At 37.6% G+C, this 144179-nt stretch overlaps 1 long non-coding RNA gene across 1 annotated transcript; it reads right to left on the reverse strand.

Moving 5' to 3' along the window:
* Window positions 1-41468: 41468 nt before the first annotated feature.
* On the reverse strand, window positions 41469-97074 carry LOC116444590. Its single transcript, XR_004240393.1, has 5 exons — window positions 96976-97074; window positions 91730-91785; window positions 75735-75811; window positions 60288-60412; window positions 41469-41575 (listed from the first exon to the last, which is right to left on the reverse strand). It is a non-coding gene; the product is annotated as an uncharacterized LOC116444590 (long non-coding RNA).
* Between the last annotated feature and the right edge of the window lie 47105 nt (window positions 97075-144179).

A 144179-nucleotide genomic window follows, 5' to 3' on the forward strand; every position in this document is an offset into this window, starting at 1 on the left:
GAAAAAGGAAGTAGCAGAGCAATACTAAAAATGCCCAGTTCATTTCTCCTTGGATTAGGCAGATTTATCTGCCAGCTGAGCTACTGTTTCCTGTAGCACACCACATTCCAGCTTGACCTTTCCGTTTTTAGTCCTAGCAGGACTGATATGAAATCAAAGAGGAAGAAAACTGGACTCTCTACTTCAGCAGATGGCATCTTCCATCCTGAATCCAGGGCTGAACCAGGGATCCCAGGCTGTGATTTGGGGCATTTGGGCAGCAGGACTCGCCAGCTCTCAAACAGCCTGAACAAGGACAAACTGTTTCAGCCACTTGCGTCCTTGGAAATGTCCATGTTTTGTTTGTAAAAGACAAGCAAGAGAAATATTGCCTCAGCTTGGGAGTCACCCAAATCAGGCAGATGGAATCATGTCACTTTGCTTACACAGTTATTCACATCCCCCCTTGGATTCAGCTCTTCTTTCCTTTAACCACAGACCACAAAGCTGTGTTCTTCAGTAGATTCACCTCACACAGTTAGACCTATTCATTGAGCTTTGTGTTGACACTTTGTCCAGATCCTCAGAGGCATAACACAAGATCTTGTCAATATTTCTTTAGTAAAAATACTGGTTTCTAACCATAAATCTAAAAGCTATATCAAAGGAATATAATATCATTTTTTTTGGTCAGAGCACACGACTCCAGGGAGATTTGTCTGCAGAAGAAGTCGCACGTGTAATGTGTGCAAATGCAACTGTTTTGCGTGCAACTTCCTTTTCCAAAAGACACAGCAAAAAATTGGTAACCCCAGTAGTTTCAAATCTGAAAGCATACTGACTGTGGTAAAATCTTTCTTTACACTGCAGAACAAAAGATGCAACATATTTTATGTGCCTGATTGCATCTCAGGAAAAGATAACAAATACAAGGAGACTGATTGCAACAGGGAGAGGACAGACTCCAGAAGCCTGTACTGTTCACTAAAAAATGCCATGAGATTTGCCCACAGGCACAGGGAATTCATAGCACAGCGAACTTGACCTTTTACAGGTGCTGTCACAAAGCCAATGGACACTTAGTTTTCTGTGCACGATTTTTTTCTGTAAGTATTTTTGATGCAGGAATATTTGGGCACCTCAGTAAATAGAGGGACACTATACTTGCATATTCAGATACTGAGCCAGCTACCAGTGAAGTGATATGAAGAAGAAACAGATTCTAAGATTGTTCTGTTCTTACTCTACCACCTGTTAAAGGTCATGTTTGGGAAACTAAGACCTAAGGAGATGTCATTAGGGGCATTCAAGCATATCCTGGACAGAAGACATCACTTGGAATTAATGCAACTCCCTGAGAAGACAGCCCTTTAAAAAAAAACAAACTAGCCAATGAGAAACAGCTACAACATTTTAAAGGGGTAAAAAAAATACTCTAAGTAGAGCCAAGTTTTAAAATTTTCAGTGTTAACATCTGATCAGAAAGAAACAGGATTTCATAGAAAAGTGGCAGTATTTCTGTGAAGATCAGACCTAGAAGCTGCAGTTACTTCAGATGCTCTGCCCACAAAGAACCTTTTCATTTTTTGCTTTATTGTTTGTGACTATGAAATGAGTTAAAAAAAGAAAAAGTTATTAAGCATTCAGTTTGAAGTTCTGCTTGGAAATCATACATTATAGCACTTCTGATGGAATAATTATTGACTACATATTAATGAATTAAGTTAGATATGTTAACAAAAGTTTGACAGAAAATTGTTAAGAGTGTAGTGTTTGCCATTCCCTATTGATTTTCACCAAATACATATAAAGCAGTACTTTCTCTATAACTAAAGCTTTGTGTTTGTTACAGTAAGTTTAACTTCTTGATTAAATTTCAGATGGGTGAACTGCAATCTTTCTCTCCTGCCTTTTTTGCCGATAGATCTCCGAATATTTGTGGAAATGAAACCTTATTTTAAAAGCTAACCCCCCTACTGGGATTTGTTCTTAAGTATCTGCCTTCTGCCAGCCAACAGGTCACACTTCAGACACGGCTGTGATCTCATTAAACACCACTGCACTGCCTCACTTCAGCCAGGAAAGCACTGAAGGGATGAACACGACAGAAATCTTTTTTTACAAATCACGGTGTTTTTAACTATTGACGGATATTTCAGGAAGCATCCGTCAATAGTTCAATATTAACCCCAAGATCCTGCTGTACATGCTAGAGCTGTTGAGGAATTGTTACCTTAATCTGGTTGATGATGATTAAAGTATCTGTATAGATTTTCTTCACCGCAGTTACTTTGGTCTCACCCCCAACATGACTTGCACATAAGGCTTTAAAGGCAGTCTGGCTGTGCTGTCTGCTGGGAGTCACTGCAGAGCAGCAATAACAAAGACCAGCATTGCAGCAGCATCTCAGAACGCCAATGAGGTCGAAATAGGCCTGAAATAAAAACCTAAATTTAATAAATTTGAACTGGACAAATGGCCTAAATATGTGCTTGTGTTAGGGAAGGCAGAACTGGCGAGCAATCTCGCTGGGGAGCAAGCAGATAAATCCGGGAATGAGCTCCAAGAAAAAAGGTACAATGATTATTGGCAATCATGGAATGAAGAAACAGCAAATACCTCCAACACATGCAGAGCAGAGGGGGATGCCATCAAACCCCAGTCCCGAAATTTGTGGCTCAGTACTGTGTCTGTAACTTTAGTTTAATCCAGGTAACAAACACACAATGGGCTGTCAGTCTGTTCTCCTCCCACAGCATAAAGGAATGGGTTACTTGTAACCTTCTGTTAGGGGAAGGTCACTAAAACTTTCCTGAAGAAAGCACTTTTAGCTACCTTGGGGACTAATAATACCTTTTTATTCTGCTTTTGGAGAAATTGACTGAAGCTTCAGTGCCATTTAGCATCATCTTTCACACACAAGCAATTGTCCTGGACAATTAAACACCTGCAATACAGAGCCTGGTGAGAGTCCCTTCACTGCCAAATGTCTCTTTCACTGAGAAAACAACATGTTGAAGGGTGAAAAACAAGATTTCTTGGCTCAGAAGAGCTCTCCAAGTCTCTTCCTTTTCTTTCTTTCACTTTCACAGCTTGTTGCTACTCTGAACAAGGTATTGACAGGTATCTCAAAATGCCATTCTTCTCATCAGTGGTAGAAATTATATTATCATCTGCAAACTGCTTGCCCTAAATTCTATTGGAAACCTCCACAGGGGAGAGAACCAGGATCCTGTTCATACACAAATAGAAAGAGCCATAAGCCATGAATTTCTATGAAGACCTGCAACTTTCCCTCAACACTGGTCAGTAAAAATATATATCCCTTCCTGCAAAAAAAGAGATGACAAAAATCCTGTCTTTTGCCCCAAGCCAAAAATTGAGTTTCCATGAATTTTCCGAAGTTTGTGATTTTAATGAGATATTTAAAAAAGTGATTAACATGAAGAACTACTTCTCTAATTATAATAACCTTCCCTATTCTTTCAGAATAAATTTTGTTGAACACTTTTCATGTGATTTGCTTCATTATCTTTTCATTTAAATCATCTTTGATGACACACCATTTAATTAGGTTTACTGTGCAGGTACGGATAGTTAAACTTGTGCATTCAGCACATGCATTCCATTTGACTAACATAATATATCTTATTCATGCCACTGTCACCATCCATTACAAAAATTAACAAGGCATCATCCAGTTAAACTAAGTCTGCAAAATGTTGTTTATGAAGAATTTTTCTTTCACACCACGATAGGATCCCTTATTGATGACTTTGCTGGTTCTGTGATCCCAGTCAAATATTTACTTGTCAACATAAACTGTGAAATGTTACCTTCCAGGGAGTTAGCCACTGTTCTCCTCTAGTAATAAATATGATTTCCTTTGTTGTAGTATTATTAATGTTGCATTTTTTTCCTGTTAGGAGATTTTACAGCCAGGAAAAGAAAGAAAATTGCTTAGTAGTTAACAGCAATCATTTTATACACACACAGCCAAAGTCTCACATAACTTACAAATTTACTTTGGCCTGCAGCAAGAGGTATACATTCACATGTTGTTAAATTTGCAGATAAATATGTATTCATGTGCACAAACTCATTATTGTCAAGGCATATTGTTCAATGGCTAAAAAAAAAAAAAAAAAAAAATTGGCAGAATATCTCAGAGTTCTGGCTGTGACCATTAAGGGTCCTCCAAATGAACCAAGATTTGCAGGGAGGAGTCGTATGCTTTCTCAGACCAGCTGATCTAATTGTCAGACAGAAGATAACTGCCAGCCACGGCAATAGATTTCTTGTGCACCACTGAATTCACAAGGCCTGCGGCTGGGCCCCTTTCTAGGCCCATCTGTTGAGAGAGGGCGCCAGGCAGTAACACTGAAGAACATCACAGGACAAAACCCTCCTTGGCTGACACCCCAACTGAAGAGCCGTGGTGCTTACACCTGGAAGTGAGCTGGCTGGATTGCCAACAGCTTCCCCCAGGAAAAGGATCTGCTGTGCTCTTCTGGCAATAGATTGAAGTCCAGGATTCTGAGATGGCTCAGACAGTTTCCCAGACCTAAAGATTAACTAGTCATTACTTTAAATAATTTCAGCCACAGTACCTCTTCTCCAGAAAAGTGCTTCACTGTAAAATAGCTTCACTTCCAGCATTTTTCTTCCTATAAGCTGCCTTGCTCAAGAAAGAAAAAGCAAAATTGCTGGGACCACAGAAAAAAAACCTCAGTCCTGTTCATGGTGGGTCTCTTCTCCAAGGACTGTGCATTCAGTGACTGTTTCATCAAGGAATGTCAGGCAAGTGCTCACAGATAGGCTCAGAAATATGCGGCTCAGATAAGAACAAAACCAGGCATAGAAGAAGATCTTTTAAATTCCTGCAGAACATCTGAGGAAAACCAAATAAGAATGGCTAAGGGCTGGATGCTCCTTCAGAATAACAAAGCTACTTTGTAGGTCAAGCTCACTGCAATGCTGTAAAAAGTGCTTAGGGGATCAGATGTTTGAAATAAAAGCCCACAATGAACAGCCACAGCTGCTATGCGCCCACCCCTCCTGCAGGTAAAAAGGCAAAAAAAAAAATTATTCCAACTATGGACATCAAGAAACATTTTAAGACCTGTTCTCTGGGTTTCGGGCTTTGTGACAGTAGCCAGGACTGTCGTGCTGGGGCATCAGCAAATGAGAAGGTCCAAACGGTTTGAAGGCAGGTTTGAAAGAGGATGTCAGTCAGACAATGAGAGTAAAGCTGGAGCAGCTCCAAATGAAGAGAGAAACAGCCACCACTACATCTAAGAGTCATAGGGAGATTTCAGAGAAGAAGAGATGATGGCTAGAGTAGAACAAGTAGACGAGCTGGGCATTAAATCCATAAAATTTTTAATGGGACTATTTCCTGAGTGCTCTGTTTTGTATAGCTACCTGAATGAATCTGTGGTTAAAATATATAAATATATTTCAAATAAGCAGAAAAGGTGCTTTGTACTCATGCCCTATTTTTCTCTTTTGCCTTGTTGCTCTGATACTAGCTTGATCTCTGAAGTCTATACATGTAGAGGTAGCTAAAATTCTAATTAAAACTTGTGCATTTTTAACATTTAAAATTGTATAATTAAAGACCTAACAGTAACAGAAACACGAAGAAAGAATAAAAATTTTCTGAGATGTTGAATTTCATAGTTCATGACTTTTCAGCACTTCATTATGCAAATCATGTAGCACATGCTCCATGATTAGCACAGCTTTCTCAATGGAATATGTCTTTCTGCTATTAAATTAATTTCCTATGTCTGCTTCTTCTACATTCTCTTTGTACTTGCTGTCCTCAGCATAAAACATTAAAATGTAGGGTCATACTAGAAATCCACGTATATAGACTTAAGTCCAGTGCCCAGAGAAAGAAGAAAAAATAATGTGCAATGTAAAGTTTATGCCCAATGTAAATAAGCACAGAGCAATCTGTGCTCGTGAAAGTCCTCAAGGACAAAAGCACAACTTCTATTTTTTTAACCTCTATATTTTACTGCAGGTTGAGAAAAGATAAAAACCTGTTGTGCTGTGGTAAAAACAAACATTCAGGGGCTATATTTTATAAATGGAAAGAAAATGGCTAACCTTAAAGTTTTTAGTGGTTTTTTTTTTTTTCCTTTTATCTATATTTTCATCCAGTGCTATTCTCCCTCAGGGCAACTATTTTTTTCTTGGCTGGTCTCCCTCTCACTCCAGTATATATTTGGTTACATCATGGAGCTTGTACTTCACCTCACGCAGCTGTTCTTATTCTACCAGCAGCAATAGCAAAGCATCACTGGCTTAATCTCTTTTTTGCTTTTAAGACTGAAAACGATAATCAGTATCTGTAGCAATTGTTTTATTTGCAGGAGAATCTAGGCTGTACAAGGAAGGTGCTAGATTTCCTGTTTACCCTTACATTATATGAAATACTTACAGTTTTAGCAAAGAAAACTATGCCTGTATATGGTTGGATCAAAAGAGAGATATTCAATGCTACTGGTCCCATACTTCCCAGAACAGGGATTTGACGTAAAATTGAAGTTCTGGCCAGCCAGACAAGCAACCAGAAATAGCTACAATGCTTAATGTCATCTGTGTTTTAACAAGTATGAGAAAAGACAGCAGACAGCAGTGGAAAAAAATAAGCAATCGCTCAAATAAAATAAAAAGTTATATCTCATATTTGCTGGTACAATGAAAGTGTAGGTGTTAGGAGCATCCAAAAAATCACTCACAGTTCAGAATTAAGTCCCTCCAATGTGTTTTCTCCAAATGTCACCTGTGTGCCTTCTGTAATATGTACTTGAAAATATCTTTTAGATGGTTTTTTTGGTCTACTTAAAAATACATGATTTTTATATTTAAAATTTTGAAATATTTATTTGGTTCTTGGGAATTTTCATTCACACACTTGTTTAAAATAATAGTTATAAAAAAAGGAACGCAACGAAACACACAATATTTAGATGAAGCCATAAAACCAGTGTGAAAATGTAAAACCCCATGTCCTTAATCCTTGTCTGACGTAACATAATGAAGAACACTGACTTCCAGATCAATGAAAAGAAGCCTGACCCTGATAACACCCACCATCTTCTTATTATTCCTGTGAAATTCCTATTATTATTTCAGTGGAAATGTGTTTTATACACTCCCATACAGTTTCTCCTGTCCCTCCCATTCTTGTCTCAGACAGTTTTCCCAATTTCCTCCCACCCACATCACCCCTCCTTGATTCTGACAGCAGGTCAATCAGTGGGAGTCCACTTAAAACCCCATTCTTCCCTTAAAAATCTCTTTCCTGTTACTTAATCTGGTACTTTTGGGGAGGGGTATTCTACAGAGGATCTAAGCTACCAAAGTACCGCTGAAGAAAATGAAGAAAATAGACAGAGATACAAATTAACAACTTCCTGTTAGGTGCACATTCAAAAGGGATTTTTGTGTTACTTCTGGTCAGGAGCAGGAACTAAAATAACACCCAAAGAACACAAGCCTTAATCAGCAGCATCTGCAGAGGTAATCTGTGGGTTTTGCTAGAACTCAGCAGTACAGTTTTGTTTAAAATGGTATGTAAATGCTGTTCAAGTGTAAGGAGAGAGCTGAAATAAAAGACTACAACCAGTTTAAAATGTGGGCTAGAGCGCTTGTGTTAGGGTGAAATGATTAAAACTAATGCTTTGAAAGATTCAGTAAATCAACTGGATTATTTTTTTTTTGGTGTGTCTTCGCACACCTAAAGCTCCACAGAGTGGCAATGAATTGCAATTTAGAAAACCTATAGAAAAGAGTCTGCTGTAACACTTCAGGTGCCTCAATTCCTTTCAGCCCCTGTTAAAAGAATCCCAGGTGGCCCTTCTGTCCTACTGTAATTTCTGTTGTTTTTTATCCAGAACACTTCCCTAATACTTAGTTATTCACAAGGAAATCTCAACAGATTTCAGCCACTTGCTTCCTCGAAACCGTAATATGTAAATTTCTAACCTCAGTCTCTGTCCACAGTGCATTCCTTTCCAAACAATTTCAGCTGAAATAGATACACTGCTTGGTTACACAGCAAGGCTTACAGAGCTATCAACAAGCAGGGCTTGGGTATGCCCCCCAAACAAAACCATTTAATAAATGACTGCTTTCAGCACTGCCCATGGAAAAACTCCCAGGAGTCAGGAAACGCATCCTGGTAAAGCACTGTGCATCAGCACACTGATATTTTGCTCTGTTTTCCACATTGTTCCCCATAGAAAAGTTAGGAATAAGTGCAAGCTGCCCCTGTGCCGCAGTGGACCAGAGTTTCCACAGCTTTGCTACTCTCTGTGCAATGGAATTGCACTGCAGGATTTGTCCTCTGGCATTTAAAATGATACTCCAGCCTTCAGTGCCACTGCAGGGGAGAGACTGTTTGCTACTGCTGAGTTCAAACAGCCACAAAAATACAAAATAACCTTCACAGTAAGGCTCAGCCATTTAATCATAGAGTCTATAATCAAGCAGGCTACTCAACTGAGAATGCACACGGAGCCAGCTGGGAGTAGAGGAGAAAAATAACCTAAGCCTTGTTCAAGACTGTAAAGACACAGCACAACCTTCAGTTCCATCCCCCCTCCCAGAATCTGTCTCAGCATTAACCTAGAGCTGAAATTACTTTGGGAAATACTTTAAAATCTCCAAGATACCATAAAGCTCGTGAAAACACTTGGCTATTTCACCAGGATGCTTCAAAGACATTGCTGAATGCCCTTTGCACTGCCTTTTTCTTCTTGTAAACAAAATTCTGACAGACTGTAGGAGCAGGCAATGGCATCCAGGTGATTCATAACAGTTGAGGCTGTTTCCCTCTGCACCTTAACTATCTCTCTCCTTTCTCATCTTGCTCTTGAGGCACTTGCTTGAACGTAATTAAGCAGAATTTAACCTGCCAGCCAGTACATATTTCGAACAGCTTCCCACTGCATTTTTCCATAGGTGGCAGCAATGGATAGACACCTGTCTGCCTCATCTTCCAGGAATTTAGTAATAATAACCCTGAGCAGAGATTTTACTCATCAAGAGTACCTTTGTTGAAACTTATCCTTGCAAAAAGCCCAGAATGAACACTTGCAAATAGCTCACTAAATTCTTTGCACATGTTGTGAAGGATGTCACCATAAAAAACAAGGCAGTATACTTCAACCACATAGAAGATGATGATGTATTATTGCATGAATTAGACTTGATACATCTAATTTTAAGGAAATATAAGCACTGATACATCCTTTCTTTAAGTCTCCAAAGCATTTAGAGGACAAGAAAGAACTATGTGAACCATACAAGCCTCACATGCAGCACAAATTTCTATTCAACCAATAGAAGTTAGCTTATTTCTTTCACTTCTGTGATTTAAGGGCCAGCTTTCCCTGTCCCAACACAGCACAAAAAACCTTGCAGCTATTTCATAGCAATACAAATAGGTCTATTAAAAATGAGCAGAGAGGGATCCTGAGAACACAGCAGCACTGACCCAGGTAGAAATGAGGTGTACCCGAGTTAGCAGTTCTTGTGAAAAGTTTCTTGCTATACTCTTTACTTGCAGTAAAGATGTTTAGCACCTAACATATTTGTTATGCCCTTAACCCTCATGGATGGTGATTTAGAGCTCTGAACTAGTTCTGCTCTCAGGTGCAAGATTTTTCCTGTTAGAACTGGGGTTATTCCACCTATGCTTCACACAGTTAGTCTTTATACTCCTATGTAATGCCTTAGAACTTTGAAAAATTCCCTGGAATACTGCCAGTAGGTTAAAGACAGGACACATCATCTGATGAGAGGTCAAGTATCTCTAGAGCTGTTCTGTGGTTTAAATGCTTTTCATTTGAGACTGATATTTTTCTAAAGGGAAATAAACTCCTGCTGCTTTTTGCTGTATGATACATATACTGAGGAGAGGTGGGTTGTGTATGTGTTTGTTTCTGTTTAAGCTTCATCCCCTCCAGTATCTCAATAAAAGAAAAGTGTGTATTTCCAAAAGGAGAGGAATCAGCTGCTTACTAAGAACCTGTAGTGGGTTCAGTTAGTAAACTGGGCAGCTTCCTGTAGCTATGCTAACCCATGAGAGAACCTTCAAATCATGGAATGTTTAAGGTTGGAAGGGACCTTAAACACCATCTTGTTCCATCCCCCTGCCATGGGCAGGGACACCTTTCACCAGACCAGGCTGCTCCAAGCCCCGTCTAACCTGGCCTTGGACGTTTCCAGGGATGGGGCATCCACAAGTTCTCTGGGCAACCTGTAACAGTGCCTGGAAAACTTTGGTAATCATCTTCTTGTAGTTCTTTAAATTCACCCCAAAATCCTTTACAGGAACACTTCAAAAGATACAACATATGTCATTTTCAGAGCTGCAACATTTGTACCACAATACAGACAAAAGTTTTCTGCAAGGTTTGTCGTTCAGAACTTTTTATTCCCCTCCATAGATCCAGCTGTTTTTACCATGTTTTATCATACCATTTCTAACTTGATGCTTCCCTCCCCATTATGCCTTTCACTTTGGGGTGATTTAGAAATGTTAATTGTGAACAGCTCTTTTCAGTAAAACAATCCTGCGTCCTTGACCACGCTGATCATCAAGCAGCGACAAAGGAACCCCGTTCCCCATTTGAACTCAAAGACCACATTATAAAACTGCTTATTTTTCACAAGGTCTGTTGCTAATTAAGCTAAGATTAATTTGAGATTTTATAGAAACCATTGTGAACTTTGTTTGGTGTTTTTGTTTGTGGGCCAAGTGCTATTATTATCTTTCCTCATCTTTCAGCCTGGGAAAGAATGCTGTCTTTGCAAGCAGTTAAAAAAAACCTCAATGAATATCCGTCTGTAAAATCAATTTTAGCATGATGCTGATGAAATTTGCACTTTTGAACGGCTGTGAAGGTGGTTTCAAGGGTGAATGGTGATGCCATATTTAGAAACAAAACCAAGACAGGTAAATAGCATTAACTGCTGAATTTTAAAAAGCATCTCAGAACCCTAAGCAAGTGTTTATGTACCAACAATCCTTACCCAACCATTTCAGATGACCATACATTTCTGTAATTACCTTGTGGCCATATGCAGTTTGCATTACCGTGATTACTGGTCCTGTGTGGTAACTTGAAAACCATGAACAAGCAGATAGGCAATCCAAGTCATAACCCTACAACCACATACTTGGAAAACATTTGAGGTAATATCATTTGGGTAAGTTTAAATTTTCAGCAGAGAAAAATTCTAGGGGTTCAGAAAATCTTTGATCACTATTTCCCCCCACAGAATCTGTCATCTAAAACATCTCTTTGCAGACAATGTTTTTTATATAAGTAGATCAATGTGTTATGCATTATCGGGTAAGGATAGCAGCTGAGATCTGACACAAAGACCTGAACTTTGTGTCACTAAAAGTAGCTAGACAAGGAAAGCACTATTGCCCACTAAAGGAATAAATCTCCTCCATTTGTTCTAAATGTACTCTGTTATATAAACCACATAAAATGTCAATATGACTTTCACAAAACAAGGAGCATGTCACTCTATATTTTGAATGATCACCACAGCACTTTTTGAAGCACCAACTTAACTTTAAGCCTCCATACCCATATTTAAGGTATTATAAATATTTTCCTGTAGTTCACTAAGGAGGGCAGCAGGATGATGAGTGTTAGCTAAGATGATTAAAATTAGTTGAGTGAATATTTCTCTTACAGTCCTGAAAATGATACCCCCATTGAGCCTTTGTCATTAGAACGACTTTTGACAGGAATGATTATTCAGGTTTGTAAGCCTGAGTTCACTGGAGGCAGAAAAGAGGAAAGGATACAAGTGACAATTCCATATTGCCTGCAGCTGTCCAGCGGTGAGCATGTGCCGACTGAAGGGAAGGGTAAAGTAGCAAAGGGAAGTATAATGTACAGGCATCAGCAGAAAATGCCACCTGTTCTGGCCAAGACAGCCACACCAAGGGAAAATGACAGGAGTGCTCAGGTCAAAGGAGCAGGGAACAATAAGGATGCTGGGATTACTAGAAATAGAGTGCTTACCATAAAGCTAAGTGAATTTGGTGATGGTAACCCTCCTATCAACAAAATGACTACAATGTTTCAGGACATGGTTTGAAAACACCATAAAAAGTAAGGTACAGACTGTTTTCTTCCTAACAAACCCCGCTTGCCATATTTGAATTCCACCAAGGAATTAATTAAGCTGTATTGATTTATTGATACAAGAACCTGATCTAATTTGCATGTGTAAATTAGCAGGAAGAACATTTCCCTTTACTTTGCTATATAGCTGGAATGATTGTTTACTTAATTTCCCACTGCACAGCTCTGGTTTTGCAAAATGCATTTGCAACCAGGGGTATCATCTCAGATTTAGTTACATGTTACATATGCTTCATAAAAAGGTGAAGCAGTGCAAATATAAATATCTGGGAATTACAGTTTGCTACCAGGCATAAGGCTCTCAAAACAGAACGCATCGATCCTTCAGAACACTTGAGTTTTTCCTCTGTAGAAGTACTAGAGAAAGCTTCTTTGCGTCTTTAATTTCTCTTAAGACAAAAGGGTTTTCTGTTATTTTTAATATAATCATCTTTAAACTGTTCTGTACACATCTTGGTTCTAGTAGTTTGTTTATCCTTGTGGGAGGTGTGAGATAAAACTTGCTTGAACGTGAATTAATACATCTGTTTTAAAAGCCTTTTTTTAATTAAAAAAATGGCCATTTGGACAGTGTGTTACTTGATTCATCTAATTCAGTTTGACTCGACAGAGTCCAAATGTAAAGTTATAATCTCATACTCTATCATTCCATCAGCTGCTGAGGATCAGAGAGTTGAATACCTCTAGTTCCACTACCAGCTTCCTTTCAGAACTCCAGAAAGGAGAAAACCAGTGAAGCCCATTACACTGAGGATTCAGAGTAGCTGGTTTCCAGCACTGTGCAGCGGGAGCTGACCCAAAGGCTGCATCATATTCCAAAGGGTCTGGTCCTTCAAAAACATGACATGATACAGTAAGGCAACAAGCTCCTGTCAGTAGTTAACGTCCAAGGAGTGACTCTTATTTCATCTGAGATGTGTAACTGCATTACTTTTAATTCTTGGTTAGTAACTTGGAAGGAATAAATAAGAAAGTAAGATAACTCTAAGGCTGTGACTTCATATTTTATAAACTCCCCAGAAAACTGTTGTGAAAACAATTTAAGTGACTGAGGAATACTGTGGCTGTTTACTGATCTGTCCAAAACCCAGCAAGGTCACATCTGCTCTGAAGTGGAAATTGAACAGGATGTTTTTGTTTTGTTTTTTTGCTGTGCTGGGAAGCAAGTCTTGGAATGCTTCATTTTCTTTTAAGTAAAATTTGCTAGGAAGCCACAACAGAGAAGAAACACTCACAGAAGATAAAGCTCCCTTCCGCATGCAGTGTGTCAGGACCTGCAGCACATCAACATGTCAGATCTAAAGTTTATGGCAGCATCAATCAAGACACCAAATTCATGGGGTTTGCACTTAGGGATGAAAAACAAAATAATAGTTATTTAAGCATGGTATGCAGTATCATGCCAAACCACCTTGGTGGCAGAACACTAGGAGATGACTAGAAAGACTTTTAAATATAACATTACAGAAAATTTCTCCCAAATTAATATTACTGATTTTTATTATTATTATTACTCCCAATTGTTCTGAAATGTGGTCCAAGGAAACTATTGGAAGCTATAAAAAAACCACTCCCAGAATTAGCAAAGCCACAGTAAGTAGGCTCTATTACATAGGAATCAGCACAGCTTATATAAATGCAAGGCATGTACCAAAAACATATTGATTACCTGTGTTGCCAAGAGCAATATGTGTAAGAGAGGTGAGATTAATACAAAATACAGAGATTGCCAAAAGGCCTCCAACAGGAATCTTTTAAAAGCATTTCCAAACAGGCTGAGCAGTCATGAGAAGGAAGGTCCTCCCATGAATAAAATTGGTGATTAAAAAAGGAAGATATTGAAGGTCAGTGTAAAAGCCATTTCTCTCTCCAAACAGAGATACTCAGCAGAGTCTTACAGGATTTATGAGAGACCCTGGTGTTCAGCATGTTTTTAAGTTATCTGGAAAAAGGAGTGGAGAGTGTGATGACAAACTTTCAGGATGCTACTGTTATTCATGGTGGTAAAGATGGAATTGACTGTGAAGAAGTGCAGAAAAACCTTGCAGCCAAGGGATAGAGTGAGATAATGGCAGATGAAATTCAGGAAGGATAGCTGTAAAATGATGCACAAGGGAAAAAATAATTTTAGCTCCACAGTGATAAGCCAGCCACTAATACGTAGGAACAGGATGTTAAGGTCAGGGTAGATAGTGCTGTGAAAACATAAATCCAGTACCCAAGAGTGCAAAACCAGACATGAACGTTAGCAATTACTAAGAAAGGAGCAAAAAAGCAAACCAAAATATCATTAGCTCCTTGTGCAAATCCACCATACTGCTGCATCTTGAAAACTGGATGCAGTTTTGGTCCTTCCCTTGCAGTGAGGGTAATTCAGGATACAGAATGGCTCCCATGAAAGGGCCCACTGGATACCCCAGCTCTTCCTAAAGCTCAAGCAAATTGGTTATTGACAGCTGTCCTTTCACTGCTGCTGCAAAATAGAGGAGATTATGGAAAGTCCAGAACATCGTTCAGTGTTTTGAATGATTATTTGCTGCAGTGTGGAGTCTTCTGATTTTGATAAGGGAAATAAAAATAAGCTTTCAAGCCTCAGGATGGTAAAAAGCAAGGAGAATGACTGCGGTTCACTAAACATATACTGAAAAAAGCCAAACCAACCTTTCGCATAATCTTGTCTTCCATGTAGTTGAAAGAACAACATATCAAATTTATGGGAAATGGCATTTAGAAATTACTAATAATCTAACCTTCTTTTTCTCTCTGCTTATGCTGGCTAGCCTGTGAAGTTGGAGGAGAAATTATTCCTTTGACCTGCAGGGAATAGCTATAAAGAACTTAAGCAGGAATTCGCAAGACCAGAGATCAGGAACCATTTGGATTTAGTACTGCAGGGAATCAATCCATCAACGCAATACAGCAGTACAAAGGTATACAGTCTCAAGAAGCCAAATGTTAGGGAATTAACAAAGTTAACAATCAGCTTGCAATGGGAATTTTTTTTAATAGGAACCAGTAAGCTGGAACAGAACAATGCAGACTACAATGTAATCCCATTCAGAGTGGGGCCGCTCAGGAGCAGAACTGCCTTGCTACACCTATTATCTTCTTTTCTCTCTGTCATTCCATTGCACTACCAAGGATTCCAAGAAATTGAGAATTCTTTTCCCTTTTAACCTAAACAGCTATTTGTTTATGAAATAAAAGAATATGTATCATAGAGATACCCTGTAATTAAAAAAACAGTGTTAATATAAATCAGTTATTTTAATAAAAGCAAATGGGTACTGTAGCAATTTATTACAAAGAGACCCAATAAATTGAAATCCATGTACAATACTGGTTTGTTTGTTTTTTCAATAAGACATGACGGTAACAAAAGTAATAACTACTGAGGAAAGCGAAATGTTTAAGTCAGGAAAGAGTGAAGACACTATGGAAAATGTGAGAAGGAAACAAAGCATCACTCAGCTCACTGAAGTTGGGTGTTTTAAGCTTCAACAATCAATGTCACCTTTAGTACAGTAATAAATATATATATATATATATATATATATATGCACACACATATAAGCACTCTAGCAAATTATACATGCACTCTTCCTTGGCTGACTTCTCTTCCATCTCATTAAAGTGACTCCTTCCTCCTCTTATCCCCTCTCTCTAGGTGTAATAGTGTCCCTGCCTTCTGGCTAGGTGATAATTAAATCCACTACAGAAGTGGCAAGTGGGTGGGAAAGAAACTATTTATGCTTATTCAAAGAGGAGGGGCTCAATTAGCACTTCATTTAGGAATTTAGCTATTAAAATTTTATCATGACTCGGATGTAATTCCGAACGCCCAGTTCCCTCCATCCATATCGGGCTGGTTTGGTTCTTCCTGATTGTAAGGTTGTAAGTCTTAAACAGGAATCTCTGCTTGGAAACAGGAAGGTCAAACAGGAAAACAAAGATCTGAGTAAACGTATGTTCATACCCAGAGATCATGAGACTCCAATACCTTGGATAAAAGAGATGCAAATATCTGCAGTGTCTGTGTTCAGGTAGCTGAGGCCATTAATAGAGATGGAAATACAAATTCTGTTGATACACCTCTACCTATTAAGATGCCCTGAGAGCATTTCAGGTTGTTCTGCACTACAGGAAAAGTAAGCCTAGTGCAAACTAATACTGATATGCCCCCCCCCCCAACAAAAATCCATTGATAAAATAGGATTTATACTTAAAATTCCTCTTACTGCTCTCTATTACCCTTGGAATAACTGCAGAAAATTCCTCTTTTGTGAAGGAGTTAAGTGCCCATTTCACTTTAAAGTGTCTGAGAAACACCATTGAATTAAATATTCTGTATACAAGAGGGGAGAAAACCAGTTTTCGGTACAAAAGATAAAGTAATTAATTAAAAAAAACATCAACCAGTTTCCAGGAACATCTTCAGGGATTTGCATGCATTACCACTGAACAAGTACAGAAACACACAGGCAGAAATGGAGGTTTATTGGTCTAAGCTGGTCTCATCCAAGCAACAATAAATTACTCTGCTCCTGATAAGAAGCAGGTATTAAGCAAACAGCAATACAGTTCTTTAAACCCCTAAATTATCCCAACTTGGCAACTTCAGAAGATCATAAACAGCAAAGAACTATTATTCAAATCGTAGTCATTAGAATTTACAGGGAACAGACCAATATTCCTATCAGAAATATTCAAAATATGGATAGCATGCAATTCCTAATCTCCTTAGGTTCATTTCTCCTGCTGAAGCTGTTGAATGACAGAAATAAAAGGGTGAATAAGCTCTTTTCAAGAATATCTCTCCTCTAATGGAGGAGTTGGAATGGTTGTGGTTAATCCTCCCATGAGTAAGACTGAAGATCCAAGACTGTTATCACAAAGCTAAAATCTCACAAGTCCTAATCACACGTTTCATGAAAGAGCTCTTCTAGTCAGGGGAAAAAAAAAAAAAAAAAAAAAAATGAGGGTGGGAGAGAATAAAAAACCAAGTGACATTGTTCTGCTCTCTAGCCAAGCTCCAGTAGTTTGGAAAGCTGAATGTACCTAATTGAACTTCAGCATGAATTGCCCTTTCCGAAAGGACTGCCCAGATTCCCAGACCATCTAAGGCCAAGCTTCTCTCCACTGCAGTGCTTTGAGAAGATCCCATTTGCTGTCAGGGATCCATTATGACCAGAAGCTCAGAGTCCCATGAAACTGTCAAAAATTCCCAATAAGAATGTGTTCTGAAATGCTGAATTTCTAACAAACTGTGCATTCCTTCTTCCCAAAGGTAAATGTATGTTCTGAGCTGGATTGTCTCACAGAGGGCAAGTAAAAGATTACTATAAAAATGCACAAGAATTTCCTTTCCCCTGCATCCACCCACTGAGAGCTGAAAACATCCCTATCATTTCCAGGATAGCTCTGATTCTGCTGCACAGAAATCTCAGAGTGACTTCCCCCACAACAGTCACGTTATTAACAAGAGTGGCTTACAACCACTTTTGCAGTCTATTGCATTCCAGGGCCTTGGCTTTTATTACATTAGTTTTTACAATACTAATACATACTCATCTGCTTACACAACCCTTTCCATAGGTTTTTCCGAAGAATTAGGGGTCAAATTTCTAATTGGGGGGTGCAAATTTTTGTTTCGAATTACAAGATTGAAAGGGCAGCCAGTATGAGGGGCACTGATTCTTTCACCCATGTGGCAGTCATCTTTCACCAGGTATCTGAGCCCCATTTTCAGCTCAGTGAATAGGTCTGGAAGCAGTCTCTGCCCCAGCACAGCTTGTCTGTACTAACAGCAAGTTACATACCACTGGAATACTGCATTGCCTTAACTGAGTTCGTGCATTTCTGCAGATGTTATCTGGAAATTAAACGGGAAATTTTTCAGGTTTTAGCACACTCAATTTAAAATATAGCAAAGTAGTCTAATTTAGACTGCAGATCTTTTGATAATGCTTCTCAGTATCACATTCATTAGTTCAAAAAAAAAAATTACAAAACTGCTAATAGTGATTTCTACTAAGGAATAGGCTCCTGCTCTTCTGGTCCATTTTAATCAAAGTGTCATTAATTCTAACTAAATTAGTTTTATCACCTGAAGCCCAGCACTTCATCTTTGACCTGACATTCAGCATATTAAAAGCTTGTATAGCTATCTCAAATACTTTTGAAATTATGAGTATCAGGCAGATCATTTTTATACCTGCTATCTTGAGTCCTTTGACATCTTCCCTTAGAGATTGCCTTGGCCATTTTTCCATTCAAGAATTTCACTCTCTTCTTCCAATTATTTGTCTTGTAAATTTCTCAGTACATCCTCTCAAGAAAAGTTCTTAACAAATAGAGAAAACAAATGACACTGGCTTCTTCAAAGCTGTAAACTCTTGACTTCTTCCAGTTATCCATGATCTGCCCATGTAGAAATTATTACAGTCTACTGCAGTAGAGATTAATCTCAATTTTAAACATCCTGATGGTAAAGAATTCACACAATTTCAAGATGCATCTTGTCAATCTGGCACTTTATGTATAAGAACAAAAACTTCCATAAGATTAAAAAAACCACTCATACACAAAGTTGATGTGTAAAATCAATGCTATTGGAAGAAGTGAAAACTGTGTAATCACTACAGTTTTTGCAACATGTTAAAACCATATGTCAGCCTTCTTTGATTTGAGAAATTAAGGAGTCCCACAGTCACAAAGACTTGGGTTGAATTGATTGTGGTGATTAAGCCAGAAACTATTTTTGGAACTTCTGTCTGATTTTGTACATATTTTAAGAGTAAATAATAAAAAAGCAAAGCAAATACAAAGAAGATTAGGAGTGACCCATTACTCTGTTAGGAAGGCATGGAAAGATCAGGGTTGTATGAGTAGAGTCCTATCTTCCTTTAACAAAGGAAAGCTAAAATAAATGTTACAGGAGACATTTATACAAAAACCTGGAGAGGAAAACTAGACTGAGGCTAAAATGTGTAAATTGCTGAAAGATGATTCCTAAATACCAAGAAATACTTAAAACAAAGCTTTGAAGCCATTTTTACTGAGCAGTAAATCAGTTAAAACCATTTGTACTCATCAGTAAATCAGTTAAAAGCACTGCTTTTTTTCTGTTTTACTCAAACTAGTCATCGATGAGTAAATTCAGTTACCAAGTAACTCTTAGAAAGACTGATTTACTGCATGTTTACAAAGTATTACAGCATTCAGCCAGGCTGTAAACAGCATCAGCAAGCAAGTCCTGAAGTAAATAATTCTGTCCCTAATCCCTCCCCACTCACCACATAGGAAAAGTCATCATCAGTTCCAAGAGATTAAAAATACTTCCCTAAAACTCTTATTCTGTAAACACTTTTTTTTTTCCCTTTCACACTTGGCTAAACCTCATCCAGTAACAAATGGAAACAACTCATCCTACAGTAGTCTCGCCCAACAGAAGGTTTTAGAGGCAGCAAATACAATACAAAAAAAAAAATTGAAGAGAGGAAGTAGACAAGAGCTAAACAAACAATTCCAGTGTTGGGCCACCTCTGTACTATACAGGGGACAAAATTGAGAGAACAGGCTGGCTGTTCAGATAAGCTCTTTTGCAAAGCTGCTTCTGATTATCCAGTTGGACCTTTTTAGATTATGTCAGAGTCGCATACCAATTTCCAAAAATGAATAGCCAAGTAGCATTTCTTTTATTAATTGCAAAAATCCTCCTATGCACACTACGTTGGATAAGGGGAGAAACGCTTTTGTCTGGAGCAGACTAACAAGGAAATGAAGGGAAAGTGTTGTAGCAAAAATGAAAGGCAAATGATGGAAAGGGAAAGTGGCAGTTTGGAAATTGTGTCCTCATAGAAACTCTGTGGTCAGACTCAGGTAATACTTCGAGCACGGCCCTGAATGGCTGCTTTTCCAGAGTAGAAAAGCTGAACACCACCCCTTCGTCCCCCCGCCCCCCCCCCCCAAAAAAAAATCTGTGAAAATGGCCAGAGGTTTTCTTAATTATTAGTGTGGGAGGAAGGGTATTCCAGTGATAGCTCATTCTTACACAAAAATCTGCTCTTCCATCAGTTTATAATTTCAGTAAGAAGCATCATTCCTGACAGACAGACACAGTGTCCTAATTACCATATAATTTCACAGTTTCATGCATACTGTTGACTTTAAATGGCACATACATTTATTTAATTTACTTTTCATCAGAGCTTCCCTGGGAGATGTGTTTGCATACTGAAGGTGTGAATGTCAAGTAAGAGGCCTAAAATCTTGCATGTAATTGAGCTGGGCCTCAATTCCTTTGTTAACTTGCTCACATAGCTGAAGAGACGACACCTCCCCCTAGGTTATAATGAGACCTACTGTACATCAAATACACTGGCAGAGAAGCTAAAATTTTATAATGGAAATAATGTTTTTAAATGCTTGAAAAAGTAATTTTTCTCACCACTAGGTCTTCTAGTACATGAATTTAAGGGATTAGGCTGTCTAAAACTAGAATTGAAGCAAGTCAGTACTGAATCTTGGGCTGAAAACACACAACTAAACTTTTTTCTGCTTAATTTCCAGTTCTCAAACAGCAAATAGCATTGCACAAGTCTAAAGCTGCTTCATTTTCACATTTGGACGTCTTCTAATGCAATAAAAATAAAGCTTCTAGCAATTCATGTAATGTTTAACACACCATTCCTTAAGTGCTGTGCATTTCCTATTCAAATTCTGTCATGATACTCAGAATATACCATTCCATATCTTGTAACACTTGGCCTGCTTAAACAATGCTTAAGCATATTTTTAAAGGAATCAGGTGCTATCGCAACCATTTTTCCTGTGCCCAAGCAGTGAATGAGGCTTGATACTGACATTCAGACATTGTCACATCATTTTTTTATGTCATTCCATTTTCCAAAATGAACTTTTGAACATCATTATATTATAACAAAGACAAGCAACTTCTATGTTAGCAAAAGTAAGTATAACAAGTCTAGAATTATAACTGTGAAACTATTATACACACCTAAATTTCCTTGTGAGGAAACTTTCTGTACATTCACATGCAGTATTTTCATATGGAATTGTACATTAATATTAATACTTCATTGCATATATATGCATTTTGTGAATAACTAATAAATAACAGAATGGCTTAGAGCAGAAATTAGAAGTGGTGCAGTGAATATTGTCTGTAGAAAGGGCTCTGTGCAAGAAAAACAGTGCAATAAATGCTGCCAAATAGCATCTCCTTCAGGGTTCTCCTAGTGAAAGCGTGCCAGGTAACTAAGGACTATTAGTTTTTGTCTTCACTCACAAGTAACAGCACCATAAACTGGGCTCTTAATAAATGATACCTCGAGGTGACAAGCTCCCAGCTATAGCACTCACCCCATTAAAGGGCAGTGAAATGGGTTTCCATTTAGGCTGAGCTTTATGTCAGTAAGAGCAGTTGCCATTTAAATGGCCTTTGGAGGCTCAGCTCAAAGCTCAGCTTAAACCTATTTAAAGACTGTCAATCTGCTTTTGCAGAGCCAGACTTGTCTAGCTTCAGGTGATGAAGGCCCACCTTAGTACAGAGCTCACATCCCAGGACAAAACCAGGAGATGGCTGTCACAGGCTGGTGCCACATCTCCTTTGTCTTTCTATCAGTGGAGCTGCAAAAATGGCTCAGGGACACTTCTTTGGATTCACTGTCTGACAGGTTCGAAAGAACTGTAAAATGAGATTCCTTGCAATTTTAATGCAGCATTATTATAGGCTGTAAAAGGCTTTGTCTTACTTGGATCATTCCAAGACCTGTCTGCCTGCCTACATCAGGCATGCCCAGGGCAGCTGCTTCGGTCTCAGCAATCACCTGGAGACCTCCCTTCAGCCTCCCAAGGGAGGAACTCTGTCAGGGTATTTCCAGACACACTGAACTACTGCTCTCCAACATGCCCTTCCCATGCCAGTAACAAAACCAGGGCCATATAAGAGAGATGGTGATGCATTTCCATTTGAATCCCAAGATGGTATTTCAGAAAAACCTCTGTTGTACAGGTTTGTAGCAATGTGACTCAATCAAATACATTTCCTTCTAAGAGGATCAATGTAACGTAATAGCATTTTCACAAGCAAAAGCATTAAAGTATTTTATTTTGGTCAGTTCTGAGTTCATTCCTTTTTCATCTCCATTCCTCTCATTCTCTAGTAATGTACCTCAATTTTGACAAAACCATAAAGCTAGGTAATAGTCAAAAGACCAACACAAAGTGTGGGTGACACGTAAAAAAACCCAACCAAACAAAGCAAGACAACAACTACACTGGCAGCAAATACCTTGCTTCCAGAGCCGGAGATGTAACTTGGATGGACACTGGAAGAAAAACGCGTTCATAAAAGAACCAATCTTAAAACCCAGCAATAACTAAGGATACTGTGGCCTGGTACATAAATCCTTACAGTTCACTTTTTTCTTACATCAGAAAGAAGAAAAATCCCATTACAATCAAAACTCTTGTCTGGTGTGCAAGAGCCCAGATTAATAACTGAAGTTCTTACCATCACATCTCTTTGTAGCAGACACTTCAAAGTTGTAATCTAAATTCTGCTTTGGAATTGCATAAATTACAGTTACAGAAATATCTCTTTCAATCCACTCTGAAAATACACACAGATTCCAGAGAAAGATTTTAACCCTTGGAGATTTTAGCTCCGTACTACTTCTTCCCGTGTAGTCTGATGTTTGAAGACTGCATACTGTCTAATTTCATAATGAAAACTTGCTCATTTACAGCCTGTTGAAACTATTTTTCTATCAAAAAAGGACAGTGGTGTTTTTAGCAGCAATTCAGTCATATATATCACACGTACATAATTGAACATCAGGACACATGACAAAATTGAGATGGCTGCTTTACTTCCCAGTTTTTAACACACTCTTGCTACCACACAGTATGCAGGTCTGTTGAATAAGCATATTTGTCACAATAAGAAAGGCTTCCCAATGCCAGCCTTGCAGGCATCAAATGATTTGCAGCTGGTTTTCAACACTTCCCTGAATTTTCATTTCTTTTGGAAGCCAGGAGAGCTCTCACACAACAGGCAGCTTGTTGCCAAAGGGGAGACTTACAAAGTACTTGGAAAAATTATGTGTTACTAAGTAGCAAGAAACCAAATCCATCTCAGCAAGTCTAATCTGAAAATAGATGGAAGTGCAGGGATATCAGAGGAATGGCTGCCTTGCTTCACTCTGTGCTGTGCATCTGCCTAGGGGCAAGATGCAGCCTTGTCCTCACACAAGGCTGTACTTCATAATCAATTGGTTGAAAGGAACTTTTGGGGCAAAAAAAAAAAAAAAAAAAAGACTCAAATGTTTTATCTACCTGGTCAAACTTTATTTTCTATTGAATTGATTATTTTAAAGGATCATCAAGTATGGGAACAAGAAAGGGGAGGTAAGAGCAAAGAATCCAAATTACTCCATCATGTAGTTGAAAATTACTTTTTGAATAAAAACACTAGTTATGCTTTTCTTGCTAGGCTTAGGTAATATCACAGGCAAAGGAACACAAAAATAGATACAGTACTTGCAAAAATGAACTACACTCTCATTATTGAGGGCTATAATCTTCTGGTTAAAACAACTGGAAAATTTTGCTAGGTTTAATAAGGCATCTCCAACTTATTGAAAATTTTATAAAGAGTAATTAGGAGCTCAGTACTCCTAAAACCTAACTCTTCTTCAAAATCTTCAGTAGAAAACAAAAGCCTTTTTCTCTATAACACTTTGAGCCCCCTGCCTCTTGTCCTGTCACTGCAAACCACTGAGAAAAGCCAGGCTCCAGCTTTATGTATCCACATATCCATGTATTACCCATATTTTGGTAATGCAACCACATGCTATTGCCATGTGTCTTCTGTGATGTGCCACATAGAACATTCTGTCAACAAGGTCTGCCCCCAAGCTTCTCTTCAAAAGGCTGAGCAACCCCAGCACTCTGGCTCTACTTATTTCCTATTCCCTTCAGCCCCCCTGGTGATTTCTGGTGGCCCTTCACTGTTAATTGGGGAGAAACACTAAAGGAAATTTCCAGGAGATTAGTTCTCTAGGACAGGCTAAAGGGAAAGAGCTCGCCAGCCGTGGAAAGAGCAGCAAGCAGACTTGATGGAAGTGTCCAAGGAGGCAATGAATTAAAAATCGAAGATACCTCCTGTCATGTACAGTAGAGTGGCATTTTAAGAATTTTGAATATGAATGAGAACAACATAACTGCACTAAAAACCAGAGTCACAGAGAGAGAATCTTTATGAATGGTTGAGTAACAACACACAGAGAAAGAATCATCTTGTTTTGAGAACAGGGGAATATTCTGGCATACAAATGAGCCCACAGAGCAGTGGGCTCCACTGAAAACAGTGGGGAATGTGCCTGACTGGCACTTAAGAACAACGGGGTATGGAGGAACAAGCTCTGTGGGATTATGCAGCTATTAAAGGTGAAATACATCTTGAGAAATAAAAGGAGATTAAAAAAAAAAGAGTCAAATGCAGAAGACATAATAGATATGCAAAATGGTCTCTGTAAAAATGATAACAGCGTGAACTAAAATGAGTGCCAGGTTTTAAATGAATATATTAATGTGGCCTTCCTTGTTATGGCAGCAATAGCAGGCAGGATGCTGTTCTAGTACAATGCAATTGGTGTTGGATGGTAAATAAAAGCCACCACTGGTTCAAAAAGTTCACAAGAGAAGGATCTCTTTGGCAAGTCACAGCCATATGACACTTCAGGTTGTGACAACAAAAAAGACACTATTTAATAGCAATGATAAAATACTTACTCAATATCTGTCCATGAGAAAAGGAAGGCACAAAATCTGTTACCATGTAACTTCAGACAACAGGAAGAGTTTAAAAGTGAGGGAAACAAAGCAAATGAAAAGAACAAGTAAAAAGATAAAGCAAGGCATCACAGAAGGGGTTTAAAATAGACCCCAAATGGCTAATAAGCACTTGGTAGAAGCTGAGCAAACACACAGCTTTCAAATGAAATGATTTCTCCATAATGCTGGAATTTTAGTGAGAAAAAAATCAAAAGTGCTCCCTAATTTCTACTTTACCATGCTTGGTAATTTCTATTAACTTGCACATAGTGTTCAATGCTTGACACAGGCAACCGTCAGCCCACCTCTGTGGCTACATGAAAATTTAATAATACAGGTACTATTAGCTTCAATTAAAATTATTCATCCTTGTAACTTGCTGTTTTTACTTAGTATATGATATTTACTTATTATTACAATAAAATCTATTTAGCACCTGGATATAATGACCCCACTATGCCAATCACCAGGACTACAATCAGGGTGCGATCGGGGATCATTCTCAGGGACAACAGCAAACTCCTGCAAGGACCTAAAACTCTTTCAGTATTTACCCTCCATGCATCTTGAAGGCCTGATGTATTTGTTATAAAACCACAGTTCTTCAAAATCTTCCAACAAAATATTATTAGCTTAAATAAGTATTTCTCATGCAAGAGTCAAAAACGAATCATAATACCCAGGATCTTCCATAAAGTAGGGAGGGAAGAAAACCCGAATTAATAAGATAATTAGTAAGATAATTAATGAAAACTAAGCAAAGGCAAAGCAGAGCCAACTTAGAAGGAAGCAAGGGATTTAGAATGAAGCAGAAATCACAGTTCATTATGATCAGACAACCAAAAAAAAAAGGGGGGGAAGAACCCCCCACAATCAAAGATTATTGACTAACCAGGGAAAAACTAAATAGTAAAGAAAAAACCAAACAAAACTGTCTTGTCCTATGACAAATAGCTGATAAGCAGTTCATTTACCACCTTATCTGCTAATACCTTCTATTTTAGTAGCTTAAAGTAAACCATTGACCCAGTAAATTTATATGTATCTCAGAACAGGAAAGAGCAAATTGTAACACAAAAATACCGCTCTTTCATAAAGAGCAGTTTTGTTCTACCGCATAGAAGTTCCCACTGATCCATCTGAACAGATTTGCAGCAAATGAGCTAGTTTCCAAAAATTAACATTATTTCCAAGTGGAACAGATGTAGGCATGAATACTCAGATACAGAAGACAATGGTAGATTTGCAGTTATCTCAAATGTATTTTAGCTGAAATCTGACTGCAGTGAAAAGCAGTGTGCCTTGCAAAAAACTTCTGGAACTCTTGGCTCCAATCCAACCTCAAAGCCTAGCAGAGCTGGCAGAGGTCTTTCCATCTGCTTACTGTCTTTTGCCCATCATGGATGAGATTAAGAAGAATTTGCAGTGCAAACAGTAAAAAGTGGCTTCCTACATTTATATTACATGGGTCATCCATCATATTTTAATGGCAAAACCTTCCTCTTCGATGAACACGGCCTCTTGGTCCATCAGCTAGCAACATTTATTTTTTTCTTACAGTGTAAACTCCCATTTCTCTTTTTATGAGTGCTTCTAGGCAAAATTCAAATAAGAAATGCTTGGGTTGCACAGCTCTCTCCAGGAGCAAACAAACTGCCAGCCATTACCACACTCTCCCTGTAAGCATTTTAGCCTAGAAAGCAGAGGACCCCACATTGGCTTTATCCTCCTCTCCACTGATGTTTTGGGGTTGTCTGTTTAGGCATATATGGATTTACAAGCCACAAGACCAACCTGGACTTTCATGAGAAGCCCTTCAAAGCTCACAAAGGAAATTAAGCTCCTTGAGATAAACATGCCAATGCATGGTGATTGGCAGGACTTAATGGGGAACAAGTTTATATAATTTCTTACCTTAAAATAAAAAGTGTCAAGGTTTAGTGTGCAGGACAGTTATTAACAGTTTGATAACAAAATAATTTTAAGTATAATCCTCAGCGTTGCTGTTCCCCCCTCTCTCCAGCTCTGTTCGCTTAGGAGCCATCCCACATCTTCTGTTCTCAACGTATTCACCACTTCCTCTTTTGTTTCATTTGCTTAAAAAGCCAAGAAAAACGTGCAAAGAAATTTCAGCTCATAGAGCTGTTGCCAATGTGAGGACTTGAGACAATCAGAAGTTATTTCAGGTCTTATATTCTGTGGGAACTTTGTCATGGAAAGAGCTTTCACCTTTATGTAACCCCCTTGGCAGCAGTGAGTTGTGAAGTGAGCAGGCACAGTCCCACTGCTGCTTTAACAGTCATGAGCAAAGTGATAGCCCTGCTGGAGGGTGGTGAAGTGTTAATTGGCAAATTAAGGCAGTGCTGCACTGAGGCATTGAGGATAAATTGCTGCACTGAATATGCATTTTCAGGGCTTATAGGGAAATGGAGTGGAAGATGTAGAAAAGGCAGCTAGACCTACTACTGGGGAGGTGGGAGTTACCCAATTTATTTTCTGGTGTGTCTGCAGCAGTCTCACAGCTCTTGGAAAGTGGTTTGTACTTTCAGGGATATTGTTTAATTAAAGAAGAAACTTTATCTCTGAAAGGCTATCTAATTCCCTCCACAAAACTGTTGAGTTTAAAAGGCCAGTGCTGGGTAGAACAACCAGGATTAAGCACTAAATGCTTATGTTTAAGGCCATTTACATTCCTGACTGCATGGAATACAAATTATAAGAATTGGACTAACAATGAAGACTGTTGTTTAAGCCAAAAATAAAGACTGACAGTTCTATTCATTGGCTGTGCTGCTATAACAGGTGTGTAATACTGACGGTTGTCCTAGACAGCCTGAGAAATATTTAATTTAGATTTTATTCTGGAACTTGTAATGAATCAAGTGTCCTTGTTCACAAGCAGTCATCTACATTTCCAGCCACACAAGTCTGCAGTATTTTACAGTGGAATTTATGGTGCTGCACTGCTACTGGGAGCTTTGCTCCTGGAGAAAAAGCAGGTTAAAAACAACAACAGTTCCATTTCTTGCTCAGCAAGTTTGGGCCCCCATTGTTTCAGAGGGGTGGTGATGGGACATTCCCTGTTCTTCCTCTAGGCCAAAATGCAAACCCCAGCTGAACACTTTCCCTTGTTCTCTCTTGGCTGCACTTACACCAGTCCATACTAAAAAGGGAGAGGCCACTTGTGCATGGATAAAAACCCCAAAATTTGACAGTGTACCTATTGAGTACTGCTGCATTTGAGACCTGGGAAGTTCAAGACAGCCAGTATGAACCAACAAAACTCCCCAGCCTCCACCAAAAAACCAGATCAAAGCTCTCTAATATGAGCTAGTCAAGAAAAAAATAACATGAATTATTCAATAAAGTGAATTTCCCCCCGTAAATGAAATACGCTCTTCTGTGATACTTAACTTTCAAATATTAAGCAACGCTCTTCATAAAAACTTTGGCAAATCTCTTCCTTTTAAATTGCATTCAGATTTAGTTGGATGAATTTGTTCATAATTTTAATTTTCTGCCTTTAGGTTACTTCCATCTTCAGATAACACGCATTCTGTGCAAATTTAAAATGCAGTTCAGTAGCAGTCTGTGAATAAAACAGCCCGCTAGACTAGAGTCCTAGTATTTGGTATGATTTGGAAAAAACTCCCATTTCCCATCAAGACCAAACATAGATCAGTGATAAACAGTTTCACACAATTTCCTACCCCATTTTAAATCAGAACTGTGATTTAAGCAGACAAAGAAGTCTTCTGGACATCACATGGAATACAAAGCACAAGAGACATTTGGGATCTACTGTTGGAAGCTGGAGTTGTGCAGCTATTTCACAAAGAGTAGGTTTATCTGGAAGATTTAGGAAAGTTGAAAGCCTGACATTTGAATATGTTGACAGCTGCTGTCCTTAATTCTGATGACAACTGCCACATGTTACGTACAGAAATTCTATAAAGGTCACTGCAATATGTAAATCAAAGACTGGGGAACATTTGCCAGTATCACCTTAAAAGGTGGTGTAAAGTTTTCACCCTTGGCATTTTTTAAAACATCAGACAAGTGTTCTTTTCTCATTCTAACTGTCTGAACATTACAAGTCACCGAACACACAAGTGATTGCAAATAATTTTTGCATGTACCGAATGAATGCAAATTAAATAAGTCATGTGTATGGTATGACTCAGACAGGGAACGCTCAGTAATGTTGCCTGCATAGGGCTGGGGAGTTACTATTACCCTTATTACTCCACAGCTCTTAGTAATGGCCTGCGCCAAGTGTTATAGAAGTATTAAATATTTTACTTACATTATCTGGCAAAGAACTGCCAGAAACTTAAAATGCCTCAAGTTCTCCATACGAAAGAATATCAGAACAAATAGAGAATATTAGTTTTTGCTGAAAGCTCTTTCCCTGTCATCCTTACTCAACACTTCTGCTCAGCAAAAAAAAATTTGTTATGTTTAAACAAAAATGGACTTAAGAATGGATGTATTAGTTTATCACACAATATGAGGGAGAAGTAGAGGACTGGGGTTATGAAGGACAAAACAGAGCTGCAGCTGGAGTGAGGCTACCCAGGGAAAGGAGAGCCTATAGATGTAGTATACTTAATCTTTATTCTTTCCAAATGAAGTTACTAATTTAAATATTTATCATTATATTAGGAGACAAAATTGTAAAATGGGTTTCGTGCTTTCAGGTGAGCAGCCAAAAAAACTAGAATCTCCAGACTGTAGAACCTAGCAGAATTAAAAAGAGCCTGTTCCAAACTGGACCTTATGGCACTACCTCCACCAGTGAATTGCTGGGATTTCCAGCCCTTGAGGATATTCCCCATTTCCCACCTCTGATTTGCTTAGATGTACTACACAAGCTAAACACAAGTATAAATGCTGATTCTCAAGCTGATCCAATTGTTTCAATCTGAAATAGCTGAGTATTGTCCAGAGGCAGAGCAGAGGAACTGCTTGTGCCACCTGCACGTGCCAGCGCAACACCAAGTCCATGGGCTCCTGGAGTTTCCCACCCAAACTCTACTCATGGCCTGAAGACCCGGTGCAAGAAATCTGCAATTCTTCCAAATAACACCTGAGAACACCACAGTTAAAGAGATACTGACTTGTCTGAACATTAGATTCCAATAAAGAATTTAATGCAGTGAAGAAAAGACTAATCCATTCTCTTGTTTTGCTTCCAATGAAAGAAAAATCATCAGAGCCCAGCATCATTTCCCAGGCTGCCTGTGCAGGCACAGGTACCAAAAGCTGTGTCAGCAAGTGGGACACAGGGACTCATTGGGATGCACTTGACACAGTGGGAAATGCCAGCACAGCCCTGTCACCCGGTGTCCTACTTCAGCTCCATTACAAGTGACACGGCTGTGCTAAGGGAAGCACTTCCAGCTCTTAGAGCCACATTAGGAGCTGCTAATCAATTATTTACTGAACAGAGGCAAACAAAAAGGCTTTCACTACACTTGTGCATGATTCATCAAAGCTTTGGCTGTTAAGGCAGCTCCAAGACTTGGGAAACAAAACGCTTGCTCCTTATCTCAAGTTTTTCCACAGAACTACCTTTTGTAACTTAATTCTGATTTAAGGTTAACAAAAACCTATAAATTGTTTTTGCAATTTCATTTTGAGATTACCTTACTACACCAGAATACATGAAATATAATCTATGGCTTGTTTCACTGATGTACAGACTTTGATAACAAAAAACAATTGCACCAGACACTTCGTAGGCAGTAACAAACAACTCTCTGGTGGATCCAGCCAGGAAAATATTCACGCCACATACTAAAACAAAGTTTGAGAAGCCCCGAAACAACAAGGAAACACAAACATTTAAATGTTTTTTCAATCAATTAAAAATCTACTTTGAAAGCATTCTATCAATTTTGCCGACAAAACAAGTGGAAAAAACGCAACCTAAGTATTCACAGGATGCAATTTCTGCAATGGCAAGAAGCTCCCAAACTAGAAATGTTAGGTTGTGTACAGCACATCCTTAACAAAGCAATGAAGGGGAAAAGGAGTTATCTTGTTTAAGCATGACCTTTTCTCACCTATAAATATCTATAATTACCTACTGTTGCTATTTTCTAAATCTCCTCTTTTTACAAAAGGAAAATTGGCACCCATTTCTTGACTGTCAGAAGAAACAGGATAGCAATTCATTAAATGCCAAGTCTTTCTGGTTCTTCTTGCATAATGTCTGTGGATAAATGTCAACCAAAGGAGCAGAATGGACAAAAATGCCCTTTTTGGCTTCTTATGTATATAAGGCCTTGCACGCTTTATATCCTAAATAATGGATTTTTCTTTTTTGTGTGTATTTCTCTTGATGTTCTTTGCTTGCCTCCTTCCTCCCACAAGGATATGCAGAAGTCCTCTCCAGTAGGAGAAAAGAATGAAGCTGACAATCCACAGAGCCAGCAAGCACCTCTGGACCGGCACGAGGGAATGGATGGTTTTCTCTAACTCTGTGGGCAAGAGAGGACATAAACAGCCTCTATTTTACCTCTCCAGAATGCCAGCACTCTGAATAGAAAGCCAGCCTTTTGAAGAATGCATATTTAGGTATTTTAATGCATAGCACTTTTGTCATCTCTTCCTCCTCTACCTCTCGATTTGAAGGGTTAGAAATTCACCTTGCCCTTCCAAGACAATTTGTATTTAGTGCTCCCAAAGCTGGAGATTATTAAACACACTTGCTGAACTCTCTCAGTTAGGAATAACATCATTAAGCTAAGCTGGACCACTCAGAGTAATTTAATTTACAAGCATGTCAGGGTATATCCTGCTTGACTCGTGTGAGTCCAATGGATTTATGCTGAACTTCTGAATCACTGATTAGCTGCAGCACTCATGAGAACCTTTTGGCTGGCAGCAAAGTCCTACCCCAGACAAAGCAATAGAAATCCAATACTGACCTGGCGAAGGCATGGAACACGTGGGACACAACAACTAATGCATTTACAATGCGTGGCATTTGGCCAGAAGAGAATTACACACCACTGCTGCTTCTCGTACCAATCAGCCTGATTTTCAAACCTGGAAGCTACAATTGTTATTACGGGCAGCATCCACATTTGAAATCTGCATCACTTGAATTGTAGAACCTTAATGATTTTTGACCACCTTAAATTTGCAAGAGCTACGTTTGTGAGCAAGCCTGAGATGTGTGTATTCATCCATTTCAAGATATGCATTTTTAATTGGCTCACTCTTCCTCAGGCATGGAAGAAGATTACAGGTGTTGATTAGGACTAACTTGCTGCTTTTCCATGATACAATAAGACACTGAAAATCAAGTCCTTCTCTATAAAACTAGGAGACAATGTCAAACATGGGATAGACTAATGACTGGCATTGAAGTAATGGGTTATTTAAGAATTACCTGTGTCAATTTCCAGCAGGGCTACGCTACAGCAGGAGTCCAGAAATGGAGAGAAGTAAAAATAAAGGATAAAAGCAGACAAGGAGAACAAGAAAATGCAAACCCCAAGAAGTACCTTCTCTGCTCCAAAAAACTACTGCATTTAAGTGTGTTTATTACTTAATACATTTCTCACTCATGAATTTATTGTGGCAGAAGCCCAAAGGGTTACTCACTACATTAAAGAAGTTTTGCTACCAACCTCACCACCCAAAGAAAATAAAGGGAGTAGGTGGACTGTTCTTCTATGACAACCTGGAAAAGGACTTTTGGGCTCTCCTCTAATTCAGGGGTTTAAAGCACTGTTGTCTTTGTTTGATAAGAAAAGAGTCTGACCTCCTGGATTGCAGATGGAAGAAAAAATTACCTTATCTGAAGCACTCTTAGGAAATTAGAAATCATTCATTTATGTTCTCTTGGGGACCTGTGATCCATTATGTATTTCTCCCTTCTCTAAAGAATTGAATAAAGTAGCCTTGACACAAAATTAGGACTTCCTTATCCGAACTGCTGTACAAGCAGAAGAAATTCATGCTTGTGATTTCATCATCCAGTTATTTAACAGTGCTTATTATGAGGCACTTCAAATGATCCACTTCCAGGCAGAACCATGATTATCTAACTAGGATTAGGTCTCAGTCACTGAAAAGTGTCCCTTTGCCATAAGCTCACTTAAACCTTAGCAGGGAGAAGTGAAAGTATCTTCCCATTAAATAGCTTTGTGAGTTTGTGTAACAAAACATGAGTTCTCTTTTGTCCCTTTCTTTTCAATCTAGTTAATTACTCTTGTAGATTTTATCTGCTGACATAAAGAGAAACATTAGAGACTTCTCAAATAACTCAGCAGGGTAAATGATGTATTTTGCTAGCAAAAAAGACTTTGACAAATGTCAGTCACATATTGAAAAGCACTTCAAAAAGAATTCTGAAAGCCCTAGATACAAATGCCATCATAGTTAGATACGTAGCATTTTCCTATCACTCATGGACAAGCATTTTATAGGCAGTTCTACAACCAGTTTGTAATCCAAATCATGATGTGCATTTGTTTTTAAGTAGATAGATTATATAGTCAGAGAGTAACAGGGAAAATTTACTTGTTCTATGTTGCAAGTACTAATTCTATTTTTCTTTTCTTGTACGGGTTTTTTCTCATATGAACTACTCCTCTGATCACAAGTCTATTACAGCTTAAAAATATTTTCAAGTTTTCACGATAGGGTGGAGTGGAGCTGTAGAAGAACATGCAGTTTTATATTTTTCATGTGTATTTACTTTTCCTTCCTTCTTCTATCTCACGTGTCACCCAGCAGGGTTACTGTAGCATGGCTCTGCAGTGTCTCTGACAGACAAACGCTATGGTTATTCAACCTGGAATATCTATCAACAGGAACAGTTTGATTTTCTGTATGAGGTAAGAATAAGAATGTGATTTCTAAGCATGACACAGTAATAAAATAACATTATTAGATATCATCTATCAAAGAGCATAATTAATTTTCTTGGAGACTACCTTAAACTTACTGTTGTCCATTCACAGCCAACACACCAGCAGCAGACTTGGCATCCCAACTGGATGATCACAAGTTAGCAGTATTCTGCACTTACCATTACCTGTATAACCCAATAAGAGGTTATTGACGTATTTTTCAAGCATATTTTGAGGTAAAACAACTAATGGCAGCAGCAGATGACATGCAGTTCTTGAACAGTTACCATCCAGATGTATACAGGAGACCACCATACATTTGCCTTTCAAAAAATGAGTCTTTACTTCCTGCATCTATAATTTTAAATTTTCACAATTTTATCCTGTTTTATACAGTCACTACAGGCAGTGGCATTTCACCAATGCAAGTGTAAAAAAATGAAGCAAGGCACCCTCAAGAATGCACATCCTCACTGATGACGAGTCTGTGGTAGACGCAGAGATAAAACAACATCTGAACTGATACCTTGACCCTTTGGCATCCTCAGAGGACAAACATCATCTTGGATCAAGTTTGCTGACTGAAATTCACAGAGGAGTTCATACAGAATGGTTACAATTAACTTGCAACTCACTGCTCATGAAATGACATGTGTTTCTGGGAAAAAAGCAGGATGACACAGGATCAAAACTACAAAGCAGTTCTGGCAAGGAAGATGTTAAAGAAAGATACACTGTTTAAAGAACTTCAACAGAAACTAAAGAAATCGCACGTAAATTGTGTTTCTGTACAACAAACCCACCCAAGGACAAGGATTTAACCTGATTTAGTGTCGCTCGAGGATCAATCTCTTCTAATGTATTATTCTGTCACTATAGATTGGTGGATTGATCACATCTTGAGCTGAGCTTTACTCTCCAGTGAGCCCCGAGTCATCTGTCCAACTGGTTTCCGTGGCGCACAGTCACCGAGCACTAACCAGATGTGATCGATATCCCCTGCAGTGCAACAGCTCCTGCGTTTAGCCTGCTCCAGACTCCACGAGAGACAGATCACTGTCAGCACCACTTTGCACTGATGGCCCAAGTGCGGCACCACGCAAAGCACGTCTGGCAAGGGTGGCTCAAATGGCACACCTTCATAATGGGATATTTGTGAACTTCCCAGGCAGTTCTGCTCCAGCACAGGGAAAAGGCCTCTGCCAGAGGAGTCACGCAAGGAAGATTATTATTTGGATGCATTATTTGAATGCTCAAGTTTTGCAGGCCCAGTTTTTTGTTACTACTACTACTGCTCTAAAAATATCTATTATTATAACTGTGGTTAATTATACTGTATCTCAAACCCATAGTCAGAACCACACGAGAAAAATGCCTTATTACTAGAATATTTCACCATTATGTATTCCAGAAAAGATCTAAACGGCAGCTACCAGGCTGCATTTTACAACAGGTAAGAAGTGGTGATGGTAGTGACAAGGGAGAGGAGCAGCAAAGCTGAGACAATAAAGCTATTTAGGGGCCAAGCCGCTTCTTGGCACTTGTCCACAGCATCCCAAACTCAATCTGCTACCAGAATTGGACTCTCATATAACAGGATCTTGATGTGGCTTCTGCTTTGGCTGCGCTACTCAGAGGCTTGTGGTGGTTATTTTGATGTACAGAATGCAAGGGCAGGCAAGGCAGCAGATTTTCTCCAGCTACTTGGAATCACAATGGAGGCTCTTGCTGCAACTGAAGCAGCAGTCATCTTGTGGAGAAAGGGCTTTGGTCACCTAATCGAAAGATCGTCAATTAATTGAAAGCCCAAAGCTGAGCAGTTCAGGGCTACAAAGCTGGATTGAGAAAGACCTTGTCACGAACACTTTTTTATGTTTATTTTTCCCCTCTTTTATCCAAGAGAGGGATAAAATGATTCTTTCAAAATGCTAAGGCTTCAGTGTTATGGGAGGGTTTCACTGTAGAAGGGAGACTCCTGTGAAAGTGATACTCAAAGAATAGTGAAACTGTAAGATGGGAAAAAAGGTGAGGAGAAAGTTAAAGCTTTCAGCCATCCAAGATGAATCTATATGTTAGTTACAACAAATACCAGTATGAAATTGTAATATTATGTGCAAGTCTCAAGCAGTATCTGCACAAGGGCCACCAGAGTGGGACATAGAACACCTCACAGGTTCAGTGGTTGCTGGTGGGAATTATACACCAGCACCTGACTGGTCACTGAAACTGCTCTACCTAAGAGCTCCCTGTGGAGAGCTGAGTCCCTCCGGGACAGCAATAGCACACCTCAGTATGGTCCAGTTCTGTGCTTAGCCCCAAAGCTGGTTGGGTGTATGTGCAGTTAAGGGCTGGAATCTCAGGAGATTGGTTTGTGAGAGTGATGAGACAAGGAAATGGGAATCTGCGCTTGGAAAAGACTTCGAGAAATTTCGATCAAAAATCATTACCCAAACCAACCAACGCCCCTATAAAAGTCTTAAATGAGCTCTTCTAAAATCATATTTGTATTCTTGGGTTTTAACAAGATGAACTTTGATCAACACTCTCAGGAGTTCCTCCATTATTTTTTTCTTTCCTGTGTCTTCTCAAACCCAAATTTCCACAGACCTCACATCCTACTATGATTAATCAGATGGATTCATTTGCCAGTCACTCATTTCATCTGCCCTCAGATGTGAGAGGTAACAGTTCAGTTATGGCACCATACACACCACAGCGGTGAGTGGCATCACATAAGTAGAACTAAATTTAATTTAAAAGAGCCAGCAGCAGTGCCAGGCACAGAGGAGGACCTGCAGTGCCGGAGCCAACGAACTCTAGCTCTCTCACCACAGCCAAATCCAAGTGTTCCAGCAGCCCAGCATCCCCATCTTCCAGCCACACAATGCTGGTTTCAAGGGATGAGCTGATAATAAACCACACAGGAGCTGAAGAGCCCAGGAAAATAGCTGCTAACTACTAATCATGCCATCATCACAAACTCCTCCTAGAATCAGTTCCATTAATAACTACCAAAAAATTAGTATAGGGAAAGTTGAATTAATTTTTGCTGTCTCCCTCCTTTCCTCTAATGAGGAGCCTTTAGAAGTCTGCTCTGCAGCAGCTGAAACCACTTGCGTTTCCTTCTAGTTTTTGGTGATGTCTCCAGGAGCAAACGAAGACGTAAAGCGTCCAGTTCAGCAATAGCACATTGGATGGCAAAACAATGTGATCACACACAGCCTTTGTCCCTCCTAATTTGTGTGATAACAAATGAAATCAAATCTTACATGCCGTAAACATATTGTTACATAGCACATTCCTTTTTGTGAACTAATCTAAAAAAATAATGTAAGGATTCATACAAAACTGCTGATGGAGAAGACTACCACCCACCACACCATTAGCTCTTGCATCTTACGTTTGCAAATAAAACATGCTGTGTAGAAGTGATTGCCTTGGAAGTTATTGGTACATTTGAATGCAAACTACCAAACCATGAAAAATGAGGCATCCATTTGCTATAAAAATAAATTAGGAGGCAATGCTTTGCTGGCAAAGCCATTTGAGTACCACAGTTCATAACTATTCATGGTACCATTAACAGATGTCTTTGCTTGTACTGTGAGCAGCCTTACGATATTGTCATATTCAGCAGTACTTTATATTTAAAGTGAGTGCAAGCAACTTTTTTTAGAATATAATAAAATCTTGCCCGATGTAGAAATCCCCTGGGAAATTATACAATAATGTTACCTACATAACTAATTTTCTTCTTATGAAATCATGATTCCCACTACACTTTTAGAGCTATTCCAAGTATTGTTTAACATCACCATTTCCATGTTAATATCTCAATAAATCACAGAAATACAATACTTCATATGAAAAGTGAGCCATACATTTGGGACCGTAAGTTTTCCTTTCTAAATTAAAAGGGGAATGAAATTGATGCTGAATGTACTGTATGTTGTTCAGGGGTAGTAAAAGCACCCAAATGCTCCTAACAAAGCAAGGCTACACACTGTGCACACACATTCACATCAGATATTGTGGAATATTGCTGAACTATTTAACGGTGTGCCAGGAGAGCTGGGAAAACAACCCACAGCACTGTTCCTTCAGAGATTACTCAGAACTAAAAGCACACCGTTAACCCAAATGAACTTCCCACCTTGAGGCACTTGTGACACTGCTATTCGTTCTTCTGCATAAAGATTATTTGGAATCAGTACTGAAGCAATCAAAGGCACACCAGAACTCTCATGCTTATTAGAAATATTAAAACGATGGTGAATGATTTCATGTCTTGTGGTACATCAGTGAACTACTCCTCACTTAAATGTCAAACCCTGCTGCTGGCTACACTCACCACATTCCTTTGTCCATCTGTGTGTAACATTTATACCTTTAAAATAAAGTCTTTAGTGGGGGTTAATTGTCCCCCACCCCCTTCAGACCCTCACCATAACTCCCATTCCTTAACTGCATGCAGATTTGTAGTTAAAACAATTTCTACCTTTCTCTACAGCTCCTCACCAATGTTCTATTCCTCAATGCTGTTTTCCAGGCAGGATTCTGTTGGGGAAGGCTTCCAACAAATATGTCAAGGCAAGAAGAGTGGTACATAAATAAAGGAAATGTATTTTACATTTGTGAAAGATTATATGCATTAATTTAGGCTTTGTTTCAGTTTTGTACTTTCCAGCCCTGTGTACTCTGCAAATCATCTCTGTGCTAAGTTACACAAACCCACCACAGGCACCTTGTTAGCTTTCAGTGGGATGTGGTTTTTCCCCTTTCTGGGCTTTTTAAATAACAACCAGAAGCCTAAGTAATAGCTATTATTTCCACAGTGAGAAAAAAATGCTCAAATTAGTGTGATAATGATGGCTAAGTGTTAGATGGGTGATTAATTCCATGGGCAGGGAGAAAGACTGTCTTTAACCAGCGCATAATGCCTGTAGATAGTGTTTCTTACTATTTCCATAAACCATCCTGTTTATTTCTCCACAGTAATCTTCAAAATACTGCCAAAGTGGGAAAGCAGGCATAAAACCAGGCCTGGTGGGGACAGGGCTGGGCACAGCTGATCACACTCACAGCTATGGCTGCCGAGGCCTAAGCCTTCCTGGAATTCCCAACCCACAGGCAGAGGATGTCTGGATGGGGGTCCCCAGTGAGGATTCTCAGGAAAATTATGGCATTTTAGTGCCTTCTTTGACAAGCAAAGTTGGCATTCTTCTCCACAAAGAGCTGTTATTCCTTGGCTGTGTAAATTCTCAGTGGCAATTTGGCAAGGAATTTTGTCCAAATGCTTTCCGGTGAACCAAGCGGGCTGTGTCAACAGGCATCAGGCTTGGCAGCTGCCTGAAAGCTTCATATCGTTTCCCTTTCTATCAACTATTTTAAGAACTCTTCCCCACCATATTTACCCCTGTGAATACTAATTAAATTATTGCATGTTATATTTGATGGTATACTAATTGTGGTGTCAGGCAAAGGCATATTGATACATACCAATGAGGGTGTCAGGCTTACTGGGTGCTTTTTTGAAGCTTTGAAAGGTCTTACTGTCATTCACACCAGCTAAGGGATTTTTTGAAATTAGGGAAGCTTTTTTCTGTGTGTGTGTTAAAACAATTTCTCACCTAACTAGAGCATCAGATCTTGTGAAAATGGGAGATTTAAGTTGGACACGGTGGCGCAGCCAGAAAAGTAGGGAACTGCGAGGCCCTTAGCAACCTGCCAACATCCTGCACCAACCAAAGTTGTTTCCCTCTTCTCTCTCCCTCTATGCCTTTATTTTCTGCCTGGAATCAGGCTAGGTTAGTTTGACTACATGTATTGGTTCTTATTTAGTAAGAGAAACCAGCACATTATTGATAGTTAGTGATAGAAGTGTCACAAAGCAAGATCAATAGTGCTCACTGCAGCAGAAACCATGAGGCACAAGTAAACCTACCTTTAAAGCTCCCTAAACCTCACAAAAGGGATATTTAAGTACACATTTCATATCAAACTTACAATATTCACACAGTAAAATCTTAGATATATTGGTCTGGATCACTTATTATTTATAATTCAACAAATATCTGAAGGTAAAATATATATCTTCACTAGAATAAAAAATTAAGCACAAATATATTGTTTTTGCTTTACACACTAGCACTACATGTGAAATCTGACCAGAAAAACCACATCCTGCCCCCAGGTTAATTTTAATTTCCCATTGAAATTGTCTGAAGCACTATGACTATGCATCTATATCATCCAATTAATCAGAAGTAAGCTTTCTTATAAAACTAGTTCCCTCATGAAAACAGTCCAAGTAACAACCATCATTTGAGAAGAAAAAAGGATGAAAAATAAAAAATGCCTACACCAGAGCCTAGGTGAATTTTTTTTACATAAACTTTCAACTTTCTGCATGTCTCAAGACCCCCAAAAGAAGCTATGCAACAGGAAAATCAAAATAAGTGGGTACCCTCAGTTGGTAAGAATAGAAAATAAGTAGAAAGAGTATTCAGGCAGATTACTCAGAGGTGTAAATACATATTTACATTTGACCCCAAAATTGTTCAGGATTAGAGATGCAAGAAACATGCCAAAAATAGGAGAATACATTAGAAACAGGATGAGAACTTTTACACTCAAGCCAAGCAAATACCACACTTGATATTAAAATGAATGTCAAACTTTAAGTTGTTATTTTCCATCCCAAATTTATACCCTCAAATCCCAGTTTCTTCTCACTTCCAGGGACCAGGTATTCTTTTCCTGCTGGCTGTTTTCCCCATGCCATTTTACCTACACTTGGGTAGGTCTATCACCTTCTAATGTACTAAAATTTCATCTTGCCTTCTCTAGTCCTTTCCTTTGCACACATGTGGGGCCAGCAACTATGAACCACACTTGTTGGTTTGTCTATTTAGCAGAATTATTTCACCTCTGTATCTTTTCACCCCTCTGACTGCTCCATTTTCTGGTACTTAGATGTTCTAAAACACAGGTATCATTTGCAGAAAGTCCTTTGTTGATCATCTGAATTAAAGAAAGATATTTTCCCATGGAGTGTATTTGCATCCCAGACAAAAAACTCAGCAAGTCAAGACCTTACCAGTCTCTTTCTAGAGCCAGGAAGACACACTCCTTCCAACAAATCAAGTAACTAAGATACTCCTAAACCAACACACCCCTCAGAAAGCAAATCACAGAATTGCTCTTTAAAGCTGAAAAGAAATCAAGAACCCTAAATAGCTTTTACACACCTGATACTTGTATGGGTCAGTGAAAAGCTACAGCTGGCTCCAATTCTGTAGCGTTTTAAAAAAAAATCAAAGCAAAAGGAGAGACAGCAGGGAGTCATTTTAGAAACTGAGGGTAAAAGAAGTATTTCTCTGAAATAACCTTCACGTGGGCTTGCTGTGCTTCCTCTCACCCAGAAGAGGCATTAGTGATGTGTGTTCCATGTGCATTTGTCTTTGATGGCCGTAGGGATTTGGAAGCTGTTCTGCTCACTAACTTTCTGCTGCTTTTTTTTTAGAACAAATTCCCACTTGTACCAAACAGGAAGCACTCACCTGTCCACCAGCTTTTTCCAAGGTGAAATGTAAATTGAACAGGAGACACATGTACTGTGGGAAACTAGCCCTTCTTCTGGAGCACTCTACCATGGAGAGAGAGCAGGAGAGACTGGAAAATGGAAAAGCAAGTTAGAAAATGGAAGAGAAAGGTTATTTCCACTTCCCTTTCTATAGAAGTATTTTAGGTCTCTATTGATACAAAACTTCCTGTAGCCTCTAGAGGAATGTCTCCTATAATTCTTCCCTAACTACAAACTTCAGGGCCATGGTACATCATGTTGATAAATACCTATGCAACATAGAATCAAGGAGTAATAATTTAATTGTAACACATTAATGTGGATCTAATAGAAGATGGTAGTGTAAATTCCCTTAATAAACATACCCTAAAGCCAACTGTAACCCTCCAAATTATTTTAAATTGCTATGTGCCATTTGGTAAACACAATTACCAGTCTTTATTGCAGTTGCTATCTTAGTTGAACAGGCTAAGTTGGCAATTAATCATTGGTGTGCCATCATGTTCTGGAATTCATTGCTACAGATCTGTTCTTGACTGATGGTATAAGAAATCGTTTCCTCTGTAATCAACACAAAAAATTAACCAAACATGTTCGTCTACTATGTGGTGCATCCTGTAGGGGAGAAAAATCTAACATCGTGGCCATTTATGTTGCTATTCAGGTGTTAACTGACCTTCTAAATGAACTTTTCAAGAGGGGCCAGAATATTTTGCTTCAATATTTGTGAGGTTAAAATCGTGCATGATCTGAAATCTCTTAGCATTCTACATTTAACAGCTTTGAATTCCTTCACTCATGATACCCATGAAAGAGGGTCATCCAAATTCCATTCATTATTATAGTCCTAGAGGTGTCTAGTTATGATGGCACCAATTTATGCTGTCTTCTAACAATTCTTTGAAGACCTCTAAATCAGGGCTGCTGTTTGTTTTTTATTAAAAACAAGAGATGCAAAGTTGTTGCAAATAATCTAAAACTTCACTCTGTTGCTGTTTTATCCAGATCCTTCTCACGCTTAAAATTTATCAATAGTACTTGATTAAACATTTATTACATCACTCAGGTCAGAATGCAGCATTCCAAGCTCTGCTGGTATTTCCTTGCTAAATCTCAGTTTTTAGGGGTTTATTAGTCCATTATCTTATAGCTCACTGAACTCTCTTATAATAATAGGGGATTATGTCTGAAATGTAATTAGTTCAATTATTGATAGCACTTACTTGCAGGCCCCCAGTTTCTACTCTACAGCTGGTGGATAAAGAAAATACACACTGGGAACTTCAAAGAGAAAACATTTTTAGAACAAAATTCTATCTAATAGCATAGAAAAATAATCAGAATATCCTTGAAAAGGCCTGAAGCCTCTTTTTGGGGCAAAAATGCGAAACGAAGCTGTGATTGCAAATTCAGTGTGCTGGTGGGGTATCTCTAGAGCCTCTGGTAGGAGATTCCCAGCTGTCACTTCCTGGCAGAAAGCAGGATCAGTTCCTCTGGGGAAAACAGGCATCACTTCCCAGGAGATGTTATGCACTGAGACTACACATGACATTTGTGAGTCTTGTAACAAGCCCGGATTCATCTAAGCCAAAGCAACTGACAGAGAAACAAATGTGTGTTTGCTCTAAATGCACTATTTTACTTCTCCATAAAACATGACAACAAATATATGTTGGATCAAAATAAATCCAACTGAGCAGGCTGACACCTCGAAAATGTATAGTCTGCCGTGTGAACAGAGCTCTGAAGCTATAGGAGTGACTTCTTCCTTTTAGCAATGGAAATAGTTGTGCATATTGCCAATAACAGGAGGGCGTTTCCCCCTGCTACAGTGGTGTTTCAGTTCCTGTATCAGCAGTAAGGATCTGAATATTCTCGTGAAGATGCTCTGAAGACAAGAAATCAGAACACAAATTCACATTTCAGACAGGGAAGATGCACTTACAGTACAGAACTTCACCACACTTAGGCAGATATTTCTTCTTACTAGTGGATTAGGAAAAGAATAGAGAGAAAGCATCATTGTCTGTTGGATGAAGAAGTTTATCAGGCATAGGTATAATGCAACTTATGAAAAAATAACATAAAATATAGCTTAATTCCCACAGATACTGCACAACATGCCATGATTGTATAAGAGATGTATAGGCAATTGTCTTAAAATTTTTGAACAAACTATATCTTATTAACTAATTTCAAATTAATTGCAACACAAGACCAAAAAAAGTCTATAGACATGCCAATAACTTTTACTTTTCGATGCTGATGTAAAAATGGGGAAAAAAAAGCCTCCTTCCCTTAATAAGACTTCATAGATTTCTAAATGCAGTACTGAGGGAGAAAAACTGGAAGGAGTTCCTAAAAATTGTAAGTTCTGCTCACAGCACAACAGACAGAGAATTTATGCAGAATAGCCATAAAGGTACTTTGTTGTAGTCTTCAACTTTCCCAGAAAGTAGTTTTTTTCCTCACCAAACTTTGCAAATGAATGCTGTATATTTACATAGGGAAGCACAAACCCACTGCTATTCCCAAATTCATACTCAGCCCAGCTGCACATTTGAACCCTGCATTGCCATGCACTGTTATTCCACCCCTGTTACCTCTAATTACTCAGTACCTCCCTGCCAACACCATTCTGCAGCCTTCATCTTTTCTAACTGATTTTACTACAAATACTTTCCTCAAGAGCTACACAAATTGTTTTATACCATGCTACGCTGAGGAGTTGTGAGTTTTCACAGTTTCCAGCCTTTCCTGTGTCTTTTTTATTACAACATGGAAACATATGGCTCAGTTTCAAGTGTCTAATTGACAATATCTACAAGTGCTGTTGAGAGGTTCAATTGTATGTGTAACATCTGATAATCTGATTGTATTTTATTTAAGACTCAAGAGCACTTCAGATGTCAACAGATGGCAGCAGATATTCTTTGGAGAAAAAACAAACCAGCCCAGTAATTCTATTTCTTTTAGAGAGTTGTCTTGCCATTTATTGAGGTAGAGTTTGAATGTAGTGGCTGGAATGAAATGAAGTGAAAAAAACGTCAGCAGATGAAAGAGACTAAGAGTGAATGGGTTTGCTTTGTTCATCAAGAAAGTTTTGGTTAATTACAGATGTGTTTCAAGCAGGATATTCATATTTCATAATCCAATTGCTATACATAGGCACAAAACTACTCTTCATAATCCTATCCTCCAAAAGAAATGGCGTTAGTGAATGGGAACAGATACCCACTTCCACACTCTGCAGATGAGGGTACTGCTGTTGTAGGGTTATACTTGGGAATACAGATTCCAAGTAATTTTTTTTATTTAGAGCTCAATTGGCCTCAAGAGAGTTTTGAGGTCCACAAATAATATTAAATCTTAATTGCTTCTTTTGATTAAAAATACCTTGGATAACCAATGTATTTAGTTGGAGCAGAAGAGATGAGTTAAAGTTTAAATGCAGAGCAAAGACCTTTTGCTTGTCTTATAATGGAAGGGCATTATTACTGATAAAAATATAAAGTGTTTATGTTCTTACAGTTATTTCAGGCCTTTTATCTGTGATTTTTTTCATAACCACTCTAAACCACAAGCCACTTCAGCTTTTAATATTAATGCTTTCACAGGAGTGGAAAGAGAATGAACCAGAACATTTTATTGTTTGAGAGATGTGTTCCTCCAATCCTAGTTTATTAATCTCAACAGAAAATCCCTTTATTGGAAAGATGTGTTTCATTACAAGGAAAGAAAAAAATGAGAATGTTCTTTGAAATGGTCCTTGAATTCAAGGTGTGCTGTGAGCAAAGTGTTACATATAGCCTCAGCTCCTGCATGCATTCCCAAATTGCCATCTGGTGTGCATACATTATGCACTTGTATAATAACATGCAGAGCTAATATTGTTTTAAAATACAAGTTATGAAAGTTAAGTCAAATATATCATACCTGACAACTCATTTTTCCCTGCAGCTTTCAAACAGACATGTTTATATTATCCTAATCTCATACTGTAATGTTCAAAAAGGAAGATGTACAGTGTGAAAATGAATTAAAGAATAACTACCTTTCAGCCCTTAGTACACGACTGGCAGGAATAAGACCCAAGTTGACTACAAAAACCTTTTGAAGCCTTCTCCCTCCTTCTGTTCTGCTGCTGCCTGGTTTTATCAATGAATCAAGTATTTGGTGGAGGTTTTGGCCAACGGATGAATTTTGTCTGCAGGAAATCCATATGGATTTTGTGGATACTTACAAGATGTGTAAGGGGCAGATAATATGAATAAAATCCTGTTATCTTTATAATAAAGGTAATATATAAAAAAAGGCAGAAAATACAACTCCTATCAACTATGTCAATTCGTATCAACTCACTAAACCTTGACTTGACATAAGCTACAAAGCCATTTGCATACTGGTGGGGATTTTTTTCTTCTAACTTTTTGGTGAAGGGGCAACAAAATTTACACTGCAAAGTGAAAGGAGTTCCTACTCCCAGAGAATTTAAAACAGTAGAAGGAATTACAGCTGCTTCAACAGTGCATGTTCACCATCCTTCATTGCACACACACACAGGGGACATCAGGCTATGATGTGCATTTAACATTTTCTGAAGCAAATCTTCAATAGGAGAGATATGTGTCTTGGTAGGTGCATAGAGAGATTACTGACAGTATTCAAAACCAAATTGCAATTCATACATATCCCTTTTTATCTTCATTCAATTCTAGTATTCTTAAAAAAAAAAAAAAGGTAATTCAAGCCTTTTACGGTATGAGCACTATGTTCCCTTTGAGAATGTGCATATAAATGGAAGAGAGGAGAAAAAAAGTAAAAACCAGTTATCTGGGGAAACATTAATGCATTTAGCTGTGGTTATTGTTCAAACACAGATTCTGCTGCATGCCATTATGTAAAATAATAACATCATTTTCCTTTTAAAATTGCAAGAATTAGAAAGAGATTATAATTAAGGCAAGGTTTTGACCTCCAAGTTTCTCATGATCCAAACAAACCAACACAAAAAAAAAGATTCCCACATGAATTGTAGCAGACTTATTCACGCATCAGCAGGAAGCAACCTGCCACCAAATTCAGTATCTCAGCCCTTCCCCCTTAGCTTTTCTTCAGCTCTTTTCTGGGCACTAGAAGACGGTCCCATGTTCTGTACTAGCCTGACAGGGCAGGATCCCAGGATTTCAGGATCTCAAGAACTTGCCAGCAGATTTTCATATAGACTATATAAAGTGCAAGTAGGGCTTGTGCCTGGGGGAAGGGATTGCTCGGTGTTTGCACTGTGAAAAGGAAATCCCAATTCAAATAAATCTTTTACACTCTTCCATTCTACTGTGGGATGAGGGGGGAGTGAGCAAGTGGCTGCATGACACTCACTTGCCAGCTGGGGTTAGCCCATGACAGTTCATATTTAATAGTCTCCTTTCATACCCCTCCTTTATTCTTTCCAGTTCTGAAATACATGGAGATGGACTGTTTTGGGAGGAAAATGATGCCAGATCGGTATGAGTTGTAAATAATTCACAAGAAAACAACAACTGTTCTTCTTCAATATGAAACATTTACTCTATCAAAGGCAACAAAGCTGAGTTTTGTATTTGTTTTGATTCAGATCTGCATTAGTGATGTGATCCATATGATGAAATGATATCACATCACTGCTGTGGCAAACACTAAAATATGGAAGTGTGAAGTTGTCCAAAGCGGCCAGGTCACTTTCTTTGAAACCTTCAGTTTGGACCTGGAAGTGGGAATTGCTTGCAGTCATTTAGACAAGGAAGTGAACACTGATTATGACTGGTCACAAGTGCCTGTGCAATTATCCTGGTTAATTAGCAGTTTCCTGACTGGAATAGACACATCCAGCCAGAGGTTTCCCATTCTCAGCCTGAGAGCAAGTGAACTACTGCCAGTTGCAGATGTTTAATGCTGTCCTTCCTCCAAACAGTCTCAGCCCACAATTTCAGAAGTGCTGTGGTAAGCCTGCTATTTCAGGGCATGTAAAGTTCTACAGAATTAATTAATTTGTTAAAATACAGCTTATATGTTCTGTAATCTCTGCTTTACTGTCCTGCAGAAGATTTAGGCACAGAGATTAACATGCAAGTATGCATGTGGATAACATGGCACTCCAGTTGTAGTAGACAAATGCTCTATGAATAACTAGTAATTCTATTAGTATGGAATCACCCAACCTATTCCTGAAGAAAATGATCATTAAAGAGGAGACACATACCAGTGTCTGCATCTAGAACTCGCCACTGTCCTGGAATGGAAGATTTTCCATTTCTGTTATAGCATTAATATAGAGGTCACTGCTCTTCTAATTTCTTGCCAACTGTAATTTGAAAAATACACTAAAGTAACAGGATATGGCTGAAAAACTCACCTATGATTTCTCTTTGCTTCTGCTAATATTTAAGCAATTAACTTATTTAGAAAGCCTCTGCATCAAGGCACAGAGCACAGGCACATGTCAAAGAACAAAGAGTTTATGAGCCACTCAAAGTACTGCCTCAAAAATTAATTTAATAGAGATACAAACTGAAAAAGTACCATCCACACACTAGAATGTTTCCAAGAATATTCCCACCCTGTCACCTGAAGTGCATTGGAAAACGCAGAGAGATAAACAGCTATTCTGAAGTGACAGCCAGAATGGTAAAATCTTGAACGACAACAGATGCCTGATTTACTTTTAAAACCATTTTTAACTTTTTGTGTACTTTTAGCATAGAGATTTCTTCCTCCTTCTGCATCCCTCATATGTAAATAGAGTAATTGAGTGTGGCAGGAGTAGTTTTGAACCCAGGAAAATGGAATGAGTGTGTGAGAGGAAGAAAACTCTATAGAGCCCTAAGAAATGGTAAAGTACCAAAGCAGATATTAATATTTTTGAAAAAGTATGACAATATTTAGTATAAATTAAAATAAGAAATATCACTGTGACAGAAGAAATGAATTCTGATGTTTCAGTCTCCTTCATTTTTTCTGCTGAGGAATCCTGTTAAACTTAGGGAACCTTTCACAGCCCATTTATTTTATTGTTCTGTTAAGCTTATGGAATTTTTTTAAAGCAGTGATTCAAACAGCTTTTTAAACTTCCCTAAATAGTGCATCAAGTACATTTCATAAGATTAACAAGCATTCTCTGCTATGAATTAGGCAGTTCTGAAGGTTTATTTGCAATTTCACCCTAAATCGTACTTTTGAAAGTTTCAGACAGAAAGCTTAAATAAAGCCTGTCTGAAACCAAGCATGAAGTGATGTGGTGTCTGTATGCTGTAAAGTTGTGTGTGGGTCTGAAAATGACCCCCTGAAACCACGTTTAGCAGTGCAAACGGTGATATTTGAGCAGCTGTTGTGAGAAATAAAGATCAGGCTTTTAGCGGGATAGAGAGAAGAGGATGGGGAATCCACCACCTTGGTTTTTTCCTATCACTGAGGAAAATATTGTAACAAAAAAGAATGTGGTCACCTTGTTTCCCTAGAACAGCAGCCGATACTTTCAATCCCACATAGGTGAATTGACAAAGAGGTTGACTTAAATATCGGAGGCAAGCTTATCTGTGTCAGTGTTCCAGTGAGGAGCACCAAAGAGAAGTACGTGCATAACAGCTAAGGATTTGCTGCCTACATCCCTGTTACAAAAGAATCTGCCTGGAAACTTGTAGGGAAAAAATTGTTTGTTGCACCTGAGCTGACTCATGCACATTTTAGGGAGCAAGCACACAGCTAAGCAGGCCCTCAATGTGGCAAGCAGCCAGGAAAAGCGCCTGCAGGACCTGTAGCATCAGAGTCCATTCCCATTTCACAGAACCCATGGCAAATAATCCTGGAAAGGACTTCTATGTCTTTTGCTCCAAACCTGAACATTTCCTTGTTCAAAAGCTTTCTTTAGAGGAGGAGAAGTTCAAGATGTAAAAACTCCAAGATTCTTTTCACAAAGCCATTTGCTACTATAGCAGTGACTTCCAAATCATGTCTTCATTATGATCTCCATCTCTCAATTAAAACAACTACAACCAAAATTCCCTCCCAAAGCTCAAAACCGTGTTAGAAATGGCTTGAATAATGAGATCTGTGTGAATTGCTGTTGTCTTTTGCTTTTTCAAGAAGCTAATAGTATCACATTTCTTATTGTTCTGTGCTCTGATAGAATATGCTGTGATCTGTCTTCCATTTACCATCACTGCCTTGACTTCTTACGGTCACTGAAGTTACACAAACTCTGGTTTTGGTTTCAGCTTTGTTTCCCCAAATTCAAAAGAAAGCAAAACACTCTAAGGAGCCCATGCTTCTGTATGCCCAAGAAGTCCCTGCTTCTGTATCAGCTTTCCCTTTTACACTCAGAGATAACAAACTGTGTGAAATCTCACTCCTCTGTTCTGAAGGAAAGGTACCAAAACTCCAGAGCATGTTACAGTGGAGCTAAGGGAAGCCCCAGGCATTGCGCTGCCCCAGGGAAGCTACAGTGCACTTCCAACACAGCTTTGGTGGCTCTTTATTCCACTGCTTTATATTTTTATTTCTTTTCACAGACTGATGACTCCATCTGACAAAATACAAGCATCCTGTTATGACTCACTTTATGTATATTTTATTCTCATTGATTGTTGCTTTGTCCTTCATCTTTCTCATTTCAATGGACCTTCCTTTTAATATCCGCTTATCTGTTTTCCTTCCGTGACACATTTCTCTTTCATTCCTGACATCTATCATTTCTGGTACTTTGTTTTAGCACTGATTGCTTTTTCCTTCTGATTTTAGCATGCCTAGATATTGGCCTCCCTACATTTATGATACTTCTACGGTTCCATGGTTTCTAGTAGACCTTAGTGGTCTTTTATTTTTAAATGAAGCAACATTCTCCTGAATTTTCTTTCATTTTTCCCTGATGAAAGCTGATCTGAATTCCTTCATGTGATTAAGAAATTTGTGCCTGCCTTTACTCTAAGCATAGGTGTATTTTTATCGAGCAGCATACATGTTCGGCTGGGTGGGAACCAACAGGAGAAGAAGAAAATTGAACGAAAATTCTTCCAGTTGCGTTCCAGACATAATAAATCTTTATTTTAGCCCTGATTTGCAACCGAAATGTTCATCTGCATTATGCATTTGCTCAGCTGCAAACATCTGTATGCCATGTTAGATATTTCCACTTGGCGCTGAAATTGAGAACAACATTTGAGAGAAAATGACAGCAGGCAAAAGAACAAATTTGTGTGTGTTTCTAATTTTCCCTCCCTGAAAACACGTCATGAGAGAAAAACGATACCAAAATGAAATGTTGGCATATCCAGTATTGGCAATTTATTCCTGATCCGCTTTCTGCTTTTCCGTATTAAGCTGGTTTTGCTCTGTTTAGGTAAACCTGGATGCTTCAAAGGTGTAAGAAAAATGACTGCTCTGGGACAATCCAAGAAAACACATCTATGCGTGTGGTTTCATTCTTCCCACGAATAGGAAACATATTTTCATGTAAGTAGATAATGCCTTTCAGTTAATATTAAGTGGAGCCCTCAGGAATAGCAATAATATTCTATGTATCATGAAATTATGGAAAGAGCAATCCAAAACAGATGTGAACAATATAACTAAGAATAAAGCTTTAAATGAAGCTTCAAGTCCCTGGATTTTTATTTCAAAATTAAGTCCTCTAAAAATTTCCTTTGGATTTTCCTTTCAAATCAACACTGAAATCAATATATGATTTCTGAGAGTTTGGCATAAGAAGTTGTTTTGATGAAAACCATCAGCTCAGCTCAGCTTAAATAGCCCATCATTCTCCAGGAGGAACAAATAAAGATGAGGACAAGCAGAAAAATTCAGAAGCACACAGGTTTGGATCTCATTTTTTATGAATTTTATGAATCCAGCATGGAACAGGGATGATATTAAACTGTTAGTTTGATACAATTTGAGTTTTTCATGTTCAATAATGAATATTACTTATAATACCCAAGGAAGCAGTTGGGCTTAAAATTAACAGGTTCTTGCCAGACTCAAAACATATGTGGGGCCAAAGAAATACAGATAATGAATGTATTGAGTATTCTCAAGTTTCTTGCTGGGTGATTTTTGTTCAGGACTTCTTTTCAAGTCCAATAAACAATTTTTATTGAAAAATCAGTTTTTCTCTTTTATAAATTTCATCTGCGGGCTCCTGATGGGAGAGGCTGTTATATGAGGCTGTTGGTGATATGAAACAACTGGCCACAATCATTTTCAGCATCTGTTGCTAGAACTTTTCCTCATTAGACCTCCCACGTGAGAAATATCTTTCTTTGTAGCTTCCTTGCAGCATGGCTGGTATTAATTGATAATACAGCAGTAAGCGAAGAGTAAGCAATTTTGAGGAGCAAAAATTGTCTGAAGGACCCCATTTTGTGAGCAGATTTAAATGGTCAAAACAAACATCCAAGAGAGGCAGTGGCTTTTCCAGGTTGCACAGCGGGTCAGTGCAATTTGAGAGCACAGGTGTCCTGACACCAACAGCTGGAGTGTGCACCCCATGAGTTCTGCCTATCTCCTCCATATTAATTGGAGATTCAGTCCTGTTAGGCCTCCAGCTGGTTTCCACACTTCTCCCAAATGCAGTTAAAGTTGGAAAGTTGACCTTGTAACAACTAATTATTTTTATGTGCTAGGCAGCATAAAGACATGCAGCGTAATTCCTGCATTTCCTCCTGCGATAGGCATTGATTACCAGACTGAGGGAAAGCAGGCAAACTCATTTATTTAGTACAAATGTTATGTGAGAGTATATATACTATTCCATGTATTTCTTTCTGTGCAAAATCGGGCAGGGGGAGAAATAAAAGGCAATCAGACAGATTACTCTCCTTAGTGTGGGGATAATGCAATTTATTCCCCTTATCATTTTTTCAGTGACAGGCTACTGTTTCCCAAAAGGTTTGATTAGGCTTTTAATTAACTTGAGCTGGAGGTGATGTGACCTCTAATTAAGTTTAATTTTGTTTCTTCTGGCGGTATAATAATGAATGTATTCAAATGGGACTCGCAGATCAACACACCCAAGCAAGTTAGCAACTAATAATGAAGGTTATCAATAGATGTGAAAAGGGCTTTAGAAAGAAAGTTTTTAGCCTTAAAATTAATCTGGTTTTGTGAGCAGAAATTACTGAGGCGTGTTCCCATCATGCATGTATGGCAGTATTTGGTCCAAATCGCTGCAACTCCCAAATTAATATCAGCTCAGTGCCTCACAGGTTGTAGCGTTCACTAATGTATGTCTTTGCGTCAATTATTTTTATGGTGGTGATTATTGCTTGTTTTATGAGAGCACCCAGACATCCCAGGTAATAGGATGTTCCCAGGATTCTAAGCACTGGATTTGATGACATAAATGATTGACAAGTTATACCCAACAAGTCAAAAATCAAGATGGATGTTACTTCTGAAAGAGTTTGAAGGAATGAAATAGTGTTTCCATAGGTGATGAAGATTGACTTTTCCAAGACCACAAATGAAACCTGCAGCAGTTGCAGGAAAAGGACTTCAAAATGCTATGGAAACATAGGATTTCTGAAGCACAAGAATATCCTTCCTTTTCTAATCTCTATTTAACAAGCCCCTAAGTTGTATCAGGCAGGAAGAATGTTTTTAAAAGCTCATCTACAACATTAAAAGATAGATATTCCACAGCTGTCAATGTTGCCACAATAACTTTCTTGATGGATGTTATTTTGAGTGTGATGTATGAGGTGAATGAAATTAAAGAAAAAAAAAAATTTAAAGCATTTAAATCTGGGCATTTTGCAGATCCTTTTAAAACTTAATATTTTTTTCCCTGAAGAATTTTCGCTTGTACTGACTGTCATGGACAAAGGGTTTATGTGGGAGAAGTATCGCAAAGGATTGGTGCTATCAGTGCAAAGTTCTACAAAATGTTTGGTAGAAAAAGTTCATAGATTTTTGCTTGTGAAGGTTATTGTTGGTGAGGGTTCTTTTTTACTTTTTTTCCCCCCCCCAAGATTAATTTGGAATATTCTCCTCAGTTAAACTCCTGCAGGAGTGACAAGAGGCCATAGAAACATAGATTCAGTTAGGTTTGGAACAAACCCTTAAGACTGTAAGTGCAGCACTACCAAGGCCGCTCCTTAGCCCTGTCCCCAAGTGCCACACCTACACATCTTTTGAATCTCTCCAGGAACACTGACTCCACCACTGACTCCTTGGGCAGCCTGTTCCAGCTTCTGACAAACCTTTCCTTGAAGGAATTTTTCCAAATAACCTAGACCTCCAGTGGCTGAATCTGAGGCTGTTTCAACCTATCGATTGTTACTTGTGAGAGGGAACCCCATATTTGTATAGAACAAGCAAAATCTCCTTCCTGTGAGGTGACTGTGAAGAAAAGACAGGTAACTGGGAACCCCACTTGCTGGAAAAAAAACGGCTGGAAGGAATTCTACAGTAAAGGAAAAGAATCATGAGGGTAGTCATAACAGGCTGAAATGGGAAGGAACTGAAAGGTGAGGAAAAGGCAAAAACCTGTTTCTGAGGAAGTAAAAGATGGAAAGCAAATGGAGAAATTTTAAAAGGAGTGACCAATCCAAATAGCTGACCTTGTGAGAAATAGAAATTAATGCTACATTTAGTGTCTTTGTAATTGAAAAGTGGATTAAAGAGTAGATTATGGAATAAATTGGTATTTCTGCAGAGTTATTGACTTATGTTTAGTTATCACTGGTCCTTACTTCCCTGAGTCATAAAAGACTGACAGAAGAACATCAATCCTTTGGGACTCCCATATATTGGGTATGTCTCACCAATTTAACAACTGTTTAGCAAGTGAGAAAACAATCTTACTTCGAGCAGAACAAAGGAGTCACTAATTCATATTGCCAGTGGAAAAAGAAGTTATGTTTATAAAGCTGGGCATGTTTGGTTGATTTAATTTGAGTTATGTATTTATGAACTTTTCTATTTTGGAGCTACTTTTAATAAAGTTAGTAAAACAAGAATGTTATTATGTCAATATCAATAATATTTTCTCTGCCTATCAAAACAAAATGACAATTGCTAAAGCACAGCTTGTTGCATAAAAAGATAAATCTAATCTGATCATATTTATATAATGTTGGAATTCTATTAATCATAAAAAAGCTTGAAAGCTTGTCTTTTAACAATTACCCCACCAGGCAACATAATTTAGCTAGGGCTACATTTTCTTGCTTCTAGAAGATATTATGTTTACTCCTTCTCTGATTTTCTAAAAGCTTTTTACTGTACCATTTGACTTCTGGTTATTCAGGATAAACTACTGTGTAGTGAATTATTTTTTCTTTTCTTTCTGGAGGTACATTTGTCATGCAGACATCTGCAATGTACAGGCTTGTATTATGGAGACAAAATGCAAATAGATTTCTTTCTGTCTTTTAAAATAATTTCAGAGTTCAGGAACACAGAAAATATTTTGTCATTTAATAGAGTTACATTGTTGTGTCATGTCTCATTTTGCTTGCTAGAGTAGAACATTGCTGAAAGTAACACAAAGTATTTAAAATGTCACTTATTTGTAAGCTGGTTTTTTTTAAATGAAACAGAAGTGGTATCTACTGATACCTTTGATTAAACATTTCAGAATGTGTTGGGGATAAATCTTGCAAAAACATTACAAAGTTCAGTGTTTTTCCATGGAAGTGAAAGGGACATTTGATTTTTGGAAAGGAAATTTTAGGCACACACAAATAGATGAAAAATTAATTTTGTGTTAAAGGATAATGTTCATGGGCAGGCAGTGAAAATTAAAGATTCATCTTAACTGTCATCATTTTAGAGTCAAGAAAATTTAGTTGCCTCTAAAAAGGATCATATTGCCAATTCATTAGTATTGAGTTTCTTGGCCTTGAGTTTGTGAAGTGCCTAAAATGCTTTGAAGCAACCTTTAGAAAAATAAATAAAACCAGGACACCATTCTATGAAGAGACTTGTGCATACCCCTTGATGCCATTGAAAAATCAGCTATTAAAACAAAAATATATTTCTTCAAGCACAGTATTTTGCAAAGATAGCAGCATAAAATACAGAACTTAGTACTTTAATTCCTATGCGTAGAAGCATAAAGAGAACTCTTAAGTCGATGTCTTTCAAATATTCAACAGTATATTCTGCAACAGTACTTTTTAGCTACTGTAGCTTTTGCATCAACAATCTGGTAAAAGTTTCGGATTTTATAAATTAACTTGAGAAATTATTGTGCAACTTGAGTAATTGAAAACTTATTCCACTTCTAAAGTTAAAAAGAACCTAATCAGCTCAACACGCCAGGATATCTGAATTCTGGTGATGCTATATCAAATCAGGTAAATGTGTCTAGTTTACAGCTAATTAGGGAAAATAAAAAAAATAAAATGGATCAGGGAAATCATTGAAACAAGGAATTAGTTTCCAGCGGCTTTAGATAGGCACCTAATATTTTTAAAGAAATGGAAACACGTTTGCTGCCTCACAGCAGGAGTGTTGATAAACCTTTTCTCCCAGTTAACTGAAAACTTTCAAAGGCTCTCCTGAGAGCTGAGAGAGAAGGGAGAGAGCCCTGCTAAAGGCGATTCAGAATTTATGTGTTGCAGTGCTCTCTAGAGGTCCTTTTTTTCTCCACTGGCTATAGAGGGAGTCCGGAGAAAGCTGATTGAAATACCTGAGCTTGGGACCTCCAATTATATGGGAAGAGAGGGAAAACACCAAGGGAAAGAAATTTGTGAGACAGCTATTATATATACATATAATATGTATGGCTACTTTTTCAAGCTCTCTGTAAGTTGTGCTTATTTTTTCCTCGTAAAAACATTGCAAAATAAAAAAAAATAGAGCACCAAATTTAATGCATTGTTTCACAGTACAGCAGTAGGCTATTTAATTTTTCTTAAAAATTAGACAGGTTTTCCTCTATATCCCATTCTTCCTCAGGGTTCTGAAAACAGTAGTTTAATTATTTCAGATGCCATTCTGATGTTACTGAACACTTAATTTTTTATTTCCTTTTCCTTGAAACAGTGGGCTGTGAATGCCGGAAGGTTACTATTTTTACTGCAAGTAAATCACACCCTGTAAACTCCCTACTTCCATGCTCTTTGCTTGTGCTCATAACCTGCAGTGTCTTCCTAGATGGTTTCTTTAGGTTTTCGGCCAAGAAAAGATGAGTTGTGTGAGTTTTGGACATGCACTTGCATTCTGAGCTAACTTGCTAAAGGTCAAATGCTAATTTGGTTCTGGTGTTCAGGAATTGGTGTCACAAGCTTGAGAAGGCTGGCAGGTGAGCATGTGGTGTGGAAACTAGGGCAGGCTTGTCAAGCAGTACACTTGAAATGAAAGATTAATAAGCCTGTCTTTAGTCAATAAGAGCACCTGGCCTAAGAAATCCCCTTCTATTAGTGTCAAAACCTGACTGTTGGTTGTTTGTACTCAAATTTTGCTGTGGCCATGATGATTTCGTGCTAAACTAAGGGGTTTATTGTAGCATAAGAACTTCAGGTAGCCAGCAGATTATCAACCCATGATAATATATACTATGTTAGCATTACATCAGCCTTAATTTGTGATGACTGCATTAAATTCCATTTATTCCACCTGCTTCTTCTAATTTCTGCAATTGTTCTATTTATCTGAAAACTCTGAAGCATGGAAAGAATGAAATATCTTATAGAAGCTGTAAGATGCTTGTAAGCCTTAGTCATATCTCTAGGTTTGCCCACTTTACTACCTTTGAAAATTCCCCCAGCTGAGTGTAAAACAATCCAGCATGCTGTGGGTCAACAATGCATGTTAGAGTTTCAACAGATCTTCTCATGTTTATGCATTTCAGTTTCTAAATCTGTGTCTGCTGAGACATCACAAAGATTTTTTTTTTTTTTTTACTACTGGAATTATTTTTGCCTTTTGGTCTTGTCTGTCCAGGTTTGGGGCCATGCAGCTACTTGGCATCATATTTAGACAGGGAAGGGACGAACTGCAGTTTTAACAGCTGCCCCAGGTCCATCAGACTTCATTCAAGTTGATAGTTCATAGAGCAGTAAAGGCAGAGGGCTTTGTGTACATTGCCTTTTTTTTCTTTCATGCAAAATCTTTCATCCAGGTGGAAAACAAAAAGCTGTCTCAGCAAAATAGATCCTGTTCCATTTCATTGTCCAGAGTGTGCTGCTTTTAGTTTAAAACAGTCACCTGTATTACTTCATGTTTTAGCTTCTCCTTTGCATTCATGAAGTGCAATTTTTATTCTCTGAAAAACATTTATAAGTCAGATGTAAACACCTCAGGTTTTTAACATCCAGTTAATCCTATTGACAGCAAAAGGCAGAATTTAGCACCATGACGGGAAAATCCATTTTGCATCACCATTTATTACTGGGAAATGCTTTTCCTATTCCTGATTCACGACAATGAAAAATCCTCTTTCAAGGGCATTGTTTGACTTCCGATTTAATGTAAGTCTTTTTCTAAAAGTCCCCAGGACCTGCTTTGTTTAAACAGTATCATCTATTTTATATCATTGCTATTAAGAGGTTGCTTTTTGATACATAAACCCAGCTATTTAGCATTTGCTTTTGCTTGTTTCAGCTTCTTCACTTAATTGTTCTACAGGCTCCATGAAGAGACTGCCCCCTGGAGAAGTACCACTATCACTTTCCCCCACACTTATTATGCATCATTTTCAAGAGAAAGCAAAACTATTATAAATTTCTTTCACCTATGGCATTGGTTTTCCAGTGATGCTTCCCATTTGGAAAGCCAGTCCTTAATATTTGGAGCAGTCACAGTGAGATTAAATAGAAGATTAGTGCACAAGTGAAACTCCCAACTCTTCATGATTCCTGGTTTTACTTAACCACAATTTATTTAGCATAGAGACTATGCTTCATGGAAATGTTTTAATGGATCAAGTTTGATCTCAAAGGCTTTAGGTAATATCAATTCCACCCTTTTCCAACAAAGAAGAAGAATAAAACAGAAATCAGTCTGCAGTATAAATTTCCTTACCTTTTCTTATACAAAGCACTTACTTTGAGGACTTCATGAGGAAAATAACACAGCTTCACTAGAAAAACAGCTGCCATGTGGATGTGGAAAATGTGAGCAGAGGGGAAATGTTTGCATTTAGGTAAATCTGTGTGTTCCTGGTGAGTCTTTGATCAAGCCACAGCTAAAAAACTAGTCTTAATTGGGATAAATGTTTCTTACACAAGTATCTACACACTCACAAACATGTAGGTGTGCTCTTGGTAATACTTCAGTGAGATCCAAGATAATTACTCAAGCGAACTTTACTGTACACTTTTAACAGCAAGAGAGAAGAAAGAGTTATGGATATTCATATTAAGTTTTGTTTTCTCCTTGGGTGAAAAAAGTAACATAGGACATGTCAGTATCTCTAAATTATCTTCGTAGTCCTATTTTTAAGTGGTATGTCAAAACTGAGCTACATCTCTCACTTTGACACCTTGTAAGACCTAGGCAGGAAAAATGGAGGCTCCTCTCAGACTGGTAAGACTAAATCAGGGACCATGTACTTCTTCATACAGATAGATAAATCCACTCATAGCAGGAGAATTTTCTCATGTTCTAATCACTAGAAGACACTATGGTAACTTGTGGGAAATATGGAGCTTTTAAATAGAATATAGATTTTATATCAATGGGTACTACATGGGGCTAACCCAGGATTCCCCTAAGCAGAAATGGTTGTTTTCAGTTCTGTGCTATCCCTACTCTTCAAAGGAAAGATGAATCACTTGCACAGAAAGGAACAAAGTGTATTAGAAGCCCATTTAACTGGCATATAGTAGACAGACAGGAATAACTATGGAAATTTGTTACAGGGAAAACCAGCTTGTGTTGTGTTAGAAATTAGTTGGCTTTTTATAATTTTTTCTCTGAGGAGGCTTCCCCTTCCTTTATTCATGCAATATACATGGGATATTATTTTCTGGATGAAAAACCTCTGGATCATAAAAGCAAAGGCAATCCTCCCTTGTGGAATTTTAAAGAATTATTAGATCTCAAGGGAACAGAGACACATTGGATGATTAGTACATGTAGGAAATTGCTATTTCATCTTGAACCTTAATGGGGAAGCCTCCATCTTTTTTTGGTCAGTTGAACTTCAGCTGAATTGTATTATTTACATACAGTATTGACCTTAAAATGACCCTCCAGGACAGTAAGAAGTATGCCCACTTAAGCATGTCTAAACAGCAGATAAATGACAATCATCCTTTTTGATCTCAAGAGACTGTCATATTTTTTTTGTAAGAAGAGGCTATTTGTGCATCTTAACGTGTTAATGTGCTCTTTCAAAAAGGAAAGTTATGAGGTAAGGAGCAGGTGAGACAAAGGTGACTTATAAAGACCTGGATAATAGACAGAGAAGATGAAAGTAAAAGATAGCCCTGCAATGTCTTTTATCTTTTCAAGATCAAGGGGATTTTACCAGATTAGCATGAAAAGAAGCCTATGCCTTGTACATTATGTAGCAGTAGATGTGTTAGTAACTTCAGAAAGGTTATTGCAACACAGTTCTGCAGTGTAGACATGCTTTAAATATTTGCGTGTATCTGCTAATTCCTAAGACTTGTTTCTCTTTATGTATCTAATTTTTTTTTTATCCATACAGGGAAACTCAATTTTTGCTGATTAGGAAATTTCAACATTGAAAGTGTTTTTTTTTTTTACATTCCTAGATCCATGGTTAACCCATTTTATCAGTTTCTCTGATCTGTGAATACTTTCAGTTCCATAATGCCAGCTTGCTGATAAAACCTTTTCCCCAAAAATTATTACCTTTGTGTCAGGTAGTGGTACACATCTTCCTGGGACAGCCTACACAGGGGAAGTACTTGCTGCTAAGATAGGAGGACTTGGTGAGACTCAGGAATTCCAGGCAGCCATGACCAATTGAGGGTCATCTGAAAATAAAATTTTAGTTTCAAGTATTATTATTATAATTCTTTTTATTATTTAAAGCAAAACAAACCAGGTCTGGAAGGCATCAGGTAACATGTACTTCCCTTTAAACTGAGAACTGTGCTTTGACGTATGAGCTGCATCTACCTGACTATGAGTGAGGCCTTGCAGTCAATATTCCTCCTTAAATTTCCCTATCTGATTGAAACACTTGCTCGAATCCCAGCTTAAATCCTACAGCTTGACAGTTGCACAGAGAGATCTCTAACCTGTGCCATTCATCTGCCAAGGCAGCCTTACTGCTTAGAACTGTGACTACATGAAATATGAACCCCTTTTTCAGTATACCAGCCAGCTTGGTATTTTTTGTTCTATTACATTCATGTTTCTTACTCTCTTTCTCCACTGCCTTCTTTCAGACCTTTACTATTGCAGGTTCTCTTCAAAGTCACTTCTGTGTTTCCCCTTTGACAGTCTCATGACAGGAGAGGCTTTTCCCACTTCATGACAGTTTAATAATACAAACTGTGAAGCCAGAAGAGCTTGTCTGTGTTTTCTGAAATATTCACTGGCACCCAATATGTTCAATATTTAAAATCTCATATCACAGTTAAAACATTCAAAACAATCTGTGGCAGAGACTGAAAATGTATAATAACCATATTGTTTAAAATACTTTTTATGAGATACTATAAAATTGCCTTTCCCACTTGAAGTGAATAATTCATTAGGCAATAAAAGTCAAAAGCAATTATTTTTTCAGAAGCGATTTACTATTTAGTAGATGAAATAAAAGCAACTGGATTAGAATTGCTGTTAATTTTTAGAAGACCCTGTACCTGAATGTTCATTGCCTTTGAACAGTATTAATATAACTACTGAAGAAAACAAAGGCTGATTTGGTGCCTGTTTTCAGTGGACGCATAAGCTACACCTACACCTAGACATCTGAAAGCCTCCCTTGATCCTGATCAGCCTTGGAGCATGCCTGCTTGCTGTGTTTCTTGGAGAACACTGTCAGAGTTTAGACAGTTTAGCTCACAGGAGATCAGCCCAAATAGGTGATTGTGAAGCACTCGTGCATGGTGTCAGTTCAGTGTTGTATTGCTATTTAATGAGACACAATTAAAGACAAGGTTCTGTAAAAGAGAGACAGAGTACTGCAAAGCGTAGCTTGTCTTGTCCACACAGTGAGTAGTAAGACACAAGCAGGGCATTTACTTACCTCACTTCATTTTCAGTTTTCCAGTCATCATAACAACAATATATATGAGTTCCAGGTTTTCATGCAGGAGAAGTAGTCATAATGTCAAACATTGCGCTTGTAGAAAACAAGAGTAAGTTGTTAATAACGTAAATATTATCGTTAGTTTTATGTTCCATGCTTTTCATGGAAAATACTGGCTTCACCAACTTCTGCAAAATGTCCAGCACAAATTATTCTTCATTAGTTCCCACAGACTATTGTAATACCATTAATATATTGAATAATTGGCACTATTTTCATTTAAACAGTGTCTATTAAATAGCATTCAACTGTAAAAAGGAAGCTAAATATTGTGCAGTGCAAAGAAGCAGAATGAGGTCTTGCCAGGTGGATGAATTTTGTCTATCCATGTGAGATACTTCACTGGATGTTCACTTTTTCTGGAAGCAAATCCACTGTAATCCAAACGACCTTACCTGTAATACCGGGAGAACAAGAGCTGCATCCTTTGATCAGTAGGATGTACAATGGACTATGGAAGCGTTCCCAGAATCCATGGGCTACTCTGCTTCCCACACGAAAGACTACCATGAGAAAACGAGTGATGTTTGTTGTTTGCTTGCTTTAAAGTAATTTATGTGATATTGAGATAATTAAGCTATTTAATGAATGTAGAGACATTCACTGGCAGAGGGAGTGAAACGTTGTTGAGAGAAAAACCTGCTGTAGGAAATATACATTATAACATCTGTTTTGGCAAAGAAGCGCGATCTAGACAGGCAGTTATCTTGAAAAGTCTCCCTCAGAGCCCTGAGGAAAGGGTGGTTTTGTTTGTAAACACATGCTCAGAAGTTTCTCCATATGGACTGAAAAGTAAGTCTCACAAAACCATATGTGGCTATTATACTCTTTAGGTAAAGGGTGGTAAAGACTGCAGGTGAGACCATATCCTCATCTGCTGCTCTCCCATGGGCAAGACTCCAGTGTGAACAGGTTCACCCTGAATCTGAGCACATAACTGCATATTGTGCCACCAGAGGAAGAGGGACTGAGAAATAATGGCTATTGTCCTCTACTTCTATAGCTGAGAGTATATCCAGAACCCACAAATTCACCTACCAAATGACATTCAATTTTCCAGGCAAAATCAGTGACCTAGACAGAAAGAAACAGAATGCTGTGCATGCACCAGCCCAAGGTACAACAGTTCAGGCCGCAATAAATTTTGCACTTAAGGAGAAACTCAATCTGCTGTTCCTCATTAATGATTCAGACCTGATGCTGGAGCCTGGCATTTGTGGGGGCCTTTTCTTCCCTTCCTTTTTAATATGTAGAAGTGCAGTGGGAGGCAGAGCTTTTTGCAGCACTGAATGTCATTATCACCCGTGCTTTGCAGTTCTGAAGTGCTCAGGGCTGTAGCATCAATTCATTGGGGATGCAGAGCAACATCACCACGGCAGGGCTACACAGGAAACCTGGGAGTGCGTGAAACATTCCCTTAATCTCACTCAGTGAGGGGTGCTGCTGTTTTTGTACAGGAAAAGAACTTTGAGGACCACTACCTGCCACACTCCTCTCCTCTCCTCCCTGGAGTGTGTGGAATAATGCTGGGAGCTTTGCTGCAGCAGGAGATGGCTCCACTAACCGGGAATTACGTGTGCAGAGGAGAGGCCCAGAAGGACAGGCTGCTGTGTATCCTAACTCCTACCCCAGTAAAATGGGATTTCTGCTTAGGCCATCCTTCCCACTGGACATGAATTAATCTCTAAGAGATACCCTTTAAAAATGCTCTCCTGTTATCTGATGTTTACTTAGTTTGTAATACTACTGCTTGGTATAGTCTGTAACTAGAAATGGAGCAATTTTTATGTAGGCAATGCTTTTTAAAATATATTATTCTGTTTATTCCCAGAAGCAATGAAAATTTCATTACACAAAGTCAATTTACCTAAACGAGCTCAAAGGACAGGACCTTGCAGGTGAACTAAAATACTCTCTCTTTGTGTTTCAGAATTCAAAGGGACAGAATGATGTTTCATAGACTAGAAACCCATGCAAATGATCTTCTCCATTGTTGATTCTTGGCTAAGAAATCCTGAAAGGAACGCTCTGACTCACGGTGTTTAATCGGCTTTTGGGTCGGTGCAGCTCACAAGCAACAGAGAGCTGCAGGGACAGGGAACTTGAAAGGGGAAAACGCATTCCCAAATGTTTCTGTAGCTACCCAAGTGACAATCCATCTTACGGACTCACATGCCAGCAGACCAGTTTTATCCAGGCAGAGCACATGGTGTTGGGTATTCATTAATGATTTTATGACAAATCAGATGTATTTTCATCTCCAGGTATAAATACATCACTGGAGATTCCGTTTCTCAAAAAAAGCATGAGTGCACGAGGATATACAATTTAAGTTGCATTTATTTTTCAGCAAGTGTTTGTGCATTTCATTTTCAATGTTTTCCTATTTGAAATGCCATCTCAGGAAAGAGGCAGCACCTTTAGAAGCTGTCATTGCCAACATCTGATCTCACAGCAGAGAGCTCACTTTTTATGTTAATCTCGCATCCTCCAAACACATTATATGTATTGAATCCCTTAGGAAGGCCTCACTGCTTTTAAACTCAGCATATGGTGAGCAGTCAGCAAACTGGTCATATTATAGCAGGCTAAGCTTGGAATAGTTTTAACACAGAAAGAAATGGGATGTGAGGGCTCCTTGTCATTGTGCTACCAGAAGGAAACATCTACCTTATTGTCAATTCATTACTCATAACTGTTAGCAAGCGACACTGATGCCACCTCACAAAGTGAGCAAATGTCTGTCTTGGGCAGCGTTGTGAGGGACTTCATGGAGAACCAGCTCATGGGGTAAGGCAGAAGGCTCTGGGGCCTGTGCTCTCCCAGCTCTCCCGAGCATATCTGAACAGCAGGTATTTGCAGAGTAAAGTAGGACACAGGGATTTAAATTGCTCTGAATTGTACATAAAGTCAAAAATCTTTTGAATACACCAAATAAAATAAATTATTTAAAACTAATACTGTTCCTTTTCATGCGGGCAGGAAGGGAATAAGAGAGGGGAATCACACCAGGGGAGCTGACTGCTGTGTTGTGTACAAGGGTATCCTGTATCTAAGACAGAATTTTACCACAGTGTTTGACTTGTTTGATGTCTGAGGATAGGAAGAAGCTGGAGTAGATGCTCAGTTCCATTAGCAGCACTATCACTGTAACTCACACGAAGGCAGTTGGCTGTTTTCCCCATTTGAAGGAGAAATTTGTCTTGGTGTCATGCAAACTAGCACTTTTCTGAGCTGATTGTTTGAAGGTATTACCCTCGGCTTTGCTGTTGGTTAAGCTTCCTGTTGTGATGTATTTATTTCAAGAGAAAATATTTATCCATTTTTCACTTGTTACATAAACCTCACTTACATTGCCTTAATGTGACCTAAAGCACATCTCTGACCAATACTTTCTGCACTGATTCCGAAGGTGGACTCTTCCTTTTAAAATTTTTCATCAGCAAAACAAATCCAGGAAAAAATGTTTTAAGTGAGATGACACACTCTTTTATTATTCTAGTTTTTGTTACTCACCACCTACAACTTTGGACTACTCTAAGTAATAAATCTTGTATGACAGAGATGGACACATCTCCATAGTCATAAAAGCACAAGACATGATCAAAACTCAGTAATCCACCAGATTATTACATTTCCAGGAAACATTCTTCACACTCTCCTGAAGTACTGGACATAAAGGCATTGAAAGGGGACTCAAGCAGCTTTTGCGCAATGATTTTTGGAAGTTTAATCTGTGAAAGTTAATTGTTAATTAACAAAATGCACAAGGAAGAGAAAGGTTAAGCTTAATTTCACAACTCTTATTGAAGTGGCAAATCCTTTTGCATTAGAAGACTTTATTCACATGTGAATAAAGATATGGAGCATTAGAGATCTGAACTCTTAGCTTTCCACTTAAATACCCATATAAAGAACAACTTGTTACTTGTTCAGTCAGCTTGTAACCTACCTATATATTAGATATACTTATCTCTAGCACTGCTGAGCAAGCCCAAATCTGAAGATTTATGCAGGTGTTTAATTAATTTTAGAATCTCACAAGTAAAGTTACATAGGCTGTTATCATACTGGGAATAGAACAGGAAAAGAGAGCTCATATCCCAAATTGTTTAAATTACAGGTTGCTTCAAAGTTGCTTCACTGTAGCTATACTGGTGTAAAGAATATAGGAGAGACAAAGCTTGGAGATGAAAGTAGCATCTCTTAGACCATATAACATAACATTAAAAGTTAGACCAATCCTTCCTCAAGTCTGAAATAAGTTCAGCAAAGCCATTTAACTACTTTGCAGCAGGAATTTCATGTCCTGTCAATTTTCCTCGCATTGGATAAAATAAAAATCCACATTGGAAACTTTTCAAGCTCTGCTTGGGTAGAAACTCCTCAAAGGCAAAAAGTTACAAGAAGACTTTTGCATTGGCCTGTAACAGGAGGACTGTTAAATACTTAAATCAATAAATGTATAGTTATGCGTACACACATGGCTGTTATAAAATCATCAACTGAATGAGAAATAAATAGACAAACTAAATGTTTTTCCAACATAGACACATTAAAACTAGAAAGGCGCTGGCAAGAAGCCCATATTTATGCTCATTGCTCCTGAAAGTTTAAAAATGCGAAGTTAGTTAGTTCTTTATAAACTTCTGCTTACTTCTATTCTGTTTTTCCTGGTTTATATGAATACTTTCTACTTTATATAAGTTCGGTTATATAATTTATGTTTTACTGTAACATGAGGCTACATTCAAAGCCTCTTTCATTTTTTATTTTTATGTAGCCCAGAATCCTGCCTGACCTGGAATAGTGGCACAGAGAGAATCAGCGGCTATATGAGTCGCATTTTGGTCTGAAAGAAAATGAAACTATAAATCAACCTCTTAGAAGTTTTAACAGATTCAAAGCTGTAACTTTAAAGGTGATTTTAGCGATGTTTAAGGCCACATCAAGAATGTCCACTTTTCTGGGTAAAGGGTGGAAAGATTTTTTGAAAGGTAAGTATGTGAGATGTGTGTGCCTTTTTTTTTGCTTTGTCAAAATGAGATGTTAATTTAAAAAAGCTGGAAGGATAGAATCATTAAATATGGAGTTAGTAAGTACAAGGGGAAGCTGCTGTTGGGCACCTTCAGGAACTATTAACTCACAACAGTAGAATCAAAAGTGGGAAATACTGGCTAAAATCACATGACTATCGAGTCCAATGGTTATTAATACACTCAGAGTGAGGATCAGGACTTGGCTCGATGCACAAAATCCAGCATCTCTCCTTATGAGGGTTCTACCTGCTGCCATTGCCAAGCGGTGCCTCACAAACCCTACTTCAAATAGAGAGGGCCTTTTGTCATTTTCGTTGTTTTGGTTTTGTTTTCCAGTTGCAGACACGATTTGCAAAGGGAATAGAGATCTGGAAGAAGTTTAAGGATTTCAGACAGGCTTCCACAAGGAATTTGGCAGCACTGTGCAAGGGCAAGTTCAGAGTGTGAAAATCAGTATAATTTAAAATTCTTAACTGGTCATATCCAAAAGATAGACAGTGGTTGCTGAAGCTGCACTACCATGATGAGATCCTGCAGAAAGCAATTTAGGTTATTAGCACAGAGAGGGCAGAAGAGCAATTTTCCAGCTTACACAGTTAATCAATAGGAGGCTCCCACTTCCTCTGGAGGGAAAGGGGAACAGTGCTTAAATGACAGTGATTCATAAAGCAGCTTGAAAACATTATAACGCTACAAAAAAGGCATTTGAGAATGGAAAGAAATGAAGAGGAGAGAGAGAGAGATAATTTATACCACGGACTCAGGAGAGCAAGGATGGTGAGAAAGTTGTCAAGGCCTACTGCATGTGCCAAAAACCAAGGCCAAATCATAAAGCTAACCCACACTGCTGACACAGCAAAACCAAATGCCTAGCACAGAGATTAGGTTACAATTAAGGGGCATATGTAAGTGTTTGCCCTGAACTCTTACCCCAATTCCTTTGAAATAGTCTCAGAAAAAGGAAGTATAGTTACACAGAAGATCATGCACATCAAATCTGTTTCACTGGACATAACAGGCACAGCAATTTCTGGGCCACAGTTTAAGAAGCAGTTCACAGTGAAATACGGGTTTAGACGTGGGGCCTCTGGATAGCTATCCCCTCTCCCTAGAGCCTGGTAGAAAACGGTGTCAAAATAGTAAAGTGCCTATAAGGTGGCAGTGTAATGAGACACCAGTCTGTACTTGGCCCTGCAAAATGATGAGGTAGCACCAGGGAAGCATGGGTTGACACACCTGCTGACACCCTATTTAGCTGGAAACTGAAAACAAGATTACTGGCACTGAGTAGGAGCGGATATCAGAGTCATTGAGGACTTGCAAAAATACAGAGATGTGGATAAGGCTGAACAAAAATATTATTTAGAGTCCTAGAAGATGACATCTTCAGTAGAAAATTACACTGAACACATCTGAGATGAGAACTTGTCACTGTAACGTGCGATTTTGTCTCAAAAGACCTTTGCTTCAGATCTCTGAGGTTGCCAGCCCCAAAGGACATGCACTGGAGATAACAAGCTGCACAACGAAAGGCAGAGATAGTGGCTACCAAAAGTGAGGAAAGAGCAGTCAGGCAGGATGGGTTACTTCCAATTAAACAGAGTGACACAACAGTAATGTCAGAAAGGAGAATATCAAGCACAAAACCCAGTGGAAGCCACCAAGAGTATTTATTTTGCACTGTTAAGCATTTTGATTATTAGACTAGATGTAAGTGTGGAACATTTGCTGTCATGTGTGTTCGAGAAGATTTATTAACAAAAGTGAATTTTAATTGGTAATTCAGAGGCAGTGGGAACTTGGATGGTGAATATAACAGAAAAATTGAAAGCACTTTCTATCAGAGAGTGTCTTTGCTGTCAATCAACATCTATATCCTTGCTCTCCTTTTTGTGCCTATTTTCTCTGCAGTAACTCAACTTCCTCAAAAGCAAAACCTCTGTTCGATTCTGGGAAAATTGCATGTAGGGTCCACAAATAAACAAGCTGGACAGGTTCCAGAGAAGGAGCCAGGAAGAAAAGCTGGTGAAAAACATAATGGAAGGCAGTGTGTCTGTCCCTACAATCCTCAGCACAGGTGGCTGCTTTGCAGCAGACCCCAGGTGCCAGGAGACAGAGGGGCTCATTCAAAAGGCAGCAGGGACAAGGCCACACTGAGTTAGTGTTCCTCAACCTCCTAGCTGGGTAGTACTGACCTCTCTTTATGTTTTTAATTTTAGCTTTGTTGAAAAAACCTATATTTTTTGGTAGCTAACATCATCCTCAGGACAAGAATAGCAGAAACTGAATATTAGAAACCATATTTTTCAAGCTCTATTTTGTAATCATATAATGATATGCAGACCTAGTTTTACTTTCCTGTATGAGACCCTGGTTGTACACATTTAACCCTGTGACTATGAGGAAGTTTCTTGATTTTAAACAGCCTGAATAACTTGCACACATCTGTTTTACAAAAGGGCGTGAAATTGAAGTGTGTTTGAGAAGAAAATCTGAGTGGGACAAAACATTTTCTTTATCACTCATTGATTTTTGTGGCTTTGTTGGAAAATTCTTGGCCCTGTTAATTACACAAAAAGAAGTATGTTTTATTGCTAGAAAGATCTCTTTTGTCATGGAAAACTGTCAAGCTCAGGAGAAGAAAAAGGAATACTGTATTAATAGGAAAAGGTGACTGATCCTGTTAGAGCCGAGGTACTTTAAACGAATTTGAATTAGGCTACTGCTGCTCCATCTGACTTTCTGCAGTGCTGTACAATCTGGTAAGTAAGTGCTCAATTTATCTGTTTCTGTGTGTGTGTAATAATCCATGGCCGTGTCTATAAAAATAACATGGCATAAAAATAACTGAGTAAACTTCTTACTGACATTTGGATAAAAACATTTAACCTGAAAGCGATGTGATAATTGTTCTTAACATAGCAAGTGTCTAGTTTTTCTAGACTCCACTGAAAATCCGACAGATGAATAAACATAAATATAACTATAAATATGACATAGCTACTTACTGATGCTTCTTTGTTGAAATTCTATATTCTGAGGGGGGTTTTTTGTGACAATTTGACCTTTATTTTATTGGCAAAGATGGTCGTGTTTGATATCTCTTGGCTCAGTTTAACTGAATCCTAAAAAAAATCTAGACCCATCTTCATTTACTGCCTTGACCTGCAATCTCATGGTGCTTCATAAAGAAATCACAAGAATTTAAAGTCAAATACATAGGCTTCATTTATACTCTTCCCCCAATCAGATCACAACAGAAGGGTGATATAATGTGGGATTCTCAATACATAATTGTAAATTGGATATTTTTACATTTTCATTGTTTTAATGATTAAAGAAAAACAGGTAGATGGGAATTGTCAGCCTTGAAAAAGTAAATACACTGGGATTTAGCAGTACTGCTATCCCAGATACCCTGCACTGTACCATTGAGTCTTCCAAGATAAAAGTGTTGGAAACCCAATACACTTAAAGGATATCTGATATGACTTGTCAGCAGCCTGTTATCTCTGTGCTTCATAGTCCAGACAACATGAAAAGCGGAGAAGAGAAATTCTGGGTTAAAACAATTTTATAAGTAGTACCATGCACCAAAAGCACTTGCAACAGTTGGTGGTGTAGTATTTGTGGTACTTGTAGTAGCAAAAGTATTTACCACTTTGGAACATCAGAGACCTATAGTAAGCACCTAAAATCAAAGTTAGGAACCCTTTTAAGACTGGGTTTATAATGTCTGAAATTATGTATGACAGATCCATCCTTTCACATGCTGCAGAATTCCCTGTTGGCAGCAAACCAACTCTGTGAGTGCACACCAAGGCAATCCTAGCAAGGAGACGTGGACAGGCAAAGATAAACAGCAAAGTCAGGGATAGTGTCAAAAATGTCAAGTTCAGGATCAATTAAGAAATAACTTCACAGAACCCCTGCCAAATCTTTCAGAAATGATGGTTTTGATCCATGAGGTGCCTGAACACAACTCCTCTCTTGGCCATAGACATAGAGGACTTAAAGGCTCCTTCACTGAGTTGACTTACAGCTTGCATCAAATACTAAAGGCAAAGTTTTCAAACAGATTATACCTTTTGCAAGGGTCCATTTATAATAACTGGAATTGCCATGTTGCTAGGTTTCCTTTCTCTCTTCCATGGAATTGTCAGGCAAGTGATTGCTTTATGTAAGAAGCTATAATCTTTATAATCAAATATAATTTAAAACTTACACTAGGTGGGATAATGTTGCATCAGAACCACTCTCAAAGCTACAATTAAATCTTTTGTCAGTGCTTTTCTTACAAAGTCTGGTGCTCATTGGGTTTTTCATTTATTCATGAGTGTTTATCCAAACTTCAAATGCACTTGTGCATAAATATAATTAAAACATGTTTATTTTATATTGAGGAATATGAAGGTAATTAGTAATGTAATGAGTTGAAGGTCAGAGCAATCACAGGCATTTTTACTTAGTTTGTACTCATAATTGTAAATATCTTTGCACATGTACTGTTTCCTTGCAGCTTTGGCATACTGGCATAAAAAAATTCCATTATTCCCTGCTTTCAATTTACAACCTCCCTTCCGGTGTTTATGAATATTGACACAATCTCCCATTTTGTGCAATCAATAGCTGGAACTACACAAATACATTTTTTTAATATTAAGGAGCATGGAACATTTGAAGTCGTGCCTGATACTCCTTTATGTATATTAATGGATTGACTGGATAGGGATACATGGTCTGAAGGGGACTGAATTATTCTTCTTCACTTTCAGTCCAGTTCCTGCACTTTTGATAATTACTTGGATTGTGACTGTACAAGGCTGTGAGAAACCTGACCTAGACAGCTCCGCTTTGACTATGTGACGTCCAGAAAACCAACCCGAATTTTTCTGGTATTTTGTGGTTCTATTCTATTACACCTCACATCATCAAGAAACCCCTTGTGCTAGAAGGAAAGTAGCTAATCATTAATATGCAGTTCTTGTATTGTGAATTTCTCAGTGCCCATATGGCCTCCCACGTCAGCACCAGGAAAAGGACAGATGTTTACTTTATCACAGCTGGAAGCTGAGTTGCTCAATGAACAACAAAAAGCAAATCATTATGCAACAATCCTTAACGTAAAATACAAATCAAGCAGGAAATAAGTAAAAATTGTTTGGAATCTAAATATCACGTAACAGTTAAAATGTAGTCTAGAAGAGTAAATGCTACATAAATACCCCTTCTAAGATGTGCAAGCAGTACAGCTATCAGAGGCCCTGCTACCTGAGGTTTTGGCCCTACGTAGGCTAAAAGAGAGGCATACTGTTCTTAGGCAGGATTTCTCAAGGGGAGAGGGAAACAGATTTAGTTTTGAAAGTTAATTTAATTCTGGTTAAACATCCATTCCATCTGCCAGCAGGAATATAGCGTTCTGTGATACCACAAAAATGTGCAAAAAGTAAAAGATGCTCTTAAAAATTGCACGAAGCTGATGCTTGAAAGGTGAGATTCCCTCCATCTGTGCAGGATGGTGGAGCAATCAGGCTCTGAGGTACCTACTCCAAACCCAGAGGGAATGTACAGAGCTCTGTAAGTGACCTGTGCATTGTGCAGACCCCTGAATTCCCATACACAGGAATCCTGCTGGTCCTGTTCAGTGCACACGCTTTACCAAGTGGTCTAAGTTTGGTCTGGTGCTCCATTTTGGAACTGCAATCACAATTTATGTTTGCTGGTAATGAAATCCACTTTACTGCTTCTCTTTCACAGCCACTGATGATCTGAACATCATACATGGCACAAGCCTTTCACTCCTGACAGGACCCCATTTGTACCCAGGGAATAAACTGCTGGAGGACCTTATGCCCACCCTGAGATTGGGGTGCTCTAGGTGATACTGCAGGAAAGAACTCCCACCTTTCCTCCTTTGGGAAGGAAACAGCTCTAACTGCACACATGGCCTATTCTAGTGAACATGACATAACTCCAAACTACAAAAGAGCCATTGCAAAGCATTAAATTTTTCATTTAGATACACCCATTGTACTCTCCCACCTTAATCTACGTACAGGTCATTCTGGCAGTGTGTAGAAAATGCAGCTGTGTTGCCCTAAGCAACTTCATTAATAGGTATGTGATACTCAGTAGTTAAGTAGGTAAAATTAATGCTGAATGGAAAGGTCTGAGGTTTGGTGTTTTCTTATAAAAAAACGTGATTTATGCTAAACATGGCCTCTGAAAAATCTGTAATCCTGGTGATTAAGAAAGCCTGAGTACAGAAATTGGGAACTTGACCACAGAGAGATTTGGGTAAGATTTCTAAAACCAAGTGATTCAGCACTTACACTCCACTGCTTTCTGAGTATCTAAATGTCTTTTGCAGATGGAACTTAGCTACACTGGAACATTAATTTCTGAAAGGCATCATGGGAATGACAAAATAAGGAGCTAAACTTGGATCTCCTGTAACTCCATCACTTCTCTATCAGCCCACTGTTAGCTAGTGAATGGGAACCAAAAGATGAAATAAAGTAGCACTTGTGGCTATAACCGCAATGAGGGGAAATATAAGAATTCAATAAATCACAGATATAGTGAAAACTAGATAACATTTTTAAAAAATATTTTCTATTTTATCATCCAAAAGTTCTAGTAGTGATAGAAATAAAGAAATTAAAGTTTACGCTGTTTCTTGCTTTGTATGAACTCTTTCACTGATTGCAGGACTCTAGAAATGAAAAATTGGTTTGTTCACTGTAACATTTTCAATGAATCATATTTAAGGTGACACTCTGGTATTATACTTCAAAGCCATGTAGCAGAGAAACATAATGACCTCTCTTGTAATCCTGGAGTTTTCAATGGAGCATCCTCATACAGCAGTAATTTGATATTTTGCAGTTTAAAAATGTAATTGAAAGCATTTTTATTGGATGTGTTCTCATTATAGAGCCACCCAGCCTTCATTTGATAAAGCTGTTTAACAACGGACTGAAAATGAATGATCAGTTAGAAGGGAAAAAACCACTGATGAAAGAGGAAAAATAAAAAGCTTGGAAAAATTTTAATCACTGTAAATTTTGAGATAATGACATTGCTCTTCAAGGTATTCTGATTTTTTCTCTGCCAGCATCCAGGACCCTCTGTATTACATTAAATGCTTCACTGCAGTCTTGCAAGGTTTCTAAGATGTAAACTGGCAATTCACTGAAGCCACACTGAAACAGCAGCACTGCCTCCTTTTCTCTGTGTGCTACCAGACTTCTTCTTTTCCTTATCTGTTTTCTTTCACTGCCATTTTATTTGATATTGCAGCCTTCATATGACTTCTGAGTAGCTTTAGGAAGTACTTACAAACAAGTAGAAGTTTATCTTCCTTTCTGTTTTACCAGTCTTTGCACCTCTTAATTCTAATTTTTCTATGTGCTTTTCAACTTTCCTGATTCAACAAAGGACCTGGCACTAGTTTTATGCCTCAAATTCAAATGAATGAATTGGAAGTTAGGTATTCAGTAATTATGGATTATGTGCATTTGAAATTCGAGAAATTGGCCACACATTATAAGAACCAGCTGGGTTTGACAACTGGTGATGAGCTGTGATCTGTTTATGTAACTCAAATGGAATGGAATAATGCCAATAATTCAAAATAGAAAACTTGTAAACTGCATATTTTTTTAGTATAATAAAAAACTGCCATAGATAAGAACCCCACGAGAGTGATCAAAAATAAACAGAGTACGAGACTCATCCTGCTTCATTTTTTTTCCTTAACTGTTTGTAGGCTGAGATTTTTTTTCCATGCTAAAGCAAGTGAGATGAATTTTGAATTCTTGTGCTGCTAACCTCTAAATGCTAAATGTCCCTCCGTTTTGTTAATTTGCTTCAGCAGCTCCCATGAGACTATTCCGGTTACCACAAGCATGTTTTTATACTGATTGATTCAGAGACAATAGACAGAAAAAGTATAAAACCAAATAGCTAATAATAGAAAAGTAACACTGGCTGTTGTAATTAAGGACAGCTTTCTCTCACTTAGCAATAAACTACACTTAGATTTTGTAAGTAATTGGCAAAATAGCAAGTAAACAAAATCTACACATTTTTCACTTAAGTTTCTTGTCTCATCTGTTCTAGAATACCTCTATCTGTCTTTTTTGATGTTGTGATAATGAACAGTTTTCGGGTGTTGGGAAGCAGAAGGAAAAAAACCCAAACCATTTATCAGAAAAAATCTTCTGCTTATTTGAGCAACAGAAATGTAGCAATGCCTGAATCTTAATTTCAAGTTCAGTTTAGTTCCTTTTACAAAATATACAGCTTCCTCTCAGGCACTTGTCATTTTTTTCCTTATTCCCTGAAATTATTGCGGTCACCCACTGCCATTTTAGCCCCTTGTGCTCTAAATAATTCTGCTTTTTACTCCTTTTTCATTTGATCTATGTATATTTTTTCCTTCACTTCTTTCATCAATGTCATGACTCAGGCGGGAACTCTAAATAGGTCTTCAGAAGTGCCTTATCAGTAAACTGGATATCCCTTCCAATTTCATTAATGGACCCAAGTGTCAAATATTAATTTTCCTATTATATTTCTTTCTGATGTTTCAAATACTAAAAAATACAATGCAATTAATCTTGTTCTTTCAGCTTATAAAGCAGAAAAATCATACTAAATAATTCATGCTGAATTCCTTTGAAACTTGTTTTTTTTTTTTTTAATGGTTCATGTAAGGGAGGAGAGATAAAGTAGTGACATAATCTACAGAAAACACAGCACTGCAGGATGCAGCCACACAAGTGTCATACAATGGTCTCAATCCTGAGCACACCCTACTGCCTTTCAGAATATGTGGATTAATTTAGATCAGTAATAAGGACAATAGATCAGAACTCCCTATTTAGATAACCACTGTGACGTTATTATGGAGGGTTTCTACTGGCTCATTTAAGTGTTTGCTGAGAACTGATATTTGCCAAAATGGCCAAAATCTAGGATTCACTTACATACCAGGGTTCCTGGAGATCCCAATGCAAATCCAAATGGTACTGAAATCTGTATTCCATTGTGTCACATGTCACAATTCTCTGTAAAGGAAATAATGAAGGATTCAGAAGAAGCTTGGATATAACGGAATAGAAAAATAGCAGTATGGATCTTGAAATCCTGTGTTTGGGAAACAGAATTCATGTCATAATTCTAAGAAGCAATATCCGATATCTTCTCCAAATCCTGATTCATCTTTTTTGATTTTTGTATCAAATATTTTTGCTAATAAAGGAATGCATTTGAATATAAGAAAGCATGGGAAAAAAAGAAAAGGTAAAGCAGGAGAAGGCAAAGAAGCCTTTGGTACTTGCAGAAAAGGGAAAAAAAAATGAGAACATATAACAGAAGTAGATTTAAACTTTGAAAAAACCTCACGGGGTTTACAACGTATTTTACTAACTCTCTTGGCATTAGCTTTCTAGCAAATACTATGGACCTGAACTATCAGATGAGGAGAAACAGTCTGAGCAGTCTTCTACTGCTCCTCAAGTGGCTTTGATGCAACAGGTCAGGATGGGGAGGCATATGGCAACCGGAATAATGTCTGGAGAAACAGCAATGAAAAATGATGGTCATTAAAGAAGATCTAGGGGATTTCTGCTGCTATTGAAGAATCTTAAGAATTACTTTGTTATTAGAAACTGATGCATGATTCTTATTTTGTTTCCACAGTGTAAAGTGATTTACTTCAATAAAGCATTTCAATCTGCAGCACTGATCCATGAAATCCAGCTTGGCTATCCTGACTTTCTCCCCAAATACACATGAAAAAAAATTTCTACAGAGATATGTAAATTTTCTAAGTGTACTCACTCTGATTTCCCCCTCTGAGATATTTCAAAAAATACCCCGTCCTTTTTCCAAAAGATAGCAGTGAATGCAGAAAGATATGGACAATATTTTACAAGACCTTATCTGAATTCGGAGACTACTGCGGAGTATTTAGGAAAAATTATTAAGAAGAAAGTTTATTCAGTTCTGGGGTGTTTTCTGTTTAGAAAAAGTGATTCCCAGGAGATGAGGTGACAGCTGTCCTGTAGCAGCATTAGCAGTGTACTTTCAGCAGGCTTTTATGGATAGATGTTCTGGCAGCTTCTCCCTTCTCTCCCTATGCGGTGTTTGCTCCCTAACCTGCTGCAAGGGAGAGAAAATGGAGTGATAAATGGCATGAACGTAACCAGAGTTAAACCAGGATACTCTCTGAAGGCTGTGGGAAAAGTTACACTTTTTCCACGGAGATAAAGCCTTAGTGTATGATACGATGTCCTCTGCTCTGAGCAGGTCCATGGTGCTCAATAAATAAGGTGAATTTCCTCAGTCAGAGACATAAAAATAGTGTGTTGCACCTATGCAAGGAGCAAATGATTTTTTGAAAAATTGGGCTCTTAAACTGTATTATGTATAACAGTTCTCCCCATCACCGTTCATCCATCCAGATAAAATGGTACCTCTTTCCTCTTTAAATGTCAAATATGTAATATATATTTTGAAATGGAAAGGATACCTTAGGGCACATGCTAATGTAGTTCCTTCAATTACATTTTATGATTATGACCTTTATTCCAACAATAATTTAATGTTTCAATTAAATTTGTAACCATTTTCATTGCTGCAAGATGTCCTTCATCTCCCTCTACTGTAATTTAATGAAGTGGTTTTCAATCACAATCAGCAATATCTAACAATAAATTTTAATACCATTTTTCAGGAATCTTAAGAGGATCTTTCATGTTTTAAAACAAACTTCATACCAGTGCCATGGCAAGGAATAATTCCAACCTCAACTGTAAGCAAAGAATACACATTTTCAGTCTTCTCAGCCAACTCTTGAGATGTAAAGAATACCCATCAGTAATTACAATGTCTCTTGATTTATGGCACGTTTCTTACTGAAAATCAGCATCTGGATGCAGGTTACTGAGTTCAGTGTGCATATACCTTTAACATCTCAAATTTTCAAAAATCCATTTGCTGGGAAAATATCCATTGATATTTGAAATAATAATCATGTTTGAACATCTTTTGACAGTATTAGGATCTGCCTGGCCACAGACATTGATGAAAGGAGTGACTTACACAATGCAGGAGACTTCTGGAAATAGATTACAGAAGAATATTACTTGTACACCTTCCAAAATTTTGAAAACAGCATTTATTCTTTTGAAAACATCAGTCTAGCATTTATTCTTTGCAGCAATTTCTATCTGGTTTCAGTCTTCTTGTTTCTATAAAGATGATTTCTTTTCAACCAGGTTTATATTGCCTATGGTAATAGGCAACAAAGGTGTTCAGGAAAGGAGAAAAGAACACCAGGAAAAAAATGTGCCGAATATTTAATTTGAAGAAGACAATAAACTACTGCTATATATTCTTTATGTAACACCAGCAACTCTGCCCGTATTTGCACAGAAGGGGGAAGCACAGCAGCAGAAACAGGAAAACCATTAACAGGATTAACTCATCATCTCAGAAAAAAAAGAAACAGGGATTTTTTTTATTTTTCTTGCACATACATTGAAATTTTCTTGCAAGGACATAAGAGACTTGCACCCTTTTGTGGTATTTTAACAACAATCAGGGAAATCTCAGCTAGTTTCTAACTAGGAAAATGTAGTACCTTAGAAATAAAAAATCAGGTGAAAAGAAAAATCAGAGCACCTAAACCTGAAGAAATGTTGACAGGGTCTGATAACATGGATTTTTATATTAGAGTCACAATGCCAGTGCTGTTGCCAAACCTCACAGTAGCTGGTTTCAGTTCAGGTCTGTGTATTGGGGCACAAGAAGAGACCTAGTCTGGGGCCTGTAGGTGGGTTGAAGCTTGATGGTGGTCAGAATCACCTGAAAGGAGCTAAAGAATTGTAGCAGATTGCAACAGTAAGAGGAAAGATGAAGGTTTTCTGAAGCAAGGCAGGGAACAGAAGTGCCAAATGGAAATGAGAAGTTTCCACAGGAGAGAAGGTGTAAAGCAAGAAAGCAACGGTACATGTGGTGACAGGAAAAAATCTGGGCTGTAGTGCAAATGAACAGAACAGAGTCAGAATCTCTGCACTGATAAAGTCTGAGGAGATGCCAAGAAATATAACCTGGATTTTGAGAAAATATAATGAGCCTTGTAACGCTGTGAGCCCTATATAACGTCAAGTAATTTTTTTCCCCTGCACTCTTCTAAATCTTAGGTAGAACAAAGGTACCTTCTACCACGGATCTCTCATATCCCTCTTTCTTGGAAGGTGGTGAGTAAATTTTATCAGTTGCATTAGTGTAACTTGAGTTTGCACAATAAGGATAAGCTATGTGAACCTCTGGTGTGATTTGATACAAATTGCCCTACCTGGGTAACGAGAGAAGGCTAGAAATTACTTAATTCAGTTCTATCCTCTGCAGACCAAAAGCAATCAGGAATATACCTGGACAGTCATCACTTGTGGAGTGCTCTCTATTCATTGTGTGGTCATTGGTTTCAGTGCAATTATTATTTCCAGCCATAACTTGGTAATGAATGAAGAGGATTAACTGCTGTTGTGCTTTAACAGTTTCAACTGTGCTCAAAATTCTTTCCTGTCTCTTGGCAGAAGGGGAATGTCTGGCTTTCAAATGGGTTTGAGATGCATCTATATTTGTTAGCAAATGATCTTCACTTCTACTGCTTCTTAATTTTAAAATGTATATAGCTCTCAGCCTGAGACTCTTTTGGTTAAGAACAGGAGTGATTTATCATCTCTCTATAACTTGGACTGCTTGTCTTGCCCAATTTCATGAGATACAAGTGTTACTTTTGACAAAACAGCACGATATTTTTCTGAACAAACTCAAATAGTGGTTTTCCTGGCCATGTGCATATTTTGAGTATTTTTTGTGCCAACAATGGAAAATATTTTTCTCCTAATGGTAGGCTTTATTTTTCATTTCTGCCGCTTCTAGTTAAGAAATTCTCCAGAGAACCATTCACATGAGACAAAATTGGTTCTCAGAAACTATATCAGAAATGCCAAAGTAAGGAGAATGCATAATCTAGTGTATGAAAAAGATAAAATACCTTATCTACTTTGTGTCAAATTCTGGCAATCAAACTATTGTACTTGAAGTATCCCTCTCTATCTGTCAGTGTAGGATGGGTCACTGGCTTCTTCATTAAAATCCCAGTTTAGAAAAATCACCACTATTTCTCAAAAAAAAACCCAAAACAAAACAAACCAGAACAAAAGAAATCATAAGCCAGACTTCTTCTAGAATGCTGGTTCCTAAAAAACAACCTTAGTGGTTTTATTTAGTTGTTGATGTGTGATTAAGAAGGTGAGTAAAAGTGCCTCAAAATGTATAAATTAAGGACCTTATATATATTTCCACACCTCAGTTTTTCCATGTCTGAAATGGTCACATTAATGGAGTTGGGATGGTTTAGATTATTCTATTCCCTGGCTGCTAAAATGATCAGAATATCTGCTTTAGGGAGCTCAGAGATGACTAGAAGTTGTGAGAACATCTGGGCAGATCTCTCACAGCTGAGATGGAATCTTTTACTTTCTCTTAAACTTGTATTATGAATATAGAGGTTCTTGTCTGAGATAAAATCAAAAGCAGAAACACTTTAACACCCCAAACTCTTTCAAGTATGAAGGTGTCAATAAGTTGTTGATTCTGAATTATAAAATGAAAGAAAGCACTTCATCAAATTAAGAAGTACCTCAGGAATCCAAAGGAGGTTTAAAAGTAAATGCATATTATTACTAAATCCTGAGCCATAAAGGGGCCCTGGAAAAATGAGCTTTACAAAATGCATGAGATGCAGCTTAGCAGTATACAGATGGTACAGAGGTGCATTCCCAGGAAGAAAACACACTGTTCAACTTGCAATTCTAAAATGTACATAGTGGTTTTATCCTACACTGTAAAATAATCTGCAGGTAAAAAAGATGTTTTGTAACTGCATTAATAGTAAAGAATGATAAACCCACCTTATCTCTGTCCCTCCAGAAATATTTGCTTCAAATGAACATGTCAGGAGTGTGAGTGTCTGACTATAGGATAGTGGCACCTCAGATTGGCGTTTTCACCACTGGCTCACCTCCTCCCTGTTATGCTGAATTAATAAAATCTCAGGTACAATGGAGTTTCAGGTTTCATTTAGAAGCACATGGGAGTCAATACCTGTGTTAAGGTAGTTTGTGTACACAGAACGGCTGTGCAAATCCTTGTGGCAGGGCTCCCTGAAGAAAAATGTGTATTAGGGGAACAATGACTTGCAGACCATTTTCAGAGTTTAATAACACCATTTTCAAACTCTGTCTCTTAGTAAGAGACAGATCTATTAGAATATTAGAAGGAAGGCACAGCAAAGGAAGTGATATGCACAATCTTTTTCTCACTTACTGTAGAGCTGAGACAGAAATTTGTATGATCTTATTGGAGTCATGATGTCCTGCATACAGGACAAATGAAATCACTATTTTCTCAGGGAATTATTTGTCTCTCCCTCTTGGTGTGGTGCGGCCCTTTTTGAAGAAATATATGTTAAATACACTTAATTTTTTTATGTTTAAACTTGGTGTTAAGGCATATGCTTTTATTCCAGACCCTCTTAAACATTCCTGTGCTGATGTACAAGCATTATTACTCCCAGAAGAGTAGAGAAGTTTTAACTACATCAAACATTACAGAAATTAAGGAGATCCACAGGTATACAAGATCCACAAAATATTTTCCTTTTGAACATAAAGTCTCATTATTCATTGACAATCAGCAAACTGGGTCAATGCTGTATTTATCCAGCAAAGTTATTGTCAAAGGGTGGGAAGGAAATTTCAAAAGGCTGAACTTGGTGCTCAGGAATCCGCTCCCAGCCTGCCTTTCGCTCCAAGTCAAGCTTTAACACCAGACGGTCATTGGTTACCCTTCAAAATTAAGGTCAAGCTAATTAGTCTAGAAGGTCTATACAAGCATTTTATGAGAACCAAATTAATACTAAACGAGTTAATCATGATTAACATTATTACTGAACAATTAAAAATTATAGGGCCATTGTTTTAAGGCCTGGTCCAGTTTACAGCTAGCTACCTCATAGTAAGAGAATATGTGCTTCTGAGCTAAAAACACATTTGATCAATAGAAGCAATGAATTTTGTGAGGAGTGGTATTTAAACCATCAGATATTTATAAGTAGCAAAAAGTTTCTGAAGCTCAATAAGTTTACTGTCCTTTGTTGCAATCCCTTTTTAACAGATAAATTCGGAAATCCTAATCCCAATCTCTTCTGTACAAGTTTGTTACAACTGACATTTCTTTATTGATTTTGGTTGAGTTGCTTCTCACTGAACTGGGGACAGAAAAAACTTCATGGTTTGCATTTGAAGTCTGAATACACTGAGATTCAGCTCACAGCCACTAAATCTGGTTTGATAACCAGAGATAATTAGTGGCTTACATTGTAAAAATAGATTTAGTGAAATCAGCAACGTAAAAAATATTCACTAGAAATTTGCCTATTTTTCAGACAAAGTTTTTGTTTTGCTTGGAGGGTTTTTTTCGTTTCTTTGCTGGTTTGTTCTTTCCATAAGGGATAATCGATTTTGTAGGACCCATATAATGGATTTCTCTTAAATGCAATATAACTCAGTAATTCAAAGTTATATTGTATCCATTACTGGTTCAGATTTTGACAATTTTTTGCAGCTCCAAGTAATAATTTTAAATACAATTCTGGTGTCATTTTCTAAAGAGCACCTTCATTCTTTCAGGCAGGTGAAAGGTTAGTGCAGCCTGCCTGAACAGCAGATGGCCAGCAGCAAATCTTTTCCCTGCTCACATGATTATAAAGGGAGCACACTGCTATAAAACTGAGTTTGGCATTACTAATAATCATAACCTACTGATTGATTTCTAAAGAGCCACCTGAATATTTGCAGAATTTTACATCAAAGAAATTTTTTATTTCCTATAAATGGATAGGAATTATTCTGAAAAAAGCACGATCCTGCAACATAGACCTTCCAAAACATCCAAAGTCAAATCCCAAATGTTCCTGGTTTCAATCAGTAAAAATTTTTATTTTTCAGTAATAACTACCATGAAACTACCATTAGTTTTAACAGTTCTGATACTGATTTTCCTGGCATTTTAAATAAAACTGAAACATTGTCCTCTAGTTTTGCTTCTCTCAAGTAGCAGGATTAAAAACCGTATGACTGTACATGTGAAAAAATTATGTTCAACTCTCAGTCACACATCATCCTTTCTCAGGTTGCTGTTACGTTATGTAATATTATGTTAACATAGAATATCTCAAATTGTAAAGGACACATCGGGATCAAGTCCAACTCTGTGCTCCTCACAGGACTACCTAAAGTTAAGCAGCATGCCTGGAGCATTGTCCAGATGCTCCTTGAATTCTGACAGGCTTGACGCCTATCATATTATATTATATTATATTATATTACATTTTAATGTAATTTGCATCAATGTATACTAGAGGCTGATCTTTAAGTCTGACATATTTGTCAAATATGGTATTAATATTCTTCTGATTCGTTATAAGAAATGTTTTGCAGATGTTTCCCACAAAAATTTAAACGCAAAGTTACAGCTTCCAATAAAGCTTATTCTTAGCAGTTATGTCTATTATTTAAATTCATATTCTTCTAAAGCACCAAGTGCCCTGGCCTATTCTGTTTTCTTATGAATCTGTGGAACACTATATTACTTATAAAAAGTAATTAAATTCCTTTCAATCTTTCCATTCATGGTGGCTTAAAAGAAAAAGCTATAATCCACCTTACTGCTTTTGTTGCATGCCCAGTATTTACATTTTTGTGTAAAATCTCATTATTCAGACTGCTGATTGAATAACTTTGAAGTGTGTTGTGTCTCATTAGCAATGCTGCTCATTATGCAGGGTATGATGACTAATGGAAAGCCATTGCCTCACAGCTCTAGGTGATAGAGATTTTTTATTATGAGCTACTGTTCAGACATGAAATGATTACAGAAGTAATAATAAATAATTAAAAACTTAATTACAATTTCCTTTCAAGGATCATCACCAGTTTGCCCATATTTAGGTTTTTGTTATGATGTTCAAAGTGGGTGTTTCCTTCTACATGTACATCATTTCAAATGACAAATATTAATTCCAAAAATGATACATTTATATGAGTGACACAAAGTTAAGGGTGAGAAACCTCTGAGCAAGGTTTTGAAAATGCTGTGGTCCCTAACCCTCAGATCAACACAGGCCAATTACCTCAAAGTGGGAATCCTAACATTTAATCCTATTTTAATCCTAATAATGATTCATTTAATCCAAATAACGCTTGAGATAGCCTCAAGATACAGAAAACTTGCATTCCTACATTAAAAAATATGTTATTATTTTCTCTTTCTGCATTGAAAAATACATCACAACAAGGTGATCCACACAATAGTACTAATAAAGGAAAAACCTCAGCCCAAGCAGAAATATACACAGTTACACATGTTCTTCAACAGAAATCATGTATATGGTTCCTTCATACCAGATAAATAAGGAATCCAGTGGGGACATAATATAGGTGTATATATATATATATATATATATACATCATGATTTGCTTTTCGTGAAAGGTCAACCATAACTTCCTTATCCATCAAGTTTGTAACAGAGTAAGAAAATAAGGATTTCCAGCTGGGTTTCATATCATGTCGTGCAGTACCCAGGGTTTCAGCTCTGTGAGTGAGAGCATTCAATTCTGCTAAAATATCTCTAATTTCCATCATCACAAACAGCTCCTTCTTACGAAAAGAGGTGAATTCAATCTTTTTTCGGTTGTTTGTTGCATAGTGAAATTTTTGATTAATAGCTACTTTACAAACAAAACATTTAGAAAATGTGCCATCCCTTTACAAATGCTTTTACAAGTCATGGTCCCTGGCAGAATTTGTCTACTTGTATTTTATGAACTGCATTCTGAGCTAAAATGAAAACCAGTGTTAACTTGTCAAAGAAAAATGAAAGACATCCTGAAGAGCCACAGAGCTAAAAGGAGCCTATTTTTAATTTAAAGGAAGTACATATGTACCACACTTAAATCATTATCCTCATCAGGATGACAGGTGATGCCAGGATAATAAAAAAAGTCTCTGATTAGAAATCAAATTGCTATGACAGAATCTAAAGGCCACAAAGCCTTCCAATTCCCATCCTCTCTGTCCTCTGCGTATATTCTTCCTCTTCCTCCACAATAAACTGTCTATTCATTCAAATTCAAGGATACACTGCAGGCAAGAATCAGTAAAGATCAACATCAGAAAACAAACCAAAGTAAGATATACAGTTGTCACTATAAAATTTTCTAGCCATAAAGTGAACCTCAGGAGAAGAAATCAACTGTACTGCTGAGAACACAGGAATGCCTATTGTCAGCATTTGCTTCTGGTTTACCAAAACAATGAAGTGATAAGATATCCACTCTGTGTTACAGATCTCGATTCTAAATCAGGAAATACAATAATAACTTAAGACACACAGTGCAGATTCCCTTCTTAGTTGTAAAGGAGAACAGCCCTGCTACTATACTAGTACTAGAGCCAGAAAAGGAGCTACCCACGTATGTCCCATTTCCAGGAAGCAAAATGCAATTGCAGGGATATTCCAGTAGCAGCAAGTCCAAGCAAATGTGTCTCAAATTATTTTTCCTTGACTGTGTTGTTTATGATTTAACTACATCACAAGTATCAGTAAGTGTACTTTGAACAATCGTGACATTTAATTAACTAAAAATAACCATTGTTTACATGTAAATTAGATACTCATTGGAGAAATCATTTCTTTTGAAGTGGAATGATGTTATCCTTATCGATTTGACTAACAAACTTAACTCTTCATTATATTATTCCTTGCCATCTAAATTATCAGTAGGATTTGATATGACCACAGGACATAGATTGCTGCAGAAGCTTAATACAAAGACCACCTTCTTATTTAAACTGCTATAAGTGAAAATACTTCATCAGTTTCTCAGATTTTGCCTTCAGGAAACATAAATCTGGAAGTTCCAATGGGTTAGACAAGACTGAAAAGTATATTGGGCATCCTTGATCTAAGGGGGCTTTTCCACCTACATTGCAGAGTAGCTTTGCTTATTAATTACATTTACAGCCCTTTGCAAATGTGTTTAAAGATTACTCATTTCCACAGTCTAGGGCTGGTGAAATGAAATTACAATAAACTGGAATTCTGTGCCCCACTGATCAATAGTGACAAAACCACAGACGTCCTTCTACTGCACACAAGTCCTTCTACTACTTGAACGCACCAAGGACAGTCCTGAGCACTCCGCCAGGCTGCAGCATTGGTTTAAATGACTGCCATGGTAGAATCTTTCTGCTTTCCTTTATTTTCCCAACACAGACTCCTGTAATGTCTGAAGCTAATTTGTCATAAAATAGTTGTTTTCTATCTCAGTGTGCCTTACAGTACCCTATTCTCGCCTGAGTACTTTTACAAGTAATGACTTGAGGGGCAGAAGGTGGCAGAGATATTCCAATGCCTTCATTCTTTTCTGCCTGGGTGACATTTTTAGCCAGCAAAGCATGGCCTGTAACAGAGAGAAGGTTCTTATGAATTCAGTTCCATTGTACTCCACCTATTAAGCTCAGTTTCAGAGAATTCAACCTAATTTTTGAATATTCTCTCAAAAGCTCACAAAGCTCATGGTGCAACTTTCTTCATTCCTCAGTTCTCAGAGTAATAAAACTCAGTGGTGTTTATTACCTTGCCTAGAGCTCCATGACTTTTTCTGGTTTGGTTGCTATGGGACTTTATATTTTAAAAGTTTTCATTGACTTGAGTGCAGATGTTGTACCGTTCCTGGCAATAGCACTCTACAGCCAAATATATATAGCTATAATGGTAATTTCAATAGCTAGGCTATTTTTGTGTTTTGTAATATTACTCTGCTATTAAACTTTTATAGCTGAAACTCCTAAATTAGTCTCTTCAGCATTTCTATACACCTTAGAAAAATGGCTCTTCACACTGTATTACCCAATACTGTCACCTATCAGAATGTGTCATTATTATTTCTGTTTGGTTCTGTTCTTTGTTGTTCTTTCTCTGTACATTTACCTATTCTACACCTATACATCAAAATATTATTATTACCACCTCTCCTAATGTCTTAAATCTAGGCACACAGTCCAAAAATGCATCATGTTTGCTCTTTTCATGGCATGCCCATGCTCTTTTCTTCCCATGGTGGGATGGACATTAAGAGTTAATAACTTTTCCAGTTCTCTTTAACAGCCTAGAAATATGGATGATACAGATATGATTTATGTGAATTTGTTGACTGCTGACCAAAAATTAATTATTGCCTCTAATACATAGGACTTACAAATGAAGTGGAATTGAGGGAGGAATCCTGGTTGGACCTAAGGCCACTGCCCTTTTTGTTCAATTATTTGATTTCATTTTATACAGGATGTCTAAGAGTCGGGAACCCAACATGGTGGCAGCTGAATCAGTGAAGTTGTTTTCAGCTAAGTGGGTTAATAGCATCTCTATTTTTTTCATTTCAAAAAATGAGGTTAAAACAATTCCATTTTGTAGCCAACCTGCAGCAAGAAGACCTTGTCAGGTAGCAGCAGAGATTCCTAGGCAACTAATTAAGATCCAGTGCCTTCCCACAAAGGTGTACTTGGCCACAGATGTGTCATTTTGCACACTGTTGGCTGCATTTATTTGCTATGACTTTGCAGCCCCTTATTAGAAAGACATTTTACTTTTCAAACAACATCCACTCTAAATAAGTGGAGAGCAGGTCTCTGAAACTTGGAATGTATCCCAGACAAAACACAATGCACAAAGCTGTAACTTGTTCAAGAAATGATACCAGAAGTTAGAATATGTTCCTGATGAAGCTGTAAACTTCAGCTGGTAGACTTCTCAAAATAAGGTTCAATCTTCCTGCTTAGTGATGAGTGGGGTGAATAGCACTTCCATCTGTTGTATTGTGCAGAAATAAAATAAATTTCAAAGAGGACGCTCTTAACCTGTTTGTTTTTGCTGAAATGAAAATACCAATTCAGCAAGCCATATTTTGGAAACAAGTCTCCAGTAATCATAATATTTTTTCAGATGCCAGATGGCCTGGCCTGCTCCCCTGGTTTGTGCATCAGAATAACTAAATGCTTGTATTTCTTGATGTGCCCTTTTAGGGTAGACAATGAATATGTAAAATCATTAAAATTAGAAGATCTGAGATGAAACCTCAGACCTACCAGACCCAGGGACAAATCTGCCAGTGACTTCAGCACTGTTATATTTTCATCACAGCTACATCCCAGAGTTGAAAATATGTCTGTTTTATTTTGACAATGGCATTTCCAGACAGATAGACTGTTTCTTCAAATTATTGCTTCAACAGACAATCCTTAGGAGCTGAGAGTGCTCTAAGGAAGCATTTTATGACAGTAAGCAAAGGCACATTAGGAGTGGCAGAATCTAAATATTTTTTTGACTATTATTTTGAGTGACGTATTTTATAGTGCTTTTTTTTTTTAACCTGTAAACAGACATACTGCTTTCCTCATATTTACAGGTCAGTACCTATACAATATACAATCGATAACCTGTAAAAACCCAGGTGCTTTAAAAGCTTCCTGAAATGAAAGTTTCATTTCAAATGTTTCCCTTAACAATTTCTTGGAAATGAGTTATCATAACCCACTCACCTGAAAAAATGTGGTGTTTTGGATGTGTTTACAATTGTACACAGATTTCACCTTAAATTTTAAGTTCCCTAAAGACTAGTGCAAAGAAAATAAATGTGACCGTTTCATAGGCAGTTAGCAGAGTAAGAAAAGATGTCTTTGGAAACTCCTCGCTGTCTGTTTACTACAGAATACTCTGGAAATTCCTAGACTTTAAGAATGAGAAAGTTAGTTACCTACATTACTTCGAAGGGTTCTTTCTTCAGGACTGTACCTTCACAAAACCAGTACATCTTTCTTCTTCTGAGAATTAATGTACTGACAGTAACCACTAAGTGGGTAAGAATTTATGGTGGTAGATTGCTGATGGGTACAATTACAGCCAAGCCCACCTTTCTGTAATGTTATTTCATTGACCTAAATGGATGCAGCTTTGCCCACCTTGTATATGACACAAAGAGGGTGTAGAAGTATTACTAGACCAGACTGGTCTTACCAATTATTCCTATCTGACAGGACATGTTTGGACTCACAGCATGTGACATGCACTAAAACCACAAAGACTTCCACCAGATTAGTGTTTCTAGTACAACATTAATCGTTATCCAGGGCACACATTTGAAAAACATACGCTTCTGACACCGCACTCATTCGAAACAACAAGCATTTTAATGCTGATTCCAAAGGGAATGGAATTTGGACTAATGAATTATACAATGAACTCCTGTCATTTTTGCCTATTCTTTCAGCTAATAAGGCAGTATTAGACAATGACTATGCACATTTTCTTGTCGTGCTACACTGTTACCGTCTAGGTTGTCATGCTGATGTAGCATTGAAGACGAGCTGAAGAGTGACTGTTGATTATTTATAAAGAATTCTGTGGCTAACTTTGCTCTAAATTGGGCATGTAATGAATGCCTTACTGCAAAGCAGGGAAATAACACCTATTATAGGCTAGAAATGAATCATTGCAATGGCAAATCATTTTCTAAGCTGCAGTATTTTCTCTGTTATTGCTTTGCTTTAAACTTTAGTGAAAAGCAATTACTTTATTCTTTCTCTTTATTTTTATTGCTGGTGATTCTTATGCTAATTTTCCCCTCTATATTTGATTTGATCTTGAAAAGGCTTTTAGAATTTAAGATTAAATTGAATTGGTGATACTGCCCCACCATCTTCACCTCCTACCTTTCTTACCCTCAACCCCCACTCTGGGTTACGAAGAATCCTTAAAAAAAAAAATTGAGCAAAATCAAAGCTATTACATTTAAATTGTTTCTTGTTCTAAATAAATGAGACAAATCAACATCCTCTAGTCATCAGAATAATAAAAGTTTGGGGTTTTTTTATGTTAAGCTTATTATTAATTTAATCGTTCAAAGAAACAAAAGTTCCCTGCATTTGAAGTGTTACCTATTTGAATTTTTCCCCTTGAAGGATCACACGTCTCCTGCAATTAAGTGAAATGTATTCACTTGTGATACCTTTGTTGTTCTATGCCAGTGACTTAGGTCTCTATAAAACATGTAAATGTTTTCCTTGCAGGGAATTTAGTAAACCGAATGTGCTACTTTTCAGATGCATCAATAATCACTTCAAGTAAACAAAAAATAAAAATCTGACAACAAACAACTTACAGTTGTACCCATAAACCTAGAGGTAATTTTTTGATCATCCTTTTTTTCTTGGACTACAACATTTTAGAAAAAAATATATTTATTATCAAAAGTCACTGACAAGACACAGAACTAGTGAAGATTTACGATGTTGAACACTTACAGCAGAAATTAAGGACAGAGCTCTCCAAAGTCCCCTCTGATGTCAAAAGGGAGAGAAACTTTAAGTACAGATCTAGAAAATTATCTATATTGTGATCTTTGTATTATTTCTAGTCAGGTGAGATTAAACCTCAGCTTGCATTAAACCAAATTAATTCAGCACTAGTGTTCCTAGAAGAAAACTTCACAGTATGCCTACAATGACTGCCAAGGTGCTTTCAATTTCCTTACCTCAGGAAGATCAAATGATGCAGAACAAGAAATGGAAATGATACTTTCCCTAAAGTTGGATCAAACATAAAGGCAATATTTTCTAAACACCATAAAATGTTACAAGCAAGTAATGAAATACCTTCCTGTAGGCCTGGGGGCAATCTTTGGTGTAAGTAAACCTGAAAATGTGCTAAAAGAAATCCTTGAAAAAGGCTCCTTGTTTTTCTACCCTTCCCTGAACTCTGGCCTGGGACACCATGTTCTGTTTATGGCTGTAATGTCAGCAAACACTGAGCCTTCATTCAATTAATTTTGGAAAACTTAGAACAAAAAACAAATTCGGACTTCTTGCATAAGCCTCAGGCAATTGTGCATGCATTATTTCAGAACAGATATTGCAGGTTAGCTGGAAAATTGCAGTAAAAATGATGGTCTCAGTCACAAAGGTGGCAGTGTCACATCTTTTCATTCTTCCCAAAGAAGATGAGGTGAATTGCAAATATAAAAGAAATCTGTTAAAATAATTTATCTAGAGAAGTCTAGGGACATAGGTAAGTCTTTAATTTTTTATGTCTTTGAAAGCTCAGAAAATACAGGTATAGCTAGGCAATAACCATGGTGAAAAAGTAGTATGCACTTCAAATTTCAAGAACTACTATTAAAAATCAGACAGTATTTTTTCATTTCTATTAACAGAAATTTCTTTAAAACCTCACTGCTGGCTTTAAGATCAAATAAAACACATTGTGACTGCCAGTGAGCCAGGAGATGAGTGATTTAAATAGCTTTCCATCCTTACCATTGATTTAATAAAAAAGTAAGTTAACATCAAACAATCCTAGCAAATTTTCTGCAGCACTAATGATTCATTGTGTTCTGATAAAAGGCTATATTTATTGCACAGTCCAGATCATTAGACATATAATTTTCCATAAAACTATTTTAAAATGTATACTTATTTACCTCTGAGTAATGTTGGGAACTTATTTAAATGCCGAAATAACTGAAGTACAGCAAAAGCACTTTTTAATATCCCAAATTTAGCTTTGTTCTTATGATTTGGATGGATGAGCATAGTTAATTTTAAATTTTTTTAATATCACACCCTTACTTTCAGGTTCTTTTTTCAAGAATTTGAATAGAAATGGTACAGTAATTCTTGTTGGCAGTTCACCACAGGATAAATGTGTGAACTGAGCACTTGTAGAAATCATCAGATTCTTGATGAATGGTTGTCACTGTGCTGTTCAGAAGTTTTTATGGAGTTTTACCTACCTCTTAATAGCTGAGATCACACCTGGGATAGGCCTGGTACATTCCAGTTACTGCATCTGTGGACAATAATAGTATGAGGATTTGGGGGTTTTTTGGTTTTTTATGGGGGTTTTTTGGTTTTGTTTATTTGTTGTTGTTGTTATTGTTGTTGTTGTTTTGTTTTTTGTGGGGTTTTTATTTATTTTTTTTGTTTGTTTGTTTTTTTGTTTTTGTTTTTTTGTTTGTTTGTTTGTTTGTTTGGAGTTTTTGCTGTCATTTTTTAGACCAATGCAGACATTCAAGATGCGGATTGAGACGAGACGAAACCATGGAAATGTTTTTATTAGCTTTATGTTAGCTTGTTCTGACTAAACTGGAAGCACCAAAGCTGCAGCTAACTTTCTGAGATGAAATATCATCATCACATATGGTTTAGGAGATCCTCATGACATAAAACCAGAAACTTCAATTTGAGTTGTTGCAAGCAGCTGAATTAATAGAATTCTGTAAGTGAAGGGGCTTATTTTGCATGTAACATTTTAGTTGCATTCAAAATCTAAAGGGCCATTATTAACATTTCATCCTGAAGAAGCAATTATTTCACCATAGATGAGTGAACAGATAGGAGAACAAGATCCTTTCTAATTTGATTGCACATGATGTAATCTGTGATTACATTTTGTTCAGCAAGGCATTCAACCAGTCATTAATAAGAATTCCTACCTGTTTTTAGAGCCTCACTAAGAGTGCAGTCTCTCTGGTTTTCTAAATTTTAGAGGAACTTCACCTGTGCAAAATGAGAAGCGCTCTTGTGTCATTTCCAGTGGTGTGGAATTACATTTAGACTCATAATTTGCATTTTATTGTAAGCTGAGCCTTTATTAAAATATACAGGATTAGAGGTGTGTACCTCTTACTAGTGATATCTGCAAAACAGAATCCTCTCTTTCCCTCTCCCTATCCCATAAGTCAAGAAGTCCCCCACAGTTAAGAGTCAGAGGTGAACAACTTTTGCTTTGCTGCACCAATGGTGTGTGCCAGCAAACATTCGCTGTGTGCTGTACATCCCTTTAGCTATTAAAATAAACAAAATCCTTTCCTGAATCAGCTTTCTGAAAAGACTCATTACTTTTTATTATGTTTTTGAGCAGATTTCCAGAAGGACTAGGAGAATATTCAGAATCATAGGGAAATAGTTGTTGACTACTGGCCAGTAAAATTGATTTTTAAAAGGGACATAATACATACTTCGTGGGTTTTAAACATATGACATCTAATCTTTAACACTTGGGCATGGTACACGAAATAACTAATTCCCAGCTTGCCTGGCCTTACAAATGAGTCATAGTTTTAGAAAACAGCAGAATCATTTACATCTGCGATTCTGACTTGATGTTTCTTAAAATCATTTATCCCTGTGAATTAAGCAGTGGTGCCTAATGTATTGACAAATGTATTGAATCCACACAGACGTACTGAAACCCTATGTTTAAAGTTACACCAAAGTAGGCACTGAAGCAGGTAAGGAGTTAATGTGCAAAATATTAATAGCCCTGAAGTTTCTTTCTGTCAACAACATATAGGCTGTCCTTTTGAAACCTTTCAGTTGTAAATAGCAGTTCTGACAGGAAGGGTAATGCAGCCTAGGCATCATGTGCTGTCTCTTCCGTGGACTTGAAGCCTTTGAAGGCTAGAGGCTGTACAAAGAGAACTGGGAGAGATTACAGGAGAATTTTTCAAAGGCATAAAGAGTTCTGAGGGACCTAGCTCCTATTCAAAATCAATGAGTGCTGGACACCTAATTAGCAAGGGTACTTTGAAAATCTCCCACTCCTTCTCCTTTATGCAAGTTCCTTGCTATAGAAATTGTACTGAAATAGAAATCTAATTGGGAAACACTGTGACCAGAAAACCACTGTGACCAGAGGTGAGGAAGTGGATTAACTGCATATATCAAGACAAAAACTTCTTCTCAGGCATGTTTATTGCACTTGCTGGTTGAAATCAAAATCAAAATCTTCACCAGTGTGCAAACTCTTTTGTTTTTCTCCTTGAATTTCAAGATTTGGACTCTGAAGATATCTTGTCTTTATGTGTTATTTTTCAGCAATATTACTTTGCTTTCTGTTATGTTGGTATTAGTGTTGCTTTCATAAAATAATATAAAGGCCCCTATCTGTGTTTAGAGGGCAGGACATACTCAGCTTGTCTGTGCTATTCCTGATAAAAGCATTCTTTGATGGCCAGAGGTTGTATCTGATTTCACGTTACAAGGTAGCAGCTGCAAGCAAGTGGATGATCATTGCTTTCCCACCACCCTCCCTACTCTCTCAGGTTTGAACCAAGAACAAGAAATGACTGGCAAGCCACTAAATTGCATGTCCATTACCTTCCAAAATGTAAACTCGAGTGCTAGCTCAAACCAGTATGACGTGGGAGCTGAAAGCTGGGAACAGGAGAATGGAGAACCCAAAGAGAGTTTGGTGAGACCTGTTGTGTGCGTGTCTGCATTATTGTATTACCTACATTCATAAACCAATCCTCTTCAGAGTTTTAGATATGACTGGCCTTGGAACAGTCATTTTTTCATTTTCATTATTATTTTCCTAACCATTATCCTGCGATATTTCATACATGACATTCCAGTGGATTATTACAAAACAATACATATTGTGTGGCACCTAAGTAAGCCTGGACCACTACAGTAATTAATTTCAGTTTAAATTCTTACACTTCTTCTCATTTTCAAGTGAGGTACTCCCTTACTGAGGCTCTGACTTCTGAAGTGACTTATATGGCTGGTGAGAGAAGATCTTTGTATAACCACCTACAGTTGCAGAAAGTATTTTATTTACCTTGTTTCTTCATCTCCTGATAAATGAGGATCAGCAGGGTCACCTGACAGTAAGGAAGCTTACCAAAACATTATATCATTTTTACATATGCTTTGAGAAAGGACTCAATTTTCTCCCTCAGGGAGCTGAAATTAAAGAGAAGTGAAAATAGATAAGGCACACGGACTACAGAAAGGTTATTAATTAAGAGTTTACTAATGTTTATGTGCAAATGGAGTATTTCAAAAAAGAAGCAGGAATGGTCGCTCTCATGCAAATTATTAGAGAACTAAGGTTGTTTTAATGAGAAGGACAAGGGCCACAGAGACATGCATGGCTCCATAGCAGAAGAAGTTTTTACTAGCAGCTACTGACAGACATGCTGGTAGCTGAGCAGAGATTGGCCTTTATATCTCCTTGGCAATAGGTATTTCTTTTGCCAGAAATAATTTTGGTCTTTCATCCAAGAGAAACTTTACTTCTTTCCCTTAAATATCATTCTGCTTTTTGTCATTCTGCCAGCTGATTCAAAGTCTCTGGCTTAGTGCCTTGATATGACACATTTTCAACTTGCCAAAAAAGAAAAATTTTATATAAAGCCATTCTGGCAAATATCTATTATCATCAAGCAAGAAAATCAAGGTCCCACTTGAAATATACATCTGATTTTAATCAAAGTATTAAGACTGATATTGATAAATGGGCCAGGAATTGCTCAAACGGTGACTAATGCTACACTGCCTGTGTAATAATTAGCTTAATGACAAGAACTACTGCGATGCAGCATGCCAATTTTCCCTTTGCATTTGCAAAAAGTAGATAATGTTTGAACTTCTTTGAAATAACTGTATGCTTTAAAATACTTTTTGTTTACATTCCATACAATTCTTTCTCTCATCACTCAAAAATTGTGCAACACTTCATTAGGATGTCTTTCCTAAGGGGACTCATCCTGGAAGCTATTCTTTTCATCCAGCTAGAACTTCTCCTTGTTTTAAGTCAGGGTTTTCTCATAGAAAAATATAAAAAGATAAAAATATTTGGACCATAATCCAGCACAGATTTATTAATTTCTTTCACTTAGAATGTATTTTCACACCATGAGTCATAGTACCAATGATAATCTTGCATCTTTCAATGCATGCAACTAACTGTACACTATGAAACAGGTAAGTATGTCAAAGTTGTCTCACCTTGTAGATGCAATTTTTTTTTTTTTTTTTAAGAATAATTGAAATTAAGAGAGCCCTGGCTTGCCAATAAAGAGCTTTTCATTTTTAACAGAAGGATTCAATATGTGAAATTTGGAGGGAAGTGCTTGCAGATCCCAGCATTTCCAACAAAAGCATAGTTCTGATACATGAAAGTCTCACACTTTGGAAGGTGCCTACTACTGAGTGTGATTATCCCAGCAATGCCTCATCATCACAAAGCCTTCAGGGCAGGTTTCAATAACTTGTTTGTCTTACACAGGACAGCAGAGTTTTGATCAGTGAATTCAGTTAGGAATTACTTGCCATGGTGATACACAGCTAGATTTCATTTACCATCATTTTATTACAGCCTCTGCAGCTAGATTCCTTTTATTATAGTTTTGTATGCTGTTACATTTTGCCTTGTAAGCTGGGGGGTAGATGAATATATTCCCCACAATCCATTAATATAGTGAAACTTCTGTTTCTCCCACTTCACATTAGTGAGGGAAAAGAAATCTGGCATGTGCACTCTCTGCAAGACAATAGATTTTTAATGGGTCTAATTCAAGAGTATTTCTTGCCAGGAAGGAAAAAAAGGAAAAAATTGCACTGTTTTGTAAAAGTTCTGTTTCTTAAAAAAATTCTGTACAAGAACTGAACCATTAAAACAGCAAACACATGAAAAGTATATCCAAAAGAACAGGGGATGAGATCTGGATCCATTTTTACTTACACCAAGTGTTTACTTAGCCAAGGCACTTAAGCAGCTGCCATTAGATAGAAACATCTATCAGACTAACGCAGGCAAAGTTCCCTGTTTCGCACAGTGCTTGCCACGAGATGTTTAGCTTTCGAGAGGGGCAAGAGGTAGTATCTGTCACTTCTTTAAACTGAGATGGTTTGAGGAGCTGCACCAGGCTACTGTACAGCCCAATTTTTCAGAACATGTCAGAGGGCAAATCTGAATTTCATAATGTTAGTGATTGGCTCTGAACCATAAAAATGCTTAGACTATTAAGAACTATGAACTTGCAGCTGAGGCAAGCAAAAAGAATTTCCTATATTTCCTTTTCTATACTTACATTTGGATTTTGATGTTCCGAGGAAAACAAAACACTGTTCTCTAGTATGCCATGCACAGAGACAACAATTTGGGACTTGAATTCTTATAAATAGTTTGTCTTGTCGTCATCACGGTTGCCCCTCTCCCTCCACTCTTACTGAAAGCAGTACTTACAGGAGCTAAACCAGGAGGCTTTCCAGGAGTCTTTTCAATCCATTAATTTACTTTTGTGATGGGAGGCTGTGGTCTAGGTCCAACATGGCAGGTCAGTGTGGCACCTATGGAAAAAGAAGAGAAATACACTGAGAACAATAATTCTCTGCAAATGGCAATCCTTAGAGAGAAGACAATGCTTAATCTGTGAAATAATAAGCAAATCAACACATTTAATACATGTGGAAATGTGTAAGAGTAGTATAAACAAAAAAGGCCATGGTAGAGCAAACACACTGCCCCTAAGGTGAAGGCTTTATCTGAGATAAAACATTTATACTGTACTCTGCACTCCTTCCAAATAAATAAAGAAAGATAAACTCAGACACCCTGCACTTTTCAGGTCTTGATACCAAACCTACTGAAGTTCATGAGTCACTGATTTTAACTGGTTTTGAATGAGACCCTTAAGGAGAAAAAACTGTATCCATGAGAATATTCCCTACTATTCAAGCAGTTTGAACATGTGCCTTGACAGAGTGTAACCCAACCAATTACCCATGCAACCTTGTATGTGAATAATTATCAGTTTATGTTGTCCCTGCTCTGACCTCCAATAATTACACTGTCAGCAAGCAGACCTCATCAGTCACTTGCCAACCTTATCTGCAGATTGGGGAATAAGAGTTTTGTTTACCTCTCCTTGAGTTACTGGAGAACTACGGAGAACATCTGCAGCATGATTTAAAGTGTAGCTTGTAGTTCTCAAACTCCACTGTTTAGGTAGTGCAAAGCAAAAAGTTGAACAGTTGAACAGGAGGTATCTTTGGCACCCTGAATATTTCTCCTTCAAGTATTCCTGTCATTCTCAATTGTTAACATGGACCTACTTAAACACAGAGCTATTTAAATACTTTTAAATGTTACTTGCTGTAGCTCTTCTCTCTGTTAGCTTTTGGCAATATAGGAAAGGACAGGAGAGCAAAGGTCTGGAGAACTTTGATCCCTTCAAACACTACAGGTTTGAAACACCACATGAACCATCTGATACAGTCCCTTCAGTAATCGTCTCCTCTGACTGTTTACTTGCCAGAATATTATATTCAGCCTTACATTTTATATTTCACACTGTCATAACAGAGAGCAATTTTTTATTTGTGCTTGGCCTGTAAAAGTATATAGAGACCATATTGTTTGATATTTTTTTCTCCTCATATTTCATTGAAATCTCAGCTGCCAGCTTCCTAGCACTGACTACATTACTTTTGAAGTGCAGTGTACCTTCTAACAATCTCTTATTTCAAAGCTTACATTTCCAGTCATAACTCAAATCTGCTTTTCTCCCTATGGTGCTCTTCCTCTGCAGATTATGGGAGTTGAGTTCTGTTAGAGGATTAAAGCATTAACAGTATTTACTTACATCTGCATTGATTTAATTTTTGGGCAGCTTTACTGAGAATACAGTAAAATTCCTTTTCATTGAAAGGAAGGCTCACAGAATGAACTCTGAAGGGCTGTAGAGTTATTTGGCACTGTTATCCCTAATCTGTGTGATGCAGGAAGGTTTCCACTTTCATATTTCTACAAGTAAAATTACTTAAAAGTATTACTTCCCATTTTGGGATTTTAGGACCTAAGTTCATCCTGATCAGCATTTCCCAGTAACAAGAACCCATCTGAGAAAATGTCAAGGTGAATCACAATACACAGAGAGGCAACTTCCCACAGATAAGAATTTAAAATCACAAGTCTCCTGTGAATCCCAGAAATCATGGCTCTCCTAGAAAATATTACTAATTAGTTTCCCTTGATTTTGCTTTTCCTTACAACAAATTCCCAGGTAAATAACTCATTGACGTGTCAGATTTGATACATCAAGTCTATCAGCACCACTCACGTGACACAGAAATTTTTAAGAAGTATTTACTTGAGAACTTCAAGAATAAAGGGAAAACTTTCAGTTTAACCATCTCAGCAATACCCCGTGACTTTTCGTGGCTTTGCTGTCTTCAGTGAGCCTCAGAGGAATATTAAAACAACACTGGGTATTTCTGGTAGGCCAAAGGAACTTCTTATTTCTGCTAAGGATATAATTGCTTGCATAGAAAATGAAGGTCAATAAAAATCACTACAGAGGTCAATAAAAATCACTTTATTAGTTTGGTAAGACTCCATAGTCTCGATTTGGTTTTCTTAACATTTAATACTACAACACTGAATTTTATTTTTTTTCCTCTAGTCTGTTTGCAAGCTTAGCTGTTTAAAAACTGGTATTAAAGAAATTACTAAATTTCCAGAGATTGCTATCAGGGCTCAAAAAGGAAGCACAGACAGTATTTTCTCTCCATCACAAGCTGTATTTGTCTTCCTATCCAGGATGTTATCCAGAACAAAGAAGTGCAGTCAGAAAGGGAAGGAAGTACAGCAACTCCATACTAAAGGAAAACTACAATGCAAAATGAGGAAAAGGCAACAGATGGAGACAACTGCTGTTACAGACCCATTATACTGCCTCCCCTACTCTAAAGGAATATTTATTGCCCACCTGCTGGCTAAAAAGGTGAACATTTCCTTTAGAACCTAAAATGAAGAACAAAAAAGGGAAAAATAAATTTTAAATGGGTTTTTCCCAGTGCTTAGAAACCAAAATGAAGCACAGACTGAAGTTTATTTTTTTCTTCCTTCCTTTTATTTCTACTTTTTCCAATGAGAAGCCAAAATGGAACTACCTGGCTTTGCCCGCTAGAGTTATCACACACCCATCATTTTAAGGGAAATAACTCATTTCAGTCATTACAGGAGCAAAGGAATGAATGAACCAATCTTTCTCAAAGCAACACTGACAAACATATTGTTGACTTAAAACCTTATTTTCAGTATAAAATTCAGTCTGAAGAAACCTAGTTTATGAAGACAAACTCCTGAAACACAAATCCATTATTTGAATCTTTACTCCAGAAGTCTGAAGCCTGGCTGAATTTGTACCTACTTTGATATCAGCCCAGCAGCCTCTGGTTTTGTACTTCCAAGGCTGGTAAGGAAAGGCCAAGGTGTGGAAGAAAACTGCTACACAGTTTAATTAGTGACTTCATGAACTGCAACTGCTTAGCACTTATGCATATTAATATTCTTCAATGTCTCATTGACTGTTCTGGGGAGGATAAAGCACCACAGGCTTTATCCTGTGATACCAGAAAATGGTTTCTCTGCTCAAAACCTGGAAATATCCAAGGAAAGGTCTTATCAAAGTTCTTGGAACACTTCACTGTAATGGTTTTGGTTCAAAATATTCATTACTTACTTATTTTCCTTCTGTGAGATAAGAATTAGGAGAAAAGCAAAGCAGGCACAAACCTTAAACAGTTGCAGTACAATGAAAGAGCTTTATTGCTAATAGAATTAAAAGTAAAGAGAAAATAACAAAACAAAAGTAAAGCAAATCCTCCCCCCCCCCCCCCCCCAGCACTTCTCTCCTTTTACCCAGCTCACACAAGGATGACAGAGCATGGGATGTTAGTCAGTGTTCCAGTTCTTGAAAAGTCTCTCTCTTATGCTTAAGGAAAAAAGGGTTTTCCTTCAGTTGCACGTGGTTCCCAAACTGCTACTAACAGCAGACACGCCCAGAAACAAACAATCTGCTGTGTGTAGAACATCTCTCCCATGAAAAATCTCACAGTTCCTTCACACTGCCAAACATGGGCCATCACATGGGTTTATTAATCTTTTTAAGGATAAGTTATTCTGGCCTGCACACAAAGGCTTTTCTTTGCCACAAGTCTCTAACAGCCTCTTACTACTTCTATATAGCCTGGCATTGGCACTCTTCACAATCTTCAGAGGCCACACGAGGATTCTCCATCCCCCCATGTTCTTCAAATGGATTAAAGAGACAAACAGTTTGCGGTATTACAGCTCCTTACCACGGCATGCAAGAAGGTTTCTTTTAAGCTGCGCGCCAGAATCGCGGCACCGCCCTCTTTTCTCCCGTCGCCATGCCCAGCTCCGTCCCACATGACTCACTTTCTCTTCCTCTCTGACTCTGACGCCGCCATGTTGAAGGGTGCTCTTGTTCGGGCTTTACGGTGGGGAAAGCCTCGCTCCCTCTGTGCTGCTGGCTGCGTGGTGTCCTCTTCAGTTCAGCACGAAGTGTGCTGGCTGCAGACAGGAGGCTCTGCCGGCTCCCGTTGACTCCGCCGGCTCCGCATGGAGAGGAGAGGGACCCGCCTGTCCCCAGAAGCCGCGCTGGATGGGTTTAGCTGTGAGCAGTCCATGGCTGGTTTTAGCTGCCTGCTGCTCTGGGACAGTTCCCCCGCAGCGACCCAGGGTCCGTGCCGCAGCGTTGGGAAAGGGGGAAAGGGGCAGTGGCCCCGGCCCGGCCCAGCGGGGCCGGGAGGCTCGGAGCCCCCCCACCTTCCAGCAGGCGAGCTCCGACAAAAAGGGGCAAGTCCCGCTTTTCTGTGCGGTTTAAATATGTAAATTGTGAGAAGCGTAATTGGTCTTAAAGACTGTCCATCAACTCAGGGTCAACCCAATACATTCACCTCACCTAAGTAACCTGTGATTTGGAGGGAATTCTACTCAGACTGAGCTACTGATACTCTGATACTGATGTTGATACTGAACTTCAGAATATCAGAGCTACTCAGACTGGAAGGAAAATCAAGAGCTTCAGAGACCTGCATCAGTCCTTGAAAGAAAGCAAGAATTCCACTTTTTCTACTGAGAATACCATCTAAAAACTGAAAAACTGTCCAAAAAAGAATGAAGACCTAAAACCAGTTGAAAATAATATTCTTATTTCCAAGCCTCTGTGAGACTTCTGCATGACTACATTTCAGGAATCTTTTTTGAAAGTCATTTTTTGGCTACAATATCTTGTAGTACCCTCAGTCTCACACAATATTAGTTATTTAAATAGCGTCTCAACAAACAGATCCTGCTCTACCTGCCACTAAAATGCAAGCTCATGCAGAATAAGCTTCTCAACTGCTCATCCTGGCCTTTCAGATATAAAACATAAGACAAATGGAGAACATAAAAACAATTCCAGCATAACACGAAGGAACAGATTTCTTAAAATATTTTTGTATCTATAAAATGCATGCACTTTTGTAAAGTGACACAATAACATCTACAGTAAAAAATTAAACAGTTGCTCATGCTAATTAGATGAGAGTGATATAAAACCAAACAGGTTTGGTTTTTTCCTTTTAAATTCACCCAGAGGTCTACCATAGCATGTAAGAAATTATTTGCAGGAATAGCAGTTATTTCAAATGGTTAGTCTGTTATTACAGTTGAAAGAGCAATAATCTTTGCTAGATCATTTTCAAGACACCAATAAAGCTGCATTAGGAATATTTCAAAATACAATATTGGTACACAGTCAGTTTTATAACGAGCATTTTTGCCATTTGCATCATTACCATCATGTGCAACTGCTAACGCTGCTTGTTCACAAATTAATATAAAATTGGCTATTTGCTTCCAGCTAACTACCCAGATAATGTGATGAACATGGATCATCATTGGATGTGAAAGATATTTAAAAATATTTTGATAATTCCTACTCATCCACAAAAATGGATTTACATCTCTAGAGAATATATTTCATTGTATCAGGTTCAGAAATCATGGAAACATGGTTATCCTTATAAAATCAATCTCTGTAAATGATGGAAAGATAAGGATTTGAAAATGTCTCCAAACTATTAGTAGCTTCTTCTGTAATTTTGAGAATATCTTGATGTGCAACTGAGTTGTAATTTTTGGAACTATATCAGAATAAGCAAGATAAAATCAGAACAAAATAAGCAAGATAAGATTAGAAAGACATTTTTAGGCTGAATATTATTTAGGCTTTTTTTCCATTACTTGAAAAATAAGCAAAAGAAACTTATCATGTATGTACTTAGGTTCATGAAAAAGCAATTTAACTGGAGAATAAACCTCAGTAAGGAATCAAAGAAAATTTATCAACATGAAAATTCAGATCTAAAAATTTAGCACACTAGAAAGCAGAAACAGAGATTCCACTAAGTGGCAAATACTGTTCTGCAACTAACTGATTTCATATTCCTATTTCAAGAAATGAATTTATCCTATTCCAAATCTGGCCACTCGTGCTGGAATAAGTACTGATTTCTCTGAAAACTACAACTGTTAGCGAGCACTGAATGCTGGCAAGAGATTTTTCTTTATGATCAACGTTGCAAATAAACTCAGGGGAGTGTGTGCATACTTATATGAGGAAATATTGAAATGTTCTTTCCTAAAGCCAAGTTGTTGTAATACATCAGCATTGAGAATTAATTTATTGATTTCTATGTCAGATACAGAATCTTGAGAAATATTTACTGGAGATGAATAAACTTTGAAATCCAATTTAGTTTTCCATGACCCCCGTTAAAGTGAGAGTTAATTTCAATAATTCATTAAAGGATTGATTCACTGATAATTTTAACATAGCTTGAGAATATCTATCTACCTGAAAGTTGCCATGTTAGTATACTATATAACTTTAAAAAAAATTAATCTATGCCTTACTGTCTTTTGAGTTTTAGAGGAAAAGGTGAGTTTTCTAATGTATGTCAGACAACTGGTCCTTCTCATAGCTGATTCTCCTCTTGGCAAGGGCTGGTATCAGGGGAACAGGACTGTAAACATGCAGAGCATTAGACACAGACAAACCAAAGCTCAATCACTCCACCAATAGTTCCAGTACGCTTTTTACAGTTCAGGTACCACATAGTATAATTTCTTGCCTGTCAAGTCCTTACTGAAGAGAATAGGAAGGAAGAATAGGCTTCTCACTTATCCAAGTGATGGATTATCCTGTGCTGTCTACAATACCTGCTACATCTTTCCTTCTATCTATTTTGAGGTGCCATAAATGTCCCTGCTAAGTCCTGTGATCCACTGTTAAGGTCTACATAGGGCATAAAGAAAGAAGGATGATGATTTCCTTGATGGAAGCTGATCATCTACCTCCAAGCAAACTGTGATGCTAGTAGTGAAGAAATTTCTTCTTGCTCCCATGCCCTTAATAGGCAATTAGCTTTTACTCCATAAAATTATAGCATATTCCTTATTTCAGTTTACATAACTTCAAGTGTTAATTATTGATTATAACATTGCCATTTTAAAAATTCCACATAACTATTTCCTACTATAAGCTTCTGCATCTCTGATTTAAACAGATGGACGTTGAGCTATGGAGCACCCTATTTATTTTTAGATGTTGTAGCTTTATTTTTGAAAATTTCAGTCTTGTGTTTAAGGATAAAATACGTGTATCTATGTCTGTATCAGTATCGATGGCATAAGAACAGCAGGTTAGCATTTAGCTAACAGAGAGATATTTTCTCAAGTCCCACCATAGTGAAGTCTGGAAAATGCAAATACACTGCTGCTCTGAATTGTCTCTGATAAAATTCCCAAATCATAGAACATTATCTGAGCACATCAGAGTGCTCTGCAGCTCTTTTAAGTCCTGTCTCTACACAAATATTTTCAACTGGCAGCTACCATACAGAGCAGAACACAGAGTCTCACAGTGTGATCTAAGTTGACAGGGATATTTGCATGCCATTGTGCTTGGATTTTTATATGGAAAGGGATAGCAGGAACCTCCTCTCTGAAGTCAGCAAACCCAGACCAATTTACAGCAGACAGGAGCTGGTTCTCAACATACTCAGCTGCTCCTTTACCTGGTTTATTTGTCAAAGACTCAATAACTCTATCTGCTGAAAATGGAAGTGCACGTCTAAGCATAACAGAACAACTCGAACATTTACTACAGCTGAGATGCCAGATTCAGCAAGATCCACATTCAGAGTAAGATGTTTGTTAATGAAATACCTGGGCATATGGCTAATTTACGCTTCTCAAGCAACTCCTGTAGCCCAGCTACTGTGACTGTCATAAAATATATAGTTGTGCAATTCATCTGGCTAGATTAAAATCACGACCTCATAGTGCATCAAAGACAGCTTTATACTCAGACTGTGGGTCTGCACAGCAAAGATAGAAAATGTAATTTCACTATTATTTAATTAAATAAAGGAGAAAGAAAAACAAGTGGAGCTGTTATAAGGGTATCTATCCCACTTGACTCAGAGAACTGTGTTGATAAGTCATATTCAGTGCTAAGCACATCAGAACTTGGTAAGAATCAATGCGGCTGACTGGCATCCCAACAGGCAGATTAATCTGTGTGAGCTCTCTTGTTTAATAGACATAGCCCAACCCTCTGTAAAATACTATCTTTCATAGTATAAGACACCTAAGCAATTTTTATAATTAAAAGTATTTTGATAATCTGTTCCTCAGCTAGAAGGACCTACAGTCAAAATGTCAACTTTAATCTTATTTTGGTAGCAGGCACCTTCTTAAGAAGGATTCTACCTACACTTATACAGCACTAAATTTGTTTTTGCTAAAGAGGTAGGGAGATTATATTGATCACAAAAGTGGCTAAATGATTTTTTGTTACAGGTCTTCAGTTTATCTCTGAAATGTAATTCAGTGGACACATACAAGCCAGTAATGAGCATGAGCAATCACAATCCACAGAACACTGGAGAAGATGAATATTTACAGGGAGTGAAGAAAGCCAAATAAACCTTAGCTCAGCCCCACAGGGTCATTGGTAAAATATTTTATGGGAGTATCTCACTGTAGCAACTTTAAGAGCATCTACTGCGGGTGTTCCCCCGGCGTAGCTGTGTTTGTGTCATCATTTTTATCTTGGAATTTTCTTGCAGCTCTTTTCAGCTGCTCTCCACAGTTGATGAGTGTTACTAAAGAGTGTCTATGATCTGTCCTGAAGGTAATGGCTCATCAAACCCACACAACCCAGCAGAAAAATATGGCCAAATGAGGTGGCCTCTGTAAGCTTGGGCAGAGCTGGAGCATGGATATGAGCAAATGACACTAACAGACTGCTGGCTATTCTCAGATGCCACTCTGTAACACCTTTGCCCTTTCTCTCACTGGAGACAAAGGGTTCACTGCAGAGGGTGGAAATAAATGAAAATTTGCATGTTATGATACAAAAATCTCCAGATTCTCTAAGCAGCGCTCATATATTTTGCATTATAATGACAGAAAATTTGTATCCTAGAGTTCAGGAGCCATGGGAGCCCTAGGCAGAGGCAACTCACTCCATCAGCGACACTAATAACATCTGTCGATGTCAGGAAGAGTTGCAAAAGATCTTGCTGAAAATCTGAAGGGCATTAACACTTGTTAGTGGTAGAAATTTGAGCTCTGTGACAGTGGGACAGTACAATATATTCTATCCAGTCAATCCATCTGAATGCTGGTGTTTCTCAAAGTATATTTCCCCTGTTCCAAAAAAGAAGAAAGAAAAAAAAGTTCATAGACTTTCAAGATTGTGGCTTCAAATGAAAGAGTGTGGATTAGAATGCAGTCATTTTGGGATAAACTGCCCAGAATTACAGATTTTGGGAACAACCTGCCTGCTCAGTGACATTGGTATTCTTGTCAGCTTCTCTGCCAATAGCAGCAGTATCTCTGACATGAATACCAATGAAGCAGTAGGGACTGCTTCATTACATGTTTTGGTGGTTTGGAAGCAGAATTCTACCTGCTCTCAGTTAATAGGAAAATTTGAAATGACAACTTTAAGCAGATCTAGACCAAAATAGAAATGAATAAAAACCTAAATTTGCTGTGAAACTGTAATCCTGTTCCTTCGATTGGCTTTATTTATCACATCAATAAGATCCATGGGAACAGCAAGAACAAATTTTCATATCATCCTGTCATAGGTCTGGGTAGATTTGCAAGTTTCCAAGCCATGTTCTTGTCCCCATGCTGAACAAAACAGAGTTTATCAGTGTCAACAGGAAGTCACATTGAGAAGCAAAAGAAAAGAAACCAGTAAGCTATACCTACTCCTGAAATTTGAGGTCTCTGCATCAATGTTTGTGTAACATGCCCTACTTACCAAGTAAACAAACTGTTTTCTTGTTTTGAATCATATTATGCTTGGCTTTTGCTCTTAATTAGTATAAGTGGTTGATAAATATAAAGATAACATTCACTAAGCCTGTAAGGGAAAGATTTCAGGAGAGACTCCTGTAATTGTTACACACTGATATTGCAGAGTACGTCCCACACACACTTGTGCAATAAATTGGGAAATTTAGTCTGCCATTTCTCTGGATCAGTGGAACACTGCTCTCTCATTGAATTTTGGCATGTGGAGAATATTACCACTAATTATTACCATGCAGACACATATTTCACTTCAGACCCTCTGCAACTTTCCAAACCTACATAGCTTTTCCACCAGATCACCACGAGGTGTATTCCTCACTAAAGAAATGTCTCCTCAAAGAATTTCAAATTCTGCTCCCAGAATGCTGAACAGCTTTAATTTAAATAACTTCACCATAGCATTTTCATCCTGTGTTTCCAGGTAATGGAATGGCTGAAAATTCATAGAGCACTGACACTGCTCCCAGGGTCTGGAGACAAGGCTTTGCCACTGGGTCAGCACACAACCTGCACGAAGACCTGGAGCAGTGGGGAAAAGCTCCTCAGTCACAGCCCATCTAATCCTGCAAGGACAGGTAGCCTCACTTCCACCCAGGGCTTCAGTCACAGCAAAGAACTTGAGGAAACTCCAAAAATTGCTTTGAAAAACATACCCTTAAAGGTTAAAAGAATCTAAAATGTAGGATTTACAAAGGTGTTATTTATGTTATGGTACTTTCATTTATTGCATCAATAATTTTGCCCTCAGAGACAGATGGGAGCATCTCAAAGGCAGATGATTGCCTTTAAAAGGAATCCTGATGTCTTATTTGTAGCAGGTAGAATTTCATCATAAAAATATCAATTTTCTCATGTTGCCTCAAGCCTAAATAGCCAATACCATCTTAAATAAAATATTTACAGATGGATAAACTCTATAACCACTGGCTTTTGTAAACTGCACAAATCTGAATCTCTGGAAATTTGTTAAGAGGCCAGTACTGATGCGAGCACTTCAAGTTGGTATGATCAAGAAAAAAAATTTTAAATCATGGTTTAGTATTATGTACAGGTTTAGATTAAAAAAAAAAATAAAATTATTATTATTTTGTTAACTAGCTGGTCTTTTATAGAATTATCATAGCACATAAGAATAAACATTTAAGTGGCTATCAATATCTAGGAGTCTACTCTCCTATTGAGTTACTTAAAAGCCACGTAGATGTGGCACTTGGGGACACAGTTTAGTGGTGGGCTTGGTGGTGCAGGGTCAATGCACTCAATAATCTTAAATTGATTATTTTACAGGTCTTTTCAAATGTAAATGATTCCATGATCTGGTACGTGGCTGAAATATTAACTTACTCATCACTGGAAATACCCCCTAAAGATTGTTACTTATTTAATAGACCACCCCTCCCTTTCTTCTGAAGCTCTTTATCCAGTGTTCATTGTGCTCTTGTAACACAGTAATCTCTGTGAATATATACCCTATACACAATATATGTTTATACACAGTATTTCAGAGATCAACAGAGGATTTGGCATGGAATAAAAAATACATAAAACCTATAATTTAAAATAGAAAAGTTATTCATTAACTACTTGAACAAAAAAAAGAAAACACATTGTTGGAACAAATTTATCATATGTGAGTTTTAGGTAGGTTTTACACCTTTTTTTGGGTCCTTTGTCTTTATTCCAGGGAGAAGAAATTCAATATACAATTTCAGTTTTATTACCTTTGTACTAGTCCCATCAAACAAATCTAGCTATCTGAAGGTCTTTCTCTGTTTTTTATAAGATCGTTCTTCAAATGAAACTTTCTTTTCATTTCAGTGTAACATATCCTGTTTTAATAAAGAACTTTGCTTCCTATTGAGAGCATTTTGACAAAATAATATGGTTGCTTTTGTTCGCCATTTAATTTGCCAGTGGATCGATAGAGTTAGACATAACTACTTCTAGTATTAAAACTCACAAATTCCAGGGGAACTGGAGGTTAAATCGTAAACAAAATATTTCATTGGCATTGATCTGAAAAGCAGACTGACAGTATTGCTAAAAAATCATCAGCTTGCAATTATAAATCTCCCCAAACTGACAAGAGATGGATTTCATTATTTTGCTTCAAAAGGGTCATTCCTTTAAGGCTGCAAGAGTTTATCAATTTATAAAAGATTAAATGAACCATATTTTCCTTTAGTTCCTGTCACAACTCTTTTTTGTGATTACCCAGGCTAGATCAAGTTATGAGAGTGACTCATTATTTTACTCTCTATTTTAGGCAACCTCAAATTTACAGAATTTATGACCCATGCTAGATCATTTGTGATATAAAGATTACAGGTAACCTGAACTTACTTAATGTACTGTGATACCCTGCCAAGAGTACAGCAACTCATAATGCCACAAGTCTATGAAAAAATACACGAGTTTCATCCTCCTTTTGGGCAATATCCACCAAAGTTAGAGTAACAGCTTATTTCTTTAAATGAACAAAAATTTTGATGTACGCCGTAGGTAAAAAAAATATTGCCTTCTTCACCTAATTTCGCTCACCACCCTTTTCTTTTACTCCAAGAAAAATAAGAGTAGGCCAGTTCTTTAGATAACACTTCTTGCTCTATTTCAATCACTAATTTTGTACTTCTTAATTGTCAGAGAAAAGGGAACATTAACAAATTCCAAAACAAGCACATCACCTTATAAATCTCTGAATAGGAACTGTGGTAAAAGAGAATCCTTCTCTGAAAAGCACGTTTCAGATGTTCATTATTTGGATTCCCACATTACCAAAACATTACAACTGTGATTATATTTTGACTGTTGATATCCTTATCAATGGATCATGCTGACACCCAGCCCCAGGGGATCAATCCCTCTGCTGTGCTGATGTCCCAGGCATGACAGAATTCTCCGCCTGGTGCCAAGTACCCAGGAGGCACAAATTTCTCTCCGGAACCAATGTTCTTTCTGCAGCTTTGACAGCCAGAATAAAGGCAAGAATCTGTAGCAAGCTAGGAGACAGTAAAAATGGTGGGATAATAACTAAACCCCAGTTCCTTGTTCAGGTGTGTACAGCCTTCAGACTGCTGCTCATTTAATTGATAAATTCCTGCAGTGGTTTCCTTGGAGCTCACAAGGCTGGGGAACACGTGGTGGATTGTTTGGTGGTGGTATCTGGGTAAGCATTAGTGGGAACCAAGCCTGAATACCAAGAAATAAGAGAAAGCTAATGAAATAAAATACAAATACTGCCTTTTAAATTATTTTGATCTATTCCTGCCCATGAAAACTTAGCATGCCTCTGACTCTTGTAGCTTAACTATATCTTAAAAACACCAAGCAATTTTTTTTAAATGGCAACATTTTCATAACATTTGCAAGATTGTAAAGATGGTTTGTTTCTTAACCTTGTAACTTAACTACATCATTGGAAAACTAGTGAATGAAAAGTAAAATTTGTAAATTTTTTTGTAACAGTTGTAACATTGTAACACAGCCTGTCTCCAGCTAAAAACTTTACATATTAAGGCATTTAATAGTAAAGTTGTTCCAGTTAGCTGTCTAAACCAACAGGGTATTGTCTGCTTATGGGATTTATCAAGTTTGTTGGCTCACAATACTTTGCATTCAGAGATCAGTTAGGACTGTTTATTATGAACAGTTTCCAAGTGTAGGGGAACTTGCATTGCCCCTTAGCTGTCACCCATTCAAATCCAGCTTCAGGACTCATAATGGCTTAAAACAATTTACAGCTATAAAACAGCAGCATAAACACCACATTCCCAAGTAATGACAAGTCTTTGTCCCAAGTACAGCAGAAAATTCTCCCACATAAAATCTCACATTTGTTTTCTATTGAACTGGAACACAAACTAGTTTTGGAGAGTTGCCACCAGACTTCAGCAATGAGCTGGGGTGAGCAAAAAGATGCCATACAGCTATAGCATCTATACAGCTGCTTCAGCCCATAGAGGGGTTCTTTAAACCTCTGTTGCTTGGAAATGAGGTTTCCAGGTGAAAATAATATAAGCTGGCATTTTTAAAGCGGTGGTTATTGGTAATGTAAAGATAGTTATCCACTATTTTAAATACAAGTTTTCCTTCCTCCCTGACCTCATCTGGTACAGCAATGCCAGGGCCCAGGACCTGCTTTCTGGCATTTATGGCAATGAAGACTCAAAACCCAAATCTCTTCCTCAAGAGCTAACAACAATCTCTGTCTATGTTGCTGAATATTTTTTAAAATACATATTTTATTAACCTAGGAGTACTTAGAAGGTCAAGGTTCTGTGTGTTTCCACCACACTGAGAAACTCTGATAATCTCATTAGAGATTAAAACACACTACAGGCTGGGTCCATAAAGTTTTCATGCATGGATGTATCTGAACAGCTCCTCTGAATTCTATGATTTGCCAGCAAAAGAGAAAAAACTTCATATTTTTATAACCTATCATCTGTCAGTTGGTATCACTATCACTTGCCACTTAAATCTGTTTTACCTACCAATCTGCATTACCTACCAAAACCAGAGCTGTGTTATTTTCACTCAGATGCTGTGTCCAGTGTTAATTAATATTTTTTTTTGGCCAGGTTATTGTATCATTTAGAATAAGGTACTGCATAACTTTCTGGTGTGTCTGTTAAGGCCATAAATGAAGAAACATAGTTGTGGTGCCATATGTACAGTGATAAACAGGAAGATGAAGAAGAAAATATTTATTATTATTAAAATTATTATTATTATTGCAATAATGAAAAAGACCGATCGTATATTGAAAGTGAATACCTATAAACTTTGTTTGAAGTACTATTGGCCTTTTAAATTTGTTTTCATGAATTGAAATTATTGTTAGAGACTCTTTTTCCTGATTTGGACAAGGCTTGTCAAAGAAATATTTTAGAAAGACGAGGACAACTTATAGCCATTATTACCATGAACATCATCTTGCAAATGAAAATTTCAAATTATTTCTCCCACCCACTTCCTAGTTAAAAAAAGAAAATACTTTTGCTATGCAGACAGTGATCAACATGTGCAGTTAAAATCTTGCTATAGCTCTTCAAAGCAACCTAAGTGACATTATTCTGTTTTGTTTCTTCTTTACAAGGAGAAGCAAAAAATCATAAGACATATCTTCAAAAATTTTTGCTTTTGTCAAACTGTTCACCACTGACATTCTAGTCTTGAAACTTACACTAAAGCAAAACCTCTCCTCTCAAAAATTCCACTTCTAATGTTCAAACTGTCCTTCAGTTAAACTGAAATAACAGATGTTATGCTACAAAATGTAGTTTCAGTTACACTTTTGCTTTATTTTTATGCACTAGATGGTTTACAGGAATTCAGTCTAATAAAAGTCAGCTCAGTTAAAAGGATAACTTCACCAGCAGTTTAATCTCCCTCTTGTTTTAAACTTTATATCCCCCCATTTTTGAATCAGATCCCTTCCAGCCTTCTAAGAGTTTTGGGGTCAATATTTCAAAGTTTCCTGTATTCTAAAAAGCTACTGATGCAGCTGATGCTTTATAGCATGATGTTATCAACCCATCAATTTTTTATAATTATTTCCAGTAGTCTACTCCCATCACTCCACATGTAACTATCTGCCTGAGGCCACCACTCCGAACATTGTTATGTTAAAGCATAGGTCAGCAAGACTTTGCTCCTTACCTTGGCCAAATTCTTTTTTCAATTGCATTTCAGTATTTTTGCTTAGTCATCCATGAACAGGGCTTTATTAATAGTCATTTTGAATAACAAGCAAAAATTTACAATATTGCAATATTTGCTAATGATTCAGCTTCATGTTTACAAACAAGGCTCAGCGAAATCGGTAAAAGTCAGAAACCTGTAGATACTTGAAAAAATCCATACTTCAAATTAGTTCACACAGGTCTTGTTGAACGAGTCGAGCTTCAGTGGAAAAGCAGGAATCATGAAAAACAGGTAAGTGAAGGAATCCAAGCAATGAAAGAGAAGGAGGCTCATGCTCAGCATTGGTAAATGGCAACTAAAAAAAAAAATCAACATCACTGTGGAATTTATTACTCTTGGATAAAAGAGCAGCAAACCAGCTTACTTCTTGTTCAGAGATCAACAGGAAAGCAAAAGTACTTTGACCTCTTTTAAACACCTAAGATGCCATTTTTATTTCTTCTGCACAGGTTTCTATGGACCTGCACAAACATTTTGCTTCTCTTCCCAGTCCATTACAGAAGCAAACTTTGACTTCTGATCTCCAGTCTGTAAGTTAGTAATTTTTGCTATTGAAAAAAGTCTGTGAACAGCCATCCACTTTCCTACACACACTCTACTGGACATATAACACAGTATGTTAAAATTCAAAAATCTTTTAACTTCCATACCTGGTTCCTGGCACAGGAATTGATGATATCATCTAAATTTTATTTAACAGTTAGATTAGCCAATATAAACAATATTTGATAATCTGTGTCCTTGAACTTCCTAAAACAGACTATTGCTGTTGCTCACGTGAAGGCATCCATCAGTGAGCCTGCATAAAGGGCACTTGTCTGAACATCCACCCCTCTTGGGGCCAGCAGCAGCAAGAGAATGTTGCCACTGTTTTATGGCTCTGTGCCACTGGGAGGTTTCCCAATATCAGTGAAGTTGTGATGACCCTAGAAATTGAAATTATGTGCTTTCATGCATTAATTTTGATGCTGGCTGAGAATACCTTGGTGCATTTTCATGTAAAATTACAGTAGTAATATGCTTGAGTTGCATAAATCTGGAAACCATATACATTTTCATTTATTTATAATCACATTTTAATGACAACTATTAAAGGTACAAATGTGAGATTGCTAAGTGTGGCATTTTGCAGAGTGATGTTTCTGAAGATGTATTTTCTGGTTAAATTATTTCATTTATATCAAGCTCTCCAAGCTTACTGTGACCCCACCTTCAGCCAGTCAGCAAAAGCAATAAACAAAGAAGCTTTGCACAGCAGACTTCTCTTTTCACTTAACTGCTTATAGAACCATCATCCAAAGATTGTTTTGGAAACAGTTGTCTGACTCACTAAAATTGAAAGGAGGATTTCCCAGGAACAGGAGGCAGGAGGAGCACCACAGCATGCAGTTGCAGCTGGGAAGAGATGGCAAAGGTTCAGACACACAGCAGTGCCTATGGTGCTGTCTGCAGACTGACAGACAACTGACCTTATTTAAAGAATTAAACCCAAAATTAAAAATTACTGGCGGTATGATTGGGATTTTGATTGATGTAAGTAGGTTTGCAGACAGTAATACAAACTAATCCTCTCATAGAAACCATAGATCTGAAAGCACTCTACAAAGTAAGCAGCATCTGTATCAGTACTTTATAAACAGGGTATTTCTGGCATAAGATAATGAAATGCTTATGTTATTCAATAGGCAAATTACAGACTTCAAACTAAAAGCTTAAGTTTGTACGTCCTATATCAGTGATGAATTCCTGGACTTACTCCTTTAAAGAGATTAATATGATAAAATTCAGAAAGGTTTAATTAATCTGTCTATGGCTGGGGTTTGGTTGTTTATTTTTTCTTGAGGTACACATTCAAGCAGATATTTAGAAGGAAATGTGAGTTTTCTTACTGAAAACAGGCCAAGATTTAGGAATAAAAGGCAGCTGAAAGGGAGTGTCTGTCTGGGAAAGAGTTAGAGTGCCCTGTTCTCTAACAGGCAGGTTGCCAGAACAACACTGGGTTTGTGTGTGTGGAATGGGGGGAATGGGAGCCAGGTATGCTCTCTTTGAAGCAGGAGCTGCAGAGAATTTGTGTTTTGCAAAGCTGCTGCAAGAACAGCTCCATCTTTCTACCCCCTGTGCCTGAGTTACACCTGCAAGCCAGAATTGGATTTATATGCACACAGCAGAACCCACTCTTATACACACACTATCATTTAGATACTTTCTGTTATCAATGTCAACTATTTTCAAACACTCGAAACTCTTGACCTATGTCTAACATAACTGCAAATCCTCTTCAGTTCTTGGTAATTCTTTAAACCAGTTGTTCTTATAGAAAATACTCTCTCTTTGACAATAATATCAAAGAAATTATCTTTTTTCACCCATTCCCCAAGCTAATTTGTCACTGGAAGCTGTGCAAAGCAGCCTGTATCAATCACATTACACTAGAATGCAACATGCCATGTACTAAGGCACGAATGATGTAAGCTAAGAGTTAAGATACTTGAGAAATTAAAAGACCATATTCTTATCTCATGTAAAGTGACTTAACTTGGTTGGGGGAGTCGGGGAGATGTCCTCTTTGGGGACAATCTGTAAGATAGGATGTGCCTTATCTGCCAGCATTACACCATTCCATTTGATTGTGTGTCGTTTGCTGTACCACTATATTGGTTATGTACAGGAGCAGATTCAGCATGTATTGCTCCATGGATATTTGACTAGCCATGGAAAATCACCTCCTGGAAGAGCAGGTGGTAGAAACTGATCTAGGCAAAAGTGAAATGGTGGTGTTTGGAAAAGAAAATGTTTCAAAAGTTTTCCCAAAGCTTACCGTTTCTATTTGTTAATCCAGTGCACATGCCTAGGTCTTGTTGGGTCCCTTCTAAGTTTTGATACTCATGTACCATCAGTCTGCAAAACAGGCCTTTGTGCTTCCATTTTATTGCTTCAATTCTGCCTAAGGACAGTTTCCCATAGCAGTCTCTGTATTTGCCATCACATCTGTGTGTTCAAATCAAGAAAACACAACATAACCTCCATATTCACTGCAAACCCATGCCTGTGCTACTTATATAGATAAGTTGAAAGCATTTCATGCAGTATGGCAATACAATCTAACAACTTACTGAGCAGGAAAACACCACAGAATTCAGTATTCCTGTTTAACAGGGAAGTCTAGACATGCATGAATAAACTGGAAATAACTTTAGCCCTGCACAGGGAGTGAAATGTATGTCATTTATACTGTCATGTAAGTGAAAATACAAAAAATTAAGAATATAAGACTATAAAAATATAACAAAAGATAGTTAAATATTACAAGTACAAAAATGTAACTAAATAGATAGGAACAATCTGAGATTTTCCTCTTTTTTCTTTAAAGCTAAGTTTATTTCCCACTGGAAAAATGTTCATTACAATGGACTGTAATAATATAAATACACATATACGAAAATCAAGTCATACTCTTTGATGTCTGATATAAGATTCCTGTCTAAATAAACCCATCAAGATTAGGTGTGATGGTTTTGTTTCTTTGTGTAAAAGAATCTCTCATGATAATGCCTTATCACAAACCCTACAGAACTTCAGCCCAACACATCTGATACATGAACACACATCCAAGCTCCTGAATTTTCATTCAAAATGAGTCTGCATTTTTGTAATATGATTAAAACACTAACAGTTTCAGGTTAGTCAAAAGAATCTAGGACACGAACAAATACTGCAGTGGATAAAGATTCCTTACCAGGGCTGTTTCTCAAGTGAAAATAAATGAAAACCTTGAGAGCTTAGAATTGCAGCTGTCAAGGAAACTTGCCTGTCTGGGCATTCTGGAGTCACTGTTGCAACTAGGATGGAGAGCCCTTCACACCTGTGCAGTCTGTACTCACAGCCAGACCAGGTTTCCTAATTGGCTTGACCCCAGGATTCCCACAGCGGAGACTCAGATAGCATGACTCTTAAAATAATTTAATCATGTTGCAATAAGAAAAATAACAGCTCGAGTTCGGTGCCTCGGATGAGGGACCCCAAGCAAAGGAAACCCTGCGTTTTTATACCCTCACAGTCTAAGTGCTTGACAGCCTGGAGTCCTCATCTCCTGCTGTGTCTCCGCTGGTCGCCTGGCACTGATTGTATGCCTCAACAGTGTGAAGTCACCACTCTGTGTCACATTTTCCACGCAGCTCTAACAAAGTAGTTTGCCATACAGTCATGGGAGTTCTCTGCCTTAAAAGCTTCTTATTTTCCCTTGTGATGAATTGCTTCTTACACACATTCCTAGTGACTCTCATAATGTTGATGCTTAGGCTCTAGGCCATCTATGGAGGGCTACCAATGTACATCTCCACTAGGGTTTTTCTGTGTAGGGAAGTCTCAGAAAAAAAAAATGGGCCCACATTATATTTACCAAAGAAGAAAGGAAAATACATCTTTTCCAAAAGATATGGTTCAATAAAAATCAAATGTCAGATATATAAAGATGGAACTTTTTGTGCAATAAAGGAAATGGGAACGAAAACACCACTATGACACCTTGACCATTTGTCAAAACAAATAGTCATGAATGTATTCACCTACCTTGTGCTATATCTCATCTGATAACTAATAAAGATGTGCCTGAATAAGACACATACAGAATGTGCCAAAACAGTCAAAAAAACCCCCAGCACCTCAAATTAATCTTCTAAAACTTCACCTTCTGAAATACATTCATTCGGTCAAATTCACCTACTAATTCCAGTGTTTAAATATGGACTTAGAGTAAGTATGTTCTTGTGTGATACTGTAAATAACGAACATTTATAAATAGCTTCTGTTTCATTACTCTGTGGCTTCCACTGAGGTGCCAAGGATAAGTCAAATTATGAAAGTAATTGTGGATCGTAAAAAAAGAAATAATTAGCTTTGTAATAGAAAAAATTTCTGTAGTTAGTGTAGGATGTTAAAGCCAATTTTAGCTTCGTTAATCGAAGTAGTTATTCAACATCCATTAATTCAGTACCCAGAATTTAAAAGAGGCAACTAATCAATAAAAATAAATGAATATTGATATGGCAGGACTTCTGCAATATTGTATTTATAGTGCCCCTGAAGCTAGTTAGATCCTACATTAAAAGATCAATAAACTAATGCAAAGGCTAACGCCTTGGATCCAGAAAGCCTTGGTGTCAGGGGATAAGGGGAAGGAAGTTAATATTTATTCCTGTGTTTCTGATGAGATTGCAGAACTTTGGTTAAGATTGAAACCAGGACATCGATTACCTTTCCGGTAGAGTCCAATGCTACTTTACAATGTTCGGTCAACATCCATATATTAGGAAAGGGCTTCCTCTTCCCAAATATTTCAGTACTCTCCTCTGTTGTTCACTGAAAAAGAAAGAGAAAACATCTCCTTTTTAATCAGCAACAACACAGCTCTGTAAACTTTGCCCAACTCATTGCTCAGCTTTCAAAATGGACGGAGAATTAGAATAAAGTCACATTCTTTTTACTGAATTAAAAAAACCCCCATAACTAATCAATGAAAATTCCAGGCTGAATAATGTCATACAGAAATTTCAGTAACAGCTATCAAAAAAATCACAGTCAGCACCTCGACCAAATGGTAGATTCTGTCTGATACATATAACATAATGTAAGGATATAATCACACATTCCAAAAAAACATGTATTACTGCAAAACTGCATGTAACACTCAGGTTCTCAGAATTTAAAAGCAGGAGTGTTTGTATGGATAGACTTGGACTGGTTTTATTTAAGGATATATGAAAAATAATTGATGAATTTTGCCCTAAAAAATATGACCAGATAATACAACCTCAAAACAAGCATGATTTGATGAAAACCACTTAATTAAAAAAAACAAAAATCCTTCACTTTCTAATTATTTTTCCCCCCACATTTTTCATGAGATTAAATTTGCCTTAAAACCAGTCAAATCTGATAGCTCAGTACTGTAATACATGTATTTTACTGTTGTTCGTGAAAAGAGAAGGAAAACAATACAGAAAAAACCCCGATTTTCTATAAGATTGATATCCTTCTCAAGCTGTTTTTCAAAATGATTGTTTCAATAATTTCATCCTCAACAAAACATTCTCCTTAGAGTTTAAATCAGATTCTTTAAACCACAGTATTTTCAAACTTTTCTAGCAAAAATATTTCAGCCTTGCCTACCTTAAAGTTTGTCTTCACCTGAACTTTTATTTTCTGTTTTTCTTGTTTTTGTCTCAAAACCTTGATTTCCAGGTCAATGTGTTCAACAGTAAGGGTGACTTAGTAAGGTAACATTCTTTAGTTTTCTGAGCTGCCTTCCAGTCTACACTATGAAGAGATTTTAAAACTGTCTCGCTCCCCTTAATTGCTGATTTAAAGTGATACACAGAAAAAGCTAAACTTTTGATAAAAATATATTCCTAAAAAGTTTTGTATTGCTCAGGTTTTAAAGTACCTAAGAAAGAACTACCTAAAAAATTACTAAATTACTACAGTAATTTGGCCTTGGTCAAAATGATTGACCTAATACAAAAGCATTAATATTAGTGAAGCAAAAAGAAATAAGCAAATCAAAGATTTCCTGACACTTCAAGGTCTTTTTCCTTAGGACCATAAACCTTCTCTGTTGGTGTTAAAATTGGCTCTTCCCTCAAATCAAAAATTTTTTGCATTTTCAAAATAATTGACCTGGCGGAAGATTTCGCTGCACACTTAATGTACACACTCAACAGCTTTAATTTCTGCACCTTTGTGCTGGTTTTTAACTGGGATAGAGTTTGCATGACCTCTTATTTAATCATTATTTTACAGTGTAAGTTATTTTCTTGCAAAAAACTGATCTTCAATGGCTATTGTTAGGTAACTAACTGTAAAAGTAATAAAAATATTTATGTACATATGAGCTTCTCAGGCAGCCTGGTCAGCAAATCTTACTTATTAGTACTAGCTATGTATTGATTTGCCAGCTCTACAGAGTTTAATTACAATTTTTAGGTAGCTATGATTGCAGATTGAGACCAGTTCTCATAGCTGGATTTGTTGGGTTTTTTTAAAGAACAAGGATTGGTGTCCTCTGACCTCACCCTCCTTATTTTGATGAGTGTTGTAATCTGTCTTTTAAAAAGGCCACTTTTGTTTAAATAAAGACTTTAAATTCATGTCTGGAAATAGTGTAATCAAAGGAAAAAGAATACAGTCTTTGCTCAAACTTCCAATATTTTGACAAGATATAAGAGCTGATTCTGTTTCTAAATGGTGGTAGTGAAATTAAGATTGATGAGTAAGTATCAGAAGAAAATAACTTTGAGATACATGCAATAGCATTTAATTGCATCATTTAAATTCTTAAGCATTTCAATTTTATATTCATTCAGGGTTTTGCATAATTAATTTGCAGATTTCCAGAACGCATTAGGATGGAACTTTTAAATGGATGGATGGTTATTAATAGATGATATAAATATATTATTCATTTTTTTTGGTTGTCATTGTAAATTGAACCAAGTACTTCTGAATGAATATTAAATTCAACATCATCCTGTGAATTTAAAAGCAAAATGCATCCTCAGTAATAATTTGTTGAAATATAGAATACTTGAAGTGTCATCCCATAGTAAATACTCTGTAACAAAATGTTAAAACTTGTTAATGTCACACTTCCCTTTTCTCTAGAAAATGGCAGGATCACCCAGGCAAAACTGGATTTCAAGTAGTCAGCCTTTTCAAAAATGTCAATGCCAGGCAGATCTACTCTAGTCCAGAAATAAATTCTCAAAGCTCAGATTACCTAAGCAATACTAAAGTCTGAAGTCCAACTGAATGCTGTGTTAGAGAATAATTGCATTTATACCAAAAAGCACTAGAGAAAATATATTAGAAGATTGCCTCAGAGAAACTCCACTAACTCAGGAAGAAAGGTAAAAAAGGTAGGGGAAAAAAAGGTAGTCTGAGTTAAGGCCAGGCTCTTTCAAGAGCTATTTCCAGAAGATGACACAAATATTCAAAATGATTCTCATTAATTAAAACTCCAACACTCTGTCAACATATCTCTTTTCAGTGTTTCAATTCTAAGCCTGTGTTATTCCCTATTACTCTGCACAAAATAAATGAAGAAATACCTTGAATCTCAGAACAATTAGTCTAAGTTCACTTCAAATGTGAAAAGAACTGGAAAAAAAGGGAAGAGTTCTGAAAGGGTTGATGACAACTCATCTGCAAGGGAGATCTACAGGTATGCCTCACTGGGAATATGTCACCAAAATAGCCTAGAAAAATCTCAGACACTGCTGGGAAGTTGCTTTTCCATGTAGCTTATTGTTTATAACTATCTGTAGTGGGTCTGGCTGGGCTGAAGTCAATTTTGTTCACAGCAGCCTGTCTGGTGCTGTGTTTGGGATTTGTGAGTGAAACGGTGATGATAAAACACCAGTGTTTTGGCTGTTGCTGAGCAGTGCTTACACGGCACCAGAGCTTTCTCCTTCTCTCCCTCCCTCCCCCATCAGTGAGTAGGCTGGCACTGCACGAGAAGCTGGGAGGGGACACAGTCGCTGCAGATGACCTGAACTGACCTAAGGGAATGGAGGAGGAAATGCAGATGTTCATGGTTATGCCACCCCAAGTAACCCTTATGTGTGTTGAGGTCCTGCTTTTGAGGCAGGAGGCAAACATCAGCCTGCTGATGGGAAGTATTGAACAAAATCCTGATTTTGCTCTGTCCCAAGGATCACATTACATAGTAACAATTTTGTCTTAATCAAGCAGTTCTTTCTTGACCCTGAATGATTATTGAACAAACACTTCAATTATTAGCACTACTCCCTCATTTAATTCTAAGATGAGGATTCTTGAAAAGCCATGATACACACATGAAATAAAGAAATAAATCCTTTGTAATATTTACTAATCATGGATGGACTAAAAGGTCATCTCAGAAATAGCAGGGGATTTCTCTGGTTGCCTTGTTCTGCATAGAACAGCAGAGCTTGTGTGGACCATGCTACTATCCTAAAAAATCATCTCTAATTTAATTTTAAGACATTTACATCAAGTTTTTCACTTTCACCTAAGCAGGCCATATTTGCAACAGATGATGTTATAATAAAAATTATGGAAAGGGAAGAAACAGAGCAGTATTAAGCCCAAAGTGTTTCCCAGAGAGCAAGAACCCTTCAAAACACCCTTTTCCTGATTTTATATTCACCTAATTAATCTGATGAACCAATAAGAATTTCTTTCATGTACGTCTGATGGACTAAAGCGTTGCAGTAGCTGTTGTGAGGCAGCCTGAATATCCAAGCCTAGCAGTTCCATAGTAAATCCGTTTGTTTAAAGGCAGATACACAGCAAGTGGGGATAAGGCAGGATATTTTAAAAGGACATGCCTTGAACTGATGTTTTCAGGCTTACAATTAAATGGTGGGAGGACAACCATCCACGTGGAAGCTATTCCTTCCAGTATAGTAAGGCAAAAAAGGAAGACAAGCACAGAGACTGAACGGCAGTGCAAGAAATAGAGTGACGTGTCATATTTTAAAAAGCGCTAATGAGAAAGTAAGAGGCTCATGCTGAACCAGGCTTCACAACCAGCAGTAAGTTTTAAACTTTTTATATTACACCATCTTTAATGAATGGAGAATCACCCTTGCACTCACTGCCAGTTTTATGCCTTCATTTTTCTCCTTTAGATGATGGCCAAATATTTCCACAAACTGCCACTTTCCAGCTGATTAATCTATCAGTTTTGCATCTACACAATCAAACTAAGCAGTCCTCAGAAATTTGCTGTGTGAATGATGGCCTCGGTGTTCTGGCTGCAGTGAAAGCCTTTTACTCATGAGCGGTCTGCACTGCTTTAGCAGCCTTCATAGACTTCCACAACTAAAGCCAGGATGGTTTTTATTCCATTTCTTGTTTTACTTCTTCACCTCCTTTAGGCACCATCCCCTTCACTTTCGATGTCCACACTCCTGCCTTTTCACTACATTTATGAGAAGAAGTGTAGTCACAATGTGCTTCCCAAGCTCTAAAGCTTCTTCTCTACAGGAATAACCGGGATAACCACTGGTCAGTAAAACACGCCAGGAGCAGAACTGAAATGTCACAAATCCTACTCCAGTTCTTGCTGGGTTGCACAGACTGAACACATGATAAAGCACAGCATTTTTCATTGAAGAAACAAATGGAAATGGGTTAATTGAAAAAAATGTTACATAATTGACTGTTGAGTAAATCCCAAAGTGAATTAGGTGATTCATTGTGGAATTTTTACTTTTTTTAACTGCAAGTCTGTTATCCTGACCAGTATAATCTAAATTTTAATTTTCTTTCACTTCAGGAGATCTGCTTTTTCAATGCAAATATAAAATACAAATTTTTTTGTACTTTCAGGCTTTTGGGATGAGCTGAGTACTGGCCTAAGAGTGCCAGACTCATCCTCAAAGCACTTGCTGCTGGCTTCCAGCACCTTTGCTAGTCATGCAGTGATAATTTCTAATTCCTGCTCCTGATGATTGATTACACTGCATTGGTACAGAGCCAGAACACCCTGAATTCTATCTTGTCTTGTCCAAACCTGATTTCCTGATCCATCAGCACAATTTACAATGAGGTACGTACTGATTTGCCAAGCATGGATTTCTGGCCTGCATGACTGAGGAGGAGGTCACACTCATCATCCCTCTCCTGGTCCCTGCTAGGATGAAAACTACCTATGTCACACCAATGAGCTGCATTAATCAGAGAGATGAAATAACAACTTAAAATAGATATTTTGAGCTCACACCGGTGAATTAAAGATAGCTCAGTACTCTTCAATTCTATCCATTGCACATTCTTTAGCTATTTACAAGTTTTGTTCTCTAGGCCAGAGTCTGGGATAACATCTGGCTGAAAAACAGGTTTCTTAGAGGTGGATTGGCCCTTAATTTTCAGGATAGAATATGTTACTGCTGCTCCTGAAAATGTGTAGTCCATTAAAGCAGGTAATGAAAAACCATTTGTCTATGGTAGTAATCTCCAGTGAAAGCAATCTTGTATAGAAGTCCATACTCTCCCACTGGATGCTTTAATGAAAAAAATAAAGCAGCTGCAACACAATCCCTAAATATTCCTTGATTCTCCAAAATAAAGAAATTCAGAGAACCCAAATGCCCTCCAGAGGCAGATTGCTCCTCACAGTAAGGCATTCTGTTAAGGGACAACTGTTCAGTTTCCAGAGGAGATGGCAGAAGTTTAGCTGCAAGGTCCAATCCAGTGTTTATGAACCACCAGTCAGAAGACACACCTTAAAAATCTATTGTTCAGGGGTAGCTTGTAGGCACCAAGTGAGGTGCTGACAGGGATCTAATTTAAAGAAGTCATCCTAGCTCCAAATATACACAATAGAATCTATAGTCAAGAAGAGCATAAGAATAAAAAAGTTGAATTTTTACGTGAAAATAATGAAATACTGTTCTTACATAGGAGATGTTTTATAGGGAAAAAAGAAGCATTTTTACAGTGGAAACACACAATCTATTCAGTGCTACCAGGAAAACGATGAATCTACAGATACCTTGAAACCATGAAACCTCTCAAGTACAATGATAAGGACTGACAAATAAAAAACCAAAATATATTAAGAAGGTACTGGGAAAAACATATTCCTTACCTCATAAAAAAAAGCAAAACCAAAATATTGGCTGAGATTATCAGTTCCAGTGTACCCACTCTATATTTTTTCTGAAAATCAGAATTATGTTAAGTATATTTTGCCCTGAACAATTTTAAGCCGGTGAAACACCTATAGAATTGGACCATTTAGATTAAACTAAGAATGAAAGCAGAATTACACAGTTTCAGTCAAGGTCTTGATGACCCTATTTCATTTTTAGGTTTTCCTTCTGTCATGTCCCTGCCATTTCTCCTTTTTTTTCTTTCTTTTAAAAGTACCCTTGCATTCATCATCCCCAGCTGATCTTCTGGGAAGCTTTCAAGTGTGGAACTGGAGCCAGAGAGCTGCTGAGTCTGTGTTCAGAGCTGAGGCTGATCTAGCTACAGTGAGGAGACAACTGTCTGGCTGCAGATGGGCAGAACTGGCCAAGTTCCATCTCCACACATGGAATGCTGAAGGGTGAAGTGAGACCTCCTTTTAGCTAGGATACTTCACTGGAAAATAAAGTTGAGCTGCAAACTACATACTGAGAAAGGCTTCTCTATTGCCTTTGTGTAAAAACATGGGAAGATCTGCTGGTTTTCTCTCTGTGAACACAGATTCCTGACAGATTTTCATGGGCCATGGCAAGAATAATGTACACAAGGTTTTGAAAATGCTGATAGTACTTTCAGCTGCAAATTGCTACAACAGAGTTCTAGTACAGAGGAACATCCAGATGTGCCAAAAAACATGGGAGTTCCCTGTCTGCAGTGCCAAGAATCTTGTGCAGTTTTAGAGATTGAAGAATTTTTTAAAGCCAATTCCACACAGTGAATTTCTATGCCCTTAGTTGTTGTAAAGTGATGAGGCAAGAACAAAGTTCAGGCCAAGAACTGCAGTGCACAGACAAAACTTAATGGAATACAGAAAAAATGAATTGCAAAAACTGCTGTAATTTAAATATTGCTGGGTCTCAGTGTGATCAACGTAACACCAAAACATGCACTGAAAATTAAAAACAAAACCAAACGAAGAATGGTAGAGAGCAGAAAAGGCAAAAGTCAGTGGGTCACTACCAAGAGGAAACATGGGAAAAAAAAGGCAAGGAAAACCTTGACTGAGAAGAAATGATCAGTGGGAATTCTGAATTGAGCCTGGTATTGTTTCTGTGTCTAGCAAATGTATTCAGCAGACTTGCATTGCAATACCACTGTTAATCTGCATAGGTAACACTGTAGAGATTAAATGGTTACAAGTTAAGCCTTCACACAAAATTATCTCACTAAGACTTCCCAAAAAGACTTTCCTGAACTAGGAGTCCCCAGCACGGAATTCATGGACAGGATTTCAAAAGAACATTACATATTTGTTATTACATAACAAGGTTTTTGACAGAACTGATATTCCTCTATTACTTTGTAATACACTAATTTTGAGCCAGTTTTGTTTTCTTCTCTTTTATTATGTTTTTATGAATGAAAAGCAGAATATTAAGCCCAGTTATCAGTATAAGGTTGTTCTAAAGGTTTTTCAGAACTTGAGAGAGTATTAAAAATTTCCCAAGGTCTTTCCTCTAAAATTAGATGAAAATCATACTCTAGATCAGGTAACTTTTTCTCTGGAAAATGTTCAAATCTAGCAAGAACCTTTGAGAACGTACTGGAGTTATTTAGAAGTTAGGTTAGCAACATGCAAGCAAATAAAAAAACCAACTCAAACCTTTTTTCCCCCCACACTCACAGACCACAGTAAACTTCTTTAAGAGTGAGGAATTACCACAGACTTTTTAAAATAGCCTTTTTGCTTTAAACCAGCAGCCCCACCATCTGTTCTATGCTAATTAGGAATGCAAAGAGAACACATTTCACAGTTACATCAGCACATAGTAAGATTAAACTGTTTAAATGGCTGGGTAGAAGCTTCCCATGCTCATACAATGATATTTCCAGCTGTGTTTCCCATGTTTGTGACACATATAAGGAGAAATGATATCCTAGATGACACGAAAGCTTTAGAGTTACTAAATGTTTCTTTGTATGCACTATTAGATACAACGATCTGTCAGTTTAGGACTGCTGTTGGTTCTTTTGAATCTGGACCAGGAACTTAGAGCAAAAGTGAAGAGACAGCATAAAAGACAACAGTGTAAATTTATTTGGAATTAGAGCAACATCTTTGAGTGAAAGAATCTACTCAATATATCATTACTACCTTAGCTGCTAGAAATTAGTATGAATTATAAATACTGAGATATTACTTGTATTAATATCTGGGAAATGTAACAGGCAGTGGGGAATGCTTAGGTGAGAAAACAACATCTGGCTGGCAATAATCACAAATGATACTATTGCTTTAAAAAGTAAAGTTAGTTGTGTCTGAATCTGCAAAAATCACAAATGCAGAATGTAATGGGTGAAATAATAACAGATATTTGAGAAGTAGTCAAAAATAAGAACAGATATTTAAATATATGAAAAGCAGTCAGACTGAAATAAAAAGAACGTGCTTGCAACACTGTGAGAGAAAAATCGGACAAGCAAAACAGTTCCTTGTCTTTTATGAAAGATGGGATACTGTGAGCCTGTAACAAAGCAACATTGCCACTAGACTTCCACAGGCTGATGTAGGTTCAGACTGAAAATGGGAACAATTGTGGTTTAAGTAAGAAGATCTGTAAGCCATGTATAAGAAAGTTCATAGAATCCTCCAGACTTCTGACTATTTAGCAGTCATTAAACGTGCAGGAGATAGATAATAGACGGCACATTTAAAAATGTATTGGTTAAATTAGTTAGAAATGCAAAGACTGTATAAGATTGCATTTAGTGTTGGAGATGCTATGTTAGATTTAAAGGGAATTGTCAGTTTCTGCTTTTCCCTGTTTCTTTGGGTTTTTAAAATAAAATTCCTGCTTTATAAATATAATTTGCTTTATAAAAAAACCCTCAGAATAAGTACCCGTACACATTGTAAAAATCGATCATTTTCTTCTACAAGTTTCATACCAATGCTGCTGTGATATTTCTCTGTTCCATTTCAGCAATTATCTATAGCAAAGAAATGCATTCACAATTTGTCTAGTGTACTATGCACAGGTAGTGCAAGTTTTTATTGTCAGTCTCTGAATACTTTCCCCAAACTTATTTAGACTGAGAATCTAGTGATGCCGATCTGGTTTTAAACCACTTTTCGTGCTGATCCGCCTTCTACCAGCATTTAAGGAACATCAGAAAATATTCTCCTTAAATATTCTAGGAACCCTGAAGTGCCTGTTCTGTCGTCTCTGTTAAATGGGACTTTCTGAGGGTGTTTTATTCTGGTTTGGGGGGCTGAGGGAGGCACCCCATGGAAGGGCTGGTTCAACTTGGCAGCCCTGTTAGGACACGGCACCGGCTCCTCCCATGGCTGCCCACAAGGCTCTGAGGGGGCTGTTGGAACCAAAGTAAAAAAAAAAAAAGAAAAAAAAAAAAGAAAGAAAGAAACAAAACACACAAAAAACGACCGCTAAAAACTACCTTGCCAAACGGAATGGAGTGAGCAGCCAGCCACCTGGAAGGCTTTGCCGGTGTGTCTCCACCTGCTTGCCGATCCTGAGGCGAGGCTGAGAGCGAGAACGCCACCCCTTTCGAAGACTTCCGCGGGCGGGACCGCCCTTCCCTCACAGTTTCCCGCCCTTTGGAAGACTTCCGCAGGGCGGGAAACTGTGAGGGAAGGGCGGTTCCGCCCTTTCCGAGACTTCTTAGTCCCCCGTCTCTCAGGGCCCTCGGCTGTGAGGGGGAGGGTGGAGCGCTCGCTCCTCAGGGCTGGCGAGAGGCGCTGGCGTTTTCCTGGCAGGTTGGTGGGACCTCGCTGGCTGTGAACACGGTGTGGCTGGTAAGAGTTTTCTCCCTCCTCTGCCTCAGGAAAGAAGAAGTTTGTTTTTAAGAAGAATAGCGCTCTGAGGGGCTGTTAATGGCGGGTCCGCGTCGTCTCCTCTTACGGCTGCCTTGCTTTGGGCTGTGGCACTGACTGAGGTGCGAGGTCACTCCTTTCCTTCTGCTTGTGGTTATACACATATATATGTATGAATTTTTACATATATATATATATATATATATACGCACACATTATATGTATATATACACACATTATATATATATATACACACGTGTTTGCCCGCCCCTGAGTTTGGAGAAAAGACACTGCTGAGCACTTTCAGGCAGGTGAGGGTTAACCCTACTTGTCAATCTGGTGTGTGAGGGATAATTGTTTCCCTTATCTTATATCCTTAATATACGAACCAGAAGGGTGCTAATAAAAGAAATAGCTATTACTAAAGCTTTTTTCTCTCACAGAAGAAAACAAGTCCATGATTTTGGTTTTATCTGACCCCAGCATTGCCTTGAGGGAGTGGGGTGGGTTTAAAGGAGCTATTAAAATTATTGCTGGGAAATGAAATTTGATTAAAAAAGCAGCACCCCCATGGCTTTACAAAAGCATTTTGGTAAAATAGTGCTGTTTCAGGTTGTTACTTGAGCTCTGGGTGCTGCTTTATTGAAGGTATCTACTTAAAATATTACAGATATGAAATGGAAAACTGCCTTTTATTATTCAATATTTGAACAGCAAATACAGGCCACTAGAAGGTAAAAGGTTTGCCTGCCCCATTGGTAAATGCTTATTATTTCTGTAGCACAAATGGCTCTTACACAGCAGTATGATATTATTTTTATAACTTTGAATTTTTTTTTTTTTTGTTACTATTCCTTCTGGTGATTATAATTAGGCAGAAAAAAGTGTGTGTGTTTTGTTAGGGGTTTTTTTGTTTGTTTATTTTGAAAGGGGGCTCAAAAATGTGAATTGCTGGTACTTTCTCCTTGAAACTGAGCTACCAAAGCAATCCTTGCCTGGAAATAAATACTTGTAATTGCTACCAGCCTTCCAGGGGAAATTACGTGGTAGTCCTTGACCCTCCCAGGGTTCAAGTAGTAGCATCAGCTAAAGAGGTGTTAGAAACGCCATCTCCAATGTGATTTTCATTCTACAAAACCAAATTATATATAGTGGATATAAGCATTTTATTTGCTGACATTTATTCAGCTGAATAAAAAGAAGTCACGTTAGAAGGAGAGATTGGGAGAGTTGCTTGAAAGTAGAAAGTGTGGGTTGAGAGCAAGCATCAAATGGTGTATAGGTAACTTCCATGCACACAACAAATAGTAATCTTGTATTAAATAGCATTAATGATGTCAGAAAGGAAAGTTTCAGACATTAACATTTTATGTGCATGTGTAAATGGTTCTTATGGCATCAACCAGAAAATGTTCAATGTTAATACTTTTATTACATCGATTTTATAGAATTATGTTCCCTTAAGGGCTTAGGGAAGCTGCCAATATTTGACATGACTTGTATTTTGTTATGATCAGATCAAGCTTTTAGTATAAAGCTCAGTTAATACTGCCAGGATATTTGGCTGCTATGATAGATTAGTATCCTTCAGTTTTTCCATATGCTTTTGTCTGTTGCACCTCTTTTAAGAAATGGGCTTAATTAGTGCTAATAAAAGTGAGACAAACAAGAATGCTCAATTCTTTGCTGGAAATATTTAAGTGGAAGTGTGAATCTCTGTGAAAGGTAGTAGTACATATTTTCTCATTTCAGACTGTTTTCAAACAGCTCACTTGGCTTTTCAGGAGAATCCTGCAGTTTTCCAAAAAAGCACCAAAAAATTAGAGTTTGTGCCATAAAATACAGAATAGCTGAGGTTCGACCCCCGTGCTTTACTAAAAGGGTGTCCTGTATTTCCTTGCCCTAATTCATGCTGTGATTTTGTGTGTATAACAGCAGTAAATTCGCAGTGTTACTGTAAAACTTCTCTGGTGGATGCCAACTTCACCATTTTCAGCTAAGTGCTTGGAAGGAGAGCTTTGTTTTCGTTTCTTTTATTGTTTAGGTCTGAAGTTAATACAAAGTAACAGATAAAAATGTTGCAGTGGTTGGCTGCTTGTTACTGTTATTAGTGTTACAGTGTTATTTCTCTGCCAAGGAGCGTTTCTATGTGTGCTGTGCATGGGTGCAATTCCGGAGATACGGGTGGCAATCAAGATAACTTTGAGTTTTATGTTCTTGCGGTTTTTCAAACACTTAAATAGCTCCTACAGCCACGTTTTACTTGTCTGAGAGCTACTTGGAACTTGCTGGAAATGGCAGGCTCCAAGCATGCACGTGGGCAGGAATCACAGCAGGGCCACCAGGTTAGAGGATTGTTTGCAGCTCATTCAGCAGTTACTGGATTGGCTATTCTCTTTATAAAGATGCCAGATTTGGGCGGCCAAAGTGGGTATTTAACTACAGGGTGTGAGTATGAAACCTTTGTCTGGAGTGCCAGATTTGATGGTATTGGCTGTGTGGTTGACTATAGTCAACCCACGATGCTTGGTAAGATTTGCTTCATGATTGCCTCTCAGAAAGAAAATATGCATTTGTAAGACTTCAAGTCTTTCTAAATCTATAACTTTAATGAATACTGGCTATTGTATTTACCCATTTATGTCTCACTGTTAATAAATTTAGAGTTATTCAGATATATTAAAGCAAACCCAGACCTCTCTAGCTTATCTGATAGAGAAATGAAGACCAACAAGTCAGTAATTCTCTACATGTAATGTGTTTTAGTAGAACTACATTACATCATCCTGGTTTGTGATGAGTGATTTTTAAGTCTGAAGTAGACCATGAGGAGTATAAAATCTTTCATGTTTACAATTCTGTTCTGTATTGATATTCATTAAAGCTGAATATTCATTACAGTTTCTACTTGAAAAGGATGCAAGTATGCTGCCAGTGTAGCACAGTTTTTCAGCTGAAGTTTTAGGCAGAAAGGTGATAATGTCTGTGCATGCAATGAAATTGATGCTGTGTTGCAGAACTTCTTTTGGCGACACAAAATAAAGGTGAATTTCTACCTGCTTTTATTCTCCTAAGTTAAAGGAGAGAAGACAGAAAAAGTTAAACATTAAGGTAGTGTTTATTTCATACTTATCAACCAGTAGATAAGCTTTTTCAGACTGATACTTGAAAAAAAAAATTGCTTTAGTGTGCATGTTCTCTATTGAGTGAATACAAAAGAAAATAATTTGTTTGCCAAGAAAATAAATGATACGACACAAACTAAATCAGTTCCTCGTATTTTTCTTCTGGCTGATTGATGTCTGACAGGACCTATATTCTGTCTTGCCCATGACTAAAACAAAAAATGAAATATTTTCTTGTCTTTAATGGCAAATATTTATTCCTGTATTCTTGTTATTTTTTTACCTTATCTGAGCTGTGCTGGCTTTTCTACTTTTTCTCTGCAGCAGCCATCTTTGCACAGCTCAACTGAGCTGTTTTGGCTGAGCAAGGCAGGGAGGAAAAGGAAGCAGAGACTCCTAACATTTTTCTCATGTACCTACAATGGGGGGTGCCCTTGCTATCCTGCTTAGGTCACTGTGTTGGATGGACAGGATGGGTACATATCCTAAAATAACGTTCACAGACTTTGATAGAATTAAAAATGGGCTCTCTTCAGAGATAGCAACTATTCAAGGTCTAAATTCATACAAATGTGGTAGTCTGTATTATCTCTTGTATTTACCTAGGAATATGAAAGAGTTGCATAAAATAAAAACATTAAAAAAATTAATTGGTTCATCTATTCTTGTCTATATTGTGGGGCTAGCTGGTAACACTGTAATTATCTCATGCAAAAAAATCTTGCTTTCAGATAATTACACACTTTTTCGGCCCTGGTATAATGCACAAGACTATCACTATTAAATTATAGGACTAGATTAAATGTGAAATGCAAACTTTCAAAGGAATTGGCTAGCTCTGAACAGGGGCATTATTTTATTAATCTGAAAGCATAATAAACCTTTCACTTCTACAGTACAAATGCATCTGCATAATTGCTTACTGCTGTTGGGTATTTTTCTTCAACAAAGCCAATAATTTTAGAATGCCTAAATAATAAAACTTTTTCATGGTTAAAAGGAAGGTTGGAGTAAGATTTGGCATGGTCTTAATCCTGTTTTGAACTCAGGGTCTAAAATGTATTGTTTCTTTTAGGAATAATAGGCAAATTATAAATATACTTCAAGGACTGCATTATACATACATTCTTTGCTTGATTCTTTCCCTAATTTTCTCATTTTAAAAAGCCAGAGGTTTTTCAGTTTTGTGCTATTTTTCTCTTAGAACTGCCATTTTCTATTAAACCTAGGATATCTTTACATTAGGCTCACAGATGTGCTAGGGTTTAATAATACAAATATGTATGATTTCTTTTTAACTTGGCTATTACTAGTAATGTGAATATTTAGGAACTAATTTTAAGTGTAATAGGTAGAAGTTTTTTTTCTCATGGAATTTCCTATTAAGAAGGAATAATGCATTAAATAATGGAGGTACAACCAACAGCCCTTTCTTGGACCCCGTAATTTTTGCTTCGCTTAGGTTTGCCTGTTGTACTTCCATGTTATTTAGTAGAGATAACTATTGCAGTGCTCAGTGTATGATATGCCTTGAATGACAAGAGCCATAGTATATAATTTAGTACTTAACTTAGAAGCAGTTTTTGTGCTGTGAAAGTGCCATAGGGGAAGGCAAATCCACTGTAGGAATAAGGTGCACAGAGGCTGATGTTGCAACAGATTACATGGCTGTTCCCATTCTCAGCAGGCAAAGAAAATTCTGTTCAAATGACTGAATTTTCAAATTAAGGAGAGCTGAGTCTTCTGTTTTATAACTAAATGCACTGCAATTACGACTGTAACACTGGAAAGAGAAAAGCGACCAGCAGTAGACGAAGATATGTGCCATGAATCCACTGGGTTATGAATGGCATGAGTGAATTTATTCTTTTTCTTGGAACAATGTGAAATAAGCAGGGAGTTGCTTAATAAAAATCCTTCATAGCACACTGCAGAAAAGAGCCATTATTAACCTGTGTAATGAAACAAGTCAGATTCTGTTGAACAAGTTTGTATTCCTGCTGAAATTGAACATTCATCTACAACTGTTTCTAGTTATTCCTCACATCAGAGATGGTAAAATGCCTGTAAAAATTGAGGGATCTGCAATGAAAAAGACTCATTACAATATGGTACCTTCTTCATTTCCCTGGATTTGCAGGGCTGTTTGTGCCATTATTTCCCTGGATTTATTTCCTGAGTGCTGTTCTTCCCAGTCACAGATGTCTGAAGCTGTTGTTTGTTGATGAGTTGGCCAACCTTATTGTGCCAAGGTTGTAGTAAGGAGACACAGTTACTGAGGTGTCTTTAACTTTGTTGAACTGCCTCAGAAGATTTGGTTTTTTACCAAATAGAAGAATGTATTTCTTGCTCTAGGAGGTGTCTTCCTGTAAAAGGACGAATATGGTCACTTACTATCAAGAGGGGGCTTCAGGCTGGGGATGAAGGCTGGATGTTTTGAGGCTCTCATGAAAAACTCCTTTCTCAGGGTCAATTTTTTTTTTTCTGATTTGAAAGCTGTCTTAATTGCAGCTCACTGATCCTGTTCTTGAGTAATGCAGTCCTTTCCTGATATAAATATGATACCGCTTTTCAGGTGCCCTCTATGTTGCTGTGCCACTGAAAGAAGCTGACAGTCCCTAGATACCAGAGGTTGGGTAAATGAACTCCTTTGTGATCTTCCAGTCCCTTTTGATGTAGAGCACCTGTAGGAAGAATGTGACATGTTTAAACTATACTGCTGCATTCTGGTGGTCTTTGGCATTCAGGATTTGGTTCAGGAACTTTGGGTAGTTTAATGATGCCCACCTAGACCTCAGCCTAAATCAAAGATGCATGAAATTTGTACAAAAATTGGCATGTTTCACATTATTTTCATAATTTACTGACTCCTGTGAATAATTTTGAATCAAGACTAACAACTGAATGTTAGAAGACATGATGAAATCCTACCAGAATCCTGGCGGGTTTTACAAGACAGTATTTTATAGTTAAAAATATAAAGTCTGTAGTAAAATTAGCTTGTCCTGCAGCAATCTCCACTACAATTAGATATCATTAATAATTCAGTGTTGAAAAAGTTTGCATAAGAAATACAGAGCATTAATATTTTATTGTTGCTAATACGCTTTGCTTTCTGTTCACATATTCTGACTTGAGCAAGGGAAAAGTGGTTTTTAACAGTTTTTTTTCCATATGAGTAGAGAAATATTAATCACTTTCTCAGGAAACTCCCAGGGGAACTTGCACATGGGTAAAGCTTATTTTAAAGCTTTTTTTCTCATTCAGGTTTGTTCTGATTAACATTATATGAGCCTTTTCCTTTAAATTCAGTGTGTGAAATCTTATTCTGCCAAAACCCAAGGCACAAATTCCCTGGTTATATTTGGAATGAAATTCTGACCCTATTAATAATCAAAGATTTGACAAATGCCAAACTGCTGAATGAGATCAGAACACGAAAAGTCCTTCCATGTAACTAATTTCTAACAGCTAATCATTGGAGTTCTTTTCACTAGCTGGAGGCCACCCAGCCTCAGAAAATGTTCACCTGTATAACTTTATGAAACGTAGTTGCATGGACTTTGGTGATGACTCACAGTGGCTGATATAATTTGACACAGTAAAGGAATCTGTCAAATCAAAATCCAAGCAGAAGGGAGTATTTTTGTATTTCAGAGTAGAGCTGAGGCAGGAAGATTTGTGTGCTCTGCTGCTGGATGTACACGACATCATGTAAGCACGAGCCTGTCTATGAAAAGCATCATCAGAAACCAGAATCTTTGTGAAACTTTAGAAACTGAGTTTTAGATACAATCCCAAAAAACCTACCTTAAAAACAGACACAAAACTTGTTTGAGGTCAGTAGGTATGAGTTAGTGGCAGAGATAGTCTGATAGTATTGTTGTTTCATATGATTAATTTATTCCTCACAGATATGTCAAGTGCTTTCTTTCTACTGTGAATTTTTCATTAAGATTACTTTGAAATAGTCTTGGCTCTGTAATTACCTATTCTGATCACCAATAAAGGCATTAGTCTTATGTCTAATTGTAATTTCAATGAAGTTATGATTTCATAGCTATTTAACTGTAAAAAGAGTTAGTAAGGCATTGTTTATGGAATTCTACTGCACCCATAAAAAAGGCTATTTCTGTGAAAGACAAAAATGCTATTGCTTTGAGTTCTCATTGAAATGAGAATCCCTTTTCATTGCAGCGGTAACTACAACTTATGGTCATTAAGTCTCAAAAGAATCCTTTATTACCTCCCCTCTTTACTTTTTAAGCTGACATTCTGTAGGAATAAGTAACATTCAAAGATTTTGTGACAGTGTAAAGCTATTCTAACAAGTATTCGATTAAGCTAATGTAGTACTAATCTGTCAATTTTTTGCCTTAACAGTATTATCTGGTTAATCTTTTACTGATTGTGTTTCCTTGATTTAAAAAAAAATCAGTATTTTTACGTTACTAAAAAATGCTTTTTTAGTACAAATATGCCACATTCACTGTATTAAAACGGCATTGCAGAGGATAATTACTCTAAAGATTTATTTACTCAAAAATATTCTAAATTACCTAATTCATTAATTCCCACCTTATTAATGTCCCTGTCAGCATTTAAGACCAGCATGACTAATCAGATGTCAACAAAATGCAATTACTACCAAGTGAAAAGTAATTTTCATCCTTATGTTTTTAATGAGCCTGATACAAAGCAAATCTCCTGTAATTGCAGTGTTCCTCAGCTACTCACAATAAAGTTATGGCTTGGGCTTTCCATCACTACAACTACTTTGCAGAAGAGACTTGAGGTACTGAATTCCTTTCTTTTTCTTTTTGACTCAATTTTATGGGTAAATCAGCTCCCTACAGGAGACTTTTTGGTTTTATTGGTAATTACTGAATATGTTTCTGAAATGCACAATTGAAATACTAGTTTTTATTAATCTGTTCCTGGTTAATTTTTTGTAGAGTCCTCTACTACTGCACTAATGACAATTTATATTTTTATTCTCAAATTTATTTTCAAATTCTAAAAATATTTCTCTCTGTTAAAGAAATCCCAATGTTTGGCACCTTTTGGAGCTTTTATTGAAAAGGAAAATCTGTTTCTCTTTGTGAAGGTGTCTTCAGTTATTTTATAATTTTGGGGACTGAGGAAATGTTGAAAACTTAATTGAGTGAGATGCTTTTGAACATCATCTGTTATAGTTTGCTATTACTGAATCAACACAATGAGATTGGAAATTACTACTTGAAATACTTTGCTCTGTGACTCTATCAGAGCCTGTCCAACAGAGCTGGATGTGGTCCTGGTTACTTGGTGCGCTCACTGACATTTAGGAGATTCTCAGTAATATCTTGTCCATCTGTGAACAAGCCCGTTTACTAGCATAAATCTGTAGCCATGGAAAAAGATGAGGAAGGAGCTCACATGTAACACCCTGCCTATGTAAATGGTGCATCTGGTGCTTTTTGAGGTAGTGCCAATGACTATTTCTAAGCAGACTAAGACACAGTCAACTGATGGCAAGATCAATCAAAACCATGCCCTGGTATGGTTTTAGTTTGTAGAACTGTGGGAGAACACTCAGAGAAGAACACCCCACCTGTACAAAAAATATTAAAATAATATCTCAAGGCCCATAATTACGAAGTAACACGCTTGTAGCAGGACGTCATCATGATGAAAACTTGCTCTTACATAACATCCAGAAAACATGAGTTCTCTTCCTATTTTCCCCCCTCACTGTATCAATAGTGAGTCTTTTTAAAAAAATGGAATATTGTGGCTTTCAAATCATACCTTAGAGACAGTACAGATTATTTGCAAAGATCAAGACAGAAGAAATATGAAAATTAAATAGATGAACTCTGAGATAATAAAAAGATATGTAGCAGTCTGAGTGCTGGTTTGCCAGCACCGTTGTTGTGTGTCAGGAATTCAGGTCAACAGAGGCGGGAGGAAACGAGTCTGTGGAGGCCTCAACATCCAGCTCTTGATAAAATATTGCGGCAAGGTAAGAAGATGGTTCTGATTTTTATGTTTTTTTTAATCTTCTTGATTTACTGTTACTTGCTGCTCTTCATATTCATGTGTATTGCCCTTCTGAGTACCTTAAATATACAGCCCAAGGTCTGCTGAGTCTTTGAGCAACAATAACTACTACTGTTTGGTTTTTAAATGTAATTAATAATATTTCCAAAGCGTACTGTTAAATCTATAATTCTCTAGCTACTATGACTACTATTTTCATGTGAGTGCCATTGGGAATATGAGCAAAGCTCTGCTGTTTTCTGGTTGCCACTGTTTTTAATTGCTGTAGCTGTGCCAAAGTTGACTTCTGATGAAATGGCTTGTGTTATGTCCTTTTTCTGTTTTGGACGGCCAGATTAGCCTCGATATTCAGATTTTACAAGCTGAATAGTGTTGCCTCAGCTGAAGAGCTGTCACATGAAGTAACAATCTGCACCTCACCAGTAAAAAGCTGCAGGAATGGTAGCATTAGGAAGAATTTCAACTGTTTGAGAAAATGTGTATCTGCCCTCACCTGCAGCCTAAGGGCCAGATATAATTAGATTCAGAAATACTGTGTAAGAGTATTCTATTATCAGATAGAATCAGTTTTGCAGGTCTTTCCTGAGCCTGCATACTGTTCTACCGAAATTAATTTCTCCTTTTGTGCTGCTTACATCAAAATCTCTTTTACTAAGTGCTACACTACTTTTTTAGGTGAATAACAGAAATTAAAAGAAGATTAACTGCAGTATGGTGACATAAAAAATTATATTTTCCACCCATCTTTTGAAGTTAACATTAGGAAAAAGCAGTGCATGTGTTTTCTGACTTCAAAGCCATCTAGCATGCAAAATTACAACTTCCCAGTATCCTGATAGGAACTCATTCAGTCAGGTAGCTGAATGACAGCTGAACAGAATCCAGCTGGGCCGTTTTCACTTTGAAAGTAGTCTGAAATCCCTCCAGCATGTCACAAGGATTGTAGTATCAGAAGCAGCAAGATGATTTTTTTTATGATGATAGGTCTTTAAAAACTCTGTTTTCACACAGACTGTTAAGTCGGGCTTGCCAAGTAGTCCTGAGATTCCGACTATCCAACTTAGTGGAAAAGTATCCAAAGGAGGACACGTGCTCTTTAAAGAACAAAAAATGCTGACAGTATAGGTGAAAACAGAGTGCTGTACCCTGTTCCAGTGTTCTGTCTTTGTTTAAACCTTTGAGATCACAGTAACCCAAGGCAAGAAAACTTAATTCAAAATCTGTTAAAGGAATTTTTCATTGGTGTTACTGTTCAGTTAGGAAAAAATGCAGGAACTGAAAATTCACAGAATGCCATGAGTTTCTTTGGAGAATGTGTAGGAATATTCTGAGTTCAGCTTTAGAAGCTCACCAGATCTTTCTCTTAAGAAATGTTATTTGTTGTCACATGTCATAGTGTAACTATTGCTCTATGGGGTTGTGGAATGGAAGTGCTCGAGACTGATAAATAATTTGAGAAAGAAAAGAATTGCTACAGCTTTCCAGATGAGAAGCCAAAGATGCTGGTCCTCCTTCCAGAGAATTATACAGTTGGTGGATCATAAAGAATTTGAACTATGATGCTAATTCTCATCCTCAGGATAATCCAACGGGATAATCATAAACATCCCATTCTTCTGGAAATAATTAAGTTAGAGGGCAATCAATAATTTCAGGTTCAGGATGTTGTGTTGAGCCATTCAGATATACCTTTAACCTCTTTTTGTTTCTCATAAGGCGTAGCTCCAAAGTGTGTTGCACACTCATGGGTTTACAGTCATTTACGTAAATTGAAGATCTGCTTTTATATTTTTTCGAAGCATTAACTGTGCAGTTGTTAATCAGATAATGAAAAAGCATCATACTGCTCAAAAATTGTTTACTGAGGAGTTCATTCCTTTCATTCAGTGTTGATTTCTTCTGATTTAAAACTGCCTCTGCTTTTAATAGGTAATCAGAGTATTTTTTTAAAGGTTAGCTCATGTTTGGAACAGAAAAGTCTTCTTGATTTTCCTGAAGTTTTTCCTGTTTAGATTTAAGATGATAATTGGTAATATTCACTGCTTAATGCTTTAGCTTGTTCATAGCTGCCTATAGAGAGGCATAATCTTTTTCAGAGCCAGATGGTTGCACATCGTGCATCTGTAGTAGACACAAAATTGGCTCCTTGTGGAAATATTTTTTGCAATTTTTTGGATACATTTCCATACCACTAGTTATAATAATATTGAGTGGCTTTTTTTTTTCTTGGGGAGAAGAAAGGGGTCATTTGCTTTTTTTAATAAACCCACTTTTTAAAATTAGTTTCCTGTAGAAATTTGAGTTGTGAGATCCCACCGGCAATCAGTTTCTGTCACTTTATGCCTCAGTTTATTTGAAATTACTGGCTAATTGCAACCAAATTTGAAACAGAAAATTCTGAAAGTTGTAGCATGGGATAATATAAGGCAGAATTTTTCTCATTAGAGGGAAAGCAGACAGTGGCAGGAAAGTCAAAGTCTCAATCCTTGGAAATCAGACCTGGGTTGGACAGGCCCTGAGCATTCTCAACTAGGTAGTATTTCTTTGAGGGTTGGCATTGGACTAAATGACTTTCAGAGGTCCCTCCATAGCTAATTTATTCTGTGAGCCTTTGATGAATAAACCTATATGTTAAATGTCTCATGCTTACTGACATGAAAGTCACTGGTGTTGAATGAAAAGAAATAGACTTGGATATTTATGCACTCAGTCTGGTAAGATCTCTCTGCATATGGCCTCAGAGCAAATCATACAGTAAATCTGGCATTAGGACTCAGAATCAGATAAGAAATGAAGCAAAATGTTGTTTCAATATAAATTCCTGCTAGAGTGGGATCCAAAATGTTGCAGTGTTTTTTAGGCACTAGGTTTCTTCCTGCAGGGTTTTTGTCAGGGTAGCATCTGTCCAACCCCTCCTTATTTTATTCTGGACCATGAATCATTTGTCCTCCCACAGCTGTCATAAGAGTGGCATAAAGTTGGCATAAACTCTGTGTCATCTGTCCTGGCAGGTTTCAGGGAAATTTAATCCTCTTCTCACATCTGATCTTGATTATGTTTATACTGCTGTATGATCCAATACTACATGGACTATGCAACCATCCTGACTGGACTTAGCTGCCTTCCTTGAATGGGTTTACTGGGAACTCTTCATCTTTGTGATGTAAAGTCCAAAGAACGTAACAAGAAGAGTCTATGGAAATGAACCAGAGTCAATAACATGCCATGATTAATCCCTGAATATTGCCCATAAAAGTGAAGCAAATATTTGGGCAAAGACTCCTACTTTTGATTTAAGAGATAAACTGACTTTCATTTACACAGACTAGTGAGCAAAGTCTGCTTTCTCCGAAAGGAGAAATCTGTATTTTCAGGAATGACATTCAGCTGAAACCAGAAGAGAATCTGTGTGAACGCTGAGTTCAGTAGATGATTGCTTGGAAGGAAAGGAAAGCAACTTTTAAAAATGTATTTTAGAGTTAGGGGAGGTCAGCTTACCGGTCTGAACAGACTCAGCTTCAGTTAAGTGTAGGCAAATAAATGATGGCGTTTCACCATTATTTTAAGTGACAGCTGCCTGTAACTTTAAACTTGAGACAATTCCAATAAATAAGTGTATCTTGGCATTTTTATCTACTCGATTGAGCTATTTGAGTTTTTGCATTGACAATTCTGGTTGTGTAAGTAACTAAAAAATAGCTGTCCTTAGGAGTTAACTTGTTAAAACGTTCCACAACCAATTTTCTAAATTTTTAAAGAGGGAGATTAGTCTATATCTAGTATTTGAGCAAATGTTTTGGTTAGGAGAGGTATTGGCGTATTGTTTTGCTAACAGAGCTCAATGAATCTACCAGTTTGGGTTTTTAATCTATTTGGGAGTAGGAAGGACTAAGGGTAGGCTTTAGTATGTTATATGTCTTTCTCAGTCTGATAGCCTAATTTACTGATAATCAATTATTTAATCTAAGGCTGAATGTGCATCAAAACACTTAAGGATTCACAGTAAATCCTCAGGAGCAGATTCATTAATTTTTTGAAATATTACTTGAGTGATGCCAAGATTGTGATAGGAATAATCTCAGGATAATGAAGCTTTTGCTAGAGGGAAGTCAGAATAGCCTACAGGTCCTCACTGAGGACATGGCTTCTCTGCCAGGGTCAAAGAGAATGAAAGGATGGACGCGTTACCCAGTGCCTGCTCTTGCCTCAGTAACGAGCTTACTTTAAGAATGACAGGGACAAAAACCCCAATGTTTTGGTTCCTAATACTTATCTATGTGTTTTCCTCTGATAAATTTATTACTGAGTGACACTCTCGAAAGATGGAAGCTGGATGTGTTTCTTTGGTAACACATCTAGAGACCTCTCCTCGCAATTTGCTTTGTTTTGCCTTGTGTTGCGGATTTCTAATTCTCTATTCCATATGGGTTTGAAACTATTGGTATTCAGATGTTGATGCCACACATATCTTTCAAACTGAAGCATATTCGTGTCAAACTGTTAAATATTATTCAGAGAAGCTGTCTGACAAGTCTGACAGTACTTGCTCATCAGTGGTTTATGAGCACTGCTCTTACCTGCTTGATTAAAAACCCCCTTACTGCACTTCTTTTTTCCACTTGCAAGTAAACTGAGTAGTCGAACCAAGTGAGTAGATGTCACTTGCTGATAATGCTATAGATCAGTTGTCAAATTCCAAGGCTGAATTAGCAGAAATATTAAAGAAATACTAAAATTCTCTAGGGTTGGTTTTTTTGGTGGCAAGGATTTGAGATGACAAACTGCCAGCTCCTGTTGTTACCAAGGTCTCAAACATCCATTTCCTTTTTGAGTGCAACAAAATGTTTTACCTTGTTAACAAAGTCCCTTTTTGACTTGACAGATGGCTTCTCCAACACATGACAAAGGATGAAATCTTAATTTAAAAAGTTAGTTGGGTTTTTCTCTACACAGGTAAATACAGTAGAGAAGTCCTAAAACCAGCATTTCTGTGAAATTTTGAGAGACTTTGAAGTTATTGTTAATATGTACATGTTGCAGTGAGGAGACAAAATCTTCTTTGAATTTGTGCATAGATGAACTGCAAAGTAGCACACAACATCAGGTTCAAAAATGAAATGGGAACATGGGAGATTTACAGTCCTGTTGTGCATATGAAATTTGTGTGTTGTGTATTTGAAAGCATGGCCTTCTTGCCTTTCATCTCCTTCAGGAGAGAGCACAATCATCTTTCTTGTAGATATTCAAGAAAAACCCAACCAAAACATGTATTTTTAAAAACTATGAAAAAAGCAAGCAATTAGTTCCCCTTCTGTAAGCTCCTGGTGGCTTTAAGTGCACAAAGCTGCCCAATGCTTTACCTGCTCCTTCACTTTTAGATTCTATTTTCTTGCCTACAGTGGCTGTGAGCCGTGGACCCCTAATGGTCACGGAGAACAGATGTAAACCAAATAGATACTGTATGAGGCTGAAATCTCTTTTACCACTGGAGTCCCCATCTTGCTGAACAGAAAGTGGCACCTGTGCTGTCACTCTCCCAGGACTGCAAGCCTCAGCTGGGGAAGGCAGAGAGGGAGATCAACACAGGTGTTCATGTTCTCTAGCAGAGTGCTGTAAGAACTTTGGAAAAGGTGAGTAAATCTCTTGTGTATTAAACAGAGAGCAAGTCACTGTGTACAAGAAAACTAATACCCCTTAGTCCAGGCAACAGTGACCTTCTGAATCACTGACATTCCCAAATTCCCAAGAGGTACTGGCATTCAGTTGTTCCTCACTCTCCAGCTTTTCCTGTTGCGGGACTGAGGCATGTCATCTTCGATTTCATGCCACAAATCCCTTTCTTTGGCACCTCATTTTCAGTGTATGGAAGAGGAGGGTTTTGTACACTGACAATGCCATGAACTAAGCTGCTTCGGCCGAGCATCAAGTCACAATATGTCAAAACTCTGGGTGCTCACATGAGCATGAACATTAGTAAAATGACAGGAGCTACTTTAGAATGAGAGAGACTCAGTAGTGTGTGACGAATCATCTCTATGCAGATCACTAAAAGTCATCCTCTAATCCCATTTTGGGAATAATTCACTTGGCATTATTATCTTCTGTTGTACGCAAACCTGCTTCCTATCCAAAGATACGGTATTTTCTCTTATGAGCTGGTTTGAAGTTGCTGTCCAGGTGGCCTACCTTTCGGGAGAGACATGGTGAAGGAAGGGAAAGAAATCAGACCAGCTGTGTTTGCAGTCCATTTCAGTGGCAAGATGCAGTGCAGTCTGGCTGAATTGCTGCTGGATAGCTGTGTAAAGCAGCACTAAGGTTAGCAAGCTTATGTGACTGCAATGTGGTGCCTCTCAGCCTTGAGGTGTGTTGACTTGCCCAGTGTGATAGCCAGTCAGTGACAGGAACTGAAACCTTTGGAAATATATCCCCAGTGTTAGCCAGCTCCCAGGTATCACACTGTCTAATGAGCTTGTTCAGCTTCTCAGTTTCTTTGGGATGATGAGTCAGGCAGACCAGGAATCATATTCCTTGATGCTTAGGTGTACATCTATGCTCATGTGTAGTTTACATCATATCAGCAAAAATTTTTCTGCTTTGCAGCTTCAAAGGCTTGCATCAACAGGGAAAAAGCAACACAGTGGGGTTGAGGTTTGCTGCTCGTTACAAAAGTTAGGAGTTCTGATTTAAGAGATGCTTGGCTTTTAGTAGATGCTTGGAAAAGTGATAGGCAGGAGACTTTAGCAATTCCTGCTCCAGGAAAGATTTGATTCTTAATATGAGAAATTCTCCTTTAAATCAAGTCCAGTTCTATTTTT

This window comes from Corvus moneduloides, chromosome 5, assembly GCF_009650955.1.
Source record: "Corvus moneduloides isolate bCorMon1 chromosome 5, bCorMon1.pri, whole genome shotgun sequence".
NCBI classification, from domain to species: Eukaryota; Metazoa; Chordata; class Aves; order Passeriformes; family Corvidae; genus Corvus; species Corvus moneduloides.